Genomic DNA, 135,262 nt, shown 5'->3' with positions numbered 1-135,262 from the left:
AAATTGTAACAGAATGCTTACTGGTACACAGATTCTCATAACTTTTCATTACATTTTAGTTCTTGTTTGCTATTATTAATTACACACACCAAAAAAACTATTGAGTTTAACACGTTGTTGATTCCAGGTGTGGGGAGGCGGTGAAAATAATGGCAAACCACAGATTGTATAGTAAAAAAAAAAATATGTAAAAAATGTTTAATAGTACTCTTGAGTATTTTGTCAGTGAATCAGTTATCAAATTTTGGGGGATACAGACTTTTCAAATTAAGGTAATTTTGACTGAAATCGAGAAGCATTAACAAGTTTGTTGTTGTTTGATTTGTGTTGCATCTAAATTCTTCCCGACACGATATTGTGCTGTGCTACGCTGAACTTCTTATATTATTAATCGTTTTTATGTTCAGAACATGCAAGTTCCGTTTTGCTTCTTATCATTTGCAACTATTTGTTGAAGCCTTTGGCTTTCAGTCTGGAGTGTCAGTTTACTGGACCAGGAAACACCTGTTGTGGTGAACGACCCCCCCCCCGTACATTAAATATGAACCTGTGACAAGTACAATATGAAAATTTACAATAGTATATCCAATTTAATAACTGCGATAGCATATACCTGTATATACGCCCCGACTTTTTGTCATACATTTGTTTCATTTGTGTACTTATGAAAATTATGCAGACGGTGTGTTTCATTTAGTATCTTTGCTTATTGGGCTGGAAAAAGGAAAAATAAGTTGGCAAACAACAACTCCCATGATCCCATGATGCGTTGGCCTTTTATTTATTACTATTGAGAGACCCAAGCGGCAAGAGCAACATACTGTGCATGGACAAGCCATCATTATTAATTATTGGAACCACTAATCCAAAATTGTAAGAAATATAATCTTTGGCAATCCTGTTAATCCCTGTTGGCATTTGGGCACTGTCAGCACCGGGTCAGACTCAATTCACAGGTAAACTATAAATTTGCTGTGCCAGCACAGCGGCTGGCTGTTTGTTAAGCAAAGTAGTGAGGTGAAAACACAGACATAAGCAAATACAGTCTCCGTGCGTGACTCAAACTGCTGGGCCGCTTGTCTTTTGCAATGCTTTTACTCAACGTGCGCAATAAAGAGCTCTGATAAAGAGTAATGATATCAGGGTGAGCCAATCAGTGGTAGAGCCTTTGTTTTATAGCGAGAACCCAATAGAGTTCTCCCCATCTCTATCTATGAGAGAAACATGTGAGGAATGATTGAGCTGCATTACATTAAATTGTGATACTTTTCTTTACTCACTAAACCAAAAACCTTGATCAGAATATACAGTATTTGGATACTAACCTTACACCTCCTGACAGTGTTACATACTGTGTTTTTGTACCTCTTCACAGTGAAACTATGAAAACATACAGAGTATATTTGTAATGTCTTACTGGACTTTATTTGTATAATACAATTATTTTTGTTCTTTAAGCATCTCTGCTGTTCTTAAAACAGGTTTTGTTGGACATATATATATATCTTGCCTGCTGTTTTTGGTGTCACGTTTTAAGCCTTTATTGTTCTACATATAAAAAATAATTTGGTCCAGTGCTTGCGGCATGTCACCTGGCTCGTTGGTCTAGGGGTATGATTCTCGCTTCGGGTGCGAGAGGTCCCGGGTTCAAATCCCGGACGAGCCCTTTGTACTTGGATGGATAGCGATTATATTGGCAGATGGAACTGCCAGAGGTCAGCCTGGGAGAAGATACATGGACGTAGTGAAGGAGGGCATGAGAGTGGCTGGTGTTGGGGAGGACGATGCAAAGGACAGGTTGAAGTGGAGAAGGCCGGTTTTCTGTGGCAACCGCTGATGAGACAAGCCCGAAAGTACAGTAGTGGTAGCTTGAGACATGAAAACACCACAAATCAACTTGTTTGCTTATTTATTGATTTATAGTTGATTTATAATTTCTCCTACATTTGTTCATTACATACATTCATTACACACAGCAACAACAATAACTGAACAGTCTAATTCTGTAACATTTAATCAGAGACTATGTGTTTAAAGAGAGAGAAAATGCGTGAATTATGCTTTTAATCTAGTCCAACTAAACGCCAAAAGGAAATCCAGTCCACATTTGGATCACGAGAATGGGAATGTGCGATCGATCAATTTGCCTATAAGGAGAAAACAGAGGGAATGTGTCAGAGTCTGGTGAAACCTTTGCACTGCAAAGGTACATGCCACTCACACTCGCAGTTGTACCTTATCTTATCATACCTTATCTTGTACCTTAATTACAGTAGCAAAGACACCATAGATGATAGCGATGAGGAAAAAAAGGAGGAACGTGAAAGCCATATACCAGCTTTCCACACATGGGTCTTGGTCCAAATCAGTACTAATGATATCAACAAATGAATTACTTTGTTCCAAGATGTCTGTAAGAAAATAGAGAAAAAGAGCTCAAATAAGATTGACCAGGTAACAGTGAAATTGACGTTGATACAGTAAAGCTTAACAGCTATTGATAAAATAATTAAGTCACCAAATTAATGAAAACTTAGTGGTTAACATGTCATTTCTAATGAGTGGAAAAAGACACAGATCAGTGGATATAACAGCACCTGGTTTAGATATATGCAGGGAAAGACTGGCGTTGGCGAGTGTCACGCGGCAACTAATGACCGCCCCGGCAGGCCAGGCAAACTCTGAGAGCCGGAGGCGGCTGTGGATGCTGAACCTTCCATTCGGTGCTACGTAGAGCCTGCTTGTGTTGTAGTCCCGTAGTTCCTTGCTGTCGTCAAGCAGCCAAGTTATGCTCACGGCTGCAGGGCTGAAGTCAGTGACCAGGCACACAAGTTCACCAGAGCCTCGGAGCAAAGTGGCCGAAGGAGTGCTGTGGGTTACCGTGCCTGGAGAAAATGACCATACAGATGCCAAATACTGTTGTGTGGAAGATCACATGATGGTTGTAAATTAACTAATCTGAAATAAATGAGTAATTAAGTAAGCTAATAAGTAAATTAAAATGTTTTATACTTATTCGTAGACTTAATTTTTTTTTAAATGAAATCTGTTGTTTCCACAGGACATCTAAGATTGGCTTTAGACCTCTCTTCCACCGAGCTTACCAACGACATCCTTTATGGCGCTTTCAAACGGCGTTTCAGAAGACTCGTGTTTAACAACACAAGAATAAGTAGAGTCTTGCGCCGTAGCTTTAGATGCATTCAGGCTGCTGCTCATTGAGAAAGTGGTGCCCCCTGGATATCTCCAAGCTGCGCTGTTGGTGTAATGAGTTGAAGGGAGCCTCTGGCCATTCTTGTTCCAGTGCACAACAATGTTAGATGGGGAAAACCCAGAAACCAGGCAAAGAGGTGTGAAGACATCTGACGTAGACGGTTCAGAGGCAGGAGGTTGAATTATCCTGACTATCGGTGGATACATGTCTTGAGAACACAAAAGAAGAAAGCATCAATATACATTTTTGTGAATGCAACATTTGATGATGCTGTTTTACAATCTTGAACTATGTTGAATGTTCTAAAATTACCTAATCAATGGCAAAGAATCAAATCAATTTTTTTTTACATATAAAACTACCTCTGCTTTTCTTTACATGTCCCCTATAGATCTTGTCGGAACACCGGCGCTTCCCTTCACAAGACACGTGTTTATATGCGTGCCAGTCCTCCATTGACACATTGATGAAACTCCTCACGGTCTCCGTTCCATTGCTGTGCACCACAGCGGGCTCCGAATAAACGCCAAGAGAACATTTACTGCCACCTATTTTCCAGGTGATGGAGAAATCGCTCATAAAGGGGCTGACAAGAAGACAGGAGATTGTCACTTGTTGTTTCTTCTGCAGTTGCTGAAGTGAAGGCCCCTGAATGTAGACGTCAATGATTTGAGCTGACGGAGGGGTGACTGGAAAACAAATGTTGAAAAAGACATAATGGATTGAGTAAGAATTTTGTGAATGCATTTATATCATAGACTAAATAAAAGAATCAAACACACTTGTTGAATGTTAACAGTGATACTAGTGAACAGCTGAGGCTCTTTACCCGAGCAGAGGCTGACATCCTTCTCAACTGTTTTGTTCAGAGATGTGTCAGACACCTCACAAGTGAACCTCTTCCCTGTTTTCCACTCTGCTCGCGGGATGTGAAGTCGACTGCCTGCTGCTACTCGTCCATCCACCCCCATGCTGATGTCAACAGTGGAAGATCTTTGCTGGGACTCGGAAAACCATGTGATTTGAGGGTCGAATCCCCATCCAGAACACCACAGTGTTTGCGGTCCTGATTCTTCACTGGGTACCAGAAGCAGTTCCATTGATGGGTCAGCTAAATGAGCCATAAATTAGGACACCGGGCGAATCACGACGTGAAACAGGATAGCAAACTGCAAAACATCGGAGAAAGAGGAGGAACTCACCAAAAATGTATCCCGTCGAGTTGGATTCAAAGTTGCTGGAGAAGCCCTGAGTCACTTTGCAGGAGAACCTGGTGTCGTTCTCCCAGTGGCGTGGAGGAACAGCGAAGCGTCTGCTGATGGAATGGAGGCCTGGGGCTTCAGGAAGATCAACATACTGTTTGTCAGAGATGTCAACGCTGTTGGCTTGAAATGTGACGAACAGGTCGCTGGAGGAGAGTTGTCTGATGTCACACTCCAGCACAGCACCGTTTCCCTTCAGCAGATCTGGAAGAGATCTTCTGATCTCCACCAGTGGAGATGTAACTCCAGGTTCTGGATGGCACAGACAGAAAACAAGAGAAGTGTTCCCCTCATCCCCTGCACTGGAAAAGGTGCTCGAGTATCTCTCGGCAGTCGTCTCACCTGCCACATTCACAGTCCTCTCAGTGGATCGGAAGCACCGATGTTCGGCTCTACACGTTATGAATTTGACGTCTCTCCAAAGGCTTGATGACACTGTCACATTACTGTCAATATGAGTTAAGTGTCTGTCCTGGATTAATGCATTCTTTGGTGAGACTTTTCCATCAATGAGCCAGATTACATTGGCATGAAGCCCAGTGTGGACTCTACATGTGGCTTTCACTTCAGATGTTGCCATCATTACTGTCTTGAAGCTGGGAATCTTCACATGAATGGCAGGAGGGAAGCTTGAATGTGCTGAGATTGAAATGAACAAATAAGAAAAATCACTAAGTAATGGAAAATCTCAGTGTCTTCATAAAACATTTAGTGCTATAATAGCTGTACATTTACTTACTCTGACAAATACTTATTGTTTTTACAAATCCATTGTTGTTGTGAGTGGCCCTGCATGTAAACTGTGTGCCACCTTCCCATTCGTTCATGTCTGGCTCAATCGCACTGGTTATCGTAAAGGTTTCCTCCACCTCCTCCGTGCTCCGGAGCTTCCTCTGGATTTCCCGACCATTTAGAGGCTCGTTGTCCTGTTGCCACCTGACAGTCAGTTTATCTGGGAAGAATCCACTCAGCGTGCAAATGAGTCTGACTGGCGAGGATCCAACCTCTCCTTTCCACTCAGGGTGTAACGTGATATTTGGAGAGGCAACCTGTTGTCCTGTAATCGAGAAGAGTTGGATTAGCTGAATCTAAATGATGGATCCAAATCAGTACTAATGATATCAACAAATGAATTACTTTGTTCCAAGATGTCTGTAAGAAAATAGAGAAAAAGAGCTCAAATAAGATTGACCAGGTAACAGTGAAATTGACGATGATACAGTAAAGCTTAACAGCTATTGATAAAATAATTAAGTCACCAAATTAATGAAAACTTAGTGGTTAACATGTCATTTCTAATGAGTGGAAAAAGACACAGATCAGTGGATATAACAGCACCTGGTTTAGATATATTCAGGGAAAGAGTGGCGTTGGCGAGTGTCACGCGGCAACTAATGACCGCCCCGGCAGGCCAGGCAACCTCTGAGAGCCGGAGGCGGCTGTGGATGCTGAACCTTCCATTCGGTGCTACGTAGAGGCTGCTTGTGTTGTAGTCCCGTAGTTCCTTGCCGTCGTCAAGCAGCCAAGTTATGCTCACGGCTGCAGGGCTGAAGTCAGTGACCAGGCACACAAGTTCACCAGAGCCTCGGAGCAAAGTGGCCGAAGGAGTGCTGTGGGTCACCGTGCCTGGAGAAAATGACCATACAGATGCCAAATACTGTTGTGTGGAAGATCACATGATGGTTGTAAATTAACTAATCTGAAATAAATGAGTAATTAAGTAAGCTAATAAGTAAATTAAAATGTTTTATACTTATTCGTAGACTTAATTTTTTTTTAATGAAATCTGTTGTTTCCACAGGACATCTAAGATTGGCTTTAGACCTCTCTTCCACCGAGCTTACCAACGACATCCTTTATGGCGCTTTCAAACGGCGTTTCAGAAGACTCGTGTTTAACAACACAAGAATAAGTAGAGTCTTGCGCCGTAGCTTTAGATGCATTCAGGCTGCTGCTCATTGAGAAAGTGGTGCCCCCTGGATATCTCCAAGCTGCGCTGTTGGTGTAATGAGTTGAAGGGAGCCTCTGGCCATTCTTGTTCCAGTGCACAACAATGTTAGATGGGGAAAACCCAGAAACCAGGCAAAGAGGTGTGAAGACATCTGACGTAGACGGTTCAGAGGCAGGAGGTTGAATTATCCTGACTATCGGTGGATACATGTCTTGAGAACACAAAAGAAGAAAGCATCAATATACATTTTTGTGAATGCAACATTTGATGATGCTGTTTTGCAATCTTGAACTATGTTGAATGTTCTAAAATTACCTAATCAATGGCAAAGAATCAAATCAATTTTTTTTTACATATAAAACTACCTCTGCTTTTCTTTACATGTCCCCTATAGATCTTGTCGGAACACCGGCGCTTCCCTTCACAAGACACGTGTTTATATGCGTGCCAGTCCTCCATTGACACATTGATGAAACTCCTCACAGTCTCCGTTCCATTGCTGTGCACCACAGCGGGCTCCGAATAAACGCCAAGAGAACATTTACTGCCACCTATTTTCCAGGTGATGGAAAAATCAGTCATAAAGGGGCTGACAAGAAGACAGGAGATTGTCACTTGTTGTTTCTTCTGCAGTTGCTGAAGTGAAGGCCCCTGAATGTAGACGTCAATGATTTGAGCTGACGGAGGGGTGACTGGAAAACAAATGTTGAAAAAGACATAATGGATTGAGTAAGAATTTTGTGAATGCATTTATATCATAGACTAAATAAAAGAATCAAACACACTTGTTGAATGTTAACAGTGATACTAGTGAACAGCTGAGGCTCTTTACCCGAGCAGAGGCTGACATCCTTCTCAACTGTTTTGTTCAGAGATGTGTCAGACACCTCACAAGTGAACCTCTTCCCAGTTTTCCACTCTGCTCGCGGGATGTGAAGTCGACTGCCTGCTGCCACTCGTCCATCCGCCCCCATGCTGATGTCAACAGTGGAAGATCTTTGCTGGGACTCGGAAAACCATGTGATTTGAGGGTTGAATCCCCATCCAGAACACCACAGTGTTTGCGGTCCTGATTCTTCACTGGGTACCAGAAGCAGTTCCATTGATGGGTCAGCTAAATGAGCCATAAATTAGGACACAGGGCGAATCACGACGTGAAACAGGATAGCAAACTGCAAAACATCAGAGAAAGAGGAGGAACTCACCAAAAATGTATCCCGTCGAGTTGGATTCAAAGTTGCTGGAGAAGCCCTGAGTCACTTTGCAGGAGAACCTGGTGTCGTTCTTCCAGTGGCGTGGAGGAACAGCGAAGCGTCTGCTGATGGAATGGAGGCCTGGGGCTTCAGGAAGATCGACATACTGTTTGTCAGAGATGTCAACGCTGTTGGCTTGAAATGTGACGAACAGGTCGCTGGAGGAGAGTTGTCTGATGTCACACTCCAGCACAGCACCGTTTCCCTTCAGCAGATTTGGAAGAGATCTTCTGATCTCCACCAGTGGAGATGTAACTCCAGGTTCTGGATGGCACAGACAGAAAACAAGAGAAGTGTTCCCCTCATCCCCTGCACTGGAAAAGGTGCTCGAGTATCTCTCGGCAGTCGTCTCACCTGCCACATTCACAGTCCTCTCAGTGGATCGGAAGCACCGATGTTCGGCTCTACACGTTATGAATTTGACGTCTCTCCAAAGGCTTGATGACACTGTCACATTACTGTCAATATGAGTTAAGTGTCTGTCCTGGATTAATGCATTCTTTGGTGAGACTTTTCCATCAATGAGCCAGATTACATTGGCATAAAGCCCAGTGTGGACTCTACATGTTGCTTTCACTTCAGATGTTGCCATCATTACTGTCTTGAAGCTGGGAATCTCCACATGAATGGCAGGAGGGAAGCTTGAATGTGCTGAGATTGAAATGAACAAATAAGAAAAATCACTAAGTAATGGAAAATCTCAGTGTCTTCATAAAACATTTAGTGCTATAATAGCTGTACATTTACTTACTCTGACAAATACTTATTGTTTTTACAAATCCATTGTTGTTGTGAGTGGCCCTGCATGTAAACTGTGTGCCACCTTCCCATTCGTTCATGTCTGGCTCAATCGCACTGGTTATCGTAAAGGTTTCCTCCACCTCCTCCGTGCTCCGGAGCTTCCTCTGGATTCCCCGACCATTTAGAGGCTCGTTGTCCTGTTGCCACCTGACAGTCAGTTTATCTGGGAAGAATCCACTCAGCGTGCAAATGAGTCTGACTGGCGAGGATCCAACCTCTCCTTTCCACTCAGGGTGTAACGTGATATTTGGAGAGGCAACCTGTTGTCCTGTAATCGAGAAGAGTTGGATTAGCTTAATCTAAATGATGGATGTGGATGATTTTATATTGTGAAGTTGTTCATTTCCCTTCATTATACATACCTTTGTGTTTTTTGGTCATCTAGCAGGCTTTGTTGCCTCATTTTAAAGTGTATTGTCTTTGTTTTCAGGTCAGATGGTAAAGTTTTACTTTTACAGTCAGGTGGCAATAAGGTGGGAAGTCTAATATGCAGCTGCTGCAGCAATGCAGGCCAGAGGAAGCAGGGCTTTTAGCGAGCAGACGTGTTGAAGAGTACCCGGGTCCCCAATTTAAAAAAAGCACCAAAAAACAGAAATGAAACAATGCAAAGAGCAACGGTGCATCACAGACACCAGATGTGAGTTGCAATCATACATACAAGTAAAGAAGAAAAAGCATAGCGCACATTTGAATATCTCGTATCACAGAGAGGTCGCTTTCGGTTTTAGTTCTAGTTCTCTATTCACAGACTGAAAATCTAGCCAACTGTAAAGTCTCCTAATTTACATATTGACTCAAAGGTTTGATGATTCCAGGTGCTGCGATTATATAGAATACATTTAAAGAAGAATATTATTCATCAGAATCACAGAAACTTTATTAGGAAATATATACAGTATGAACAATTTCAAAAACAGAGGAAGAGGGGGGGGGGGGAAAGCAATCTTCATTCTAGCATGTATTTTTTAAAACACAGAAAGCTCGTCTACTTGCCATGAAACACTTTAGTTGCAGTTACTTGCATGATGCTATGAAATTCTAAGAAAGACTGTGAAAATACTGTTTTTTAAGAAAGTTCATACTTTTTCATTTAACCTGAAATGAGAAAAAAACACACAGAAAAGATTAGTAATATTGCAGTAAAAGTTTGCTTATTTTGAAAGTGTATGATATGAGAAATGTTCTGCATCTGAATTAGTGAGTAAAAGTGGAATGTTGTATTTCTAAAATGCAGTGACACAAAGATTAGATTACAAGTAGCTTCATATTTCATTTTGAAAAAGGTATTTATGGATAATATTGAATACGTGAAAAACACTTTCAATGTAATTCAATCACAAATATTTGCTACAGATATTGAAATAAGTATTTTTTGACTGACTGACTGACATTCCTGTTGTTAATTTAAATCTTTGCACTTAAATTTAGTATTAATATTTGAGCTTTTCTTGAAATAAAAACAACGTTCAGAAATAAGGTGGTGCTGTGGGTAACTGTCAGTTGACACTGTCAGAGTAATAAATAAAGAGACAAGATGTAGTCAAACATTTGCAACGTGTTCATTCACTGGGATAGATGAGGTATTAATTACTAATATGATTATCCTGGCATGCTTTTCCTATCATAGGTTTGCTATTGTTAATAAACTCGTCCAGTTAAAAGGATTCTTCTCTCAACCCAGTGGCATTCACATTGATTATTGTTGTTTAATAATATAATTATTGTCTGAGTCACAGGTTTCTCTATGAGTTAAGCGTACATTAATAAATGCCCATTATTACCTTGAAAGCAACAGTTCCAATGGTGAATAACAGAGTGATTAGGAAGAGAAGGACAAATGTAAGGGTTGTGTTTCCCAAGTCATCTTCTTCTGCTTCCACCGCACTGTTCCATTGGGGGTTAGTTTCGATCAGGATCTCTGGATTCAGTGCAAAGTAAATAAATCTACTGATTAACACCAACAGACTTTTGCAGTTCATAAATCTTGGCTGTTATGTTTACAGAGATAAAATACTACATTGAACAAAACAATGGCCTTGAATTACTCCTGAAAGATGACATCTTCTCATGTGGAATGCATGACTTGGCTTGTGAATCAATATATCTTTTTTTTTTTTTAGATTGGACCATTGATGTTGGACTTTCAACAATATTATTTCATGTGCTGTGGGTGCAAGCCCCAGTTGAGACAACGAGTATCCACAGACAAAGACAAGGTCGTACACCATGTTAATGGGCTGTACACAAATATACAAATATAATTAGTGTAATTAATCTACATTTTTAACAGAGATCATGTGGCAGCTAATCTTACTATTTCAATATGGCATTGGGAAGCTAATAGATTGTGACTGCACTTGGGAAGGGGATATCTACACTGGTTTTGTGTTGCTATAATGTTATCATAGCACTGTGAATGTATACGCTTAAACACGAAGCTAAAAGCATTGGTTAAATAGACACGAATTGCATAATGAATTACATCAACAGAGTTGCAAAGTGCTTTTTTTTTATTTTTGTTTTTGAATCTGCAAGTAAAAAGGACAAACACAACGTCATATCACATGTGACGAACATTAAACAACAGTAGACACGGTGACACAGAATAGCATCTACTGGGCCTTGCACGTTTCAGGGATGTTCATGTTGAGGTTGACAATGTTGGTTTTGTCGAAGGTTCTGTAACCAATGGACCTGACGATAGCTTTGGTTGTGTTAGCCACAGACTCGTGGTGAACTGCACAGCTATAGACCACATCATTCTTCTTCCACTGCTCAAGGCTGACAGATAAGTGGCCATACACAGAATAAGAGCCGCCATTTTTGATGGGATTTGTGGTATGGAATTCGTAATTTGAGTCCGCTGCCTCATCATCGACAAGCCAAGACACGAAAACCTCACGAGGGAAGAAGTCTTTCACGTAGCAAGTCAGGGTCACCGTTTCTTTTCTAGTATGTTCTACTGGAGGCAGCATAAACACTGAAGGACGCTGGAGCTGTTCTCCTGTAAGCATGAGAGAATGAATGAGCAGGCAGCATAGAATATCTGTCAAAAAAAAACCCACATAAAGCAATGTCAATCACAATGTGCTTTAATACCATTGAGTTGTTTTCTTACCAATATTCCTTTCATAGAGTTTCTTTAATGGCTCACGCCATGCCGTGTGTTCAACAACGCAGTAACGCTGTATACCCCGGCTCCATTCGTCATAAGTGATGTCAAGCGAAAGACTGGATATCTTCCCTTTAAGGGCCGTTGGTGAGGAACCAAACATTTCATTTCCACGCTGATCTTCCCACCAAATCTTTCTGACAGATGGATTGTTTTCTTGCACTCGACACTCTATCGTTCCTGTTTTATTTAGAAACATGTCCTCCATCGTGGGGCCAGTGATCTCGATGCTTGCATCAGCTTTGGTACATTCCTGCGCTGGTGGCACTGAGAATTTAAAGGCATTTTTTTAAATGAATTAAAGAAAAATAAATATTTTCTTTTTTTTTTTAAAGATAAGTGAGAAATATACTTACATTGAACTGTGTCTTTACAGCAGGTCACAGATGAATTCACAAAGGTTGGAATGTTGTGTTCCCCTTTACCTTCAAACTGACAGGTAAACTCCGTGTCCTGAGTCCACTCGCTCACTGGTACCAAGAGAAAACTTGCTGCACTGTACAGTGCTGTTCCTTTTTCATCCTTTCTTTCCTGAGAAGGTGTTTTTATCTCGTATATTTTGTCGGTAATGTCCTTATCACTCTTCAGCCACTTGATCTGATATTCTTTAGGGGAGAAATCTTTGGCAAAGCAGGAGAAGGATGCCTCATGTTCCTTATCAGAGGAGGCCAACACCCTTAGAGTTGGCAACTTAAAAGTACTGGTAACCTCTGAAAAATATACATCAAAATATGTATGCAGAAGCAGAGGAAATAAATTATGTGTTGTTATATTTAAACACGCACACATACAAACACACACACCAATACACATACATGCATACATGTGGTATGTATTTAAGATATGCTCATATGAAACAGCAAATTGGAAAACATATTTTTTTGGTGCTCACTTTTGCATATACATTGTTTGCGCAAGCAAGCAGATTTTGTTTCCAACCATCTGCATATCCAAAATTTCAAAAATAGATGGAAAGAAGCTGAGCATGTCATGTTTTTAGAGACAAGACATGACATACAAGATATTAGTAAAGAACGAAAAAGACAAGAGCAGCAGCAGAGTATACACAAGAAAGCTTTGGACTTCTTATTCCACCTCAGTTTTTGGCATGCAATGCGTCCTGAGCATGACGTAAAATATATAAGTATATATCATGGTGCTTACCGTAATTTAATTTCATGTGTTAATTACATTTTTAAAGGAACACTGGATAGATAGATAGATAGATAGATAGATAGATAGATAGATAGATAGATAGATATACAAATACCATAATAATAATAATTATTATTATTATTATTATTAATTACAATTCAAGCATTTTATTTAAAATATGACAAAACTTGGACAATCAAAGTGTATTAAGAACTCCACTATGTCAGTCAGATCATTTCAAATTACTGCACTTATTATAATATTATATATTTTATAAAGAACAAACAAAGGTCTTACTTGCTCTGCTGAAAGTAGCCTGGGCATTTCCCGCTTCATGCGTCACAGCACATTGGAAAGCTTCCTCGGGATCCCAGTCCTGTCTCTTCACTCGGATTTGACTGATTCCTGTGTACACATTCCCTTGGAGAACCGGAGGGGACTGAATGAAGTCGGTCAGCGCAGCCCCATTTTTTCTCCAAGTGTAAGTAAGTGAGGAGGGCATGAAGCCGGTGGCAAGACAACCGAGAGTGATTGTGCTTGCAGTTTCAGAAAGACATTGCCTCAGAGGAAATACAGTCGGTCCAGATGAAGTGGCTGGGAAACAAAAGAAAATGTGGGATTAAAGTTCCAAATAAAAATTTGATTCATAATAACTTTACAATCTTTTTTTCCCCCTGAGTCAACAATGATTGTTACATTTGAGTACGTTTGGTAAGTAAACATCTACGTGCAATTGTTTATGTTCAGCCACCTCATTTATTAAAATAATGTTTCTTGCACTGGGGTTAATCTTTGACACTTATTTTATTTATCACCCGTTCTACTTAAAAATAGGTAGCAAACATCATTTTGGCAAGAATAACTGCAAATCTTTCATGGCTAGAATAAAACAAAAACGTAAGAATTAGATTTTCGTATTTGTCTTCTTTTGTTCACATTAAGCAGTTAGGAATGAGGTTAAAGAGATGTCTTACCTGATGAAACGGTTACAGTAGTACCCTTTCCCCAGTGGCCAAAAGCATCATAATAACACAGTGTTGAAACTACTTAGCTTGCTGTATTAAAAGTACAGCCAGCATGAAGCCTGCCTGTACACTAAATCAGTCGCAGTCTTATAAAAACCATAAAAAGCGCAAACCAAAATTATCCACTGAGTTCTGCAGAAATTACTGTTTGACTTCTTAGTTAATTTGAATAATTTGAACATGGCATTGTATTATCTGAAATAAAAACTAATTTTTTCATAGTAATTTAAATGTTGGCTGATAATTGTGACTGCAGGAAAATGACGACAAATATGTTGTAATATTATCAGGAATGTCATTTTATGATATTAAAAGTACATACCGGTACCTGCCGTCACGGTAACCATGGTGCCTTTTCCCCAGTAGTCAAAATAATCACAGTGCAACATATCATTGACCATGGCATACTAAAACCTATTCCCACAAACTTACTATGATTGTTTTACTACAATCTACCTCTAATACATTTAACTTACCATTGTATCGAATGAAATATAATTTTCACCATCGAATTTCAAATTGTGTAAACTGGAATACATTTATTCCAGATGTGAACAACCTAAAACTAGATTTTTTTTTTTTTAAATAACATATTGTATATTTATATATAATAATACATAAATAAATGTAAACAAAAAGACTGGCTTACCTGATGTAACAGTAACCATTGTTCCTTTTCCCCAATAGTCATAAGGAGTCATAAATTGTCATTGTCATAAATATCACATTTGTAATATTAAAACTGAAGAAGAGTATTTTACCTGTCGTGACAGTCACCATTGTTCCTTTGCCCCAGTAGTCAAAGCGTCCATCACAGTGATATAACAATTAGACTTCATTATACTAAGCAACAGCTGAAGAAACTCCTCGTGTACTACGTGTAACCGCATCCCTTGAGATATTAATATCCTACAGTCAGTTATGAAGCAGTTTCCTGCTGTCAGACATTCCTGTCAACTTCATTTCCTGCCGCTTACACCATTGGATCACAAAATGTGTTTGACTCATCTAATATGGCAATGGACCGTGACACTGGTTTTCTAATACTGATTTATTCCATCTTATTACAGCTTCTTTTGAACAATTTAACCTTCATTATGAGCGTAAAGTCTCAATACCTTTAAACATTTAAGCACAGCACAGGGATGCTAAAAGGAAAAAAGTTTAGACTTGGATGGTCAGTCACAAGGGTGTGTTAATTTCATCAGCTGGAGCAACCTATAAGAACGATCCATCCATCCATCTTCTTGTAGAAGAGACAAGCGCAATAGTCTCACCTACAGCCACTTATCCTCCTTGTGGGTCACGGGTCTGCTGGAGCCTATCCCAGCTAGCTATGGGCAAGAGGCAGCATACACCCTGGACAAGACCCCAGCTTATTGCGGGGGGGTCACATGAAAGACAAACAAGCACACACACTCACACCTACGGACAATTTGGTGTGGCCAATACATCTAAGCTGCATGTTTTTGAAGGTAGAAGGAAGCCAAAGAACCCGGAGGAAAACCCAAACATGGGAAGAAAACACAAACCCAGCAGAGAAAGGTATAGAGCCTAGAACCTTCTTGCTGTGGAGGCAACAGTGTAGAACGCTAGACCACCGTGCCACCCCTATGAAAACCATTCAAAACAGAACATATTATTTAACTATTATCTGATTCTGCATCAGTTTTTCCACAAGAAAATTCCAGTGTTCAGACTCGTCCCACAGAGATGGAAGCACATTATTCTTCCAAATGTGCCCTGGACTACAACAACACGTCTCATACATGTTTATATGTAGTGTGTTTGCTAGAAATGTGTGATCCCCCCCCCCCCCCCCCCCCCCCCACCATTTTAGGAACGTATAAGTCTTTGGAAGGTTTCCTTTTTTGGAACTGGATGAGGAAGCACCTGTTGTGGTAGAGTGTGCTTCCTCTGTTTTTATGTTTATTACTGCAAGACCAAAATATTCACGCATTGCCATTCTTTTTTTCATAACAGCCTATTTCTTTATTTTTTATTTTTTTCAAATGTATCAGTTCTTGAGCTCAATGCAGCACAGCATGAGAGAACATTTAGACTCATGGGTGGGCCATATTAGCTAACATGACAACTAGAAACTTAATAAACCCTAAATTAGTCTATACTCATTAACATAATAAACTTAATTTGATTAATGATAAGACACTGAACCTCAAAAACTCAGTGGTTGCCCACTTTGTAAAACACATCAATACCATGAGACTTTCATAAAGCGGTAAAATTATGGACTACTATCGCAAACTATTGTTAATCATTTTCACTTAAATTACATTGCAAATATTTCATAATTGTGACATATATGTATGGTATATAATAACTCAGCTGAGATTATATTATAACACATTCAGTCATTTGACGGAAATCTGATCCCCTCATGGAATATGAATCGGAACGTTTTTCTCATTTCATGACTGACAAGTGAAGTACAATGTCACTGCAGGGTTTTTGTTATGGCATGTAGCGCTGTGCTGACCACCCCGTATATATATAACCACAGTGACACAGGCACGTACCAAAACTACAGCACTTCTGTAAGCCTATTCCACAGTGGATTTCATGTTCATCTTTAACGCATATGTGTTTCTATTTGTATTTATTTTTTAATTTAGACATTATTTTTACACAGTGCATCAGGGGAGGCAGGTGTCATCCAAAAAAAGGAAAAGGGAAAAAAATTAATGTAATTGTTATACAGTATTTATCCAGTGATTTCTATTAAAAAGTTATTTTCCCTTTATCTTAATTTCTTTTTAAATATTTTTCATTTAAAATACTGAGAAGCTGAGCCTCACCTCACTGCTAACTATGCTGACACGCTATGCAGTGAGACTATTTTGCTGTCTCATTGTACGTCGCAATTTACTATAATCATATGAACTAAATTGCCTTAGTTCAGTTATTCAGTTAGTTTTGTTTTTTTTAAGATGATAATAATAACATTTGCAAAAGGTAAAGCACTTTGAGGCAATATAATGCTAACCAAATTACAATACAAATTAATTTTAACAATAATTAAAAAAGTTAAATAATGTATCTGGGAAATCACACTGTTGTGCTGGATTTGTCAGTGAAATTGATTTGGTTTGTTTTCCATCTATTCATAGTTACTTTAATTTAATAACAGTAACAATAATTTCTGAACCATGAATTACTGTCTGAACCGAGCAACACACAAAATGCTAGATTTGTATTTTCACTTGTTTTATTGTCCCAAAACATATACACACAATGTTTATCCAAACAAACAAAATAATAATCAAATAATTACTAACTGGAGGGCAATCACACATCTGACAAGATCCAACAGTCGCTTATGATTAAATCAATGCATAATCCAAATTTCACCAAATCATTTCCACCATTAAATAGCTGCCCTCAAGGTTGCATTTAAAGAGAATTTAAAAAATGCCTCCACCTCTTCTTCTGGATGCACTGCTAAATTCAACTCAGTTTGATCTCTGGTGTATCCCAGTGAAGGCATTACGTTCTCGACAGTAAGTAAGTAATAAAGTATAAGAGACTTGAGGAGACTAAGATGCTTGAAACTTAAATAAAACAAGATTGTTGAATGTTGTTAAAAATCTATGGGCTCAAAGGTTCACCTTTTCTTTTGCACCGGTAATTACAACTGTGTGTGTGACGTGGCATCAATAGGAACAAGTGAACTTTAGAACTGTTGAGCACTGCATGATTTTGTACAGCTGCTGAACCAACTCAGTTCACCGTGTCTGCCGAGCACAATAATAAACAGCGGAATCTTCCACCTTCAGGCGGTCCATCTGCAGATACACCTGCGCTCTGCTGTTGTCTCTGGAGGCTGTAAACCGGCCTCGAACTGACTGGGAGTAGAATTTTCTGTTATTGTTATTTTCATCCCAGGCAATCCACTCCAGTCCTTTTCCAGGCGCCTGTCTGACCCAGCTCATGTGGTAGCTGCTTAATGTGAACCCAGACGTTGTGCAGGTCAACGTGTGAGATTCTCCGGCCATTTTTACCACTGGATCAGATTGTGTCAGAGTCTGACCATCAGCGCCTGTCCAGAGGAAATAAACATTCAAATCAATTCTTTGACATCTTTTATCTTCATGACTATAATTGGCATTCATAAAAAAGTCTTTACCTGCCCAGCAGATGATTAAAACCAGCAGTCCTGTCCTACAGCCCATCATGTTAAACTGTGAGTCCACTGTTCTCTGTCATCCTGTCTCCTGTCAGATAAGAGCGAGAAGACATCAGAGATTTGCATTACCGGTAACTCCTCCTCACAAGAAAGAACTTTTTTTTTGGAAGTTCTTCTAACTGTATTTGCAACTCACTTGTGAAAGTTGATCATGAAGATTGAACAGTGTCTTTTGCGTGATCGCTGCGTGATTTTTATATTTTTGCATCATTTCCCAGAGTGATTGTATTTCAGTTTGAAGTTAGATTCTCAAAATATATAGACAATTTCTTCTTATCCTAGAGTTGATCTCAAATAACAGGGAATAAAATTTGTGCAGAATTGTCATTTTGTGTTGCATTGTGTTTAGAATTGTTTCTGTACTGCATGCAGCATACGTAGCTGAGCTGTCACGTGCATTGATTATAAGCCATGTCTGTAATGCTTTATGACTGTTCATACAGTGCAAACAGATCACAAAGCCTGATGTTTATGAGTGGAGTCATAAAATAATGTTTAATAATGATGCTCGTGTTTTTTGATTTAAAAAAACTTTTGAAAGAGCACAAATGGGTTAATTTGGAAATTTCAGAGACACTATGAATCAAATTAATTGAGCAATATATCTTTAAACTTATAAAGGTCAATGCAAGCATTGCTGTGTACCTAAATGATCTGTTTGAATAATCTCACAAACTTGACTTTGATTGTTATTTACACGTATATGGGACTGTCATGCTAAATTGTGTACTCTCTCTCTCCCTAGCTTAATAGATAGCTAATTAAAATACTCTGCTATGAAAGTGCCAAATTAAAAGATCATATTATCAACCGTTGGTGTCAAAAGACTAATTGTGAAGATCAAACCATTTAAAGGACTCCATGATTCTCCTGCAACAATTTTTCCTCTCATTGTTCCTTTATGTCCTACTTCAATCATAAAGATGGAACTTTCTCTATTCCAGTGAGATAATGTTTCTACTTAAGCCATTTTTTTTATCTCCTCCCACTGTCACGCTAAAACCGAGGATGAGACTGACTCCTGAGAAATGCTCTTAAACTGGTAAGGTCGCTGCTGCAACAATGGATTTTACATTCATGATGTCTTGGTGCCCCCTGGTGATGATCGTAAAAATTGTGATGTTTGAATTTGTTGGGGTTTGGGTTCTTCAGCACGTTTTGTGCTTCTTGTTTCATATTTCCATGCACAAGCATTAAAGTGGAATGGACCCCGGCAAATACTTCATTTCTAACCGTCCAGTATTCTTCCTACTGTTGTCTAGTTTGTGTTGAAGAGTTTTCCTGTTAGATGTCAGATGTACTTTATTTAAAAGGACAAGGTGGATTCGGTACCTCTCTCATTCAATCATGGCATCCAAGCATATGCATATACAATATGCTGAACTTTGCAAATGCCATTTGCAACATATTTTTTTTAAACTAAAGTCTGCAACTTATAAAGAAAGAGAAAATGCAATTTTTGTTACTGTAATAGGGCAAATGGAAATGTGGTCAAAAAGACAAATACCGGTAGATAAAAAGATATCAGAAGTGTCAGCAAGCAACGGTATCATCATTATGTGCACATTGAGGATATCGTCTCAAATTGCATAAACTTTCATATTTGCAACGCATGAAGGATTATGTAACAGGATCATGTATGATCTGTTATGGGCACTGAACATTCAGTGTGCATAATTCATAACTCTAATTGTAGACCTTTCCCCTCTTTCCATCTGTTGAGTTGTGGTTTCTTTCTTCTCGTGACAATCGAGAGAATTATGAAGGCAATCGTTTTACGAAACCAGAATGGAAGAAGCCAATATAAAGCAAAACAAATACAGTAAAATCACGCAATATGAAAGCAGTGACTGAAAACTCAAATGTGGTGAGTTAGCAATCTGAAATAGCAGTTATTTTTGACTGTGCCTATAAAAATGTCTATATCCACAGCTCTAAGCTGGTCTTCTTTTTCTGAAGCAAAGCTGCAGAGATAATCCATATGAGAACTCATCCGTCCGCTTTGGTACGCACAGATCTCTACTGATCACAGCTGAAACACAGGCTTGCTCTAAAATATATAATAGCATATATTGAGTGAATTTCTTCTTCTTTTTTGAGTAAAACTAAGTCTGTCTGTCACAATGAGTTTTAAAAAAGCGTGCATCTTTCTCAGAGGAGCAACTAGGTTTCCTTTTTTGGAACTGGATGAGGAAGCACCTGTTGTGGTAGAGTGTGCTTCCTCTGTTTTTATGTTGATTACTGCAAGACCAAAATATTCACGCATTGCCATTCTTTTTTTCATAACAGCCTATTTCTTTATTTTTTATTTTTTTCAAATGTATCAGTTCTTGAGCTCAATGCAGCACAGCATGAGAGAACATTTAGAATCATGGGTGGGCCATATTAGCTAACATGACAAGTAGAAACTTAATAAACCCTAAATTAGTTTATAATCATTAACATAATAAACTTAATTTGATTAATGATAAGACACTGAACCTCAAAAACTCAGTGGTTGCCCACTTTGTAAAACACATCAATACCATGAGACTTTCATAAAGCGGTAAAATTATGGACTACTACCGCAAACTATTGTTAATCATTTTCACTTAAATTACATTGCAAATATTTCATAATTGTGACATATATGTATGGTATATAATAACTCAGCTGAGATTATATTATAACACATTCAGTCATTTGACGGAAATCTGATCCCCTCATGGAATATGAATCGGAACGTTTTTCTCATTTCATGACTGACAAGTGAAGTACAATGTCACTGCAGGGTTTTTGTTATGGCATGTAGCGCTGTGCTGCCCAACCCAGCCCCTATATAATAACCACAGTGACACAGGCACGTACCAAAACTACAGCACTTCTGTAAGCCTATACCACAGTGGATTTCATGTTCATCTTTAACGCATATGTGTTTCTATTTGTATTTATTTTTTAATTTAGACATTATTTTTACACAGTGCATCAGGGGAGGCAGGTGTCATCCAAAAAAAGGAAAAGGGAAAAAAATTAATGTAATTGTTATACAGTATTTATCCAGTGATTTCTATTAAAAAGTTATTTTCCCTTTATCTTAATTTCTTTTTAAATATTTTTCATTTAAAATACTGAGAAGCTGAGCCTCACCTCACTGCTAACTATGCTGACACGCTATGCAGTGAGACTATTTTGCTGTCTCATTGTACGTCGCAATTTACTATAATCATATGAACTAAATTGCCTTAGTTCAGTTATTCAGTTAGTTTTGTTTTTTTTAAGATGATAATAATAACATTTGCAAAAGGTAAAGCACTTTGAGGCAATATAATGCTAACCAAATTACAATACAAATTAATTTTAACAATAATTAAAAAAGTTAAATAATGTATCTGGGAAATCACACTGTTGTGCTGGATTTGTCAGTGAAATTGATTTGGTTTGTTTTCCATCTATTCATAGTTACTTTAATTTAATAACAGTAACAATAATTTCTGAACCATGAATTACTGTCTGAACCGAGCAACACACAAAATGCTAGATTTGTATTTTCACTTGTTTTATTGTCCCAAAACATATACACACAATGTTTATCCAAACAAACAAAATAATAATCAAATAATTACTAACTGGAGGGCAATCACACATCTGACAAGATCCAACAGTCGCTTATGATTAAATCAATGCATAATCCAAATTTCACCAAATCATTTCCACCATTAAATAGCTGCCCTCAAGGTTGCATTTAAAGAGAATTCAAAAAATGCCTCCACCTCTTCTTCTGGATGCACTGCTAAGTTCAACTCAGTTTGATCTCTGGTGTATCCCAGTGAAGGCATTACGTTCTCCACAGTAAGTAAGTAATAAAGTATAAGAGACTTGAGGAGACTAAGATGCTTGAAACTTAAATAAAACAAGATTGTTGAATGTTGTTAAAAATCTATGGGCTCAAATGTTCACCTTTTCTTTTGCACCGGTAATTACAACTGTGTGTGTGATGTGGCATCAATAGGAACAAGTGAACTTTAGAACTGTTGAGCACTGCATGATTTTGTACAGCTGCTGAACCAACTCAGTTCACCGTGTCTGCCGAGCACAATAATAAACAGCGGAATCTTCCACCTTCAGGCGGTCCATCTGCAGATACACCTGCGCTCTGCTGTTGTCTCTGGAGGCTGTAAACCGGCCTCGAACTGACTGGGAGTAGGATTTTCTGTCATTGTCATTTTCAACCCAGGCAATCCACTCCAGTCCTTTTCCAGGCGCCTGTCTGACCCAGTTCATGTGGTAGCTGCTTAATGTGAACCCAGACGTTGTGCAGGTCAACGTGTGAGATTCTCCGGCCATTTTTACCACTGGATCAGATTGTGTCAGAGTCTGACCATCAGCGCCTGTCCAGAGGAAATAAACATTCAAATCAATTCTTTGACATCTTTTATCTTCATGACTATAATTGGCATTCATAAAAAAGTCTTTACCTGCCCAGCAGATGATTAAAACCAGCAGTCCTGTCCTACAGCCCATCATGTTAAACTGTGAGTCCACTGTTCTCTGTCATCCTGTCTCCTGTCAGATAAGAGCGAGAAGACATCAGAGATTTGCATTACCGGTAACTCCTCCTCACAAGAAATAACTTTTTTTTGGGAAGTTCTTCTAACTGTATTTGCGACTCACTTGTGAAAGTTGATCATGAAGATTGAACAGTGTCTTTTGTGTGATCGCTGCGGGATTTTTATATTTTTGCATCATTTCCCAGAGTGATTGTATTTCAGTTTGAAATTAGATTCTCAAAATATATAGAGAATTTCTTCTTATCCTAGAGTTGATCTCAAATAACAGAGAATAAAATTTGTGCAGAATTGTCATTTTGTGTTGCATTGTGTTTAGAATTGTTTCTGTACTGCATGCAGCATACGTAGCTGAGCTGTCACGTGCATTGATTATAAGCCATGTCTGTAATGCTTTATGACTGTTCATACAGTGCAAACAGATCACAAAGCCTGATGTTTATGAGTGGAGTCATAAAATAATGTTTAATAATGATGCTCGTGTTTTTTGATTTAAAAAAACTTTTGAAAGAGCACAAATGGGTTAATTTGGAAATTTTAGAGACACTATGAATCAAATTAATTGAGCAATATATCTTTAAACTTATAAAGGTCAATGCAAGCATTGCTGTGTTCCTAAATGATCTGTTTGAATAATCTCACAAACTTGACTTTGATTGTTATTTAAACATATATGGGACTGTCATGCTAAATTGTGTACTCTCTCTCTCCCTAGCTTAATAGATAGCTAATTAAAATACTCTGCTATGAAAGTGCCAAATTAAAAGATCATATTATCAACCGTTGGTGTCAAAAGACTAATTGTGACGATCAAACCATTTAAAGGACTCCATGATTCTCTTGCAACAATTTTTCCTCTCATTGTTCCTTTACGTCCTACTTCAATCATAAAGATGGAACTTTCTCTATTCCAGTGAGATAATGTTTCTACTTCAGCCATTTTTTTTATCTCCTCCCACTGTCACGCTAATACCGAGGATGAGACTGACTCCTGAGAAATGCTCTTAAACTGCTAAGGTCGCTGCTGCAACAATGGATTTTACATTCATGATGTCTTGGTGCCCCCTGCTGATGATCGTAAAAATTGTGATATTTGAATTTGTTGGGGTTTGGGTTCTTCAGCACGTTTTGTGCTTCTTGTTTCTTATTTCCATGCACAAGCATTAAAGTGGAATGGACCCCGGCAGATACTTCATTTCTAACCGTCCAGTATTCTTCCTACTGTTGTCTAGTTTGTGTTGGAGAGTTTTCCTGTTAGATGTCAGATGTACTTTATTTAAAAGGACAAGGTGGATTCGGTACCTCTCTCATTCAATCATGGCATCCAATCATATGCATATACAATATGCTGAACTTTGCAAATGCCATTTGCAACATATTTTTTTTAAACTAAAGTCTGCAACTTATAAAGAAAGAGAAAATGCAATTTTTGTTACTGTAATAGGGCAAATGGAAATGTGGTCAAAAAGACAAATACCGGTAGATAAAAAGATATCAGAAGTGTCAGCAAGCAACGGTGTCATCATTATGTGCACATTGAGGATATCGTCTCAAATTGCATAAACTTTCATATTTGCAACGCATGAAGGATTATGTAACAGGATCATGTATGATCTGTTATGGGCACTGAACATTCAGTGTGCATAATTCATAACTCTAATTGTAGACCTTTCCCCTCTTTCCATCTGTTGAGTTGTGGTTTCTTTCTTCTCGTGACAATCGAGAGAATTATGAAGGCAATCGTTTTACGAAACCAGAATGGAAGAAGCCAATATAAAGCAAAAAAAATACAGTAAAATCACGCAATATGAAAGCAGTGACTGAAAACTCAAATGTGGTGAGTTAGCAATCTGAAATAGCAGTTATTTTTGACTGTGCCTATAAAAATGTCTATATCCACAGCTCTAAGCTGGTCTTCTTTTTCTGAAGCAAAGCTGCAGAGATAATCCATATGAGAACTCATCCGTCCGCTTTGGTACGCACAGATCTCTACTGATCACAGCTGAAACACAGGCTTGCTCTAAAATATATAATAGCATATATTGAGTGAATTTTTTTTTTTTTTTGAGTAAAACTAAGTCTGTCTGTCACAATGAGTATTAAAAAAGCGTGCATCTTTCTCAGAGGAGCAACTAGGAGACAAGTAAGACCAAATGTTTTGATGGTTTTCAAAGTAAATTAGTTAGATTTTTGTCTTAGGTTGGTGGATTTGAAATTAGCATTAGCATATCAAAATTGTGTTTCTTTCATCTGATGTTATTTTTAAGCAACAATATGTTATTTTTATTTTTTTTGAGATTATACACTAAGATTTCAAGTAAAAAAAGCAAGGACGCCACAGATGACATAGCTATTTTCACATACTATCAATGTCTGTTTATACAAAACAGCACATAGATTTTTATGATGTAATATAAAAATGGATGAATCCTGTGGTTAGGATAGCCAAAAGAAACATCCGATAGTCAGAAATTGTATTTGGTATTGATTATTTTACCAGATTAAAAAACAACAAATTACCACAATCATACTGGTTTGGAAGTATAGCTATATTTCATAATTCCAATTTGTCATTTATGTGAGAGCGTAATGTGGAAGGTGCTGGTGTTATTTCTGATAAAAAAAAACAGACTTTATTGTTTTCATTGTTTGGAGTAATTCTAACTGGCAGCGATTAAGTTTTGATCTGCAACAAATATTTTTATTTTAAAATATGGAGTTTATAGAGCTTAAATGAGATCATTAACTAGGGATACAACCAAAGCTGCACATTTTAATTAACACTGTATAAAATGCATTCATGTTTGTGTCATGTCATATTACTTGCAGACACGAACTTTAACACGCGATGAAATTGAAGGTAAATGCTGTGCATATTATACTTCATATTACCGCCTAATACAGTATACAGTATTCTTTTTTTCTCTCATCATATTCCTTTCTCAATTTGTGTGCGTTTGTTCTCCAGAGCTGCGTGAGGCTTTTGTAGAGTTTGATAAAGACAAGGATGGTTTCATAGCCTGTAAAGACTTGGGTAACCTGATGAGGACCATGGGATATATGCCAACGGAAATGGAGCTCATACAGCTGAGTCAAAACATCAACATGAATTGTGAGCAATAAAAATGCAAAAGACCAGCAAAAATATTTCATACCCCATTAATTATTTGTTACTAACAATGATAATGACAAAAAATAATTATTACCCTAAAATATAATTAATTTTTTTTTCTGCTTGCTCAGAGTTGTTTGTCTAATTTCAGTGGGTGGACGGGTGGACTTTGAAGATTTCGTGGCACTAATGACCCCAAAACTTCTGGCTGAAACTGCGGGGATGATTGGCTTGAAAGAACTTAAGGATGCATTTAAAGAGGTGAATACAACAAACCAAACCTAAAAGTATAATATTTGATGAACACTGTAAAAGATGAAATGCAGTGTTGTGGTGTGAGCGTAAAGTGAATTCAAAATGTCCTAAAACTTTGTAATGTTTATTATTTTTCTCTGGTCTGACAGTTTGACATAGACGGTGATGGCGCCATCACATCTGAAGAGTTGAGACATGCCACAAAAAAGTTATTGGGCGAGCACACCAGTCAAAAAGAGATTGAAGCAGTGGTAAAAGAAGCGGACGACAACGGCGATGGGACCGTCGACTTTGAGGGTAAGAGCTTAATTCAGTCTTAGTTAGAACCAAGTCTGTGTTTAGTTAGTTCACTGCAGTGTGAGAGCTGCGGGTGAACTGCATTGTATTTAACTGATGGCTTAAGCTCTGCTTTTGCTTTTATAAGACATCATAGTGTCTGTCATGTAAAAAAAGAAAAAATAAATTCACAGAGTAGAAATAATGTGTTCACATTTTATTCATATTTTATGTCAGAGTGTTTCTGTGTTGTGTTTGTATGTGTGTGTGAGAAACTTGACAAATTTACATATTGCCTAAATGTAATCTATAAGCAGTACTGTTGTTCTCAATTTGCTTAGGACCTCTGAATTTATTTAATAAATAATCTGTCCCTTCTTTTTGCAGAATTTGTGAAAATGATGTCAAAGAAATGAAGACAACGAAATGAACAGAATTTTAATCGAATTCTACACAGATCACTGCCTACTTCCTTTCCTGTGTTTACTTTGTTGTAGTTGGATTGTTTAAATAATACAGAGAAATACATTTTATGAAACTTTTGCAGCGATCACTGACTTAGTGCTCATAATGAAAGATCCCTTTTTTTAGACTAGCAAGGATTTATATACTGACATATTGAACGTGTAACTTGATATCACAATTTAGCTCCTCATTTGCTGTAGAGTGACTGCAATACAATTGTATGTGATCAATCAGTCTGAGAATCTTCACTCCTGAAATCTCAGGAGTCATGGCTGAATCTTCAATCCGGCCCTTTAATCTGACTGTAGCCATGACAACGCCATAAAAACCAACTCCAGAGTGTGTCACATGGAGAAAATTATCTCAGCTGGGCCGAGAGCCTCCGACTGCCACTTCTCCTTCTACCATTGTCGCCATCTCAAACAGCTGCCCCACCATCTTGTTTAATTTTTGATAAGATGCGTTTTGCCTTCTAAATCCTGAGCTTTGTATACGAGCATTCTTGCATCTCAAATATAAAATGTGGAGGAAAAATAAAAAAATGCATGGTATTTCTCAAATCTTTGGGATTTGTCTATATTTTTGCATTGCATGTAAAATCTGATCACCTCCAGCTGATGCAGCAGAGGTGGTTCAGGCAGGATAAGAAAAAATCTTGTAGAAAGGCAATATGCACACAGTTTGTGAAGTCATAATATACTTTTTTTTATATTGTTTGAGTATTGTTCCCACTTCCAAGAACTGCAGATTCAGATTCCACTGTCTCCTTCGTACAAATATAAAGATTTTGCTTGTGCATATTTACATTTATGTTGATTGGGCAGGTGTGTCAGAATTTATATTTAATGAGAATGCTTTTTAAATTCAAATGTATGGTGAATATCTGATCTGCTATTAATTGGATATGCATATTGCTACAGTCTATGCCAAATATTTACCTACCGTATATTAATATTACGTACCTACATGTATTAGTATAATACTCTATAGCTATATCAATCAGATTAATATAAATCTCATCACAAATGACTGGTATTATTCATGAATGGCAAGCTTCCAGCGGTAATAATAATAACAGATTTATTTTCCAACCACTTTGCCCATTTTTGGCATCTTTTATTGAAAATAATCCCTCTGAGCCCATTAATGCTGTTGCGTAATAGAGCCCAAAATGAGAACTGTTGACTGTGACAATAGATATTTTTGTCTTCAAGCTGTCTTTAGAGTCCACAATGTAAAGTCAAGGCCGTCAGAGAGAAAATGAAAATTAATAAGGAAAAGTATTTGTGTATTTGAAAGCATTGCAATTTTTTTCCTCCATTGGGATGTCATCGTTTAAAGCACACATATAATAGTAGCACTCAATATTTAGGTAATTCCCTTGTGTATTTGATTGCAATGGTAAACTCTCCATCCAATCCCACACAACTCGTTGAATAAATGGCAAGTGTTGAGCAAATCATACAACATGAAACAACATACATACAACTACAAATAAACAATCTCAGGAATAATCTGTCTCTCGGGGGGTGGATTAGTTCAGTCTCTTTAATCCTCATCATGGGACCCTTAGATGAACAGATGGCAGATAAGACAAAAATCACCACTCTAATTCTCATCTGGTGACTGAAAACGTAGTCAGAAACAGCTCAAAGGGAGCGTAATGGACAAAGACGTGAATTTAGTGTGTCAAAAGCCAAAAAGAGAATTGATACAATTATTAACATATAACTGTTTAACAAATTAATCAGTAGGAAGAACCCAACAAAAACAGCAGCTCTGCTTCACACACATATCAAAAAACTATACGCATATTTTTATCCTTTATTATATGGGTATTGTTTGTTATTTATTTATTATTTGGATCGCAAGACAATTAAAACTGAAAAAACAAAAAAGGTTTTCAGAAGTTTTACATTCATTTGGGGGCAAAAAAAGAACCAATACAAATATGTATTTGGCAGCACAGTGGCGCAGTGGTGTCGCAAGAAGGTTGCATGTTTGAATCCGACTTGCAGCCTTTCTGTGAGGAGTTTGTATGTTCTCCCTGTGTCTGCAAGAGTTTCTCCGGGTTCCTCCCACCTCCAAGAACGTGCAGCGTGGCTTAATTGGTTGCGCTAAATTGCCCATTGGTGTGAGTGCGTGCGTGAGTGATTGTCTCTCTACGCGTGGCCATCCGATGAACTGGCGGCTAGTCCAGGGTCTGTCCCGCCTCTCGCACGTAGACAGCTGGGATAGGCTCCAGCACGACCCGATTATGGATAAAAGCGGCCAAGAAGATGGATGGATGGATTTTCATGTGTTCAGTTTATTGGTTGAACTGTAGGCATTCTAGCAACATTTCAAAATATAATGTACCATGCTGACTCACCCCCGTAAGTAGGGCAGACAGATTTCACACGCATGTAGCATTCGCTAGTGCATTACATGAAGTCAAGATAATAGCCAAGCTATGTTCTTCTTAGGATTGTTCTCATTGTGCTTTCAAAATATGGAGTTTTCAGTTGTCTCCCATATGTCCTTGTCCAGCCTCGTCTCTATCTGATTCACACAGTGACTCATCGATTGGAATAAGTTGTATGACCCACGACAATCAGGGCTAAGGCAAGGCGTCCTTGAATGTTGTTTAATAGGAGCAAACTCAGAGTTCGGGACTAAACATGAAGTCCAAAGCTTGTCTTTCTGCTGCAGCCACATTTGGATGCCAGAGGTCCACGCTGAAAATGACTCGGGGTCCAGCATCTTGAGCCCCTTCAGAAACAGATACAATCAAATACTAAGATACCCATGACTCGCTTGAGAAAATATCATGCATTGCAGGGAAGTTTTATTCCTTGTACGGGACTTTAGTGACTGATGGAGATGAAAAAAGAAAAGAAAAGCTGACTAAAATTCCTGTTCTTAACATATTTCATGATAAAGTGTAATTCTGAAAATGAAAATAAAAAGCAATCATTTTCTCCTTACACAGAACAGAGACAATTCCGAATAAAATGTATATTTTAACATTGTTAAAGATTCACCAACCCTTGTGGGAGACACTATGAAGGAAAGAATCATCAACAAGGAGACAGTGTCCTTCTGACCAGCACTGGGGCTCCCCTCCGACCACCAGTTCACACGAGGATGGAGTCTGCAGACCTACGGAGGAGACAGATAATAAAAAAGCAAATACAATCATGTGTTTCCCCTTAGCTAAGTTGGTTTTACACTCCATCCCTGGCTGTGTTTAAAACAGAGAGGATTACTGGCAAATGGAAAATACAAAATAGGCTAAGGGGAAATTCATTTAAACCCTAAAATAAAACATATCACATTATGTAATGGTTGAGCATTTAATTGGGGTGTTGTTGGTGTTTTTAAGGTAAGTAAGTCTGATCTCATAACTTGTATTGAAAGGTCTTGTAGCAAAGCGCCTGTCTCACAGTGTCCTACTCTGGGAGTCGCTGGTACTCACCAAGATGACAACGTAGGCGTGTATTGGTGGGTCCATATGAGCTCCCCAAAGTCGCTCCTGGTCCCAACAGGCAAAATCCAGCAGATCCTAATGAGTTGCTGCTTATAAATGTACGAAGAGACAGGAGTGTGCGGTAGGTGCTGGGACAGGACCGGCAGTTTCCTGACACACAGACACCTGCGCTGTATAAAGGAAAGACCACCTGACCCTAAAAGAGACAATGACCTTAAATTAACACGGCTCAGACTCACTCGTTAGAATTAAACCAAATCATTATTCAACTTATCCTTCAGTGTCTATACATCTGATGGAGAAAATGCAGACCATAATAATACTTCATACCCTTGTCTTTCACAGAGCACTTTGCAAAAAAATCAATATTTACCTCCGCCTTGGCAGAGGTTATGTAATCGCTGGCGTTTGTCTGTCTGTCCATCCGTCTGTTAGTAAGATAACCCAAAAGGTTCCGGACAGATCTTGATGAAATGTTCAGAAAATGTTGGGAATGTTACCAGGAACAGATGATTACATTTCGGTGATAATCCAGAAGAGATCCTGGATTATGGATCAGTTTGAAATGTTAGGTAGCATTGCAGTCAATGGGACTTAAACATTTGTTCCTCAATATCTCGGTTGATTATTGACTGATGTTTATGGAATTTGACACAGTCCTGTAGGGTGGGGGAGAGAGAATTTAGTCTTAAGAGAGAGAATTTAGTTTGTTATGATGTGTGCCTTAAGCCGTGGGCCTTCTCACGATTTTATTATGCTCGCATAATGACAATAAAGTATCTTGAATCTTGAATCTTGAATCTCACCGCCAAATTTCATCTGGATCGGATCCAGAATGACTTTAGGAAGAAATATTATTATTTAAATATTGAAAACCCCATTTACAGATTCAAAACATTTTTACAAATACACATTCACTTTTACTTTTCATGTTTGGTGCATAAAGATACCAAGAACAATTCAGAACCTTTTGGTGATGATCCAGATCACCACGTGGATGATGTAAATCTAATTAGGAGGGGAATGAGCTGCTTGGCGGAGGTCTGTGCTCCTTGAATGCTTTTCTAGTTTTATACGCTTTGCATTTATATCACATCTGCATTTTTCATTTTTTATTTTAACAGAATCGTGTTTATTGGCCTGCCTCTTTCTGAAATGCTGTATTGTGTACCTTTGGTCCCAGAGAGGTCCAGCCTAATTTTGAGTCAATGCCTCGTTGGTAAAGCGCCTTGAATTCATCCAAGATTTTAGAATAGTTGGCCTCCAAAACTTCAATGTCATGTCGATGAGCATCACGGGGGAAAAAAGGGACACTTGGGACATCCGGCAGGAAAAAGAGGTGAGGCTTCTGTATAGCAGAGAGATCGTTCAGTCTGGCCTACAGTGAGAATGATAGGAAAGCAAAGATGGATTAATGACAGTGATTCTAAGCGTCATCATTTGGAGGTAATTATGATTCATAAACTTTTGATTTGCTTGTACTTTGAACAGACCGCACTTAAATTCTGCCAGTAACAAACCACCTGCTTTTCACTTGCAGGCAATAAACTCGTACCTGCTCACGGAGGCCCTTATGAATGCGGCCCATGCCCACCCAACTGTAGCGCTTGGCGTAATCTTGCAGCGCTCGGTACAGTTTCTTGGCTTCTGCAGACGCCTGGACTGGGAACAAGGTGCGACTCGGCACCGGGGTGAGGTAGCCCTGTCCCTGCTCCTCATCCTCCTCCCTTTCCATGGAAATAAAAGGAGCAATTTGATCATTCCTTGACTGCTTGGATCGGGCACTGCTCTTTGTTCTGGCACTGCCGCCGCCACGAGACATCAGAGACAGCCTCGAACCTGACTTGAGCTTTCCAGCGTGTGAATGTCCGGGGATTTGTAGGTCGGAGCCCATCCGATAACAGTGCCACAGAAAAAGTAGCAGTAGAGTCCAAAGAAGGCCATTCAGTGATTGGACACCCAGGTCGACATATGGAAGCACGGGCAGTGTGTCCATCGACCAATGCATCTTTTCAACTTTTGGGAAAAACTTAAAAAAAGAAAGAAACAGATTTAGAGATTTTTGTAAATGCTGTAAAATCATCTCAGTGCATTTTGTTAAAATAAACATTTCTAGGCCTTTTTATGCCCAAACAAACTTTCAAACGTTCATCTTGATTTTGATGTTTGTGATTGTTGGGATTTTTCCTTTCTTTGTTTAAACTGACACAGAAAAGACTATACCAACAAATGAGACTGGTATAGGCTGCCCTAGTTTCAAAAAAACCGGACTCATTTTTTTAAATTTCTTTTAAATCTTAATCGCCCTCAGGGGTCACACTTGGAGGAAATTAGTGCAGCATTTAGGATAGGTCACTATTCATCACTGACCTTTTGGTTTATCCGCCTGTGACACTGACATGGTCCTTTGTGATCAGTGCTGATCTTATTTGCTGCATGGGCGAGGGGTCAAACTATAGCTTTTGCTGCAGCACAATACTTCCCAGCAGGCACCATTCTTACAAATGATATACCTTAGCTGTTAATGGCTGATAAGTCAGGAAATGTTTGAGTGCAATATATATTCCTTTTGTTTTTACGTCTAGCCAAAAGCCTGACTTTGTTGCCTATTTACATGCTGATGCTTAAGCATTTCTCTAAATGTATATGAGTGTGTGCGTGTTTTTTTTTTATATATATCCCTGCACACCTGTCCTCAGCTTTGCAGGAGGATTCTTTCCTGATTTCCCTTTTCCAGCGGGATTCATTTCATAAGGGAGTTACTTATACGCGCTAAATGACGTCACTGCCCTCTGGCAGCGCATATTCAGCTCCAGCACGTTTTGGGAATCAATGCGCTAACCAGCTCAGCTGGTCCACCCCACCATTACGAGAAACAACGGCACACACAAAAAATGGTCACCATGCATATATTATGGAACATGCAGGCCTTTAGCTGAGGTAACGCGCACTTCGTGCTTCATCTCAGATCTCTGCGATTACCTTTGATGTAGCAAGCAGCGTCGTTTCGGACGCGCTTCTTCTTGCACCCCGTGCTGGCGTGGAGTGGACAGCTCCTCAAGCGCCCACGGACAAAAAAATGTGGATCGCTCTCGCGGCGCGCCGCTGCAGTTGCGCGCGCAACCGCTAGGGCGCACCTGACGCTTCAACACAAATACCCTCACATTACAGCCGACTGCGTCAACAACACGAACAAAAAACAGCTAAAGGCAGGCATACATCCCCAACGCGCAACAGGGATACGGGCTGAAACAGCGCAGAGCGATAAAGGTAAGCGGCAGACACCTTTCAAAGCGCCAGTCGGGCTTAAGGTAAGTGATGGCTGGTGCCGAAAATCGTCCTCTGCACAAAGAGGGCCGCGGGAGGTGCGGGTGCTGCGGGAGGTGCGGGAGGTGCGGGTGCCGCTGTCTCCTTATCGCTTTGCGCACGTCAGGCTGGAAATGTCAGCGAGGAAACGCCTCGAAAAACCAAAAGAGGAGCTTTTGGACGCGTCGCTATTGACATTGCTATTAACAGCTATCTGCGTAATTAGGTTTAGAGTCCACCTGCGGCAAGGGCAAGCTCATTTGATGCATTTTGGAACAGCGCATTTTCCAGGCTCGTTTCAGATTTTTAGGGAAAAGCCGGAATAGTTAGCCCTTATTTCATTAAATTGCCATTCATGTTTTTGTGTGTTGTAAATTGGATCTATCTATATATCAAAACGGAGCTTCTACAGTATCAGCGAGCATTCTAAGCTCTAATCCGATTCATTTGGGCCTTTGTAATGTAAACATATGACCAGTTCCAGAATTATTGATGGAATTCTTTACTGACTGCTTCACAATTTTGTATATATATTTTTGCTATCAATTGTAATAAGCAATATTTTTACAGTACAACAGCAAGTGTCGTGTTTGTTTGCGTATTTTACTATGTTCCAAAATGCATCAAATGAGCTTGCCCTTGCCGCAGGTGGACTCTAAACCTTATTACACAGATGCCAATCTCGTAAAATCCCCCTTTCATTTCTCGGTTTCAGAGGATCTGTTAGCATTGAGTGTAATCATTAAAAAACAAGCAATAAAATGTCTTTGCAGTATATTTTCTTATACCTACATTTCTTACTTAAAAGAAAAAATGCAACTATCACCTTTTGAGGAAAAGAAAAGCTTCATTTCTGTACAAATGAATCATAAAATGCAGTTCATCCAAAGAAGACGTAAACTAAAAACCAAGCTTGAGCACATCTGACCAAAAATGTTTGTTTTGCGTATTTAATATGATCATATAATCATTTTGCTAATCAATTTGCTCAATGTAACATTCTTATGTTATTCAGTTTCATTCAAAGCCATGGGGTCCACACGCCTTGCTGTGGCGCTGTCTGTCGCCATGCTCCACCTAGTTTCAGGTAAGTGTGTGTCCCACCACAAGCATGACCTCACGCATATTGTTTTTGTTTTTCTCAGATCTATAGTGAACGTATTTCTGTCCAGTTTCATTGTAATCCCCTACGAACTGGGCGTAATTTTGTCTTTTCTTTTTCAAGCAACTAAATGCTAATAGTCCCGGCTGTTTCAGGTATGAGCTTTATGACGCCTGAGCCTGATACGCCACCGACATCAACCCCAGAGTCGTACCCGCTGGGCGGCCTGATCCACGCTGCCCTACCGAGTAAGGAGTATTTAGGCGAGGCTTCTGCAGGCACAGGTTCTCAGATGTTTACGGCTTAGTTCATACGCCTACAGTGGAACGTGGATGACTGCTTGCTGGAAATGACATCCATTGTGTTGAACCTTTGAACTATGCAGGGACCACCACCGACCCAACGCAAGCTGTACCTGCGCATAGGCAGACTGAGTTAACAGCGGCAGCCATCTCACCAGGGCTGCTCACCACAGCTTCAAGCTCCTCTTCGGTGCCCGCTTCAAGAAATGTCATGTCCTCGCTGCCCGTAGAGGAGGAGACAACCACCACTCTGATTACCACAACAACAATAACAACGATGCACATGCCAGGTACGTCTGCATGCGTGTCATCGCCTGGTTTCATGCTGAGAAACGGTTGCTCTGTAAGGAACATTAAAAATGCTTGAACAAACAATTTAAATTTTCATCCATGGCATCAGAGGTGCAGCTGTGATGGCAAATCCCCAGAGAATGACTGTGGTTGTCATGGTGATTTTGTTCATTTGTCATTTATGGGTCTCTATGAAGACACAGCAGCAAGGTAATCTTGATAGGCAAAATAGCATAAGCATATAATCCTGAAATATTAATAAATAAATAAAACATCAAGTGGTTGCTTTAAAACTTTTGTTCATTAATAAGAAAATGCTGTACATGTACTTTATATAATTTATAGAAAATTGCCAGCCTTTATTGAGTGATTAATATTTTTAAATCAGCTATAGTCCAAACAGAAATGCCTGCTCTGAAACCACAGCTACCGGTATTTATCTGCTAATGATACACATTTACATTGTGTAACGTCTACCGTATATCTAGTATTGATTTTTTGAGTTTTTAACTCTCTCTTGGGACCGTAGATGTTTGGCTACAACACGAGATAAGCACAGAAATGTTCCATTTGCTTCAGGGTCTACTTGTACAAGAATAATGTGCCTCTCATATTTCCATATTTCAGGATCCATCCTTTATTTATGCAGCGAAGATTGGTTTCCCGGCCTGAACTACTGTGCGAGAACTACTGCCAGATCAGTAATGTGTTTGCCACATAATCCTGGGCAAACATCTTTGACCGGGATTATGGTAATGGTAATAAAATAGCTGGCATTGAAAAGAGAAAGAGATAATAACCAGAAAGACATAAACTAAAACCAAGCTGGAGCACATCTGACCAAAAATGTCTTCCAAGTTGTTTCAGAGTACTGAAACCTTTGTAGGCTAATTACACAACGGTGTGGTAATACTAGTTACACACAATTTTCACCTCATACTTTCCACAGAAGAGTCGCTGTGTCAGAAGACAGTTCTAAACACATTTGCATGCTCGAGGGTGTTGCTGCCTATCCAGCTGTGAACAGCTATTTTGGTGTCAAGACGAAGATTTGCATCTTTCACAGCTGTCCTACTTTAAATAGATTAACAGCACAGGACCAGTTTTTCTTTTTGTTTTGCTGTATTTGGGTTTGTTGTTTACACAGATACACAGAGCACACAGGTTGATATTGTCATATTGTTTTTTTGTCATACTGAGGAGAAAGAAAACTAATTTATCATTACAAGAAGCGATTGTCTTCTTCTACCATTGAGCAAAATAAACTATGAGTCATGCTGTTACAACGAAGAACAAATATTTACCGTATGAAATGATTTGGAAAAGTATTCAACGTACATCTGGACACACGTGTTTCCTTATTCTCCTACTGCTCTCGCCATGTTTTCACAGTGCAATGCAATGCCACTTTGTCAGCAAGGGAGGATGTTGTTGAGTCACCAGATCCTTCATCAACATCATCATTTCCCCCCCTGGAATGCACCTACAGCATTACCGTGTACGCAGGCTACGGCGTGGAGATTCAGGTACATTATCTCCCGTGAACACAGAAGGTCTTTGTAAATTGTGTTTTTGTACTATATCGTCTTTGATGTGTTTCTTATGTGCTGTTTTTGGTGTTGAAAAACCATTTGCTTATTACATAGAAACCTAATTTGATCTTCGGTTTTGTTTGATTTCTGATATTTGTCAAATTAAATACAAATATTGAAACTGTGCTCATGCCAGTGGGTCACAGTTTCGGTCGGCAAGGTTGTTGTGGTATGCTTTGAAACAGATCTACTTCTATTCATTAGTATATGTCAGGAGTAATTACACGGGAGGTCAATCTGATAATGTAGCAGCTGCATGTCAAGCAGCCACACGTTAACGTTTATCCAATAAGGCTCGAAAGGAAACCTTAATGCTAGTTTCATTTGAAGTGATTAAATTCAGATTACGCCCTCAACCTACCTTGTTTCTTTTGTGCAGTGAGTTTATTTCTTAAAAGATGGCGACTAACGTCATCATTTCCTCTTTTGCCCTCCAGGTGAGGAAGGTGAACCTGTCGAAGAAAGAGTCCCTGACAATCATGGGGTATGGAGGTGTGCGCCCAGAGCTCTTAGCCAATGAGACCTTGATGAGGGAGGGTCAGGTGATTCGCAGCACAACCAATCAGGTGCACATACACTACCGCAGCCTCCAACAGACCAACCACGGCGTCTTCAGCCTCCATTATCAAGGTAACCCCTGAGAAATGACAGCGCATCCCTCTGGGGCTTGCGATTTATTGTCTCAGTAAGGAACTAGAGTGATTTATGTTTTGAGTATTAAGTGAAGAAGGTGATTTGTAAGTTGAAGTGAAGACTTAATCCATTTTAACACACTTGGATTTAGAAATTAAAAGCGTGGACAAATTCTGGGCAGCACATTCCTCACTGCTAACAGAAGCAGCGCTGACCTTCATGTGAGCAGAAATGTGTGGGAGGTCGAGGTTGAAGGGTCGCGGTGATGACCAACATGTTAAGACATTCACAGAGAGTAGAATGCATTATTATTTACTGTTTTAAATTCCCCTCCTGTTCCATCAACACCAACAGCATTCCTGCTGTCCTGTCCGTTCCCTCTGTCCCCTGAGGGCGGTGGCGTGACCGTGACGGACATCCATCCCGGAGGTCAGGCTCACTTCCACTGTGATCCAGGCTTCCAGGTCCGCGGCCACGAGGTGGCCACTTGTGTCAACACGACTCGGCCACGCTGGAGCACCCCTGAGCCGCAGTGCGTCGGTCAGTAAACGGATCCAGAGTTGAATGAAACCTGACCGTTGCCACGCCAGCTGTTGTTTTGTAAATAATATGTGGGACATTTATTTTAGCTGTGTCCTGCGGCGGATGGATTCGTAACGCAACCGTGGGCCGGATCCTGTCTCCGCCCCCTTCATCTATCAGCAACCACAGCAATGGAAATAATCTCAGCTGCCATTGGCTAATAGAAGCCAAAGAGGGACACAGGCTCCACCTACACTTTGAGAGGATTGCGCTGGACGAAGATGATGATAAGTAAGCTTGTTTTCATTAGTTTCTGCGTCGTTGAATGCAACTGGCTTTACGGCTGACAGATTGCCCCCCACTGTTTCCAAACATTATGGGATGATGCACCGTATCACTTATTTTCCTGTTTTTTTTTGTGATCATTTGTCATCTTCTGACAGATACTATTCAGATCAGAACAGCGTTTTCCTGTCCTGTCTTATTTACCTTCATTTTTTACCTTTATTTTAATGTGTGAAGGTTTTTGGGGGGCCTCCTCAAGTAAATAATTACATCTCACTGAGACTGTGGTCCCTCTCGCCTACTTATGACTAGCAGCTGCTTAGTTTGAAGCAAAAAAAAGGTAATAAATAATAACGAGTCACACGTAGCTGGGTCATAATAATAAGAACCAACTCATGACTGAAGTGGTTTTTAATTCACACGTAATTATGAATGACTCTTTAATAAAGAATTTATGAATAAAGAATATTTTATCCTTTTCTCTTATAGCTCATCACTGTCTCCGGTTTAGGTCTACTGTTGCTATTGATTAACTTCAACACAATACTCGTATCCTTTATCCGGATGCTCATCCTGAGGTCTCCCTCTTGCCTCGCGCCTCTTTGTGTGTCGTTCCTTCCAGGTTAATTGTGCGCAGCGGGAACAGTTCCCTGACACCACCGCTTTTTGACTCAGACATGGATGATGTCCCAGAACGTGGGTTGCTGAGCGAGAGCTCCACGCTCCACCTGGAGCTCACAGCCGATTCGTCCTCTATCCCTCTGCTCCTGGCTCTGCGATACGAGGGTGAGTGGAGCGACTCCAGATGCTCCGATCCAGCGTGTTTCCTTTTTGTTGTTTTCCGCCACAGCAACACAGGCAGAGCCACTTTTACTAACCTCAGCACTGTGTAAAATGCATTTTACCTGAAATCTGTTTTGAAATTATTCATTGCCAACAGATTTCTTTTTAAAACGAGGGGAATAACAGATTATTGTAATCTCCAAAAAAAATTCCAAGGTCAACCCTTTATTTTGAAAAGTGATATATAAATTATATATGTTTCGTATTATTCCGTTTCTATGAGGATTCCTTGTTTCTTTTTTTAAGGGTGCCTTAATAAGTCGCTGTCTGCCCACGCTTCAGTGGGATTTGTTTTAGGCTGTGGAGACACCAACTGCTTGAACACAAGCGCACACGCTTATCTGATGTCTTTTTTTTGTTGAACTGTTTTTTTAGCTTTTGATGATGAACACTGCTGGGAGCCCTACACCCCCCATGGGAATTTCAGCAGCAGTGACATCACATATCAGCTGGGCACCACTGTTACCTTCGCCTGCTCTCCAGGCTTTGTCATGGAACAAGGGTCGGGGACCATTGAGTGTGTCGACCCCAGCAACCCCCACTGGAATGACAGTGAGCCGATGTGCAAAGGTAAATTTGGAGGATGAGCATATCCGGTAAAATGTCAGCCCTGACGCCAGCAGCTGGTTTTCCTTTTCATGACTGAACTGAAGCTAAACCTTCCACTAATCTCCCAGAACTGGTTCAGAGGGCTTGTGTCTGCACATATTTCCCAAATTGAGTTGCATCCCGGTGATGTAACTCCGCTAATGTTTTTCTCTTCGTACTGCCAGTGAAAGATATTTGACAAATGCTGTGGTTAAAATATTCTTCAAGAAGCAACTGCCATCGCTCTTTCCACTTTGCATTCCTGTTAACACTCCTGGTTTCATGCCTTTGTTTTAGCGCGAGGTTCTTTTCGCTGGAGCCAGCATGTGGAGTCGTATACCTCTAACTAAATCTAATTAAATGTGTTCTCACAGGCAAAGCTGTTGATTTGGAAAGAAATAGAATGCTAGATTTGGGCGTCATGGCTGCAGCGTGCATGGCCCTGCTGATGCACTGTGTTGAGTTTCTTTTGATTATTGAGACAGCACAGATATTTTACTAGTGAAACTTTTTCTTAAGATGCTCCTCATGACGTCATTTAATATTCAGGGCCCTCTGATACTTTTTATCACTGTAGTTCATGTCTCTCCCCATTTCAAGAGTTAGTTTTCCCCCCAGATTATTTTTTTTCGTCACTTTTATCTCTATCTAAGCTTTTCTCCTCTCCTCTGCTTTGCAAGCTCTCTGTGGGGGAGATTTAACTGAGCCCTCGGGTACCATCCTGTCTCCTGATTGGCCGCAGAGCTACTCCAAGGGCCTGGACTGTGTTTGGCAGCTCCATGGAAATGAGGAGAAACGCATCGAACTGGATATCCAGATGTAGGTTTTATGCTGCCTCCATTTTCTTTATCTTGTGTGTGTGTATGCAAGTATGCAATACAAATATGTAAACTTGTATTTGTATGTGCCGTGGTAACATTATTGTGAGGGAAAATCTCATACTAACAAAATCTGCAACATCCTAAGAATATGTCTGAGGAAGTGATTTTGCAGGAGTAGAAATATTTTTGCAGTAATTAACGAAACGTTAATTGGATCGGCGTGCTAATGGGGAAATCTAAGTAAAAATTTAAATTATAAAAGAAAGAATTTGCTCAGTGTCAAGTAATAAAGTAAGCCGTGTTTTAAAAACCTCCTCTCTCATTTTCATCACTGTCTTTCTTTCCCAAAGTTTAAATATTCGCCACAATGATGTGCTGACCATTTTTGATGGACGTGATCTCATGTCCAATGTGATCGGACAATACCTGGGGTCCAGAGAGCGTTTCCAAGCTGTCTCTGGGGGGTCAGAGGTCACCATTCAGTTTCAGAGTGATCAAGAGGATTCCAGTTTCATCCTTAGTCAGGGCTTCCTCATTCATTATCGCGGTAAGTACGCTCTTTAAGTTCATTCGCGAGTTCCGCCATGACTGAGAAAGAGATTGTCCGCACCACTGTCATCCTCCGTCGCTCTCTTTCTGTGTCGTGCAGAAGTGGAGCCGAATGACACCTGCCCTACCCTCCCTCAAATTGATTTTGGCTGGATCAGCTCGTCCCATTCCTCCCCTGTGAGAGGCAGTGTCCTGACCTATCAGTGCCAACCGGGATATGACATCAGCGGCTCCGACATCGTCACGTGCCAGTGGGACCTCTCCTGGAGCAGCAGCCCACCTTCGTGTGTGAAAGGTGAGATAACTAGCGGATCTATGTCTGAACTGAAACATTTAAAGCAGCCTTATGAATAAATTTAACTGTTGAATGCATGGCTAAATAAGGAAGATGTCTTGCTGTGTGTTGTTAATTCTAGGATTCAGGTTCATTTTAGGTTTCAGTCACATCTTTAGCATTGAATTAGTCTTTTTCTTCTTTCCGTGAGGCCACTTTCAAAGAAATAGTGTGATAATTCGGGAAATGGCAGGAGGCAGTAGCACAGCTCAGCAGACAGAATACCAGTAGATAGAATCAATATGACAACCAGCCTGGCTCAGTCCAGAGAATACAAAATCACCCTGCAGGCGCCTCCAGATCTCACATACTAACCATATTACGATTCCATTTGTTTAATCCAATTTCTTTTTGCAAGAATAAATAAGATGTGTCATAAGGCGAAGCTTTATGTTTGCTAGGAGGAATTTTATCATTTTGGACAAAGCTAAACTAGCTCCCTCTCTTGCTTCCTAACGCCTCTCTATTACAGCATTGTTCAACATTTTTTTCTCTCTCAGTTATTAATTATATTCCTTTCTCCATCAGTTTTGCTATTGATCTGTATTTTTTTTTTTTTTTTGTATTGAACTAGTTGTAATTATGTCCAATGCAGGAGCCAGTTAGATGCTGTCTTACTTGTCCAATTTTGGTCCCAACAGTCCAGCAGTGCCCCGATCCAGGAGAGGTGGTGAATGGAGCACGCTCAGTGCGTCCTGAAGCCGGTTTTGCAGTTGGAACAGTTGTCAGATTCTCTTGCAATCAGGGTTACCAGCTGGAGGGTCCAAGCCAAATTTCCTGCCATGGACGAGACACCGGTACCCCGAAATGGAGTGACCGCAGCCCAAAGTGTGTCTGTAAGTCCCTTTCCTGTTCCCTTCCACATTTTTCTATTTTCAGATAAATTTGCTCCAAGTTTAGAAATGAGCCGTAGCCCTTTATGCTTTTGTTTCCTCTGGACAGTGAAATATGACCCGTGTCCAAACCCCGGTGTCCCTGATAACGGTTACCAAACCTTGTATAAGCACAGCTACCAGGCAGGAGAAACCCTCCGTTTCTTCTGTTATGAAGGCTACGAACTTATCGGTGAGGTCATAATCAGCTGCGTTCCTGGCCATCCTTCTCAGTGGAACAGCCCACCACCTTTTTGCAAAGGTAATGATTTCCTTTGTCTAAACATCCTTGCAGACTATATACTCAAGGCCATGTGTATTATTATATATTATATATATATGTGTGTTCCCAGTTATTTTTTTATTTCTGTCTTCCTTATCTACATTTCACACAGCGGTATATGAGGAGCTTCTGGACGATCATAAATTGGAAGGTGATTTGTTTTCCCTTCTCTTGTTTGTGTTGAATGAGGAGGCAAAATAGGTTCTTCATATTGAAGTCCGCTACATGGAGGATCTGATTTATTTCTTTAGCGCCATCTACTAGTTGTATAATGAACAACACTAAAGCTACAGAAGGACGCTTGTGGGTTTTCTTTAAACACTATTATTTGAAAAGTATTTTCCTAATAAATACAGCAGACAATAGTACAAAAATATCTAGATTTCTCAGTCTGTTTTGGTTCTTTTTCATATTTTAAAGCCAGTCAAAAAAATATCACAGTTGATGGAAAACTTATGTTTGTGATTTTTAACCTTTTGACTACTTCAGTGTCCCAGTCATTCGAGCCTTCCCATCAGATCCTGAGTGAAAACATTGCTTTGGCTATAATTCTGCCAATCATCCTGGTCATCCTCCTGATTGGAGGAATTTATATGTACTATACAAAGTGAGTACCCTGGGTCATTCAATCCCCCCCCACACACACACACGCTCACCCTTCACTGCAGCTACAATACTATTTTTTTTTACTTTTCTTTCCTTTACAATTATGTATAATGCGCCCTAAATTCCTAAGATTCCATGCATTTTTATTTTCTCCATCACAGCATCTGCAGAATAGATTGGAAACCGCTCTTCTGGAAGTCTCTTTCTCACACACACTCCTACAGTCCCATTACAGTTGAGTCCGATTTCAACAACCCTCTTTATGAGGCAGGGGTAAGTATAAAGTTGAGACCACGTCATGTTTTTATGTCATTTTTGAGTGTTAGCTGACTTTTTACTGGCTGAATTCTTACTTCTGCCGCAGGATACACGGGAGTATGAAGTATCCATTTAAAGGAGAAGCCCGGGTGAAAATGAAAAACTACAGAATAATTTGATTTTTTTTTGGAGAACAAATAAGGCCTCATCCCCTTATCATTCATTTTTAAATGATCTTACCATCCCTGTAGATCTGGTGGAAGTGCTTTATTTTGATATGTTGCATTGAGATGGTTATGTGCCAAACATGAGTCCTACTATCTGCATTATTAGGACTGGTGCCTTAAGAAGGATGACAAAGTAACATCAACTAAGTAATACCCTTGTGGGAGGAATAAGAACCTAAAAGGGTGAAAGGAAATGGGTTTATTTATAAAACTAAAGTATTATGAGACCAATTCATTCCACAAGTTGGCAATACTTTATTTTTTACCTGTCAAAAGCGACATTCATGAATATAGAGTACACATTGAATGTTTTTCTTTATTCTGTATGTCATACAAGTTTCATTTACAACGTGAAACAGTGAAAAGGAAGTAAAAATGAACTTCTGTCATGAGAAAAGATTTAAATCAACAGTCATTTTCTCTCTACTTGACTTTGTCTTTGTCGCTGTGTAACACGCACTCACGTACATGCACGCAAAACACACATAATCACACATACACAAATTGAATGTAAATATTTGACTTAAAATTGATTGAGGTTATATATATATTCATGTATATACATAAACCTCATGTATACACATATACAAGGTGGCAGGAGGTTATATATTTTCATTATGTGTGTAATGAAAATTCAGTGCCAAAATGTAACGTTAAATACTTTAATGTCCTTAAGTGTATTATCTGTTATTGCTGTTTACAAAGACAGTGTTCATTTTATTTGCTGTTTCTGGATTGCATTGTCACTCAGCGTCACATGACATATAAGAAAAGGAGAAGATATGAATGTCATTATGCTTAGAGCATGCACTGATTGTAAATTATATTGCTTCTGCTCAATCTTTCATTATCATTATAGTTATTGACAGTTATCATTGTTATCAGATTTGATGTTGTATGCACTATGTTGATGAAAAATTACAAACGTGGCTGCTTGCTGTGATGCATTACTTACAACAGTTTTTTTAAACAGTGAATGTAGTCTCATTCACCAGTGCAAGACAGAGGATCTTGGAGGCTTGCTTTGTAGACTTAATTCTTATCATCAGTAGCATTCCTTTGCTTCATATGTGAATACACAGTTTTGAAGGCAGTAAATTATTTGCTGAATTGGAAATAAATTATCTGTTGAATGGTGTTAAACTCGTAATAATGTGTTTTGTTTTTTCAAACTGAAGAGTCCGCACATAGATTTAATTTTTATGTACAAATATTTATACAGTACATACATAATAAAGCACAGTAATAGGTACAGCATATGTTTGTGTATTAAGTAATATAAAGAATAAGCTACCATTAATAATTTGAGTATGCATAATTATTTGGGTTTCATATGGCGTATATATGACATTGTAGAGTCTACAATGTAGACTTTATTATGTACTATTTAATATTATTTAGTAACGTTTCATTTCCAGAGGGTGGCAGTATAATATACGGCACAAATTGATGCTTACGAAAAATTGATCGTAGAAGAAGAATATAGCGGAAGCGTGTATATTATATTTGCGTTTCCGAGTGACCTATTTTAGCTTCTAGTGTTAGCAGCGGTGAATCATCCTTTGTCCAGCAATGGAAGTGTTTGTATATTATTTAGCATTTCTCGTTGTCGTGGATAGTGTCCGATTTTTTTAAACAAGAAGCGAAAAAAAAAAAGAGAGGAGTAATTACTAGCTAAAATAAACTGTTTTAAATGCGTAGCTGTCGTTAGCCTCGCTAATTTAGCCGGGCTGTTTACGCTTATTAGAACTAGTAGAACGTTAACCTTAGCTCGGTTGTAGATTTATTTCTGTGGCTTTGGCTGGTCATACTAGCTGTCTTGCAGGTTACCGATTGCTGAACGCTTAAATATTTTGGTGACTTGGAGTAACTAGTTTAACTCTTAACGCTCCATTGGATGTTAAGTCTGGTAAGTGCAATTTCTCGTATTGTGACGGGATTGTTTTGATTTTATTACCCTTATAAGCATAAGCATAAATCGTCACAACAGCTAAATAGCTCCCATGCAGTACTCTTGATTTATAACTATACTAATTAAATTTTAGCTTGCTTAGATGTTATATTATGCTGATAATCCCAAGATTAACAGCTAATTCAGATAATAGATTAGTTCATCTCTAAATGGCAGAACTATGAATGTGGGACAGATGCTACAATGTAACAGATTACACTGAATTAATATCCTCCATCGACTAAGTATAGAGACACAATGGGTGTTGAATACTGTTCTTTTTTTAATCAAAGACATTTTTTGGTCATTAAATAAATCCGGAAGTTGCTTTAAATGGGTTTCCTCACACTGCTGACGATTAAGAGTGAAACATGTTGTGTGTTTCTGTACTCCTTCTGTCGTCGCTAAAAAATAAATAATAGTTTTGATTAAAACAAAGGAGAGGGTTTTGTCTGCTAATACGTTCTTCCAGCGTTGTTGTGACCATTATTGTGTCGTTGATTCAGCTGTTTCATGATTGTAAGGCCTCCAACAACCTGGAATTGGATATGTTTGGCATGAATATTAATAAATATACCTGTATGCATGTCGGAACACCCCCACCCCCCATATGAACTGCATCTCAGGATTACATGCATGTCTTATTGTAATTACTCGCTCAGCCTCTTTCGAGCAATGTAAGGCTTTTATGTTGAATGCGGCACGACGTTTGATGTTATCCACCTTAAATGCAAATGACATGTCCTCATTTTGTATTATAAAAATAAGAGTACTTTAGATTTATTCATGTGTCAGTAGTGGTAAATTATACAAAATCACTGTTGTCAATTAAGTAACATCTGAAATAGTGAGTATTAATCTTGTTGTTATAGTATTTCTCTGCAGTATAACTAAGTACTGTTGTTCTTCTGATACTCCTCAGCCCCATGTCTGCTGAGGCTTCAGTTGGCGGTGATGCTGCTGACTCTGCCCAATCCGCCGTTTCCCAGCCTGTCTTTCACAACACAGACGACCTAAGAAATCGGGGTCTGCTGGGTAGCAAGTATGTCAAATTGAATGTGGGTGGCTTTCTGCATTACACCACTGTCCAGACATTGAGCAAGGAAGACAGTCTGTTGTGGAGCATATGCAACGGGGGAACAGAGGTTCAAATTGACTCGGAAGGTGAGCGAATGTGTCTGGATTTATTGCGTTTAGTAATGTGGTTTCATTGATGCCATGAGTTTCAAGCAAATCAAATCCAAGTCATTAATGACTGAATATGTCACTAGAACTGGGTTCTAGGTTGGCATACTATGGATCACTTGCTTGATTTAACAGAGGCAAAATGTAAATTACTCAAAACAAATCTTCATGCCCACACAGGTTGGGTAGTTCTGGAAAGGTGTGGCCGACATTTTGGACTTGTTTTGAACTTCCTGCGAGATGGCTCGGTGCCGCTTCCAGAGGACCAAAGAGAACTGGAGGAAGTTCTAAAGGAGGCCCAGTACTATCGTGTCCAGGGCCTCGTCCAGCACTGCCTCAGTGTCATGCAGGTTATTGATTATAGATTTTGTGTCTCAAAAGTTGAACGTCTTACAATAGCAGATGTGGTAATAAAGTGTTAATATTTCACCTTAAGAAAAACGAATCACTTCTGAAGTTTAACATTATTCATTTTATTCAGCTGTATTTTGATGTTTACCCTCAGAAACAAAAGGATATCTTTGAAACTGTGTGTCGTATCCCCATGATCACCTCAGCCAAAGAAGAACAGAGGATGATTGCTTCGTGTAGAAAGGTACGTAAATGTTTTTCTTTTCTCCCTCAATCAAATGGACCCGAAATGAAATTGAATATCTGGTCTAAAGTTTCCAATGAGCAACTAAGATTTAGACTGTACTGGAGAAAATAATAGATGTGGGTGTTTTTTCTTCTTCTATCCCCTTTATGTTTCAAAGAGACTTTTTTCATTTTTTTTATTTTATTAATTCCTTTTTCTTTTCTCTTCAGCCAGTAGTGAAATTGCAGAACAACAGAGGAAACAACAAGTATTCTTACACCAGGTAAAATGGTCCTACACAACATTCTGAAAGTGTTTTTCATGATTATTATGTAATGAGCACTTGGTACTTATTACCCTGTTAATAATCCTTTACTCTTTTTCTCTCCCTCCCTCCAGCAATTCTGACGATAACCTGCTGAAGAACATTGAACTGTTTGACAAACTTGTCCTACGATTTAATGGCCGCGTTCTGTTTGTCAAAGACGTGCTTGGGGACGAAATCTGCTGCTGGTCTTTCTATGGCGAAGGCCGCAAGATTGCTGAAGTATGCTGCACCTCCATCGTCTACGCCACAGAGAGAAAGCAAACCAAAGTAAGTAAAGACACAAGGTGCGCACCGTGGTGGACAGCAGTCGGTTACATTAGCAAATAATGGAAATGAGAGAAAGAGCCAACCTTCCTTGATTCAAAGTAACAAAACTCTCGTCTCTAAAGCTGCTCCTCTACAGATCGCTAACAAACATGTATTTGAGGCATGAACAAAGCTGGCTGGCCATCACTGCTGCTGTTCACTCAAGCTATGAAGCTACAGTCTCTTAACAAAAGCCGTTAAACTTGGAAAATCTGTGTTTTTAGGTTGAATTTCCTGAAGCTCGGATATTTGAGGAAACCTTGAACATCCTCATTTATGAGAACGGCAGAGGATCTGGTCCGGGGGGGTTACACCTTTTAGATTCTCGCGGCTCGGGGTCATCAATCGGAGGCGGCCATTCCGAGGAAGAGGGTGCTGTGGGCGGTGAAAGGCGAGTAAGACGGATCCACGTGAGACGGCATATAATGCATGATGAAAGAGGGCACGGCCAGCAAACTGTGTATAAAGACTAATAATGTGAAGACGTGATTGAGTGTGTGTGTTCATTTTCTTGCTGAACGCTAGCGGCATGAAGGAGATGTCCGCGAGCAGAGCAATAGCTTGGCCGTTGGTTGTGTGTTACTGCCGAAACGTAGAGGTTGATGTCTGATTTGTAACTGAAGTAAGAGCCCTGAGATGAAAAATGCTTCTGTTTACAAGAAAACAAGTTGTGTACTTGAGTGAAAAATGTGTAAAAGTAACTGTCATGAAGAATAGTTGTCAAAGGAACCTCCTGTAAGTTGAGGAATGGGCTTGAAAACCAAGCCCCCCCCCCCGCGTCGAGCAGCCCGCTCTTAATGTGAGTTAATGATATGCACTGGCACCCTCTTGGGTTTGACTTGTAGGAAACGCTATTCAGTGTTCAATCAGGTGGTGAAACATCTAAAATTGGTCTGATGCATTTATTAAGACAGCGATGAACAGAATGTGGTCAGATTTAGCCGAGACATTTTAACACTGGAATAAAACTGATCAGCCGTTTGTGAGGCTGTCTATAAATGACTTTTTTGAGCAGCTCCTTTTTCTTTATTTAAATTATTGCTGCTGTTGCTTCAAGATGGTTTTTTTTTTATTAATTTATGAACCTAATTTATTGTTTCGTATTTAATGTATGCACTCTGTGTTAATTCTCAAGCAAGTTTTAATTATTCATTCATTCTTTTCTTTTGGAACGATACGATGCACTTAGTACTACCCATCAGATTAATAATTTGCTTCCATAGATGATTAAATAGTAAATTGCATGTAACTTTCATATTTCAGGAAGAAACGCAACTATTTCTTTAATGTTGTATTTTATTCTGAGCCATAAACTTTCACGTTATGTCCTTTTGAATAAGACAGATTTTTTTTCCAAATGTAATTGCCCCATGCAGTGATGATAAATACAATTAATACTGGGTTGTATTTTTATTCCATCCAAGGAGATGATATATAATGTTTTTCTAGTATTTAACGGTGTCTTGCATAAAGCTAATCACTGATCACTGGATGGACCCGCTGAATGAGAGCAATGTGTATCTCAAAGCCTTTAGAAAATGACCGTGAAATACTTAAAAATATGCACTAATAAATCTTCCGTCCGATAGTGGTCATGGGAATGTTCTGAATAAAAATACTTGAGAAATACAGCAAGAGTCTCATAGTCTTATTCTCTCTTCTGTTCTGAAGTATACTGTAATATACAAACAGACTCAAACACGTACATGTTACAGAATCAAGTGTAAGAAAGAAGTTATTATCTTTCCTTGGTACATGCCAAAATATTTCCCTCAAAGTGCATGTTCTAGAAATGTCTTCTTTATCTGTTTGGATCCTTTTCAGCATTCAAAATATATGGAATAAACCCACATCAAGCTTTTAGCTATTTAGCGCTGTAATGTTATTGAATGTTATCATAATTGTCATTATAGCCACATTGTTACAGCCTCTAAATCTTAAGGAAATTATTAAATATATTTAATATTTATTATTTGGTACAAAACTGGTCCGTCCACAAAAACACTCCGACCGGAAAGGTCCGTCCACAAAAAACACCCCGACTGGAAATGTCCGTCCACAAAAACTCACAAGTACAAACTCACTGAAAAGATCTTATACAAAACATTAGCATTTCCGAGGTCAACATAGAATGAAATCTAACAGTGAGTAATCGCCAATATGTTCAAAAGGAAGGAAAGCATTTCCGCTCTGTGATACTATTTACGATTATTTCGTTGTTGGCCGACTGGTCCGTCCACAAAAACACTCCGACTGGGAACATCCGCTTTGTGATACTATTTGTGGAGGTTAAAAAATAAATAAATAATAATTTGTAGGATGGGGCTAAAGAGTTAGCGTCATGAATATAAATATTCGAGAATACATCTGTTTGGCATAAGCATTATTGTGCAATTATGACGATCAAAATTTGTTTTATTTTGAAAGTAGCGTCTAATTAAGTGTCACTTCCTGTAACCTCGAATCTCCCGCGAGAAATTGGTAAATAACCTAGTTAAGATGATGGCGTCAGAGAAGGAGCGCGTCCGTAGGTTTGTGCGCGATCAACTCCGCGCTGAGCCAGATCTCAGGTATCGTTAATGTTTTTATTTACTGCTGTCCAATCATTCAGCGTCTCAAACCAGCTGAATTTAGTGCATATCGTTTCTCTAGCTTCAGGGGGCGCGGGTTGTCTGGTTAGCTTTCGTGTGTATTTCTCAGTCAGGCGTTATGTTGTTATTATTACATTATTGTGCTTTACTGTAAATAATCCCCTCAGTCACACACTTTGGGTGTAATCTATCTGTCTAATCTCTTATTGCAGCACATTGACCCGAGGAATTTTAAGAAGACGATATCTGGCATTTGCGTGTCGTCAGTCATTAAGTCCTGACGCCAAACATTTCATGAAGCGGGTGGTTCAAGAGGAACTGATGAAAATGCAGGTACAGTATCTGAAGTTGTCTCATCGTTTATACATGTATATTTTTGTTTTGGATATATATGAAGGCATCATTTTCATGACTCATTTTCCTGTATACGTCATTAATCCCCCCCCCCCAGGAGGACAATGATGATGGCGAAAGTGAACTGGAGATCGAGAAAGTCCTAAAGAAGAGGAAGAGAGAAAATGACGAGGTGGTCAATGGAGACGAGGATGAATCCACAACAAAGAAGTCCCGTCATCAGTCAAACTCATCGTCAGGTAGGTAATAAAAAAACTGTTTTTTTTGTCATTGCATTTGGAATCTCATAGTTTTAATCTAACATGTTCTGAGTTACTCTCTTTGAAATCTTCTACATCATCGAGAGTTTAACTTTTATTATCAATCACTGTGCAGATTAGTCACAGTAGTCGATGCTTGAAGTCGTGTTGAATTGCTTGTGTGGCAGATTTGGAGGATGACTGTAAAACCGGAGGTGAGAAAAGTGAAGAGGAGCAGCAAGCTAAATTTGCTCATTCAGGATCTGAAGATGAAGAGCGAGAGGTTGAGAAATTGCCACAGAAGACGAGTGGAAATGGTAAACGCCAGTCCAGCAGTGAAGACCCTTCCGATGGGGAATTGATGGATTCAGAAAAAGATGGGGAAGAGAGTACCTGTGATGACGATCCTAAAGAAATGGTGAATCGCAAAGCAAGCGCTGCTAAAAAAGGAGAGACGAAAAGCAGCGGCTCACATCAAGGTAAGAAAACTGGCGTGGATAGAGCATCAGAAAATAAATTGCATTAGTGGCAACAGTTCCACAGATGCCAGTGGTACAGGTGGGGTGTACATTATACAACATTTATACTTCTGTATCCATACAAAGTCAATCATTCATGATGATGTGCTTATACAGAAGAAGATATCTCAATGTGGGGAAAACCCCTTTCCTTTCAGATGATGAAAAGGAGACTGAGGCAGAAAATACACAAGATAACAAAAGAATATCTGCGAAAAAAGAGAGTACCAGAAGTCGAAAGGTGAGTCCATGAAACTGTACATGTGCTGAAAAGAGAGGATTTCACGTTGTCCATCCGGTCAAATTCTTTCTTCATATATTGCACACTCACTCTTGGACTCCAAAATGAACTGATTTGAATTTAGAGAGTTTTTTCCCCCACAATATTTTAGGCCATAAACAAGGTTTTATTTAATTAACTGTCTAATAATTAGATGCGTTATACTAATGAATAAATATTAACTGACTTTGATTGTCCTGCCTTCTCTGGCCATTGTTCAAATAACTCATGAATAGATGGAGGAATGTGACCACGTTTCACTCTCGGTTAGAAATCAAATCTGTACCTAAATGTCGTTTGAGTGAAGAGACACGCTAGCAAGATTAAAAGTACGGGAACGACAAAGGAGATGGAAGCCGCGCGCCACATTGGGTAACTGGAGCGTACAGGTGTAGAAAGTCACTTTCAACGTGTCGGTTCACGGATGTCTTTTTTTTTTTTTTTTTTTTTTTTTTTTTGCAGGGTGATGACAAAGCGGTTGTGAGGCTCAAGCGCTATATTGCTATCTGTGGTGTGCGGCGGAATTACAAGAAGCTCCTGGACGGCTGTCACACTGTTAATGCCAAGGTGGCAGTTCTAAAGAAGGAGCTTCAGGATCTGGGTGTCTCTGGTTTGCTGCACTATTTTAACCCTTGACAGAACATGCATTGCTTAGGTTCCCTCTCGTTACATTTCTTCTGGGTTCTATCAAAATTCCTTGGAAATTATAGACGGCTACTGAATACAAATTCTGTCTGGGACACAGTTTGATTAACCGTAGGCTGGAGTGATAACGACTTTACGACTTTCTCGCAGGTCATCTTTCTATTCAGAAATGCAAAAAAATCCGAAAGAAGAGAGAGAAAGCTCAGGAAGTGGCTGAGCTTGATATCAGCAACATCATCGAAACGGAAGGTAACTGTGTTTCTCTTTCCTGGGGAATTTGTTCACAGTGCTGTGCCTTTTCAGTTTTCAGGAATAAAACAATCATGATATATTTTTAAGTACCGTAACAGTTTCTTACACACTGACCAAGAGGGGAAGTTACAAGAAGAAAACAATTTTGCAGTTGACTCCCCTCAAGGAAAGTAATCTTAATTTAGAAAAAAACCTGGAATTTAATATTGATTAAAACTATTTAGATTTTTATAATTCTCCCTCAGATATATTAATGGTCTTCAATGTGCTGTGCCCCACCTGTGAGTTCTGTGACACAACATGGGCTGGACAAATAGCCACAAGGTCAAAAACATATAGAATATGGACAGTGAATGTATTTACAGTGACTAATGAAAATGGCAATTGCTTCAGGGTGGCTGAAAGCCAAAATAATTAACAAAACAACCCTGGGAATTTATCAAAACTTTGAGAATCTATTAACTGATCTCAAAAAATAAAGAAGACCAAAACACAAAAACTCTTGCCTCCATAACTAAACAAACAAGGGGACTTAAATGGAACAGAGTTTGTGGTCCACCTCTACTAATCAGAAGAAACAATCGATGGGCTGATCTGAACTGCACAACAATCACCTGTCGGTCCTGGAACACGCCTCCTTCGCAGATAAAAAGTCACAGAAAATGGGACACTGGCATAAAAAATAATGCAAATAATAATAAAATATAATGCAGTTCTAACAAGTGTAAACGGGAAACTTCTCAATCCATGTTTTAATTGATGATTTTGGTTTGGTGATTTCATTGTGTATGTAGAAAAACATGCAAATATTGTTAATGTGAAACAAGCCTTGCAGTGGATGAAGTGATTGAGTATTGTTTATCAAATTAAAGCATATACCGTTTATTTCATGTGCACACCTTTCTCAGGTCGCCCCAGGCGCAGAGCGGCATGGCAGGAACAACCGGAGCCACGTTCCTCTTCATATGCTCGCACTCTGAGCTCTGATTCTGATAGCAATGAAGAAAACGCTGGACCCAAAGGACGCCGAAGAGCTGCGAATTGGGCCAACCTTCAGGGGATCATTAGTGATAACACAGAGAGTGAATGACCAGGACAGTGCTTTGCAAATGCTCATAGGCTGCACGAATATGGATGTCACTTTGATAAAAAGAAAAATATTTCCAACGTTTTTGACGTAAAATGGTTAAATGATGTTGACATGCAGAATGTAACAAGTTAGATGTATTTTTTATCTGCATATTTATATACCTTTTCCAATAAAGTTTTTGTGTTCTTGTTTTGATTATATAATTAAGACTGAGTTAGAAGAATCAACATCCAGTTAATTCTTGGATTTTTGCTCTTTGTGATTTACCATGATCTGGATGACTGAGAACCTACACAGACATGAGTTAACATTTTGTTTTTGTTTTTGTTTTTATTTTTATTTATTTTTTTTGGGGGGGGGGGTTCTATTCGAACAAAATACGATATATAACCGTTACAATAAGGACGATAAATTCAGGAACCGGGGTGTAGTAATTGAACTGATGGCCAAGAAAGTTATTGGAGCAAATGTCGCAATTTATAATCAAAACATGGCGCCGGAACTAACGTAAACTGATCCTCTGATATACGGAGTACATTACAGACGGACCAATGTCCTACACTGATATGTGACCGTCTGTGATGTTAGTACCGGTAAATGGGGAAACAACAACCGCAAGTTTTTCTTGTCTGTACTTCACATGTCAGGACAAACGATGTTTTCTTCATGAACGTCTCAGCAGTCCATCTAAGCAGAAAACATCTGGATGCACGTGACCGTGAAGAAGAACCTCCACTCCAGGCAAATAGAAATAGGTTTAACGAAATGTTGATAATAAACGCTGTGTGTTTAAGCGCGTCTAGTCTGCGCAGAGCCAAAAACAATTGGTATAAAGCAGCATTTTTAAACAAGAAAATTGTATGCAAACCGTTGTAATCCCAAATGTAACGGGATAGCACAGACATTTGAAACGTTGAAAATGAAGCACGTTATTGTTTCTGAATAGTATATTTTTCTATAATGTAATACATGAATGTTTTGGCATTGTCTTGCTGAATTAAGGAACACCATCCCTAAAAGACATATTGTTTAAAAAATTTAAACCAATAAACCACCTAATTTTCAAAATTAGAAATTGAGATTTCACTGTTTTGCAAATCATCACCTTCTGCTTCTATTTACATCTTATCCAGCGAACCTACTTTTTTGGAAACAAGAGTTGTACATTCAGTGTGTGTTTAGGGCAATTTAATAAGAACATAAACGTTTCATAGCCCTTTCCAGGAGCTTGAGGGCATTCTTTAAAATGCTCTTAATCTAGAGATGTTACACTCCACATTTTATTCAGGAATGGATGATGACACACCAGATCTGGCTTTGGAGGAGCTGAAGACCAGACAACTCGGAGGCTGGGGTGTTGCTCAGATAGCTGTCGGCACTGGGCTTGCTGTGTATGCTATGTGGGTTGGAATTCTCCAACCTGGCTTTAGAAAAGTTCCCTTAAAGTTACAGGTGTGGTCTAAATCTTTATAAAACTTTGAATCACTCTTTATGTAACTCTTTTCATAAACAGGTTTGAGAAATTGTATTTGTCATTAAAAGCTTTTAAATGATCTTGCAGGTCCCATACATTCCTGCCAGCAAAGCTCAAGTAGACAATGTAATGACATTGCTGAAATGTCGAAAGGGAGGCCTTGTGGATTTGGGATCTGGTGATGGACGCATTGTAAGTGTAATCGAGAGTTTGTTTGTTTTTCCTTGTACTGATGTTTAATGAGTTTTGATTGTGGTTATTTTCAAATCTTAAGGTGTTGGAGGCCCATAAGCGGGGTTTCACTCCAGCTGTTGGTTATGAGCTAAACCCCTGGCTCGTTCGGCTGGCCAACTTTCATGCATGGAGAGCAGCACAAAAAGTGTCGTACCGCCAGGAAGATCTCTGGAAGGTTTGGCATGTCTCATTTTTATGTTATGAACTTAGTAACACTCTTGGTCAAGTCTCTACATCTAAATTATACTAGCCATTAAAGTTATGAGTAATACACAGGTTTAGGCTGGCCCTCTGGTTTACTTTATTTTGTCCAATTGCATTTTTATTTTATTTTTTTACATATTCACATTGTACTTATATAATTTAATTGTTAATTAAGTTATTGCTTTTTTTTTATTACCTGCTTGTGTCTCGCCACAGGTTGACTTGACAGAATGCAAGAATGTCACAGTGTTTTTAGCTCCTAGTGTGGTGAGTAACAATTGTAAGAAAGTAAAATCATTAAAAGGTTAAGCGAGATCATGTGTGGTTTGTACCTGCAGCTAATACACATTTTTGCCTGTATTTCAGTCAGGCGACTGCATCTCGTTTAGAGGAACTTATTTATCATTACTTTCCTACATTTTTAGTTTCTAAATGCAACAATTATGGAAAGAATCTGAGCATATGTTTGAGATTAATTTCTACTGTTAATAGTCACTGATTACTGTGATATTTGTTATTGTGCTCTTGTGTTCTTAGCTTTCATTGTTGGAACAGAAATTGCAAGATGAGCTTCCAGATGATGGCTTAGTTGTAGCTGGTCGTTTTCCATTCCCCAACTGGACACCCTGTGGGACTGAGGGAAATGGCGTGGACAAAGCTTGGGCATATAGTATTCAAGCACAAAGAAAGCACGAGAAAGAAGGAAAGGCAAGAGTGAAATAAGTAAGGTGAAAGAATCTACTTGAAGTTGTAGGCATTCAATATTGTGCCTGCCAGAAGAGTAACATGGAGTGGAGTGTTTGAATGACTATTAAATGAGAAATTCCTTGTCAAGGGTCTCTGTCAGCATTCAAGAAAAACCACATCTTTGTCTCCGAAACGCTGCAGACATTTTGGGAATTACTTCCCTTGGGAAATAAATCTTTTAAACTATTTGCCTTTTGATGTCTTTTTCTGCTTTGTGGACTGTCTACCACACAATCAAAGATTATTTTTGGTGTTTAATTGTTTTATTGAATAATTATTATTATACAGTCTATATTATACATATAGGCAGATTCCTTGTATTAGTTTTCTATAGGTAAGAGGAACTGAAAATGTTAATACTTTGATGAGACCCAATGATGGTCAAAGGCATGTAGTTGCAATTTCTATTGACTGTTAAACTGTAGGGTATTCAATTGATTCTTGTATTTTCTATTAATCTCACGTTATAATCTGTCCATATTGTTGCACTTTCGTCTCCTTGGACTCCCTTGTAGCAGAATTATGAGCGTTTTGGGTAATATTTAAAAATAAAATCTTAACGACTATAAAATAACGCAATTTGCTTGAAGTTATTGCTACTCAATTTTTAAACTTATTTACGCGCTGTTTTCCGATGTTCTCTTTTAAATTAGTTCTTGTAAAAACAACAACAAAAGTTTGACAATATAACTTGGGGTCGTGCTTTTATTATTGTAACTGATTTTCAGCAACTAAAGAGGAAGTTGCGAAGCAAGCCGTGCAACTAAAGCTAGCAAGCTAGCTATATTATTGAGCCGCCCTGTGCATTGGAAAGAGGAAATAACAGGAGCATGCAGGCATAGTATTATATATTTAGTGTTATTACACGTTGCCAGACATGTAACTTATGCTCGCACATCTGTCCGACTTGTAATACAAACGGAAAAAACAAGTTGACGTGACCAGCAGTCACAGAAGCGTGTCAACAAAGTTAACACAAGCTAACGAAAATAACACCTTCATCCTTTCTGGAGAAGCTAACGGGTTAGCCATCCGCCCCGACGTTAGCAACTGGGGGGGTATCTTAGCTTCGGAGGGCTTTAACGCCGCATATGTTTCACAAGTGTTGGACGTGCCACCGAAAACGAGATTTGTGTGCATTTCATACAATGGCGAAAGGAATTACACGGACAATGCTGGGATAGTGAAGCATGCGTGCTTGGTAACAGAACAGCCGCTGTGTTTAAACGCTGTTTGTTGTGACTGGGCCCCATTTCCTGGCTAATTGTGGTTCGGTTTATCGACCTAAGCGGGCGAGAAGACCATGACGAGCCACCCCAACAGCTACGTTAGCCAGCAACACCTTAGCTAACGCTAGCTGCAGAATTTGGCTAGTTACGCAGCTAACACTTTTGGCTCGGCACTGCAATTAATCCGAGACGAAAGAAACCGAATAAAAGCGCCCGAGTCTTCTAAACATGGTGAGTGCAGTTTATTCCGTATGATTATACCTCGTTAATTCCCTTTAACTCCTGCCTAATTTGCTATTGCTTAGCATAGCGTTTGATCCGAAAATTTGACAACAAATAGCTACGCAAATAATGTACTTGAATATTCTTCGACGTAACTCGAGCTAATCAAATTTGATGGCGTGGTTGTGCGTGCCTGTGAAGTCACCTAACGGTGTGGGAGAGGCCAGGTATTTCACGGGATGTGACGGCTCGTTGAGCCATTTCACGGAACGGGACGCCCATTTTGCACAACCGAATATTTTTGCTTGGAGTTGTGTTAAGATTCAGCAAGTCGTGGCTTATTTGAGGAATTCAATACCCGCCTGACACTATTTAAAAATCTTAATTTACTGTTACTGGTTTTCATCGGCCCATCTTCACCCCTGCCCAAGCGCAGGGGTGAAGATAAATTATATAAGTGATTAATTTTCATTTACGACTTGATTTGTATTGTGTACATCTCTGCACATGCTTTTAGAATAGTTTTTTTTTTGGTTAATTAATGGTTAAAAACTTAAAATAATAGATGCTTACTGGTGTGTGTGTGTATGTTTAAAAACAAGATCGTTGTTCACCATGTTTGGAAAGTGTTTTTGTGCCTTTTATGCTGCATGACATTTGCTTTCTTTCTGTCCAATGGACAGGTGCTAATGTTGATTTTTGTGGTTACACAATTTCAACAGAAGCATAACCTTCAGTGATTTGGATTATGCTCATCCTTAAGATGTATTAAAATGCTCTTTCCTGCGATTCACAAGGCATCGGATGAAGCATCGCTGCGTGCGCTGGAGAGCCTTATGACGGAGTTTTTTCACAGTTGCACAACCAATGAGCGAAAGAGAGAAATGGGTACGTCTGGTTTTGATCTGCCTCTGTGCATTGCAAGAAGGTATTTTCAGATCTGTAATCTCACCATCTTGGTTTGGAATGAAAATAACATGTAAAATAATATAAAAGGTGTCTTTTCTTTTTACAGTAAAGAAATAAATGTTTTGCCCTACATGCCACTCTTTTTCCAAATTATTTTAACAGCTAATTTATATCTGCCTTAACATGCCTGGATTGCTCAACAAAGCATACTATATTGTGAATACAGTATAATGTTTGGTGGGTATCCTTTGTGCTGCTGTAAAATCCTACCTTTGGGATGCATAATGTAAATATCTTATCTCATCTCAACTTTGCATCCTGTTAAAAGAGTTGTGGTGCTTTCATCTTGTCTCCTTGTGAAATAACACATTATCTTCTGTCACTGTAATAATGGCTCTTCCTTTTTTCTGCAGAGGAGCTGCTGAACAACTTCGCTCAGCAGTCGGGAGCGTGGCGACTCTGCTTGTTCTTTCTCTCCAATACTCGGAATGAGTATGTAATGATGTACAGTCTCACAGTATTTGAAGTAAGTTATGCATGTAGGAGAAACGCATTCTTCGTTCTCAGTACTGCACTCTGCCTTCTTTATAAATTGTTCTTCAGACACAGCTTTGGGAACCACTTTTCTTTTTTTTTTCTCAGAACCTGGTGAACAGGATGTGGATTGGTGTCGCTTCACAAGACAAGATGGAGATTCGCAGCTGTCTGCCCAAACTCCTACTTGCTCAGCACAAAGCAGTGCCATATTTTATCCGTAACAAACTCTGCAAGGTCATAGTGGACATCGGTCGCCAGGACTGGCCGATGTTCTACCATGACTTCTTTACAAACACCCTTCAGGTAAGCGCTGCTCGTGTAATTTCTCATAGGAATTTTCTTTTCTAAATAATTACTTTTATAATTACTAAATTCATCTTTCTTCACACAAAGGTTCAGAATAAAAGGCACAGATGACTCAGCGTGTTTAGTGTCTGCATCGATCAAATGCAGCAGGCACTTTCAGGAATTCCCCCATTTCATTCAGCACATAACTCTAGATTATTAGTACGCAATTATTAGAGTAACTAAATTTTAAGTGCTCAGAACATTATTTAACATTGCACAATTGTCTTCTGAAGCTTAATGGTTCATAAAAGTTTGTTAATGTTTATGTAAAGTGTAGTATACATTGTCTTTGTCTTAGATTAGATTTCCCTGAGTGGTCAGCCCCAAGAAAGCCTTTATTTACAGATTCCCTTTGGACCTCTCAACGGAGTTTAACATTAGTTGTCGCTGTATTTATTGATAAGCGATTGTATATTGCTCTCTTGTGAACTGCAGTTGATCCAGTCCCCAGCTCTGGCCTCTTTGGGTTTGATGATGTTGAAAACCACATCGGAGGAACTTGCTTGTCCACGAGAAGACCTGAGTGTTGCCAGGAAAGATGAGCTGCGTAAACTGTTGCTGGAGCAGGTACCAACAGTTCTTGGACTTTTAACAGGTGAGAACCTTCAGCACTTAAAAAAAAAATATTAATGTAAGTCATCTTCATTTATTTGGATATTATTTAACTTTTATATGTGCCGTAAAAATCTTGCTGCGTTCCAGACCACAGTGACATCATAGTTTGACTATCGGAACAAATGTTTTGATGGGAAATCTGCAACATATGGACATTTTGTTTTTGGTTTATTGTGACTTGTTGTTTTGTAGGTATTCTGGAGACTTACTGGGACAAGCACAGTGTCATAGCTTCAACGCCCCCCCCGTCACCCACCTCAGGGGAAAGTGGTGAGCAGCTTGTCTAGAAGTTGCCTAAATCTGCATAGGCCTGATGTGGTTGCACTTCTAACTCGTCTCTTCAATCTCTCAGTGGAATTGCTGGGAAGTTTATTTCAGGGGAGCCAGTACTCGAAGCTGCTTTGTCAGCCCATGGCAACGTTGGACAATGAAAGCCAGCAACTCTGTTGTCTCGTGTTGGAGTGTTTGGCACACCTGTTCAGTTGGATCCCTCTGTCCACAAGCATCACACCCACCCTGCTGGCATCCATTTTCCATTTTGCACGTTTTGGCTGTGATCTTCGGACAAAGGCCAAGATGGGATCTTTCATCTCGTCAAACTCTTCCTCTTCTAACGGACAGATTGATGCGGGGACAATGCCGCCAACGATGAATGGAGGAGAAAGGAATCTACAGCAGACCGAGGGCAGCAAAGTGGATCGTGCCCGTCTCGGAGTTCTCGCCATGACATGTGTCAACGAGCTTGTGTCAAAGAACTGTGTGCCAATGGATTTTGAGGAATACCTCTTGCGCATGTTTCAGCAGACCTTCTTCCTTCTGCAGAGGCTGACACGAGAGAATAACGCTCATACTGTCAAGAGCCGTCTACAGGAACTTGACGAGAGGTAGGGCATCAGTCCCTGGAATGTGTTCCAGCACGCGGTTTGCAGCTTCATTTTGTTTTTTCAACTTGTCGGTTTAATTAGCAACACAAATCTCTTTCAATTCACCCCACCTGAATGTGGTCGACACTGTAGACTGGACAGTTGTCATTGATCTAATCCGCTCGTTGATTGTGAAACAGATTTAATAATTTGTGCCAACGAAAGAGCTGCGTTACCTCTTTCTGTTCAGCCTGGGCAGTCTAGCGTCCGTCTAAAAATGCGGATGCCCAGCCTCAGTAGAAGAAACAATATTATCGTCCAGCATGGCAGATAAAAATTTCTGTCACTCGAGTTGTTTGTTTTGCCGTTCCCGTTTTAAATCTTTTCTTTTTTTCATCTTGTAGTTACTTGGAAAAGTTCACAGATTTTCTGCGCCTGTTCGTTAGTGTTCATTTGAGACGGATTGAGTCCAGTCCTCAATTTCCAATTGTGGAGTTTCTTGCCCTGCTCTTCAAGTACACCTTTAACCAGGTAACGGGTCGTCGTGATTGTGTGCCATTTATTTGCTTTGTCAATTCATCAAAGTGTTCACAGATTTTCTTCAGAGTTCTGAAAGTTTGCCAGACTCACATTTTTCTTTTTATGCATTTTCAGCCTACTCATGAAGGCTACTTTGCCTGTTTGGAAATATGGAGCGTGTTTTTGGATTTCTTGACAACCAAAATCAAAAGCAGACTGGCTGATAGAGAAACCATTGTAAATAGGTGAGCCAGTAAACCTAGTTATTCCTTAAATTGTCAGGAAGATCAAAGATTGATGCTAAAACTTGAATTCTATCAATGCAGTCGAGCGTAAAATCTCACTTTTATTTGAAATGCAGCATAACTATTTGTGTTTGTACAGGTACAAAGATGCCTTAGTTCTTCTTCTAAGGGAAGTTCTGAATCGGATACAGTTCCGATATAATCAGTCCCAGTTGGAGGAGCTGGATGATGAGACTCTGGATGATGATGTAAGAGCAGTTTTTATACAGTCTTATAGCCACCAGAAATCTATCATAAATGTTTTGATATTTCCCTCTTCAAGACATAAATATATATATATTACATGTGTCTTCCTGCTCTGCTTCATGTGTTAACTGCAGCAACAGACTGAGTGGCAAAGGTACCTGCGTCAGAGTCTGGAGGTAGTTGCCAAGGTGATGGAGCTGCTCCCATCCCATGCATTCTCTACTCTGGTAAGAGCCGGTTTTTGTCACCGTAGCGTTCTATAAGGTAATGAGGCATCTTAAAGTGGACTTCACAAGCTTGCCGTGTGCAATTTAACTGCAGTAGTAGACTTTATCCAACACTTGACATGAAACGGATTTGCTGGCTCAGTTCAAAGGGAAAAACAGGAGCGCAGAGCTAATTTCATAAGAATGTAAAAATACTGTCACATTCTATAATTGTACAGTAACACGAATATAAATACAACTTTTCTAATTCCATATTGTAAACTGTTTTCTGTGACTGTATATTGGCCAGATAAAAACTCAAACTCCAAAAATCCAAAATACACCAAACAGATGTATTTTGTACATACTCTATGTCCCGTAATTTCCTGTTTATGAGCCGCACCCACAACATTTAAATGGAAAAGGTTCTTGTAAATGTATATAAGCCGCAGATAACACGAGATATTTACACAAATATTTTTTTATTTTATTTAAATAAAGGATTTTTTTCTGAATAGTACCTGTAACACGGCAAATACAATCGCCTACCAGAAAAGTCATTGATCGCTCTCTTCATCTTCCGCAGCCGCATCGTTGTGAAAGCCACAGGGGTCAAAGCGTGTGAAAAACGTAGCATCTTATAGTCTGGGGAATTACAGTATTCAGTCGGGAGCGGGTGCAGCCTCCTCTAAATTCCTCTTTTTCTCTCAAGTTTCCAGTCCTCCAAGAAAATTTGGACGTATACATGGGTTTACAGCAGTTCATTGTCACCACTGGCACAAGTAAGTAGTCCTCTTTATTTCTCTCTTGTATCCCGCTACCATATCATTGGGTGGTACTAACTGAGGATAAACTGTGCATGCCTTTCAGGTCGGAGGCTCAACATATCTGCAGAGAATGATTGCCGTCGGCTTCACTGTTCTCTCAGGGACCTCAGCTCCCTCCTCCAAGCTGTCGGCCGCTTAGCTGAGCATTTCATCGGTGAAATCTTTGCTGCACGTTTCAGTGACGCTCTGGCAGTGGTGGAGAGGTTGTCGCTCTTATTTATTCTTAACATTGGTGTTTTGGGGCTTAGCTCATCAGGTTTTACTGTTTCCCCCAAACACTGAAGCCACCTGTGGCAAGAAGAGGGGAAAGGTTATGATCTATTTTAATTATTTTGAACGAATTAATAGCCTTAAATAACTTGCTAGGAAAAGTCCTGGCACGTTATTTCTTATGTCAACATTAAAATTCATCTGAATTCTCTATAAAATGTTGGGGATTACCCCCAAAAAAACAATAATCTCACATTGTTTTTTTTTTTAACTGCTGTTTCAAGGTTGGTGAAAGTGAACTGCTACAGCTCTCAGACCAGCCTCTTTGACGTGGAGACTGCTGTGCCTTCTGTACTCAAACCAGACCTCATTGATGTGTGAGTATCACACAGTTTAAGTAAAACTCATCCCAAACAACAACAAGTTATTTTATTTCTGCTCCTGATTTTATATTTCGGACCACGTTTGAAATGGCTAAATGTTATTTTTCAATACTGTAAGAAATCCACGATAAATTCAGTTAACGCTGCCGTAAATACGCCGCATGGCAGGTAACAAAGACGTGTGTTTTGTTCACTGTGACTGTGTGAGTGTCTTGTTCCGGTTGTTCCAGACATGCACAGGCCCTTGCTGCTTTACAAGCCTACTGTCACTGGCTCGCACAGTTCTGCAATGAGCTCCATAATCAAAACCAGAGCCAGTTCATCAGCCTCATCACATCTGCAATAGATGCCAGTGGTCCACTCATCACAGCTAAGGTAGCTTTGACTCGTACTCACTTTATTTCAAATGGCTTTTGTGTTTATTACAGAGTAGTGTATTATCAAAGTTACATTTTTAAGGTTTACATGTGATGTCTGTCGAAGCTTTTGTTTGGCATGTGGGTCTAATTCTTCTGTTCTGTGTTGATCTTAAGGTACCAGAGAAGTTGCTGCTCTCGGCGTGTCACCTGATGCTTTCCATCACCTCTACAGTGCGGCCTGTGTTCTTGGTCACGTTGCCGGCTGTTCAAAGCATCTTCAACCTCATTACTACAGAGAGGGAGACGCGCAGACTTCCACAAGAGGTAAGGGCTTATGTTTATGTTTATTATGACTCAGTTGTTTAATACAAATTAGAAGTAGCAATGCAGAACAGGGTTCATCCTTTAACTCGTAGCTCAGCTATTGAAAGTATGTGGAATCTAACAACAACAACAACAAAATTTAGATAGAAGTGAATACTTGGCATGAATTCTGTGTGTATTTGTGGTCTTGCCCTCCCCCACAGGCTCACATGTTGGTGTGTCGGGCTTTGTCCAACATGCTGCTCCTCCCGTGGCCAAGTTTGCCAGAGAATGAGCAGCAGTGGCAAACGCGCTCCAGCAACCACGCCAGCCTGCTGGCAGCACTCACTCGAGAATATCGGATTTTAAGAGCGACCGTGGCCATTCCTCCTGGGCAACCTGATCGGAATAACAGTCAGTATTTCTTTCTTTCGTTGACCCCGTTTCAACCTCTGACCCGCGCTAAAAGTATTTCCTTTTTTCTGCTCCAGTGAAGACGGTGATCCAGCAGACGCTGCCGGTGCTCAGAGACCTTGTGGACAGCATATCTGGGGAATCCACCAAATCACGTCAGATGTGTTACCAGAGCCTCCAGGACTCCGTCCAAGTTACCCTCAGCCTTTTCCCAGTATTCATTCAGCAGCCAGGTCGGTCTCTCTCCTACAGATCATCTAGCCGTCTGAAGTCTGTCACAGTTCTTCACCTACTTGTCACGGGGACCAGGGGCTCTCATATATTTGGAAAATACATATACAGAACCTGCTAGAGCACCGACATTAGATTTTATATATGACTTGTGAGGTGAACTGCACGCAAGTTCAACAAATCCTGTGACCCCAGTCAGAGAGACATATCTTCCATGTACCGGTACCTTTCTAATTTAACTGGGACCACGGCACTAATTTTGTTCCTTTCATGTAAATGTTGGAATGAAAATCAGATTCCTTGATTGATTGATTAAACATCACCAGGTCCAGAATATTACTTGGATATTACTATCCTCTGTTTGCATAGCAATAGCTGTAGCAATTGTCGTCTAAAATTTTAAACCCAAAACAAATTCCTGTCTGATCAAGGGACTTAATTTTCTCCTCTCTTTCCCAGATGTGACCGATGAGATGTTGGCCTTCTTCTTGACGCTGTTTCAGGCGTTACGAGTCCAGATGGGTGTTGCCTTCACTGGACAGATCATCCACACGTTCCTCAGCATGTTCACAAGGTTAAATGAATCATTTACTTTACCAAACATTTAATAATAAAGTATTTCTTTGCAGGTTTTTTTTGTGTGTTTCTCTTCATGATAGCGTTTCAAACCAACCTGCTAAGATGTTCAAAGGTTTAACGGCACTACGCAAACATTGAAAATGGTATCAAACTAAATGCGAAGTACCTTGTGTGTCTTTCAGGGAACAGCTGGCAGCCAGTATTTTACAAGAGGGCAGTTCAGGGTGTAGAGTGGTACAGAAGTTCCTGAAAATCCTCCAGGTGGTGGTGCAAGAGCCCGGCCAAGCGTTCAAGCCCTTCCTGCCCAGCATCCTCTCTTTGTGCATGGAGCAGGTTTATCCAGTTGTGGCGGAGGTCAGTTTGTGCTTACCTGTCGATTTTCTTTGCCTCTGGGTTGTTTTTCCTGTTGGAACCTAAAATTACCCACTGTGTTGTTGGGAATAAAACAAATTCACCTACAGGTAAAATTGTATGTATACATATGTATTTATGAATGAATGAATGATATAATTAGCAGTTCACTAATTCTCAGGGGCTTTCTTACGTTGTAGCTTCGTCTGAGACGTTCATTTCATTTCCGGGTGGCTGATGCTCAGTGAGTCTCTTGTTTTTGGCAGCGGTCTTCTCCAGACATCAAAGCAGAGATATTTGAATTGCTATACCAAATACTTCACCAAAACTGGAGGTACTTCTTTAAAACTTCAGTCTTAACAAGTGCCCAAAGAGGAGCTGCTGAGGACACCATGGAAAATGAGGCTCAATTCACTGCTGCCATGCAGGTATGTGTGTCTATTTGGATAAAGTTGTATTTGAATAGACAAATGTGCATTATTTTAAACAGTCATCCGTTTCTTTCCTGACTTAAGCTGAAGTATCTCTTCCAGGCATTTGGCCAGTCTTTCCTGCAGCCTGATATTCACATCTTCAAGCAGAATCTTTCTTATTTGGAGCTACTCAACGGCAAGCACAAGTTGTATCACAGAGTGAGTTGCACGTTTTTCTTGAGGTGCTGCTGATCGCCGTGGAAGTGTCTGCTCGTATTCAGGTTTTACATGTCACTCATTCTCCTTCAGCACGTTTCATTAACCCACAACGAAAGGCAACCTGCTTGTAATTAAAGCAAGAGCGAATAAGCCCAGTCCGTCCGTCCGTGTTGAACAAAACCAAAATAGTTTTGATTAAGAGGAGTCGCTTGTCATTAAGTGTGCGAGCGCCAGTCATCGTTGTGTTTGTATCCGTGCAGAAGCTTTTCCGGACCTCGATGCTCTTCCACTTCATCAACGTGCTGCTGCAAGTCCTTCTCCACAAAAGTCACGACCTCCTTCAGGAGGAAATCGCTGTCGCTATTTACAACATGGCCTCCGTCGACTTTGATGCATTCTACTCCGCCTTCATGCCAGAGTTCCTCAATGGCTGCCAGGGAGTCGACGCAAGCCAACAAGCCGTTCTCGCACGCAACTTCAAGATTGAACGGGTAAGAAACTAAAACATTGTAGATAATTTAGCTACAATTAGAGTTTTACGGTGGATGTATTAATCTGGCTGTAGGTTATTCCGTACCTGAAGGCAGCGTATCTTCCAAGCTATTCACTGTTCACATTTGCAAGAAATGTCTGCTAGTGAAAATGACCAAAGTGCATTCAGACTATTTCCGACCTGCTATACTCCAAACAGCCGTGTGGAGTATAATTAAGTAGCACGTTATACTTATGTATGCAAAGTGGAAGTTATGTCTTTGCACAGGTATAATGCAAGTTTAATATATAGTTTGGCAGTAGAATGCTCACCTGTCTGGACTTGCTGAGCACCCTACTAACATCCTAAAACAAGTCCACACTTGACGCTTCCAGGCCGAGCTGGAAATAATGCAAATATATTTTGTAGGAATGATTTATTGTTATATTAAACATATTTGAGTATCTGTTGCACCGTCCTATTTTCCTCTCTAAATTAACACGCTCAACTTTTGTGTTTCTTCTCAAGGACTTGCCTTCATTCACGCAGAGCGTGCAGCGGCTGGTGAACGACCTGCGCTACTACAGACTGTGCAATAGCAGCCTTCCCACGGGCACCATCAAGCTATAGCACGATGACGGCTCCAACCACTCCTCACTCCAACCCACGATCAACAACTGCCTGTGCTGAACACTTTGCCCAACACTCTTCCAATTCACTTTTGCTCCACCTATTGAAAGAAATAGGAAAGGGAGGGAGCATGCTTGGTTGAGTAATCGGTGATGATGCTGCTGATTTTTCTCTTTGATTTCTACTGTATAAGGTTGGCGCTTGAGATTCTTTTTAAAGCAGTGCCCTCCTTATGTATTGTCAATAGTAATTTGGCAAGAAATGTAAACCTGGTCTGCAGTAGTCTCTGGCCCAGACCTGGAGCAGTCTGAGCCAGGCCTTCTTTCCCACGCCGCCGCACCACAGCCGGGCTGGGTCTGAGCACTTTCAACTCATTTTGAGTTTTTTAAATGTCTGCTTTTATTCATTTTGCCTTCGTTTGATTTCATCTCCAAAGGAGACGGATTTTCAACTTAAGTTCTTTCATATCATTCCATTCTGAAAAAGGCAAACCTGCTTGATTAATAAAGAGCTTTTTTAGTAAAAGTCGGGGGTTTTTCTTATTATTTAATGAATTAATTTGCCATCACAGTGTTACAGATTTGTTCCTACAGTCGTGCTGATGAAGAAGTTCAACACGTTTGTTTTCTGCCCCAACAAGTCCAGTTGACTCTTCTTTTTTTTTTTGCTTATCGTGATTTTAAAGTATAGAAAGAAGAATCATAGATTTCCCTGCAGTCGTGGAAACCCCACTCGTCTGGCGACACTAGAGTTAATGTTAGAGTGGCCATCGGGGACGTGGGGGTGACTCGTGAGTTCTGATTGAGAAGGCTGGACTTTTCTCCCCGGTGGCTGACGGTGACAGGACGCGCGTTAAACGCCGTCATGTTGCAGCGGTGCGTCTTCAAGACGATGGTCCAGCGGTTCCATTCAGGGAGACGAGATACCTGGAGGTTTCCGGCTGCCCTGCTTTATGGACACGGAGCTGCGACGCACAGACATTCATCAAGTGAGTGACTGGATTTCAATGGACGCGTTGGTTCGGGTTGTACTTTTTTTTCTTTTAATTAAGTAGCAACCACTAATAATCCAGGATTTGGTGATTTTTGGAAAATAGTTTCAGGCCATTAGCGTCGAAACATCGGAGATCAATAAAGGAGCATCCAGTTGCGGTCGTTTCACATTTACTGGACCATCTGGGGACATGAATGTTTTCCAGATAGCTTTTGCGGGGTGACGACCTTGAACTAGGTTAGTGTACAGAACAGTCGTGTTGATTTTCGGCTGACCTTTGGTGCGTAATGCGTGACGCGTAACGGGTAAACATCCCGGAGCTGGGTCTCTTTGCTTTTCTGCTACATTTTCAGGCTGTCTGAACCGGTAGCGAAGTTTTTAGCTTGAGTTGCAGGTCACGCGTGTGCGTAATTGTTTGCGTACACTCTTTCATTAGCTCCCGTGGCGCCGTGCCACGGCGGCGGCGCACGCGCGCGTATAGTGAGTGTCTGCAGCGCCTTCCAAAACAAGAAAAGACGCGCACCCGACAGCTCCACGCAAACTACAAAAAGTGACTTGATTGTGTTTGTCTTTTCTGCCCCAGCAGATCTTCCGGATAAAGAGCAGACCCTCATCGTGGTCAAGCCCGATGGAGTTCAGCGCCGCCTCGTCGGGCAGATCGTCCAGCGGTTTGAGCAGCGCGGCTTCAAACTGGTCGGCCTGAAGATGCTGCGGGTGTGGAGTTGTGAATAAACCACGTGTTCGGCTCCGCGGGCTCTTTGACTTCTGACGGACACATTGTCTTTGTCGTGCAGGTGTCTGAGGATGTCCTCTCTCAGCACTACTGCCAGCTGACGTCTAAACCCTTCTATCCCAGTCTGCTGTACTACATGATGTCCGCCCCTGTGGTTGTCATGGTGAGCTTCTCTTTCTTCATCCTCGTGAGAGACACTCATTTGTTTCTAGTTCTTTAACTACACACCCACCTTTCCTGTAGGTTAACAGATGGGAAAGAACCATTTGCATTGTTAACTCATTACAAATCCTGAATGTGCATTTGTCTGTGGCTGGGAGATGGGTTGGGACATAGTAGGGCACTTAATAATAGTAATCTTATTCCCATCCTTGCTATAATTAAGTGTGACAAACACTGGATTGTCATCTCCAGCTCTATGCAAGTCATTTAATTATTCACAAAGTGAGTGTTTTAGGTGTGGGAGGGACACAAGGTGATCCAGACGTCACGGGTAATGGTGGGACATACTAACCCAGCTGAAGCCCAGGCAGGAACAGTCAGAGGAGACTTCAGCTTTCACGTCAGCAGGTAAGCGATCTCTCTCTCTCTCTGTGTGTGTGTGTGTGTGTGTGTGTTGAGTTCAATATTCAACAGTGACCTCACGAGATGGTCGTTTTCCACTTGTTTCTTCTTGTCATGTGTATTTTTATGCATTTTTCATTGGATAAAAAAAAAACAATGACTGTAATGATGTCTGATCATCACTTAAAGGAATGTGGTTCATGCCAGTGATTCACTGGAAGGGGCACAGAGGGAGATCCAGCTGTGGTTTCAGGGAAAGGAGCTCCTGAACTGGGACTGCTGGGATCAGACCATGACCTGTGAGGAGTGAGGGTGCTCGGCATATAGAGAGCAGTGAGAATCGATGTGATTTAAAAACAATATTCAGTGCTCTTACCAATATAATTTACCTCAAAATCTTGCACAAAGATGTTTGGTTTTAAATGAAATGTGAATTTTCAGTTCTCTGGGCTACATTAGCAGCGACATGCATATAAATCACTGTTACATTATTCAGCAGCCAAGAATCATTTTTTTAGCTAAAACTAAATCACTTTTTTGCACAAGAACAGCAGAACTCTGGTGACTGTTATCTGTGTAATGTGCTGCTGCTGTCATTGTACAAATATTGAAGGACAGTATCATGTCGTACTGCAAAGCTCTATATAATAATGATTTATGTCCACCTGCTGTTTAATTTTTGGAATGACATTTTATCTATGTTGAAGTCTTCACTTAAAGTTTTTACATTATAGCTGACAAAAGGAGTTGGGTCTTCTCTTTTACTCAGTGTCAATTATGATAATCCTTTTTTTTTGTAATTCTCTGAAAGGTGCACCGGTGTTATAATCTATTTGAATGAATTGCCATAAACTCAAAGTTAAAATACAAAAATTCCAGTAATTTTTATTCAAACCAGTGCACAGCAGTCCCTTATGTTCCTGTACAGGACATAAAATCATAATGAAAAACACAGAAAAATGAATTTATTTTGCCACAGAACTCTGTAGAAGTCAGAAATTGTATATGTATGACATCAACAACAATCAGTTATTTTTATTATACACTTTGATGTACCGGCAATAAAAAAAAATCTGAATGAATCATCTAAATGCGCTGTAGAATCTTTAAAAAAAATTATCCCGTTTTCATTGCTGCAAAAAGATTCAGTCCATTGTTGTTTATGCATTAAGATAATAATCAGTACATGAATGTGTTTATTGTTGTGCTGTACTTGTGTGTAACATGTTTCGTATGAATGTTTGAGCAAAGACGTTGAGAATTTAAATTTTGAAACCCGTCCATCTTAAAGAACATTGTCCTGACGCCAATAAGTGGCGTGAGTGAGCTTTACCGTGATCACAGATTTCTATATTTATATGTGGCACCACCCAGATTTAACAGCAAGATTCGTATCCATGAAGCATTGTTCACTTCTTGCAAGCTCTTTCACACTATAGCCTGGTCTGGCTTTGGGTCGATCTTCCGCTTTTGTTTCTGCATCACCATTTCTAGTTCTGAGACCTTGCGCACATCCTGTATAGGACACAAAAACTAAATGTGACTTGGCAGAGAAAAGGTCGCAACCTGTTTTGGCAAACCTCAAAATAATATTTCAGTCCATTCATTTTAATTTTCCATTTAAAAATACATGTGCTCTTTTTCCTTTTCAGACATTTTCAGATATTTTAAGACGGTGACTAATGATACAAATTTAAATACATAATGACATACAAATACCAGACCAAGAAAACGAACAAACTCTTATGTAAATGAGCTCTATTTACGTGAGCACAGACGTCTTCATTTCATTTTGTGTCTTATATATTAAAAAGTAAACAATATTTTGTCAATCTAGGTCAGTGACGTAAGAGGCTAAGCAAACTAACTTCGAACTTGACTACACACGCAGACACAAACGCATCATGCAACAAGAAATAAGAGGTGAGCAAACCTCAAGGATGGACTTTTGCACCATGATCTGGCTGTAGATTCGTGCTCCTTCATCTGGTGAGATATGGACTAGCTCCGCCTTAGTCAGTGAAAAAAGCTGCGCTCCATTTAAGATGCCCAGATCCCGAGCGGTGCTGCAAAGAGAAAGAAAAGGAAACATTTTTCTATAACCTGGATTTAAGCATTTCTGAACAATCTGCAGTTGCAAGTCAGTTTCAGTTTTTCTCTGTCTGATATCATGATTCTTTTTCTCTGTATATGTTTTAGTTTGACTCACTTCAGCGAGGCGATACAAAACATTAACATCAGGGGGAGCTACTGTGCATACTGTGTGGGCCCTGAATTCATTACACATAAAATATAACGTCACTTTGATCGAAGTTTCTTTTTCATTCACTGCAAACTCATATCCGTTAAGATCACTATTAACCAGTAGCGTTATGAATCGGGGCTTAGCTGAAGTTTCCTCTAAAGGTACACACACACTCACTCCTGACTGAAGCCCTTGGCCGTGAGCCAGGCCGCCACCTCGGCAGGCAGGGATTGGTAGTTCAGGGGAACGGATGTGTTCGCCGTGCGAGGCATCACCGGACGTCCTGAGCTTCTTTTCCCAGCCAGCCGCTCAAGGAGTTCATCGTTCATTATTAGAACTGCAAATTATATGATGCACATGAATTGCAGAGTGAAAGCCTATACTTGAGGATGGAGGGGGAGGGGGGTGATTCGATAACTTTAATTATGGCCTTTAGCTTGACTCTACGCTACGTCGGGTTACCTCGGTTGCTGTCTTCCTCCTGGATTGGTGAGGACGGTAAAACAATGGATTGCACTCGCATTGGACTTGTAGGACCATATCCAACCGGGCTTTGCAGAGCGTCTGAGAAGTACTTCGATCGAGGAGAAAGGGCCTTCTTCTGCCGTGGAAGAAGTCGTGAGCAGATATGACATTAAAGGCGCCAACTTGAATAGAAAGTAAATCGGCGTGTGTCTATCCTGCACCTGTGACTCTCCGCGTGCCACTGGGACGTCTCTCTCAGTGTCATTCAGAGCCGAGAGAGGCTCCAGGATGTTAAAGGGAACAAACCCGATCTGGCCGAAGCGGTTCTGACACTTCCACCATCGCTTTGAAGACTCGATGACCTATCAGGAAATGTCGGATCACAAATCAGTGAATTTTGTGAGGCCTTCCAAGAACAGCTTAATTGAAGGAGGAGTCGGTCTCTAAGTATTGGTGCTTACTTCTAGTGTTTCTCCCTGTAGCACAGACAGCTCGCTGCTGTTTCGAGCCACAAAGTCGTAGCTGCAGCAGTAAATTCTCTCGCCCTCTGGTGGGAGACTATTTCCTTCTCTGAAATAGAAATGGTGTTTAGACCATATGCAAAATTAACGATGAGAAACGTGGCACAGTGAGTAAGTTTCAGATTTAATAAAGAGAATTTTCAGATTTTATTTGGCAATATACTATCTATTAGATGTAGCCACTGGGAGTTCGGCTGACTTTGCCATGCCTGCTGTAAAATGCTATGCATGTAAAGGATATTGTAGTGTTTACAGGCTTACACTTCATCAGCGCCTTCGCCGTAGCTGTCTGCTGTCTGGCGAGCATGATACTGTAGAGTTTGTGCTTCACTAAATGCGTCTTGTTTGTGCTGGGCCTCGATGGGATCTTCCAAGGGCTTGCCAGTTGAGTCGTAGGCCAAAGGTCGCCATGCGTCCAGGAAGACGGGTGAGTACGGGGGAACTGAAACGCTAAGGTGAGAACTGGGAAAGCGGGCAGGAGGTTTTTGTTAGACCACAACACACTCTGACTCACACGCACACGTAAATGCACCGACCAGGAGGAAGTCCAGTTGGGTCCTAATGAAGTCCACAGCTCCTTCTCCTCTGCAGTTAGATGCTCCTGGAGCAGCGACATGGCACCATGGGTCATAGCAGGACTGACTACTGATGCACCTAAAGCAGGCCCCCCGGTGGTTTTCACCATCTGTGTGAGAGAGATGCTATAATCAGTATCACAGTGAGGGAGAGAGAGAGAGAGAAACGTAGAGGCTAATAAATCAAACATTAAAGTTTGCCCACCAGTCTAAGAGGCACGAAGACGGGATGCAGCAGCTCGACTGCGTCAGGCTGCGCGATGGACGACTTGAGACGGTGCTACATACATAAACCAGCACAAGAGCTCAGTTACACGGATTTACCTGCAGATTTCCAGCGTAGTTTAAATGCTCAGTTATGACACGTCTAGTCTCACCAACAGACTGAGGGAATACTTGATTTTCTGAAAGATGTCCACAAATTCCTGTTCTGATGGAGGGCAAGCTTTCATATCCAAGAGATCATCTGCACACGGAGGAGCACGAATTTAAACCGATGCATTGGTTACAATGCAATTACATATAATAATAATAATAATAATAATAATTGAGCTTTGAAAGCAGGAATTATTTGCTGACGTACACTTATTTTCTTCAAACATATATGGAACAAACTGCAAGTTAAGACTATTCTTTACAAGAATAAAAACGAATGACCAATGCACCAATTAAAATCTGCAGGTACAGTGTTTGTGCAGGCTTATTCCACAAAGTGCAAAACGATTCCAACTCCATGTTTTCTCAATATAAGGTGATACGTTCACAGACTTATCAGCGGTCACACCTGTGTCAGCATACACTGGCCATAAAACTGGGAAACACCCTTGTCAAAGTGACAAAATGCAGGGTGCGAGTATTAAACATCACATTCTGCAGCGAACAACAAGGTGATTTAAAGTCATTTACCAAGCCTTCATGTTAAATTTAATCTATCCTCAAAGCTGATGCAAACTGCTTGGGATGAGTTTTGTTTTTTTTACTTTGATCGGATCACATTTCCAAGATCCAGTGTGAATGTAGCAGAATAAACTGGGTAATTATTTAAATTAGGTCCAGTAAAAAACATTTTTTTATTAACCCTCGCCTTAGTAACATATTATACTCTGTTCCAGAATTATGTGAAAAACAATTTGCCACCTTCTTGTTGGCCTGCTTCCAGCAATTTAAATGGTTCTTACTCATCCTTTCTCTCTTCTCCCAGTCACTGATGATCGTTCAATTAAAATAGCAATCAATTACTGACCTCTGGCCGAGAGTCCTTTAAATCCTCATCGCCCTATTGTGACCGTGGCAGTTATAAAATTCTTATGATGGAAGAACGCTCACTATTTTGGACGTCCTTCTTCTTGCTCCTTCTGCTGCTCTTCCTCTGTTTCCTTTGATTGATAATACTCTGGGCCTCCGCTGTCTGCTGCAGACGCGCCATGAATCGCTCCACGTCGTCAAAGCAGTGGTTCAGAATTTCCTGAAGAAGTCGTATGCAGATCATTTTGGCCATTTAGTGTGTGTGGGGGGGGGGGGGGGGGGATTAAAGAATGTAAGTACAGAATTACCTTTTCATAACATCATAATCATAAATTTCACCGGGTAGACCTTACATGGCTGATTTGTTTTAAATTGTAAAAATGGGTTTAAATGAGATCAAATTGAATGTCTAAGAGGAACCCCATGAAAGACAAATTACTGAATCAATCTCTCTGAGAGCTGCTTCTTTATTATTTATAAATTGTATTATCACAAAGCTCATAAATGTCTATATAAATAAGTGACATGTTAATACTGCATTACATTTTGCATTGACTACATTTCTGATCATTTTCTGAGCACAATGACATAATTTACATCCTCATTGTTATGGTCCTTTTTTATACCCTATAATTCCAACACTCTTAAATATATGAACTTCTTTAATCTTTAGTATGTATTTACAAGCTGCCAACATTAATAAAGAACATTATTATTATTCATGCACGTACATACCACTTCTCTCTCTGCATCCAGTATGGAAACACCATTCACTGAGCAGAGTAAAAATAAAGCCATTGAAGCAAACATGGACAAATAAAAATGCCAGGTCATTTTAAAGCGGTGGTAAAACATGAACACAGAATGAAAACATGCATGTGTGTGAAGCCAATGCACGTGTAAGATACATATTTGGTAGATGAATATACCTTTTCCAGACTGTGCGTGCGCGGATGGGCCACCACGTGGAGGCAGGTCTCCTGGAGCGATCATGACTCGGACTCCTGGCGGCTTCCTGGGGACCACCGGAGGTTGCGAAGACATCTGTTGGGTGTGGATGCAGACTCGATGAAATACAACATGCATAAATGCACACATGCTACTCTGTATAATACTAATGTATTACACCCTTCTTGATTTCTTCTATTTCTATTTCATGCTGAATTTAGTCTGATGTCACTTGATAAACAAATTCATAATGCAAGTTTTTAATGCTAAGTTTATTTGAGAAAAGGTACCGGTACTCCAATTTCTAAATTGCTACTGTGAAAAATAGTTCCCCCCTTTTTATAATTTGATTTTCAAAAACGCCAAACTGCATTAATAACAGGATGCAGCTGAAGAAGCGAACCCCATGCAGGCTTGAGTATTACCAGCCCTGTTCAATCAAATGATCACTGAAATAGAGCATTTCCAGAGGCGTGGCTTTGGCTCGTCTGTCCCACTGGTATGGCACACAGACAAAGTCATCCGGAGGAGATGTGGAGGAAGGTGACGGAATTGCATCTGGGAAGGGTCACAAAGCTTTCTCTAAGGCTCTGGAGTTCCACAGGCCCACCGTGAGATGCATTATGTACAAATAGAGTAGACTTGGAACAACAGTAAACCTTCCCAGAAGTGGCTGACCTTCCAAAATTCCTCCAACTGCACGGCAAAAGCTCATTCAGGAAGTCGCAATAAATCCCATAAAGGTCAACCATTTGAAAGAAACTGGGCCAGAATGACTTAATTTGGGGGGGGCGGTGAAGCAAAAGTCACAGCAAACCAAAAATAACAATCAAGGCTTGTATAGATATTTCGCAAAACATACCTTGATGGCCCTCATAGGATTTGGGGGGGGGTATTCTCTCGCATACGATGAAGCCATGGGGAAAAGTGGTTGAGGCTGGACTAAGGACAGAAGTAAGTATGGCTTATGCCGAGCAGCAGTGGCTTTATGCCGAGGAAGAGTACCACAGATGCAATATTTGCGTTGAGGCTAGCGATGGAGAAGCACAGGGAAGGTCTGAAGGAGCTGCATTGTGTCTGACAGGGTGTCTGGAGAGGTAGTACTGCATGAGGTACTTTAGTACTGCATGAGGTACTGTGGTGCTGCATGAGGAAGTCTGGAGTGGCAGAGAAGTATGTCATGTATGACAGTTGTACGACAGCAGTGAAGTGTGTAGTCAGTGACGGGGGAGTTTCGTGTCGAGGTGGGATTGAACCAGGGATCAGCTCTATTAATTTGATGGAGCTTCAAAATGTGTTCCTCAATATCTTGGTTTATTATTGGCCAATGTTTATGGCATTTGACACAGTCATGTCGGGTGGGGGCCTCTATCTTCCCACCGAATTTCATCTGGATCGGATCCAGAATGGAGTCTGTGAAAGATATGTAATTTTAACATTGAGAACCCCATTTATAGATTCAAAAATCGGTTAAAAAAAAATACACATCAAGTCCGTTTCGTTTTTACTTTTCATTGATGGTGTGTGAAGATACCAAGAATAATTTGGAACCTTTTTGGTGGTGATCCAGATCACCATGTGCACGGTGTAAACCCTAGGAGGGGAATGAGCTGCTCGGCGGAGGTCTGCGCCATCTGAGTGCTTTTCTAGTCTAGCATAAGTTCAAGCTTCCTTATTAAACAGACAAGAAAACAAATACAATTCTTTTTAAAGAAAAAGAAACTATTCCAAGCTGTCAGAATGAAATTCTCTGCTGATCCACGCAGTGCTGACACAAAGCAGTTGTCCATTATAAGTCCTCTCCAACCCTCTTTAAGACACAAGCACATTTAACACACAAACACTGCAGAGCTTTCACACAACGTCCACATATCTCACTGTACCTTTCACCAGTTTGAGCGTTTAAGTCCGAGGCACAGAAACCGATCCTTGTGCTGAATGGTATGAGCACTGATCTTGGCTGTTGACACGAGGACGTTGCACCTTCTTGAGATATGCCGAAACAAGAAAAACTAGTCTGACGTTCCTTTGGCAGATCTGTGGCTGCTTTCATTCTCCTCTGATACTTTGATATGGACACATTCTCCCTCCCTTTCTGTTCTCTGCATTTTTTTTTTTAAAAAGCCTCGCCTTCCTTGTGACAGACATTCCCAACAACAACTGCCTCAGGCCTGTGCCAAGGGGCAACTATGAGGTGTAAGACATGTCATTAGAGGAATGTGGTGCATTCTTTCAGTGGAAATTCTTCATTACTGCAGTGAAGGCAACTTTGCATAGTTTAAAAAAATAAAAATAAAACCACAACACATTGATACCAAACGCAAAATCCCATCGCGGAGCCTCAACTATTCTTGAACTGTATTTTGCAATGACTCAAATGTGTTCAGTTTTCCAGAGGGAAGGGGGGGGACTTGTGTTGCAAACCATGCTAATTCAAAGACAGCAGGAGAAGACATTTGGGAAAGGTGGACAGTGACACCAGCTGGATGATAAAGGTCGGGCTCCGTGTGTCTCATGTTGGTCTTAATAGTGTAGTTGTAGACATCATAATGGTTGATTAGAGTATTCAGATCCAGTCAGAACAGAAGAGATTTCCACACTTTAGATTATACTCATCACAATGACTGTGTGTGCTGATAATAGATAGAGCAGTGTATGATTAATGATACATTTCTCTGACACAGGGCTAGAGGTCGGTAGAGTGGCTGGTGTCGGGGAGGACGATGCAAAGGACAGGGTGAAGTGGAGAGTATTATTGCTGATGACGTGTGGACGCAGTGACAGACAGTATCCAGAGAAGGTTTTCTGCCAATGCAAAACTTTGCTCAGAGTTGGGGGCACTTTGACCCAGAAGAACCTGGAGGCATTCATGTTCATGTGGACTGAGAAAGACCAGTGCACGCTCCGGCGTTTATTAATGTTCTATAGGGTTGGCCATGTTTCTTTGAAACTAGTCTTATATGCAGAGGCAAAACAAAAAGATAATGGCATCATTAGAAAGTTATGTCATATTGTGGATAACAAACTTGCAGAGAAAAGTGCAATAATAATAATTCGTTTTTTCATAAGGATTAGATGGCTGTTAACAGTGCTTGATATTTGATATAGCAGAAAAGGACATTCTGATGTAAAGAATAGTGTTGCAGATTTACCCTTTAACTCGTCTTCTCATATTTGTGAAATCTAATTTGTGATGGAACCATTTCCTTGCAGAAGAAAAGGGATGATAGTGTTATTAGAAAGCGTTTGATTTCTTAAATGTATTATTTTTATTCATTATGAGCTAAAGTGGGCCGGTCTGTGAAACTCCAGGGCTGCAAACGAGTTCCGTCCGGCCCCCCAGTGCCCCCCAGTGCCCCGTACTGTCACTTCTACTTGTCTTTTAACGCAGTATCATGTTTGGTCCTTGGTGATCTGATTGATTTTATTTTATTATAAGCTCTGTGGCTGTTTTTGTGTGTCTATCTAAATCTAAAGCCCGAACAGCGCTTCATGAAACTTTTTTTTTTTTTAATGCATATAAATAAATGTTGTCGCTGAACTCTGGATCGAGCTGGGCGGCGTTAATCGGATATTAATTATGTGCGGACAGATCCAACACATCTTTCTCTGCACTCTGGCTGACCGCAAAGTCTGTTCTGTAACTGCGCTAACATGCGCAATTATAATCCCATAAATGCGCTACTTGACGGCGAGAACTGCGTCTGCGTGTACATTCATAATCTGGAATCAGGCGTTAATGCGCTATTTGTTACTACAGCACTTAGTGTGTGTGTGTTTAAGTGAAACACAGGACACACACACGCATCCTGCCATGTGCGCGCTCGTGTAGTCCAGCCCAGCTGAACATTCCGCTCTTGATCCCACTATTGGCTGCAGCCGCTCCAACTTCTTCCATGTCGGACGAGATTTTGGGCTCAGACTCCCGAGACCGGAGCGGAAAGTCATCCCAGGCAGCCGAGCAGGAACGCTGCGTCTTCAGGAAAAAACACTTCGCTAAAAACGAAAATAGGAAGCGTTTGAAGTTTACCCAAGAATAAAAGGGGCGAAGAGACGGACAAGGGGAGTCAACGCCGACGTCACGTTTCGCCCCGCCGCGCGCTGTTTGTATGGTATGGACAGAAATGTAGTTTGTCTACTTTACGCACATTGTTTGCTTTTCTGTTTTCGTTTTTAACATACATTAAATTGTCCCCTTTTTATATGAGAGAAGTTATCGAGTGAATGATCTGTGTTGGAACCGTCACTTATAGGTTTTAACAGTGCGTTGGCTCATTTCTCATTTCTTCCATGACCGTGATAAATATTTGCAGGGTTTTTGGCCTTTTCCCATTTATTAAAAATACGCTTAAAGAAATTCCACCATAAAACATGGTAGATTATAAAATGCTTATGATTTGTAGAGATTTGTAACGCTCCCATTCTGCAGCATCTTGTTGCAGATACACACACTTTGTGATTCATATGACAGCAAGCAGGGTGCCGGTTTAGTATTCTAACATTATTAGTATTAGTAATTATTATTAGTAATAAGCTTCTTTCCATCCTTTCTGTGTAAATGAATGTGACAAACATTGGCTTGTCTTCTCGAGCTCTATGGATATAATTTAATTATGCATACACTGCAAGGTGGCCTGATTTAAAAATAAATAAATAAATGATAAATTGATGGTTTCTTGCTACATGAAAGACAACATTGCAATTAACATGTTTTGTTATTATTCGTATGCGGGACAGAATTCATTGTGAATTTACTCACGCTTCGTCCTTTGGTTTCTTTAGTCGACTAAATTTAGATAAATAGGAATTTGTTGGGTTTTTGTATAAGTTTACTTTTGGTTTATGTTTATGTTTTTCCGTCAGGGTCATCTGTCTCCTTAAACACAATTTAATTTTTTAAAGGTGTTGCACGATGGAGGTAATCTGGAGATATGCAAAATGAAACGCACCAATTATTGGCTTCAGATTAATCAGATGATTGTTATGTGAGGTTTGTGTCTGTTTTGGTCTGTGATGAAGCATTTCTGATGGCCTTTCCTGTTGCCGCGTGATCCAGCCTTACACCTCTACACCACCCACAATGTGAACCAATGTGAACCCTGCACCTCCCCACGTGTGTTCTAATGTTACCCGAGACCTATCCTCCTATGACCAGAGTTCTGCCTCTATGGGCTTCTGTTACCACCACCCTCCTCTGTTTGTGTGTGCATACGTATTTCTGTCACTCTCTCATTTTCCTCTGTGCTTGTTTGTATATGTATTCCTTAAATTACCTGACTGGTGCTGAATAACGCTGTTTCTTGTCCGGTCGCACACTCTGCTGGGTCACACACCCCTTGTAACTTTCCATCGTAGTAGATCTTAGTACAGCAGCACATCACATCATCCAGTCGCGCCCTTTATAATCATGTTAAATCAGTTTGCACCTTGTCCACTCATCTGAGTTGACAGACGGCGAGAGTGTACAATGAATGAAATGAAATGTATTTTTGAACACGAGAATCAACAAGGAAGGATTTTTCACTTAACATATCTCACAGGAAATAAATAAATTAAAGGTCTCTAAAAAAAAGAGAAAGAAAAAATAAATAAACTGATGAAATTCAGAATATTTAATATATATATATTATACTAGTGTTGATAACAAACAACATATGCATAACCTCTGCTTACTCAGAGTATTAGCAAGTTTGAAAACTCTTTTTTTTTCTTCTTCAAATTAACCTGACAACAACTGCATCGTGTTTTCTATGACCACTTCACAATAAAAGCGGCTCTGAGTTTCACCAGTGGAATGGCTTTAATGTGAAGCAGCAGAAGCAGGGAAAGTTTCCTCAGCCGTAACTCAACAGCTCTGGGAGAGCGAGGCTAAAAATAAAATACACCAGAATAAGTGCACACGCGCCGAAGATCTACGCAATCACCACAGGCTGGATGTGGTGGTCACACGTTGTGAGGTCACTGTGACTTTGACCACTAAAACCTAATCATTCACAACAGTGGGACAGTCTAGACATCCTGGGAACATAGTAAAATAAATATTTTAGGACACACACTGCAGTTTCTCCTCTACTTTTATTTCATTGACCCCTCCCCAGACGTTGCGTCTTGCTTATTGTTATAAGGGCGGTTGCGTTCCCTGATAAAACCCTAACCCAACATGTTTATTTAAACTGCGTGGTTTAGTAAGATGCTTTTATATGAATTGATTATGAATTGAGTTGATTGGATCTTTGCTTATGACCAGATGGAGAAGCCTCCATTGGACAGCACTGAGGAGCAGCCAAGCGAATGGCTTGACGAGGACCAGCCTGAAACTCAGCTGACGGCTTCGGCGCGTGTTGAGACATCAGCGGGAGACCGTCCAGCGTGGGACTCTAAGGTCCAGTATGTTCTGGCCCAGGTGGGGTTCAGTGTGGGCCTTGGAAATGTGTGGCGGTTTCCATACCTCTGTCACCAAAATGGAGGAGGTGAGTCTGTCTAGAGAGATTAAGATTATGCAACGGTTTTGACTTCATCCAACCAACGGCAATGCTGAATGAAATATATACACCGATGTACAAAGTGAAATGCTTTAGGAAGGCTTATAAAGACGTTTTATGTTTCTTCCAGGGGCCTTCATGCTGCTATATGTTTTTCTTTTGGTGATCGTGGGCGTTCCTCTGTTTTTCATGGAGCTGGCGGCTGGCCAGAGTATCCGCCAGGGCAGTATCGGTGTCTGGAAGCACATCTCCCCAAAACTGTCAGGGATTGGCTACTCTAGCTGCTTGGTGAGGACTGCAATTAATTAAAAAATTTTTTTTACAATAATGTTATTTATTTTCTCTTTATGTACCCCGGTATTCTAAAAAAAAAGGGTGAGTATGGATTTTTGTTAAGAAAAGTCAAACCAGGAATAAAATAATTCCTTATCCTGTGCTCCTTATTCTGAAGGAACCATACGTATGATCACTGTTCTGATTTAAAATAAAAAAAAAGGTTAATGTTTGCACGTCAGTGTTGTTATGCTCAATGGCAATTTGCTATTCTCTCCATGGTAAATGTTTTTGACAGCGCATACAGTTCAGTGCATAGCGTATCCTAGATCTCAAGGACTTGCTATGCAAATATTGATACTTTATTAAGTTAATCATTATTGGACTTCTCCTCTAGGTCTGCTTCTACGTGGCACTTTACTACAATGTGATCATTGCGTGGAGCCTGTTCTACATGGGGAACTCTTTTCAATATCCTCTACCGTGGCAGCAATGTCCGATCGATGTCGCCACCAATCACACAGGCATTTAAATCAAGTTGATCAAAATGAGATGCCGCATGCAGCAGATGCCTTTAATGATGTCTGTCCTCCATCAACAGTGAAGGAGTGTGCAAGTTCTTCCCCCACGTCCTATTTCTGGTTTCGAAAAGCCCTCAATATTACTAATTCCATCAAAGAATCTGGAGAGCTTAACCCCATCATGACGGGCTGTTTGTTTGCTGCTTGGGCAATTGTCTCCTTGGCTATGATCAAGGGCATTAAGTCCTCTGCAAAGGTAAGTCAGCCGTTCTTATATATGCAGCACCTACAGATTTACTATGTCAACAGCCAGTATTTTAGCATGAGCACACACTTTTGTGGATTGATAATGGAACAGATGGACATTGGGGGGAAAAGCTTAGCTTTTCTAAGCTAAGCTAACAAGCCATCCATTCGATTATCAAAGATAAGCCGACATCAGAATTGTATTTGTCTTTTCCTCGAGCTTTCAATCATGAACAATTTCTCAAAATTCTGGTGCACAAGTCACCTTGAATTTCTTTTTCCAAAATTGTAGGTGATGTACTTTTCCTCCATCTTCCCGTATGTGGTGCTCGTGATTTTCCTCATCAGAGGGTTGATGTTAGACGGCGCGTTGGATGGAATCGCCTACATGTTTTATCCAAAAGTAAGCACAGCTCTGTCACGTTTGATCATGTTTTTTCTAGATTACGTAGTTTTCATCATAAATCAATGACTGATGAATGCAAAGTGTTTAATTTTTATTTTTATGAAAACCTTTACAGGGTGATTCAAACATTTTGTGGCCCACACTGTATTTCTGACTAGTATTTATTTTATGTTATTTTTCAGCTGGAAATCTGGGGCAGCATGCAGGTGTGGCGCCAGGCGGCCACACAGGTGTTTTTTGCACTTGGACTTGGATACGGTTCCGTCATTGCATATTCCTCCTACAATCCAGTCCACAACAACTGCCACAGGGACGCACTGATGGTCTCTGGCATCAACTTCATGACGTCTGTGCTGGCGACGCTGGTGGTTTTTGTGGTGCTCGGTTTCCGTGCAAAGACCATTTCACTACACTGCGTCGCTGAGTAAGGATGTGTGTGTGTGTGTGTGTGTGTGTGTGTGTGTGTCTGTAATAATATTTGTGAAACAAATTCTGTCCTAATGATCTCATGTGTTTCTAGAATAACATTTTAACAAATGTTAACTCTTGAAAACCTTAACCTGAATGTGAGTAAAGAAATCGACTGGAACAACAATCTTTTAAACAAATTCGGACATGCGGACATTCTTAGAGTGATGAAATTCAACAGCATAATTTGATGATCTCTGATATGTGATGCGTCTTTAAAAACCCCAACACGTAACATTAACGTTGAAGCAAATGTCTTTCCACGGCAAGGAAATCCCCTTCTTATATTTTATTGTTTTATTCCAGTAATCTTGATCTTCTGAACCTCATGGCGTCCCATGAATCTAACCAACAATCGGTTCGCCTTGGCTGGCCGTGGATCAACATGACGGATCCGAGCGCTGTGTCTTTAGCAGAATACAGAGAGTGGCACCGTGAACACGGCGCTGCCATGGGTCCTAACATCACTGACTGCAGTCTGGAGCAGGAAATGAATAAGGTGCAGTGTTTTGAGGTTGTAGCAGTGCTGAAAGTAGAAATTGTTTCAGAGCTGTGCTTTCCTCAGTTCATGATTTGCTTTTAAGCTCCAAACGCCAAATGTCCTGGCCCCATAACACAATCTTGAGTTCAGTTAAGGGGAATATTTCACAAGGTGAGAGCAGCGAGGATGTTATCCTGATCCGTGTCCTCTCGCTGCAGTGGGTTGAGTTGCACTTGCAAGCTGCTTTTGCACTGCTGTAATGAAGCCTAAATTAATGTCAAATTATCACAATAAAAAAAAAAAAGCTTTACCCAGAGATTAGACCACCAGAGAGTACCTTCAGGAGAATATTTGTTCAATGAAAATGCAGCGAAACATGTCGATTAAATAATTTAGTTTAAAAAAAATTATGAATTGAAGATATTTTTAATAGTTTATAGTGAAACCAATCTAATAAATAATAGTGTTTCCATGGCGCGGCGATTGGCATCAGATCAGGCTGTGTAGCATTAAAATACAGCCTTAGTCATTTTTAGTCACTGCATAAAATCGGGTTTTAAGATGTTTTATCCGGTGAGTACCAGGAAAAATGTTGCCGCAACTATTTTCAAAAGAGAACAGATCGCCGTGGATCGCTATTTCTGAAGCCCTTGACACCGGTTTGCTTCAGAGAAAAATGCGGGAGGTACGAGAGTACAGAGGTGACGTGCTGGGGTTCCCAGGACCCCCCCCCCCCCCCCCCCCGTCTAATCTGTGAACTACTATAACATGTCCAGCCGACAAGGAGACAGCAATATATGGTTATAGCATCCAGCTGGAGATGGAGGCATGCTGTGAAAGAGGAGCGAAAGGAGAAGCCAAAAGAAAGAATGTGCATAAAAAGTCGAGTTACCTAACGGTGTTTATTTAGCTACAGAACGAGCGTATGTAGGTACAAAAGTAAGTTTTCCATTTGTGTACATTTGCATTTGTACACGCTGAACTTTAAACTTCTTCTTTTTAAATTAATCATGAATGGGCAAAATAGTTTGGGGTGTAGTTTCGATTCAGGTCATCGCAAAAATGAAGCATCTCATTCATTCCGCCTCCTTTTGAAGAGACTCGTTTTTTTTTTTTTGCGTTATTCTCGCTCATACTCGATCTCTCTGCTCTCTCTCCCTCTGTGCAGGGCGTTGAAGGCACTGGTCTGGCATTCATAGCGTTCACTGAGGTGATGGCTCTTTTCCCTGCCAGCCCCTTCTGGTCCACACTGTTTTTCCTAATGCTGCTCAATCTGGGCCTCAGCACGATGTTTGGGACCATGCAGGGAATCCTCACGCCGCTCATGGACAATTTTAGCTTGTTGGGGCGACACCGAACCCTACTCACCGGTAACGCCACACAAGTGCAAACCAGAAAGTGTATATCTCTGTTAACATCACGTCACAGCCTCTCGGCATTTGGGCCAATTAAGGGAAATCTTTTTCACTGAAGTGGAGTGGGAATGCATTGTGTATCAGTGTAAGGTGATTCTAAGCTGTTCTATCATTAGCACGTAGGTCATAGGAAACTCCATGATGATGTCACTTTACATGTGTCTGATTGATGCAGAGCTCATCCCTACTCCTAGCATTTGGAATCCTGTGTTTTCCATCTGTTGTTCAGGAGTCATCAACAAAAATCCAGATGCTTGCAGCTGTCTTGAGGCCTGCTCATCCAACTTTCTACACACTTGTTTTTTCTCTTTGACTTCCATGTGAAGTTGCATTTAGTTTCTGACTCACTTGGCTTATTTCTCTGTCTCCTTCGCTCTCTTTTCGCTGTGCATGCATTTCCACTCACCGTTATACTGAACACTGAGTCCGTTGTCTATCTCGTAATTCAGTTCAGTTCCGCCTGCTCTTTTAGTGCCCAGTAATACACTAAGCGAAATAGATCGGGTGAACTGTACTCGATGTTTGTTGCTTACGAGATGCATCAGGTTTTTTCAGGTAACTTCTATTTGAATGCTGTGCTTGTTTTTCAGTCTCAAGCTGTGCCTTGGGGTTCCTATTGGGGCTGTTGTTCACCCAGCGCTCAGGCAACTATTTTGTGACTATGTTTGATGACTACTCAGCAACTCTACCATTAGTCATTGTAGTAATCTTTGAAACCATCAGCGTGTCGTGGGTTTATGGGACAGATCGGTAAGAACCCAACATTTCCGCCAGTTTTTCAATATATCTTTTTTTTTTTTTTTGCAAAAGTCTTATAAATAGATCTCTTTCACTGCAGCTTCCTGGATGACATTGAAGTCATGCTCAAATGGCGTCCTCCGGTGCTGTACAAATATCTGTGGAAATATGTGTGCCCACTGGGAATGGTTGGTCTCCTGGCTGCCAGTTTGCTGCGCATGGTCTTCAAAGGGCCCACGTATACCGCCTGGAATCAAATGACAGTAAGATACACATAACTCCATGAATCTTGTCTTGGCTTTTACTTACAACGTTGTATCACTTTTTCCTAGAAGGTGGATTATAAACTGCTGTAAAACCCAGTTTCCTGCAGCATGCAGTTCTTCAGCAGTATTGTACATACTCATGACTTGCTCTTTCCTGTCCTCCCAGGCCTCTGAGACGACTCTTGAGTACCCTGGCTGGGCTCTTGCTATGATCGTCCTGCTGATAGTCTTTGCCAGCTTGCCTGTGCCAATTGGCTACATCCACTTCTTGCTGAAAAACAGGGGCCGAGACACTCAGCCAATGGAGTTGGGCGGCCGTGAGATGCATCGTGAGTTATACGCAAAGTGCAGCTCCACCGAACAGCTGGATTCCAACTCCCAAAGCCAAGTCCAAAACGAGGAAGATGAGATGCTTAGCAGGACCGCATTCCTGCCGATGGGCAATGAACACTACAGACTCCTGTCCCAGCAGGAGGGGGAAGATGCGGAGGAAGATACTGGAGTGTGAATATGAAGGTCTTGTTTGTAAAAGTTAAAGGACATTCGTACAAACAGACATCTTTCGGATTCATCCGTTTTTCACACAGCAAGTGTTGCACTAGTTTAACTATTTATATTACTGGAGGGTCCGTACAAGTCAAATTAAAAGCTTTTTAGATTCTTTAGTTGTGAAACGACAACTCCTCCTTGTAGCTCCTTCCATTTATTTTCTGAACCACTCACACTGTTCAGAAAATAAAACTTGTGATTACATGAAAAGGGAATAAGATTATATATTTGGTGAGACATTTAATTTATGGAAGGTTTTAAAGAAAATATTTATCAGTTGTAGCTCTGACTGGTGAATTAAGAAATGCAGAAACAGAAAGGCCTCAAACTGTTTTAGGATGAGAGTTCTAAGGTAAATTACAAGGGTCGATTTGGATGGGGAAAAACATTATTCCATAAGGAAACAAGTGTGTGTGTGTGAGAGAGACAGAGAGAGATACTTTTTTTGTATGAGAGACTTACCTCAGAAGATCACACCAATGTTTTTACATGTGTACAGTAGCGATGTTGTACTATACTAGGTTAATTCTTAAATAAACCTCTAGGTGGGAGCAAACTGCCTGTACGCTGCTTTTGTATTGATTTGATACATGCTGCCCCTTTTAAAAGTTAAAATAAAAGAAGAAACCCCAAAGGAAAAGTTTCATATTTTTTTATATCCATTTTTTTTTAAATTAACATGCTTGCTTTTGTCTGCGGCTGTCCATACTAGAAGCCATTTGAGGCCAATAAATGATTTATTTACACTTTGTGTTTTAAACTAGCACAACATTATACTTATTCCTAAAATAATGACAGTCGTTATACACACCTGCCATCCTGCAGCCCGTGTGACAGAAGCAGAGTCTGGAGTGAAAAGGGAGTGATGACGATCAAGAGATGGAAAGAGAGGATTGAGCGCGTTCATGCAGGACGGGAGGGGGGGGGGACATCAGCACACAGGCCGGGTCAAGAAGCTGCAAGGATGGAGATCCGACCGGACAGGTTTAAGGCGGTTGCAGGCAAAACTCTGGGGAAAATTAACAGGTAAAATCCTATTTCACACATTCCTGACTTTCCCCTGATTTTCACGCGTTTGTTCTGGATAGTTTTCTTGTGCGAGATAGATCACCTATGTCATGGGATGGATTTCCATATATTCTCTCTTCCAAACAGTAACATTTTGGTGCAAGAAAAGTTGGTTTGTTATTGATTTAATCTTAGCAAAGAAGCGATAGTTGAGTTTAAGTCGCAAAATTGATAGCCGCAGCGGGGACCCGCATGTTTTGCGCAGCGCACACATTGTTGAGTTGACGGAAGTGGGTCAATAGTTGATTTAATGAATGAAATCGCATCAATGCATTTGGGGCCAGATATAAGTTTTATTCTTTTCGATTGATATATTTTTTTTCTTTAGAAATCACGAATGGTTAGAAATCTTGTCAGGTTTGGCTCTGCTCAAAGTGGACTAAATACATCTGCGCTAGACAAGAGAAAACTGTCGTTACATAATGTTTACGTGCGTTACTGACACGACCTGCTTGAATTAATATCTATCTATCTTTCACCTTATTTATGCCCTAAGTTCTAGAGAAGAAATGTTATAAATTTGTATAATGTTAATATTTATATGAAAGTATTATATAGCAAAGCCAATGTTGTAATCAGTTGTTTCACTGAAGAAGAAACAAAAATAATAATAATTATTATTCTAATAAGAATAATTACAAATAATAACAACAAAAAAGCTGAAACAATCAACATAAATTTTATTTGTAATAGTTACCAATTACTGATTATATCTAGACAATTAATCTGGAATTCAATTAATCTGAGTATTTCATTCATTCTTCCATATTCTTGTTTTAGCCTTGTGTAATGAAAACTTAAATTCTGTTATCTGCACTTATTTTTAAAAGTTGCTACCATGAATTGTAAACCGGATCTGAAATAATATCAGCCCTGCAGTAACAAAAGTAAATCCTCACATCCTTGTCAGCTGTGAAACCTTTTACGCACAATGCTTGTTACATATGGTTTAAGAAGAAGGCAGATCATGCAGGGGCCAGTGTATTTATCATTACTCTTCATCACAAATGTGTTTCGCTGCTGGATGAATATAAATAAATTCACCTCACTTCAAAAAGAGACAGTGGTGTGATGAAGGTTTTTCAGGAAAATGATTAAAGGCTCTGATAGAACCTCCGGCTATAACCATAACGACTGCTTTAAGCTTTCTCTCTCTCAGGATTTGAGATGGCGACCAAAGGTACAAATCCCATCTGGAAATAGCCTGTTTTTCAGTCCAGCTGTCAAGCCACGCAAATCCCTAAACTCTCCCCTCCCACTCACACCATCCCATCCTCATGTCACTTCCTCCCGCTGCTCCCTCCCTCCATCCAGCCATCCATCCAGCCATCCATCCATTGAGACACCAGAACAGACTTGTTTCGTTGGGGTGTCCCAGATTAATGTGCAAATCTCAGGCTTTTCCTCTTTGTAACTGGTCGTGAGCCATGCGTGTGCACGGCTACAGCTGATGCTGTGACAGATGAGATGTATCAGAGTGGGCTTAGTGGGCGTGGCCTCGGCTTATCCAGTGAACTGGTTTTATGTGGCTTCAGTGTCAGGTACAGGCAACGGCATCCAAAGCTATAGTGTTTTGTTCAAATCTATTTGTTATCAAGTATGCGTCTCTGTGTGTGTGTGAGATGTGCATGCGTGAATATGTTTCACCTTGCACATAGGACATCCCCACCCTGTGTGACTAGCGAAATGTACCCCACCCACCCATCACCACCACCCGCTGAAAGCAGCCAGGAGTTCATCTATAATTTAAATATTTGCTCCCTCAGAATGCATCTCCTGTTTCTGCATTAAACACTACTAGGTATAAGCATAAACATAAGCACTATGAAGTCAAGTGCACTCTCTCCATCTGTTCTCTTATACTATTCCCCTTTTAAACATCTTGGAGTTGATGCCTTAACTTCTCTATTAATCTTTTTTGCACCTCTGAAGCAGCCTGCAGAAGTCCAAGCATGCTTTAACCAGAGAGGTTTTAAAAAAAAGACATTTGTTTGCATTGGCAGGATTGCATGGTCACACAAAGAGAGAGGGCTTGTGTTCCACAACGCACAAGGCAATGCAGAATATAAACGGTGGTCCATTTTTAATCCCTTTTAGTGGAATTCTACATTTTCAGCTTCCTCATGCAGCACTCTGGAGAAAGGTATTCAAATATTAATGAGATGCCTGCAACCACTTTGGAAACAAATTTTAGTGTATATTTCATAGCAATTTGAAAGTAACTGTGAATTGTTAAATGTTATTATATATGTTCTCAGGCTCAGCTCTTCTGCGCCTGTCCGCAGGGTTTTCCTGAGGAATGAGGGGTGTCAATCACATTTTGGGAAACCTTGGCAAATATTAATGGAAAAGCAATACCTTGGAAAAATCAATTTTAACGACTGCCTCATATTACTCCAGGTTTCATGATGATTACAAAAATCAGAGTACGAGGTCTCACTGACAAGCTTTTGAATAATTCAGGTGAAAATTGATCATTTCGAGGCTCCCTGGTGAGATTCCGGACTGTGAGAAAATTATTTTAAATCAGGTGACAACCCTGTTTGTGACCTTCATGAAGTCTTGCAGTCTTAAGATCATCTGATGTCATGATTCTGATCACTTTGGTGTCCTGTTGTTAAAGGGCAGACGTGTCTCTTTTAGCATTTCTTTGCTCTTTTTATAAAAAATTGATTGTTTGAGTTAGATAGATGTGTGTGTGTGTGTTTCCCCACAGGAAAGAGAGAAAAAACAGTGGTGTGACAGGATGGCGAGGGTGGTGTCTCCCTGGGTGACACATTCCCACCGAGACCCAATCTGTTCACTTCAGGGAGAGTCGGGAGTTTACAGAGGGAGGGGGAGACACCATTTTCAAAATGACAAAATAATCTCAAAAATGTCTTTCAAAATGTTTAGATTTATGATGGATTACGAAATAAAAGATTTACGATCATTTTGGTATCAACTCTCTACAACTTCCTTCATTATGTTTTGTAACTCTTTTGTATGCTCAGTCTGCTCCGGCTTCTGCGCTTGTAATTACGATATTTTGGCGTGCCTGAGGTCACAGGACTCCTGCCTGCTCATGCTCCCTTCCTCATTATTTGTTGCCAGCTGAGTCCAATCGGTTTCTCGCTACACTAAAAAGGAAATTACATCACATTAGATCAGTGCCGGCAAGCCTCACATCCAGGGATGGCGCTTCCCATACTATTCCCATCCTCACTCAAATAACTTGCAATGTCAACTTGTTCAAAAAATACCAGCAAACTACTTTTATTAAGAAGACAAATAATATTAATGGGGTGGAGCATCCTCAGCATCCACAGCTATGCAGCTCTATTTCCAAGCAAATGCACAAGGGGAGGGGTGAGATTGCAGTTTCCTGACATGCGTCTGTAATTAACAGTCATTTTTGCTGTGGGCTAGCCTCGTTAGCTGATAGCATATGTGTAGATGATGGGCTGCAATCTGTTATGAGGTTTAATGAGGCTCCTCCTGCAATGCTCAATAATGCCGAAGTAGGATCCTGAGCTCTACTCAGTGGGCCAGTCAGCACATTTCCTTTAGCATAGAGAGGAGAGACCACCCTTTTTGTCTAATCAGCATTACCTCTCTGGTAACTCGCTTTTACCTATAGATAAATGCAGCTCCTACTGAAATGATCATGTGACGGCATGTAGTGAAGCCGAAAATAAATTCTATTCTATTCTAAATATTCAAAAAATAAAAAATAAAAATCCCCCCCCCCAACCTACCCTGGAAAATATTGCAAGTTTTATACAGTAAAAAACTTTACATTTAATATCACTGCATTTTAGTTGACAGAAAACTGAATTTAATTTATTGTTATTTTGCATCAATGGAATAATTTATTTTTATTTTTATTGGTATTGTTACGTGTTGTAATACATTCTATTGTTGACTGTACTTGTACTCTAACATTCTATCTAATAAATATATTCATCATCATCATCATCAATTGCGAAATGCAATAAAATGTTTACTCAAAGTAGCAACAAGAAAGCAGGCTGCTCTGTCCTTCCATATTCATTTCCGGAAGTAAATCATTTTTGTAATCCTAATCTGAATGTTGTGACAGATTAAGAGAGAGAGAGAGAGTATGTAGCCGTAATCTCTTACAAATGCCAATGCATTGCTTGAATCAGTACTTTAATGTTGTCCATTGTATTTTCCATAACAAGTAGTATATATAAAGACGCCCTCGGGTTCAGTTACTACGTTACTATGTTTACACATATTTTACCTGCATTTTAATTCTGATCGCACAGATGCATGAAGAGATTTTGCAGAGTCTGCTGTGTGCCAATGGGGGGGTGGAGGGCATGGAATGAATGAGACCGAGAGAGTGCATGCAGAGAGGCAGACGGAACAGTTAACGGATAGATAGTGACAGATTAAGCTGTAAAACCTTTAAGTGAATTATTCATTTCATCCAAAAACTCATCAATAATTAACCAGTATCAGCATCTGCCTCGTCTTTTGGTGTTTGAATACGTTAGTTTTAGTTTGCTAAGAGGCAAAGGGTCTTGCATGTTCAGTGCAGAAAAACATTTGTTTGGGGAACATACAGAAGCTCAGATTTGGAACGATTTAAAAAAACAAAATGGATTCGTCCAATCGTCACATGGAATAAATTCTTTGGCGCGATTGTGCCTGTTTATGTGTATAATTCTCCAGCTCGCTGAATAACTAGATCAGGACGATGGAAAGTGGATGTCTGGTGACTGAATGCAGTTTGTTGTGAACCCACGCACACACACCTTGTACCTACACTCAGGTAAAATTATATATATATATTAATATAAAGGGTATCGGAGTGAATGGCAATTAAACGCAAGTACTGAAGTCTGCCATATGCATGTGTGTGAGAGGAGAGTGTGTTGTCAGGGGTTTGGAGGTGAGAACGTACAGATGGCCGCGCTCCGCTCCCTGTTTGACTCCTGTGGAAAAAAAGTGGTCTCACACAATCCAGAGAATCTGACTGAGACAGCAACAAATGCTGGTCCCTTCGGAATCAAACTGATAATTAACTACAAATATATCAAATCTATAAAAATATTGACTTGCCTTACTACAAAATACAACAACATGCGCTAATTAAACTAAGGTCTTTTTTTGAGCAATCGAAGAGACAAAAAGTGTTGCCCCTTCCCATTGGGGCTGTCACCCATTTCACCCCTGTTTCATTAAAAATGCCTCCATATATTTTTTAGCGATATGTTTGTTTAAATTTTACATCTCGTAGGAGTAGGTATTAGTAGCAAACCTTTTTGCATAAATCCAAAATGTCTAAATAATGACAAATAGAATTGTGCCCATAATACATTCTTGCAATGAATTTGTGATCAATTTAATTCATACAAAAATTAAAGGATGCTATAACAAGTTAATTATTTTGGTGACATGTTTAATATTTGTCATTTGTGTGTGCCCCCCCCCAGGCTGATTGAGAAGCGGCAGCCCAATGGAGAAACCATTGAACTATCAGCAGAGGGCCGGCCACAGCTGGTGGAGGAGAAGGAGCTGCCGGTGGTGGATTGCACCTGCTTTGGCCTGCCGAGACGGTACATCATTGCCATCCTCTCAGGCCTGGGATTCTGCATCTCCTTCGGCATCAGGTGCAACCTGGGCGTGGCTATCGTAAGCATGGTCAATGACCACACTGTCTACAAAGGCAACAAGGAAGTACTTGTGGTAAGTTGGCGAGCCCTACATCAATCTGATGTTTTCACCGTTAGTCAAGCCTCATTGGTTTCAATGTTCTGTGAGTTTCAGCTGCCCTCAATTAATGGTTCTTGAACTATAAATTGCTGAGGACATAAAAATGAATCTTCTGTTACCCAGGCTGCACAGTTTACCTGGGACCCTGAAACAGTGGGGATGATCCACGGCTCCTTTTTCTGGGGGTACATCGTCACACAGATCCCGGGTGGCTTTATATGTCAAAAATTTGCCGCCAACAGGTGAAAGACTTTTCATTAAAAAAAAAAAGAAATCTTGCTTAACATGGCCATTGATGTTATCAGATCTACTATAAAATATTTGTACAAATATTATTTGTCCAATAATCTATCTGAAGCATCTTCTCCCTCCTCTGTGTGATTTCAGAGTGTTTGGCTTCGCCATAGTGGCCACATCCACACTCAACATGCTGATTCCATCTGCTGCACGCTGCCATTACAGCTGCGTCATCCTGGTCAGGATATGCCAGGGCCTGGTGGAGGTACAGTGCGTGTCTGTGTGCAATGTGTCCTTGCAAAGACGCTGTGCACATGCATGACTTTTTTTTCTCTGACTGTCCTTTGTCCTTCAGGGTGTATCGTACCCAGCCTGCCATGGGATCTGGGCCAAGTGGGCACCCCCTCTTGAGAGAAGTCGTTTAGCGACAACAGCCTTTTGTGGTAACGTTTTGCATCTTACTAATAGATTTTTCTTTGCGGATTAAAGTTCTGTGAGCTGTAAAGACAGAGTTTCTCGAAGTCAAAAGTTTTAGATTTTTACGAACGCTTAATTATAATTAAGTATTTTTAATGCTGAAATGATCATATTAATCATAAAGAAAAAAATGATCATTTGTTGTTTTCCATGCGTTTGATGCTTTCAGGCTCCTATGCCGGGGCAGTAGTGGCCATGCCTTTAGCTGGGATACTGGTGCAATACTCTGGGTGGCCTTCAGTATTCTATGTCTATGGTTAGTATCCTTACACCCAAATAATATATTCATAACATATATAATCACTTTTCAGCTCCTAACTTCCCAGATCCATCTTTCTGTTGCAGCCTACTGCTGATTCTGTACCATAATTACAAGACTTATTGACTACTTTGTTTCATTTTCAGTCCCCTTGAGGTCTTGTTTTGTTTCCTCTACTCTGCTCATGTCTGTGCCTTTCGCCTTCTCTTTCTTCCTCTCCCAGGCAGTTTTGGCATATTCTGGTATTTGTTCTGGGTTTTGGTGTCATACGAGAGTCCTGCAGCCCATCCGACCATCACGCCGGAGGAGAGGAAGTACATTGAAGATGCAATCGGAGACTCTGCAGCATTTCTTAATCCTCTTCATGTACGGCTTGATATGATAATCGTTCATGACGCATCAATAGAGTGCTGCAGATCCTTTAAACCAGCAGAAAAATACAAATAATTTGGACATACTGGGCCTCAGTCGTGTATTTTTCTTTTTGATGGCAGAAATTTAAAACTCCGTGGAGACACTTCTTCACCTCCATGCCAGTCTACGCCATCATCGTGGCCAACTTCTGCAGGAGTTGGACCTTCTACTTGTTGCTCATCAGCCAGCCAGCCTACTTTGAGGAAGTATTTGGCTTCGAGATCAGCAAGGTGACACAATATGTTTGTCTGATGAGCCTGGTTGAGTCGAGTCGTTGTTGTCTTTGCTAATTTCAGCTGCTATCCGAAATATTTTCATTGTCTGACAACAAGCAAAAGTATTACTATTATGCCTCCTATAGTCCTATTTTTTCCCTGATCAGAATAATCACATCACTGTGCACATGTCTCTACAATCTCTGACTCAGATGTCAGGAGAAATGTGAAATGCAAGGCCAATGTTTGTCAGTGTTCAGCCTCCGATTGTTTCTAACATTACTCTCATGCTGCTTGCCCTCCCCACAAGCTCTAATTCTCACACAGGTCTTTTCACCCCTGTCATCTTTCAGGTGGGCATGGTGTCAGCTTTGCCTCATCTGGTGATGACCATTATCGTGCCTCTTGGAGGCCAGTTGGCAGATTACCTGAGATCTCACAACCTGATGTCGACCACTAACGTCAGGAAACTCATGAACTGCGGAGGTGAGTGTCGGACGGAAAAGGGCGGCGGCTGGAGTAGGTCGAGGAGGAATGAAGAAAGAAACCTCGAGACAATTCACAAGCAGAGTATTAAAGTTTCTTCTGTGTTTACAAAAGGTTTAGTTTCCTAAATGAGAAACTTACAAAATAATTAGAATTGAACACAGTGCAACAAGATGATTGCTGGCCGAGACGGAGTTTAAAGCCGTGAACGGGTTTTAACATGTTGCAGGTTTTGGAATGGAGGCCACCCTCCTGCTGGTGGTGGGATACTCCCATTCAAAGGCAATGGCCATTTCCTTCTTGGTCCTCGCTGTGGGTTTCAGTGGATTTGCTATTTCAGGTAACAAGTTTTAGACGTGTGGCCTGAAAAGGCCATTTAATCAGTTGTTCAACGCTGATGGAGAATCATCATCGGCGCTGCAGTGCGTCGATCCCCTCATTGTTTCTGTTGACCCCGTTTTCACGTAGCATGTCACTGATTAAAAAAACAGAGCAAAGAAACGGCTTCAATATATTTTTTTCTTTCACGCAGGATTTAACGTCAATCATTTGGATATCGCCCCTCGATATGCCAGCATCCTGATGGGAATCTCAAATGGGGTGGGAACGCTATCTGGAATGGTGTGTCCCCTCATAGTGGGGGCCATGACCAAACACAAGGTAAACACCACCGCTATTGGCTTTCTAATGTCATGCATGAAGCTTCATAGTGTAAAAGGTTCATGCACAATAAAGGAACATTTCTTCTCACACTTCTATATCATTTCAGACACGTGATGAGTGGCAGTATGTCTTCCTGATAGCTTCCCTCGTTCATTACGGAGGAGTGATCTTCTACGGTACGGCTTGTCTGGGGACGTCGTGTTTTATCAGGAGGAGCTTTCATTCTCGATGCTGATCATGTTTTTTGTTTTTTTTTCTTCTCCAGGAATCTTTGCATCAGGAGAAAAGCAGCACTGGGCAGATATAGAGGACACCAGCGAGGAGAAGTGTGGTATCATTGATCAGGATGAACTGGCAAATGAAACGGAGGAGCTCTACCATGGTGGTGGGCAGTATGGGGCCATAAGGCGACCAGTTTGTTCCACCGGTGGCGAGGCAGGAGGAGGAGGAGGAGGAGGAGCCAGGCCGGGGTGGGTGGCAGACTGGGATAAGTCTGAGGAATATGTGCAACCTGCTGGATACAACTCTTAAATGTGTGTGGGAGAAGAGGAGCGGGAGCTGACACAGAAAACTGACATGATTCAAGATTTAAAAAATAAGATTAAACAAACAGGAGGATTGTTTTGAGGACAGGAATTTTAAGAGTCTCTTCTGTAATGAGATGACCTGCGGTGTGCTTTTGTACAGTATAGCTGCGCATATCAAAAGAGCACTGATCTGTGTGTGTGTGTGTGTGTGTGTGCGCGCGCAATGTTTTAGTCTCATGGCTCTAATAGACACGTATTAATAATATGAAGGAATCCAAACACACACTAAAGGGTTATGTCAACATTTTCTGATGCTCCAAAAACCTTCTTTTTCTTTTTTTTAAAGCAGACATGATTAAAGTCTGCCTGTCTGTGGCCACTTATGTAGTGAGAATCCATCATGTTTTAAACTATTTAACTACTCAATCAAAGAAGAAAAGGTGCTGAGGTGCTGTATTTTCTGTCTGTGTGTGTGTCAAAATGTCATTTATGTGCATTTGAATGTGAAAAGATCTTTGGAATCTGAGTCCAATGCTGCGTGTCGTATCTCACCTTGGGCCCGACCGAACTAGGTCGCATCCACGGGTCATGCGTCACGGGTTGCATTGAATAAGCATTGGGTATTTGTGACTTTCCATTTAGTGCGTCTGCTCCTATTAGAGAGGTGGCCCAGAATGACAGCGTTCCACCACTTTTGCAATGAGGAACAACAGCCACAACATTCCCAGTCATTCCGGTATGTGTCTCTGTGACGGCTGTCTTCTTCTCTGTTGTTAACGGGTTCTCCTCTTTCTTCTCTCTTTTGGTGCTGGTTCATATCAGTAATGTTTGAGTTGCTGGGTCAGAGCACTTCTGATTTCGTCTGTGTGTCTGTGTGTGTGTGTGTGTGTGTGCGTGTGTGTGTGTGTGTGTGTGTGTGTGTGTGAACGGCACGGTGACTGTGTTGGGTGCAGGTGCTGACTCTTTGTGCGGTGAGCGTGTTTTAATGAGCACAGCGGTGCAACTCTGCCATCTCTCTCCTCCTGTAGGATTCTGATTTCATGCAAGCACAGTTAAGTGCGCCGTGTATAATGTGCAGGAGCAATGCTGGCAGACTATCTGGTATTTGCATGGTTTTAAGAGTCACCCATGAAATCAAGGAGGGTTTAGAACATATGTATTTTCATACGTTGCCATATAGGGTGTGTCAAGATTTATCGAAGATATTGGTCAATGACGTCAGCTCCACTCATGCTCTTTAGAAGCTGCACGTCACCATCTTGATGCTCTGTTGCTGGGTAAACGGGGTGAAGAGTTCAAAGGTGTTCTACTCTGAACATCCAGGAGAGGAACTGTCAAAAGCACACAAGCTGCACGGCTGTACACTCTTTGCAGCTTCATGTGCAGTAGATAGATCCAGCATACTCTGACATGAAACATGCAGGCATGCATGCAAAGAGTACACACACTCAGAAACACAACCTCTGCAGTCTGTGTGCACTCAGCATACAGTATATGCCAGCAAAGAGAATTTATAGTTTAAAGTACACTTTCAGATAACCTTTGGAATTCATTAATCTAATCCTCAAAGAGGATTTTTGATTTGTGCTAACTTTAGTGGGAAATTAAATTGCTGGGATAATCAGTAAAATGTAAAAGTAAGTTGGACATGAATGGATATTTTTCTTTTTAAGTGTTGTATAGTTCTACCCAAATCTCTCTTTGTCTCACTTTACTACTGTTCCAATGTTGTCCTCCTCCTTGTTGATGAAATGTGTGATGGGAAAAATTAAGAAGAAATGTTCATATTTATAATGATTAAAAAAGTGAAAATATTATATGAAAGATGTAAAATATCCTTGTGTATAATAAAATTGAAGAAATTTGAGATTATGTCACTTTTTAAGAACACTCATGACATTTTTATCCCTGACAGAATGATGAGACAAATTGGTGTTTAAGATTTTACATTATTATAGCAAAATGTCAGCTCCCTGTATTTCTCTCAGGACAGATGGTGCTGGATTACGTTTGTGATTTTCGGCAAAGATTAGATGGGAGAGCAGACGCACCCAGTGGGAGAGTGAGGGAGGCACCGCCGTGCTGTTATTGTCGTTCATAATATTCAGTTAGTCACATATAAATGAAGCTATTTTTACTTTTATTGATAAATAATATATTTATTACTAACATTAATTATTGCATAGTCGATGGCATGAGCCACTCTTTTATCTATTGTAGGTCCGTAATATGCCGCTAGAGGGCAGTCAATATTTATCGTGACTCCACCCAAAACACCATGCATAGTTCATGGCCGGGTACTTCCGGTGAATCTTTCAAAGTAAAATGAATCATCCTTAGATTTTGTCACTTCGCTGTTGAAAAGCATTAACTGATGTCGTAGATCATAATATTTGGAACTGGTTAATAATACCATTAAATTGTTTTAATGTGGACTATCTCTTTTCGTTAAAATTATCAATATCCATGTCTCCCCACGAAATCATTGCGGTTTTGGAAGTTTGCCTGAGGGGCCACGCCCAATCAGGGCTTCGCTCTTTTCTGATTGGAAAGTAAATTCTAGAGTTGGGCGTGATTGTAAACGTGATTGGTCTATTTTAAACGTCAGTCTGCTTTCGGGTCAATTCATTGGTTGCGTCACAGAAGGTTAGCGTGAAAACGCTGCTCTTTCAATGAACCTAAATGGAGACATATAGAGCTCTTTCGAATTTAGGGTTGTAAATTAATTTTTACAACATTAAGAAGTGTTTTTACTCGTAGCTTCAGAGATCTATCGATCATTTTTTTCAATAGTTAGCAGAAGAGTTCGGCAAACCCTAGGAGTATTGTATTTTGAATGAGGAAATCAGTTGATGCTAACGTTATGTAGCAAGCTAGCCTGATTATCCAGTTGTAAACTCCGCTATAATCACACAGTCTGGTGTGCATCACACATTAAGGTAAGTATTTTTGAATTAATCCTTACGTTTATCACTATTTTTACTAATTCATAACGAATCTGTAACTGTGAGGAAGTCTTAACATAATAGACGTCAAGGGTTAGTAACCCTCGCCTTAAATCTAGGTCAATCCCCTCACCATGTCAGCGAAGGGCAGGAAAAAAGGCAATATCGACCGGTTACAACTGTTCATTTTCACCACAGGTTAATCTTCAGTGAAATCACAGCTACCTGCTGGATTAATCTTCCAGGCATGACCGAGTACAAGCTCGTGGTGGTCGGGGCAGGAGGAGTGGGTAAGAGCGCTCTCACCATCCAGCTCATCCAGAATCACTTCGTGGATGAATATGATCCGACCATCGAGGTGAGAAAGTCGAATGTAGCCGCAAAGAAAACATTTCATTCAACTATTTTGTGTTGATCAGTATGATTCATCCTCGATACTTGTTTCACTGAGTAAACCTGGCTCCATGGCTTAATTTAACATCCCCTGTAAAATCAAATATACTTAATTTGCAATTATTGTAGACTGTCAACAAAATGCAGTGAATTCATAATTAACAATGCAAACTGGCCTCGTAGCAAAATACCATATATGTCAAAATCATGTGAAAACTGCCTGAGCTGTGTAAAAGATTATTTAAACTTGCCTTTGGCACTTTTTGTAATTAGATATAAGAGATGATGTTGATATTCAAGCCTCTGCTTGTTCATTGCAAAGCATTCCAATCATTGAGTTCCTGTTGCTACACGATCAAGCAGTGTGACTGTTGTGAGAGTGTGGGAATCCGTGTGACGCAATTTCGCTGGCAGGCTTTACGCTTTGTAACGGCTTACAAGATCATGTTGTGCCAACACTGTGTTCTAGGACTCGTACAGAAAACAGGTGGTGATTGATGGAGAGACATGCCTTCTGGACATCCTGGACACTGCAGGTCAGGAGGAGTACAGCGCCATGAGGGACCAATATATGAGGACAGGGGAGGGCTTCCTCTGTGTGTTTGCCATCAACAACACTAAGTCCTTTGAGGATGTTCACCTCTACAGGTACAAGATGCTTCCTGATTCTAAATTGCACACCAGCATAGCTTAGCGATGCCCAGAGATTTTCAGATGGTCGAACTCTATAAAAGCTGCCTCCTCAATAGCAGAAGCTGCAGTGATATTCATCTGCAACTCACATCTATAGATGTGCAGGATGTGTTTTTATGGTTTTGCCGGGTCATTACAGAACCAAATACACATTAGCAGCATGGAAGAATGAAAGTGTTGCAGCACTTCATGTTCATATGCCTCTCCTCGTCAGAGAGCAGATCAACAGGGTGAAGGACAGTGACAGCGTTCCCATGGTGCTGGTGGGGAACAAGAGCGACCTGAGTACTCGAACGGTGGAGACACGGCAGGCGCAAGAGCTGGCTCGAAGCTACGGGGTGCCATTTGTGGAGACATCTGCCAAAACCAGACAGGTAAAGGGGCCAAAACCAGACGGGCAAAAGGTCCAAAAGGGAAAATTGGAACACCGGTATTTAGTTTGCACTTAATCCTGTATGAAGTGTGTTTTACAATGACGATTTTAATGATCAAGATGAACCAGTTTTTGATGCTGCATGAGACAAAACATGTTTCTGTTTCTGTCTGACAGGGTGTGGAGGAAGCGTTCTACTCGCTAGTACGGGAGATCAGGCGATATAAGGAGACCAGCCGCAGCAACAAGAAGAGCAAAAAGAACACTCAGAGACGTTGCATGATATTATAGCAAATCACCCGCACAACGCACACCAGCGGCATTTCTTGCAGCTCTTCATTCATGCTCGTCCCCATGCACCTCAGCGGTCACGTCGAAGACGTTCGGCACGGCTCTGCACAAAGTGGCAGACGCAGCAGAATCTTTTACTACTGTGACTGTTTCCACTGATGATTTGTCATCCGTTCATCGCTGTGCAGCGGCCATTTAATACCGAGTGTTAGGTTTTATTTTTCATTCACGGTTTTTTATGATCAAACTAGATACTGCAGTTTATAGTTATCTTATGTTCTTACCTATAATCTGCATTTGTGCAAATTTAACATCAGTTCAGGAAACAATTCTATCTCTGAGCGTTATTTGTCCACCCAGTGTTTTTTTTTTTAATGGATAGTTCATCTCCTGTTGACGATTTAGGGGTCAAGGGTTTATTGCAGTGCACCGATGAACTTTGCACATCAGGTGATTCATTCAACTCAGATTTTCAAAATAATTGTATGGCTGAAATTAGTGTTTGGCGTGGTGACACTTGAATTGTTTGTCTGTGGACAGCTTACTTCATGAAGTCCCATGCAAAGTGTTAATTAGAAAACTCTCTTTTTTCCCCCCAGATAAGTATAAATGTTATTCACCCATGTTTTCTTTATCGTTTCCTCTGGAACGTGAAACCTCAATATTTAAAATTTTCAGACTGGAGTGATGGAATAGGAATAAACCAGTTTTGTTTTTATTGCAAAATTTGATTAGTAAAGGAATGTGGTGTTTAATCAGGAACAAACCAATGGCTGTCCGAAAATGATGGGATGAGCTCTGATGCTTGTCTCCCAAGTGTTAGCCCTGCTGTTGATCACACCGTATTCCAAAATCCAGTTGTAATGCAGTTTGATGTTAATTTTCACGATGTCCAAACAATGGTAATGCTACACTAACCAACCACGGCAAAATGTGTGATACTACATACTGTACTTTAATCCACACTGATGCATTTAATAGAGAATTATTTTAGAGCTGCTTTTGTTTAGTGATAATCACCCTCACCCTAACTGATCGATTGTTATATTTCTATTTTTGTAGTATCCAAAAAAAAAAGCTTTTACCAGTTTAAAACATCAGCATTAAGAAACTGCACTTTGTGGCTCATGAAGGCTCAATTTCTTGACTTAATGTAGTTCCATTGTTTAAATATGGAGCAAACGTCTCACACTGACCACTATGTTGTCTTAATGCACTCTGCTGTAATTAAGTAAATATGTTTAGCTTCTATGTCTTATCTGGTGGGTTTTTTCCTTATCCAAGGTGGATCTTTACTGGTAAGGAGCAGTTAAGAGTAAAGTTTTTAGCTAATTGGTTTATAAGAGATAAAAGAATAAAATCCTGTTTCCAATCAGTGAGGTGTTTTCTAGCCTGACTGATAAGAGTTGAATAGATTACGGTAAGTTCCTCTATTGCTTTTGTGTTAACTTCCACATCCACGTTGATGTAGCTACTTGAGTCTAAATTCATCACATCATGATTTAAGTTGTTAAAATCAAGATCATCATTCATCACGGCCCAGAAGGAATGGAGTGCATTTTGATTTTATTTTTTACAAAAAGAAACCACTATCAGTTTATTCACATTACAAAACCTAAGAAATGTGATACATAATATGCATTATTACAAGCACAACGTGTAGCAAAAAACAAAATACAGAATACAAAGGGAAGACAGGATTCTGAAAGTCATGACTGACGTCACCATGCGAAGCGAGACACCAGCTTGCTCTGGTCATCCAGATCTTTCTGAACCTTCTTCCTCATGTAAAAGATTGGACAGTCCCGGCTGCAGACGAGTCAGGAGGGACAGGATTACCGAATGCCCGGACAGACGTCTGGACGGAACAGTTCTCACAAATATGCGCTGTATAGTATTTACCTGGTACAGAGCACATCCTCGTGAAGGGAGCCTTGGCACCGCTGACACTGAGTCCACAGACGGGAGAAGCGTTCCTCCAGTGTGTTCATGTGATAGATCTATCAATTTACAATCAAAAAACGTGAGACATGGCAGCGAAAGGCAGATGTTAAACCCCCTCCCAATAGAAGATTCATTCATAAATATTGAGCAGATGCCAGATTATGGAACAGGAAAAAAAAATAGATGGACAGCTGGACAGAGAGATAGATAACTATTCAACCAGCACACTAGTTCAATAGTCCAAACTACATTATGTAACTACATTTGATTTTAATTTACAAGAGGCACTCTGCTGCATTTAATGTGCTCAGTGCATTAAAAAAATAAAAACAAAATTGGGGTCAATTCTGGGGTGGAATTTCTGAAGAGCCACCAGAGGGGGGTGATGATCGACTGACTGATAGCTGTAGCTCCCAATACAGCGTCTTGTATTCAGACAGTCGATGAGCATCACCGCGTCGGCAAAGATCAGAAATGGAATGTTGCCTACCTCTTTCTGATACAGTTCAGACTCCCTCTTCTTACAGAAATCACACACAGCCGCTGCAAAGACATGTTAGATGTTACGCAAGTGAAGTGGCACTTGGTCTCAGGGAGGAGATAGCAAAGCAGTAAAATAAAAACTTCTGAGTGCGCGCACACACACACACACACCATCCGTCTTTAGCACAGCTTTGCAGCCAATACAGGTGCTTCTCTTCTGCGCAAACGCCATCAGCCCACCGACCTTGGAGGTCAACACAGTCTTACAGCGCGTGTGGTCCCCCTCTGAAATGTAGAAAATCAACAATCAACAATAACTCCATCTGCTCGTTGGGCTGAACTATAGTGTCTTCGTAGCCTTACTGAGCAGGACGCTCTCTGCCTTGCTCTCTCCCAGGATGGGCTCAAATATTCTCAGCAGGGGCTTGGACAGCTGTTGTTCTAGGTAGTATTGTGTGTCAATGGGAATTGTGTTCTCCAGCACATAGATCGGGTCCTAAATCAATGAGGGGGAAAAAAAATAATAATAATCATGCTCATCGTTGGGATCAGGAGGATAAAACAAATGTGCTTATTTACAGACCTCTGACTTCATGTATGCCGCTGCCCCCTTTGCAGCCTTGATGATGACATACGGAACTCTGTCTCCCAGGTTCGGAGCGCTGCCGGCATCTCGTTTCCTCATTCTACGAAATGCCGATATTAAAGAGTCAGTTCACGCAAACATTTTCTTACAAGAATGTGATTTGAATGAAAACGCCAGCGTGGCGGTTCTTCTGGTGCTCAGACCTTTCAGCTAGCTCCACATGCGCCTGCTTGGCAGCGTACTCCTGGGCGTTGCGTGTTAGCTCCTTGGTGATGACCAGCTGGCTGATGTCAATGCGGTTGCACAGCAGGTCTGAGATCACTTCTTTAGCGTGATCCACAGCGCCCTGGGGATCCCTGACAAAAAAAAATAAAGAAATCATTATCATTAGTAGTTAAGTCACATTATTCGGATAAAATTAAGAAACGGATGAAGTCGCACGGCAAACTGCACATGGCGTTTGTGAGGTACCTGTCTATGAGGATTCTCTGCAGACAGGTGTTGATGAGGTTAGCAACCAGAGGGCAGTTGTCTCTGCGGACAGTCTCGATGCCTTTGCAGTCCATTTTGTCATGCGTGTCAGCGCTGGAGGAGAAGTAGAGGCCTGCATAGCGCTTCTTGTTGATCAGCAGGTACGGGTAGTACACCTACAGAAGGGAGCAGTACAAACTTTCAAAAGCTGAGCGAGTACTCTGATTCTATTCTATGATTCTATTTGGGTTTGGGAAGAGAGAAGATGAATCTTTAACTTCTGCCTGGTTCTCAGAGACGGATTTAGTCAGACTTTGGCAACTACATGCATGAGCTTTATTGCTGAGGTACAGTAGTGAGATTCATCCACACTCCAACCATCCCACTTTAAAAGAGATAATATAATCACAATGTCCAGCGGTAAGATATGAAAGACTGACCTTTTCAAATTCCAGTTTAATGGGCGATACGAAGTGGGACGACACCCACTCTGCTGCTTCCGTCCCGATATCCATAGCCTCCCTCACCGTGGCAACGCCAAGTTTAACCATGACAGAGTCTGTGTCCCCATAAATAACCTTCAAAACGGGGGGGAAAAAACCCAAAACATATAGCACCAAACTATACACACAAAGAGAGTCCTCTTAAACACACAGCAGCCTCCATACCTTTATTATTACGCACAGAATAGCTGACCAGCAAAAAGGAAATGCAAAATGTATTGAAGTACAAATGGGCGAAAGCCAAAGGCATCCATCACCTTGGCATCGGCCTGGTAACCATTGGAGATGGTGTACTTGGACTCCAACAACTGTTTAGTTGTCTCGATCATCTGTCTTCCAAAACCAGTGACGCTCTAGAAGAAGAGGAGAGATGTTATGCTCCTCGCAACATGATCTATTCTACGGTGTTTCTATTTCAACTCTAATCTTTGCTCCACATTTTAATGAGTGTGCTCCAACTTCACATCTGTGTAGAAGAAGAAAGGAGCGCATCAACAAAGAATCGACTGTTGTCTGAGCCGATCTGTGCTTAGAATGGCAGCCGATTACGTAAAAGACCTAGAAGCCAAGTCCTCACCTGCGAGATCTCCAGGCAGGGCAGTTTGCCCACTTGGGCACCTGTGAAGCCATAGACGGAGTTTGCGCTGATTTTAAGGGCCAGCTGCCGTCCATCCAGAACCTGCCTCTTAAAAGGATCGGTCTCCTTCTTTAGCTCTGCTTTGGCCCTGCAGGAGGACAGTAGAAGAAGCTAATCAGAAATGCATGACTGATTTGACGGCACACCAGAGCACCATTCTCCATTTCATCCCATCTGTTTGGAACAACTGGTTGGCTTCCTCCAAACTTTGCGTGAAATGTTTGCAGAACACATAAACCAGGATTTACGTCAAGTTTATTTTTAAGGAATGATGACTGCGAAGCCATCTGCCGAATCATTTCACTCCAGTTCGGATTTATTTGGACAAACCTCTTCCTGGCGGACAGCAGGTTCTCCAAGATCTCGGGCAGAAGTCCTTTTCTCACGGAGCTCTTCACAAACTTATCGCCAGTTGGAGTTTTGATGAAGTCTTGCGATGAGAGACTTGAAGACACACAACAAATAACCAATACATTTTTTTTATAGAATTGGTCAATTTGTCAGTTTCATGTAGAATTCCTTTTTGTGAAGTTCAGGTGGGAAATGGAAGTTTGACAAAAAAAACTAATCACCCAAGTGTTTCCTCTGAGCCTTTCTGTAACAGAGTGGTGTAGCACAGATTGTGGGCCATCATGATGGACGGATACAGGGAGGAGAAATCCAGGGTGGCAATAGGAAGGCTGTAATATCTGCACAGAACAGGAATAAAGAGGTAACGGAAAAAAAAACATGACGAAGCAACCCCATGTTCTGCATGCAACAGATGCGCTCACCCTTTCTCCGGCTCAATGACAGTCGCCCCAGTGTAGTCTTCTCCTCCTTCTGTCTTTACAACAGGCATGACCAGGTCCTGCTTCATGGCCTAAACACGAACGGACAGTTCCCAACCTTACATCCCAGAGGGACTCGTACTGTAACTGTCCTTGTCTAGTCCCAAGCATTTTCCCTTTGTTACCTGTCGAAGTAGCTGAGAGACAACTTTGATCTGCTGTCCCCTGGCGAGCAGATAAGTCAGAGGCACACCCGTTACCCTGGCCATCTCCATGTAATTAATCACACACATCAGCTTCTGCAGCAAACGCAGCGGCAGGTAAGCGTCTTTCAGGCAGTAAACGGCCAAACGGCGACGCGTCTGCTCGTTGCCATTCTGTGATGCAGGAAGGAATGATGAGAAAATAGAGTCTACTCACAGACACTGTAGTTAAATGTTGATTGTGGTGCAGATGAGAGATAACGGGTTACTATTCCTCATACGAGGCTACTTTGTTTATGCTTTACCTGCAAATCAGTGATGATGGAGTGTTGCACATCCTCCTTTTGTTCTTGCAGAAAGTGGAAACTGACAGCATTCAGTGTGTAAGAACGCAGTTTATAGTCCCTGAGGAGAACCTGAGAGAAGCACACCAATCGGCATCTGAAAACATTCTCACCTAAGCAGTGCACACGGAAAGTGGACCGGCTGCGACTAAAATCTGACCTGCAGCAGGTCAAACTGAACCCGGCCCTCCATGTTGATGATCTTATTCTCCCTGCGGCCCATCTGCTTGCTCTGGAAGTTTAGTTCTCGCAAGACTGACTTGATAGTCCGTATTCGGCCAAGATAGGGAAAGTAGTTCACCTGCACATAAAGTAATGTTTTCCTGAGTAAAATGGGGGAAAGGAAGGAATGTCTTCCTCTAAGTAGAATAACAACATTTTCCTACTTCAATTATTTGTGTGCATTCCTCTCAACCTGCTGACAAACCTTGAACTTCAGCATTACATGTTGTGTTTGCGTTAAAGAATGTGCCTCCATCTAACCTTTAGAGCAGCTGCCCTATTGAGCAAATAGGGAAAGTCAAAGTTTTGGATGTTGTATCCAGTGACGACGTCCGGGTCCACCGCCCGGAGAAACTCTGCCCAGCTCTGCTCATAGAGGAGTAAAGCGAGACAGCGATTAGACGGACGAACAGCAAAACATTGGAAAGAGGAGGGAATGCCTGTGGATATTTGGAACAGTCGAATGTATACCTGCAACAGCTGCTTCTCCTGCGTGAAGCACAATATCTGCGAGCCAACAATGCGGGTGCAGGACTGGAGAGTGAACACGGTTCGGATGAAGGGTTCCGTCTCGCCCTGCCGCTGCACCATAGACGCTATCTGAATCACGGGGTCTTTGTCTGCTTCTGGAAAGATTCCTGGAAAAAGATGACAAAGACCGGAGTCAGGCTCTGCACGCTTTGTTCTTCATCAAGTAAACAGAAATGCTACGTTATGGCTCGCACGTTGCACAATAAAAATTCCAAAGAGAAAGTAATGCACACCTTTTCTTCCCGCACACTCAATATCAAAGCTGAGCACCCTGAGTGGTGCGATCCTCTGCCAGTCTCCCTCTGCAGGGTGATTTATAAAATCTGTCCAACCCACATCCAACTCGTACTGACACAAAGACACCTGAAGGACGAAAACAGGGAGTGAAAGGTCATCAATACGTGAATCCCTGACGTCAGTAAGAAGGTACAACAAGGGAAATTCATTGCTGTGCTTGTGTGGCAGAATCACAGCCAGATAAAGCCATGAGGTAGAAACTAGACCTACCTTGTCTGGGCGGAGGCAGGTCGGAGGATTTATGTCCCCTAAGCCCTTCTCTTCACGCATTTTGTATTTGCCTTTGGGAAGTTCAATCCAGCAGCATCCCACCACTTTAGTGTCCACCATAAATCTGTCAAAATAAGAGATGGTCTTCAAGCATTAATATATCTTCATTGCCGCATTCACTCTTATTTTTGTTTCAACAAAACACAAATGTGTAGCCCCTATAGACCGTTTTCAAAAAGCACAGTCACTCACCTTATCTCAAAGTCTATGTTGGCCTCATACGATTGGTAACATTGCAAGGGGAAGGGTCCAAACTTGAAGCCCTGTTCCAACAGCCTCTTTGCCGGGGCAATGAGACGGGGCATTGCCATGGTTATCCGCAAAAAATTCAAACGACGCTTCCCATGGTAACCGTACATGTCTATAGGAAAAATAACAAAAGAAGTTCAACGCTTAGAATGATGCTAGAAGCATATTCTCTCAGCTTTATTATGCTGCATGTAAAATGATAATGTGTGTTTTGAAACTACATCAGTTTAGTTTATAAGATTTGTAGTAAGACCAGCTGCTTTTGATGCTGCTTAGGATTCGCTCATTTGTACTCACTCTCTTTGCAGGTGATGTCCACAGCCAAAACTGTGATGGAGATGTTGTCCTTATTAGATCTCATGTCTCTCAGGACAACAGCGTTTAACTCTCTTTGAAATTCACCCAGGTAAGCAGATGTGAATCCTTTTCAAAGACAGCAACACGAGGGAAGCATAGAGGCTTTAAAAGACAATTCAATGATCCGTTCAAAAGATGGAATATATTCAGCTGTAACGTGCATATAGAAGTATTCTGCTGAGAGAAAAATTAACATTAACACCAAACAACTATTTGTTAAATAGTTTTCATATTCAGTTATATATTGACTTAATAACGTGAAAGACTCACCATTTGGTGCAGGAACATAAAAGTAAGGGGCAAAACCGTGGATGTGGCAACACACACTGTTGCCACTGTCTGTCACCCCAAACATTCTTATGATCGGGACATTTCCTTGTAACTGACCGGGCATGCCTGCCACCGTTGCTCCTTCATGGGACAAAAAAAAAAAAAAAAAAAACGATGAGAAAATGAAAATCTTTTTAAAAGTCTTATCGGAACAAACAACAGCACTAAATCTCTGCAGTCTTAGTTTTGCGATCAGCAAAATTACCTAAATAATAGTCTAGATCAATCTGCTGAAACACCAAATTGTCAGATGACGGGTCCAGCGAAGGGGCATCAGGCCGCCGCCAACGAGGGTTAAGGTCCGCTGAAAAGAGGTCACCTGGGAAAAGACAGGGGTACTTTTTCATAGTAATGAATGTAACCAAGAGCCACATTACATTAATTACTTACATGGACATTCCCTGTAGTTGTGTTTGTATATGACAATTATAAACACCAGTATGTTTCATGCAAACTTTCATTATGTTGGACTTTTGACAATGATGCTTTATTGCATTGGGTTTCGGGTTTCAGACGCGTGTAACACCCACCTACAGGAATGACGTCATGGCCGGCCTGCCCCTCTGTATCCTCTGCATCCATATCTGCATCATCAAACATTGACAATTCTTCTTCGAACTGTGACGGACTGTCCTCCCATTCACCAGCTGTTTTGCCCCTCTTCGCCTGCGACGCCCCACTCACAAACGAGCCGCCGTTCCGTCTTTTAAAATCCATGGCTACACTGAAACACTGAAAGTAGAACAAGGGGAAGGAGAAGGGGAAGCGAGGATGATCGCAGAGAACATCTTAAATCAGAACAAGATACTTACATTGTACTGCGTAAACTCGTTAACATTTGTTTTGACAGTCAATACATTACCATAAACCTCAAAGACGAGACACAACAGAAACGCTAACATACTTGTAATCTGACTATATGTGAGGTACATGTGGTGAAATAATCGCAGAACAGTCTGGTTGACATGGTGTAGTACTATCCACATAGTGGATTTGGTAGATTTAAAGAACAATAACACAAAGGCAAAGCATGAATAAAGGAGTAAAACATCCGAGACAGAGCGCACAAGGACAGACTGAACTGAAATCCAGATGATAAACTTGAACGTTTTGCTGTAAACGTGACAAGTTTATGGGCGAAATATTACATTAGCCAAACAGTCATGTGCGGTAATCACTCGACATGCTACACTGCAGCGTCAGTAAGCTATGTTGTTTGTTTTCAGACATGTCTCCAAGCTATTTTGTTGTTTATAACGCGTGTCAAAGCTGTAACGTTATGTAATATATATTAACCTCGATGATTAATTTTGAGTTATTTTCCGGATAAAGCAGAGAATGCACTTGATTTTGTAAGAACTATGTTGGAGCATCCAGCTAGCAAACCCGATTGTAAACACGAAGTTTTCTCGCGCCAAAAGCTGATCGCAACAATCATTGGAATTAGTCAATTAGAGTGTAAAATATCAATGCAATGATCAGTAGCTGGTACGTTTAAATACCTATCAGCGTTTCTTCTTGACAAACGCTCCCGCCAACTTCTTCAATCTGTGAACGTTCGCCAACGAAAGCGCGGAAATTTTCAGTTTTGTTGACAATGACGACACAACCAAAAGCGGAAACCGTATGGTAGGTTCAGGGGAAGTGACGTCGACGCAACCCTCCTCTTTCGTGGGGAATGACGCGTCCAATCCACGGCAAGCCCTTTAACCTCCGCTCAGCCAATTGGGTCTCTCTATTTACGAACGCGCCCAGTTCCTGTCGCGTTTTCTACAGAGGCGGGTACAAGAAGCAGACGTGAAGCCAATGGGAAGGAAGCTCATGAATAATGTGAGAGCAGCTGGGGGCCCTTGCCCATTCAAATGCCCCGCCTCACTGCTACGTCATAGGCTATGGTTGTCCAGTACGGACGACCGAACCAATGTGAATCGCTGGCACGTAACTGAAGCCGCCGCCCCCTTTTCCTCGCTTGTCTGCTGCTGGTTTCCTCCTTAGGGATTGACTGCGACAGATGCCAATGTGTGTACTGTAGTTCATTTCGGACAAGCCAGGACGAAACCGAAGGGTGAGTCGACGTTTAGCTTATAAACTCCACAATGCCGGTTGTCGTGCCTTCAATGGGCCCGAGCGCGCACCATGACGCCGTGTCTGTCCTGTTGCAGCCCGGTGCCTGCTGGATGTCACGTCCGCAGCGCAACTCGTTAGAAAATACAGATGGCAGATAATGGCACTCAAATTCAATACAGGTGTCGAATTTGACTACATTTTACTATATTTACTTTAATGATTTATTAATTTTGTTGTCTCTCTAAGTATCACGTCAAACTTAAAAGCTTTTAATAGATGCTGGTGGATCACCTATTAAACAGTGTTGTGCACTGGAAAGCCTCTTCCTCTCAAGGATGGAGAATTCACCTGCTGCTTAATTTACACGCGGGTTAAAGGAACAAGCGTGCACAGATTATGAATGATGCACAACTAGTTTAGAAGCTGAACACATTTCAATATGCAAAATGAAATTCTGATTCGGAATGGGGGGGGATTTTTGAACTTAGAAATAGCATAGAAATTAGAAAGCCTTTATTTTCTTTGAATAGTGGCTATGCAAAGAGATTAGGAGCGCTGCTCCGTCCGGTGCGTAGTACAACATACAGTTCAATAATGTTTACATCAGTTTACATCAGTTGCATATTAATAAATGAGTGCAAATGAGGGGAATGTTATTTAAGAATATGTTTACAGTCTTCAGCAATCAGTCTGGTGATCTGGTTTATGGGTCTTTATGGCAACAAACAATCATGTGTGCCCTTTTACTTCCTCCCCAGTCAGTCAGTCGGTTCCTGTGCCAGGAGTTTGCTCCAGCTCGGTGGAGTCTTTATGAATGGTGTAAGAATCCTCAAAACTGTCAACGAGGTTATTGTGAAAGACCGTTTCCCTTCTGGACATGTGCAACCCAGTGTTGTGCACAGGTTCATTCTCTTCACATGTCTCAACCTCACCTGATTGCATCACATCAGAGCTCAACAATAGCCAAAGTGCGAGTGACTGGATCCTTATCTGTACATTCGGCCATTCATCCGCTCGCCCACGCCACTCTCTCGCACAAAGTTGTGCCATCGCTGCATCTTACAGTCAGGAGAAACGCATTCCTCCTTTGATTACACTTTATGAATCTTTCAGCTAAAAAGGAGACGCTTTCGTAAAAACTCCTTCCTTTCGTAAACTGTAGACGTTTTCTGATGCCAGGAGTTACAATGGCATGTTTGTAGGTCAATATTTATATACGAGGGTATAACTGTACATGTGTCTATATACATAGAGGCAGTAGTAATAGTATCCAGAACATGCCCTTTGATCATCTGCAGAGCAAATACCACAAACATGAAATGGCATTTCCCATGGTTCAACGGGTGGACAAAATATTGTGCAAAAGAAAAGCATGCGGTTTGCTAAAGAATTGAGACGGGATATTACATCACAGTATAATGGAATAGTGTTCTGAAACAGGAGGCGTGGTTTCAGAATAATACGCATAATGGGCGAGGAACTGGTAGCGTTGTTTTTAAAAAAAGGTGTCATTTGCACTTGAAGTATTTTTTTTTAATAAATTGAATTAGTGAAATCAAACGCTACAACATGGGTTTCAAAATGCACACTGTTAAGATGAATGTATTGTGTCTACCCAGCATGCCGCTGGCTCGCAGCCTGTCCGTCACATCCCTGTCGGGGCTGGAGGAGTGGGACGAGGAGTTCGATCTGGAAAATGCAGTTCTTTTTGAAATTGCATGGGAAGTTGCTAACAAAGGCAAGTGTGTGTGTGTGTGTGTGCGTGTATTCGTTCAGCCTTTTTACAGTTAGTGACATTAAATAATGTATTATTATTATTAGATATTGTTTAAAATCACTGGGTCATTTCTGCAGAGAGATTTCTGTCATCGACACAATCCTTGATCCGGTTAAATATAATCACACGCCTGTCCCTATTTTTACGTGCGTCCGTGTGACATGTTTGGTGCCTGCGTGAAGTCGGAGGCATCTACACCGTCATCCAGACCAAAGCGCGCCTGACCGCGGAAGAGTGGGGGGAGAACTATTTTCTGGTGGGTCCCTACGTAGAGAGCAATGTGCGCACTCAGGTGGAGCTGATCGAACCCACCAACCCCACGTTGAAGAGAACCATTGACAAGATGAACGCCAGTGGGTGCAAGGTACTGCTGGACGTGCGCGGCAAACACACAGACACGCTTGAGTTCAGTCTGTTTTAATAGCAGTCATGTCAAGGACTACGCATATTTGGCCCCGCCCTCTCTCCTTACTACGTCTCGTAACCCTGTGACATTTCCTTGTGAAAGGTTAGACGTTATATCTGTGTCTCCCTGAAAGACACGCACCAGAAATAGATGACTGTCCTCGTGAGTGTGCTAATTTTGGTCCTTTGTGCTGTGTCACTCTGGACATGTTCTCGAGTGGAAGAGCAAGGCTGAGTAGTGCTGGTGGAACTCTTTAAAGGGATAGTGCAGCCCATTTCTATAAAGAGTCACGCCACCTTTTAGTCAGAGCACGGTTGGACCGAAGATGTTCATGTTGTGGTATTTCATTAGGTCAGGTCTGCACGCTCGGTTGAGTAGTTCTGTACTCGAAGCAAGTTCTCTCTGATTGAAACAATTTGTCATCAATAAGGATGTTTGACTGTCGGATCGAAATGTGTTTCAGCCCATTTATCTGTAGAAACAAGACAATGAGTACAAAGATCAGTGATACTTAAATTAAACGGCGACCCTTATGTTTTTTTTTTTATGTTGTGAAATAACGATGTGCTTGACCACCAATTGCAAAACGTTTCTCAGGTGTACTTCGGGCGGTGGCTGATCGAGGGCAGCCCCTACGTCGTTCTGATCGACGTCGGCTTCACCGCTTGGTCTCTGGACACCTGGAAGAGCGAGCTGTGGGACCTCTGTGACATTGGCGTCCCGTGGTTTGACCGCGAGGCCAACGATGCTGTGCTGTTTGGCTTTCTGACAGCCTGGCTTCTGGGAGAGGTCCGCTCAGATTTTTGAAAAATAACGAAGGAAAATAATTTCTATTTAATAAAAAAAAAAAATAATAATCAAACAAATAGTTTTAGCTCTTTGGTGTCAAAAGGAGAGGTTGAGCACGGAACGATGAGGGATTGTCTGGGTGTCGTTTGTGTTGTAGAAACATCAAAACATAAACATTGGAAAAAAACTTTATTCCTAATTATACGTTGCTGTTTCTCGTAACGCAGTATGCAGCTCAGTCTGAGGAGCCTCCACACATTGTGGCCCACTTCCATGAATGGTTGGCGGGTCTTGGACTGGTTTTGTGTAGACAAAGGCAGCTTCCCGTCGCAACCATCTTCACCACTCACGCCACACTGCTGGGACGATACCTGTGTGCTGGAAATGTGGACTTCTATAACAAGCTTGCAGAGGTATTTGTGGACATTTGCTTATGCAGGAGTGCAATTTAAAAAGACACTCAATAATAGAAAGAGGCTTTTCAGCTTGACTTTGGTTCCTGCTGCAGGACTGGCAAACATTAATGCAATCAAACATGTTTTTGACATGCAGTTCTAACCTACTGGACATTCGGCTTGTCCCGTAGGTTGTTATAATACTTTATTTAAAAAATGAAATAGAAACTTCATCATGGCATTTAGTGGCGTCTGTGTCCTGTTTGTGTCTCATCCAGTTCAACTTGGACAAGGAGGCGGGCGACAGACAGATCTACCATCGCTATTGTCTGGAGCGTGCAGCGTGTCACTGCGCCCACGTCTTCACCACGGTGTCGCAGATCACAGCCATCGAGGCCGAGCATCTGCTCAACAGGAAGCCTAGTATGTGGCCGTTTTGATATTCAGGAATTTCCTGGCTCATTTCTATCCTTGCTCCTCATTAACCGGTGCAGGGCAGTTAAATGTAATTTAATTTTTTTTTACTCTGGTGCATGCTGTTCTTAAGGCAGCTCTGCTAACATCATCTCTGCCGTCACACACAGACATCGTTACGCCAAATGGGCTCAATGTGAAGAAGTTCTCTGCCGTCCACGAGTTTCAGAACCTCCACGCTCAGAGCAAGAGTCGGATTCAGGAGTTTGTCAGGGGACACTTCTATGGGTCAGACACTTCACATCACAACTCAATGTTCATGCAGGACTGTTGAGACTAGAACTGAATATTTGTTTTAGAGACAAGAGTGGAAGAAGTAGCTTTTTTTTTTCTTAGCATTCTAAATTGTGAAATAACTGCTACACAGATTTTGTTTTGACTTTCAGACACCTTGACTTCAACCTGGATAAGTGTTTGTTCCTCTTCATTGCCGGAAGGTACGAGTTCTCCAACAAAGGTGCCGACATCTTCCTGGAAGCTTTAGCCAGACTCAACTATCTGCTGCGCGTAAGTGTGTCTTGATGTCAAGCAGAAGGTTTTATGTGAATGAGAGAGAAACAAAAAGGTGAATGCGAGATGTAACCCAGCGATGGACGGCCTTGCTGTTGTAGGTCAACCACAGCGACGTGACGGTTATTGCGTTCTTTATCATGCCTGCTCGGACAAATAACTTCAATGTGGAGACCTTGAAGGGCCAAGCAGTGAGGAAACAGCTCTGGTAAGCTCACGGAGAATTAACGCTGTGAACCGGGCAGCCAGAGTGCTAAACTCATCTATGACATGTTCACCGAGAGTCTTTGTAGTTGCCTTGTTTTAAGGTTATGTTCTCTTTATTTGTGTTCCTGGCAGGGATACTGCTCAGACCGTGAAGGAACGCTTCGGAAAGAAACTGTACGAGTCCCTCCTAGTGTGAGTAAGACCCGTAGACCTAGACGACACCGCCCATGACACCTGCATACATATCTCGGAAATGAATTCCCAGCTGATAAAACATTAAGCGTCAAGTTTCCTGCAGCCTAAATCAAGCTTTTTTTCCCATCAGAGGGCAGCTGCCAGATGTTTCCAAGATGTTGGACAAAGAGGATTTCACCATAATGAAGCGCGCTATCTTTGCCAATCAGAGACAATGCCAGCCTCCAATCTGCACGCACAATATGCTGGAGGACAGCAGCGACCCCATCCTCAGCTGCGTACGCCGAATTGGCCTCTTCAATAGCTCTGCTGACCGTGTGAAGGTGGGCCAGTTGTCGGCGCCGCGATGCAGAGCAACGGACGATCATCCTGGCATGCTAGAGTTCCTCTCGCGTCCTAAATTGAACTATCAATGCTTTAAATGAGTTTCTGCTGCGATCGTCATGCCAAACATTTTAAGATTGCTGCAGAGATAACTTCATACAATCTGACTCTGAAAGCCGAGGGCTTCTCCTCTGTTTAGATTATCTTCCATCCGGAGTTCCTTTCGTCCACCTCACCTCTACTTCCAATGGATTATGAGGACTTTGTCAGAGGCTGCCACCTTGGGGTCTTCCCCTCTTATTATGAGCCTTGGGGCTACACACCAGGTTTGACACATTGATGAATGACCTGGAGTTTTTATGTGTTGAGCTGTATTGTAGAATATTAAAGCCTCACTTCTTTTTTTTTCTGTTACCATTAGCTGAGTGCACAGTCATGGGAATCCCATCGATCTCTACCAACCTCTCAGGTTTTGGCTGTTTCATGGAGGAACTCATAGCTGATCCCTCTGCATATGGTGCGTTTTCTCACGCTTTATATTCGAAATTCCTAGTTATTCTCCAATTTTGTCTTGAAGTGATAGCCATGGATAATTTTCCTTCTTTCCTCATTACGCTCTCTCCTTTATTTGCAGGTATTTACATCCTGGACCGGCGGTTCCGGGGAGTCGACGAATCTTGTAACCAGCTCACTTCCTTCCTGTTCCAGTTCTGCAAGCAGAGCCGACGCCAGCGGATCATCCAGAGAAACCGCACCGAGCGTCTGAGCGACCTCTTAGACTGGAAATACCTCGGCAGGGTGAGAAGAATCCCAAAAGGGCCGCTCCATTCCATGTGTAAACTCAAAGTTGGATTCATGTTGTTTGTCTTGTTTCTGCGTTAGTATTACATATCCGCCCGTCACATGGCCCTGGCTAAAGCCTTTCCTGAGGCCTACATGTATGACCTTCATGAGCCCACCTCAGTAAGTGAATTACTGATTGCATTCATGCAGACGTGTGCCACTACTTGGGATTCTCGTAACATTTGGCTCCTCTCCCCAGACCTCAGGTTTCCGTTATCCACGACCAGCCTCTGTGCCTCCTTCTCCAGCGCTGTCCCGTCACTCATCCCCGCACCACAGCGAGGCCGAGGAAGACGATGACGAGCGCTACGACGAGGATCTGGAGGCTGAAAAGGACCGGGTGAACATCCGCCAGCCGTACACCCAGCCCTTCAAGAACAAGTCCTCCGCTGCCCACGTGGCCAATGGGAACGGCAATGGAGTGCCGAGTGATTAAAAACTGAGACGTGTGCGCACATACGCTCAATCGTGATGAATATGCTAAACCTCACTGGGGAAACCTGATCTGTGCCAGTTTTAAAAGTCATCCTTGCTCTCAAAAGCTTTAAAGCTTAGATGAGTGCAGGTGCAGGCGAGTGATGATTCGCTCACTGGGTTATTGTGAAAAAACAATTGCGTCGCTGTCAGTGTCTTCCTCACCCGTGTCATACCATAGAATTTTACAAATGTCTGTTTTGTAATGATTTTAGTTGTATCACTAGCGTAAACCCCGGTTTTGGGTTTTGTAGTGTACTAAAACTAGATAACATAGGACTGGAGCACTGATTTAATAACAGGAGTCTTTAAACTCCATTTGCAGGGAGGTCGAAGTATAGGAAACCACATTACTCTCCTTTTTACCAGCTTGTCACCAATGCACACTAAAAGATTGTCATTTTTTTAAATGTGGGAACGGTATTATTTCAACTAAACATCCCCTGCCACCTCTATCGCTGCACAGGCGTGAACATCCATCTGCCGATGCCATGAATTAGAGGCTCTCTAAATTAATGAAGCGAGCTCACAGCTCAACAATAGGTCACTGCGTATTATTGTTTACTTCTCAACCCGTCACAAACACAAGCCTCTTGTCCATGAGCTGGTGCAGGAGTCCTGTGCAGTGAGGTGGTAGAAATAAATAGTTCCTGCATGATAGTGCTCACAGTAACGTCTGTGGATTATCCTGGATAGCATGGTACGGTAAATTCTACCAGTACAAGTAGTTCTGTTATATTGGAGTTAAAGATTTGTCTGTGGCAGATACTTGTATCTCCCACACATGAGTATTCACATCAAATCAATCTACATGCATAAATAGTTGTACTCATGTACCGGTACTCGCCCTTTTTACGTCTTGTGGCGTTTTCTGCTTCCTTTCAAATGAACATGTTCACCAAACGCAAACCAGGATGGATAGTAAATGTAGATTGAACACAGATACGCAGTCGTAGCAAATAGAAGCAAAGAAAAATATGGTTATTTTTCATATTCAAAACTGTGTGTGTGTGTGTGTGAGATTTAGTTTTCTTTCTGCACCTTACTGTATCAAAACCTTTCACCCACGAATAACCTCACACACTCCATGTGTGTCTGATTGTGGGCTTGTGTGAACATGGTTAATACTGGCAGGTATTTATTATTGAAAGGAATGAAACGGGGAGGAAAAATGAGTGCGTTCCGAGTTGGCAGCCATGTTTTCAGGTCAAGGGCAATAATGAGTGTTGGAAAAGGAGCGCAGCTATTCGTCTGTCATGGATGAACGAAACGGTTTTACCAGGCTTGTTCTCACACTCCTTGTAATGGTTTTAGCTTTTGCTGCACCAGATGAACTTCAAGTGATATATAGCTATAAAAAATAAAAACTAGTGTTTTACAAATGATTTATTTATTGGTGGCCTTTGTCGTTAGTTTCGTCAGCCTCTCATCCGCTTCAGCACAAGTACACTCGGCCCCCGTGACCTTTGCAAGCTATGAGAAACAAAGATAGTTTGAAAAAACAAGCTTAGTAACAGTCCCCTCATCCTAAACACTTATTTTATTACATCAGTTATCTGATTGGTGTTAATGGATTTCTGTAGTCGGTGGCGAAAAACCATAACGTGCATTTCCTTAATCTGCTTGAGTGCAGTTTGGGGACATTTTATTCCACTTGACTGCAGTTAAAATAGTGTTTTGTTTGTTTTGACAACATTAAATATTTAAATATAGTACAGAGAGGTGGGAGGAAGAGGGGGAAAATAATTATTTACATCTTGTTCAAGCAGTTGTTTCTCGTTGTTAAAAAAAAATAAAGGTTTCTCATTGGTGTCTAGATTGTATTTATTTTTTAGGTTTCACCTACTTAGATATCTTAGATATTACCATTTTAATTACGGTATTTGAGGCTGGAACGAGCTAATATCACCCACAAATCCACAAAAAGCATAGATTAGATTATAATCTTAATCATCCCAGATTGTGGTCTGAGGTGGGAAACCCTGGACTTTTACTGCCTCATCGAAAAGAAAAAATGCTGCAGATAAATGTATCTAATTGTATCCACTTCAATTATTTAATAAAAAAAAAAAAAAACTAAAGACAAAGATCTTAATGATGTTTTTAGATTGATACTTTCACTGAAGTAATCTGATTACCGCTTCTAAGCGCGCGCTTTGAGAACGACACGGGACTCACCCAGCAGACTATTCCAGAAGGAGGTGTAGGTTGCGCTGCCGGTTACAGCTCCGAGTCTGGCTGGATTCCTCCTCACTGTGTTCACTGAGAAACCAGTCGGCCCAGTCACTTCCACCTCCACCACATGATAGTCGCTCAACCTGGAGCAGGAGGAAGCAGGAAACCTGTCGTCATGGAGACGTGAGAGGCTGCACTGGGCCTGCAGGATACCGAGAAAGCCTCACGCTGTGTCGGAGACGATCTCGCCCTGAACGCCAGTAAAACCGAGCGTTCCGGCCACCACTGCTGCAGCCGCCATAGTGTTGATGTTGTTTGGTGCAAGTGGGCACAGCTCTGCCACTGAGCCTCGGCATAAAACACGCCGGCCCTCGTCCTCCGTGGAGTCAGAGAGGAGGTCTCTTGTCAGCCTGAAGCAGGATGGATGCTTGGACATTCTTATGAACAGAGCCTGGAAAACGAGAGAGGAGAAAGGTTTAAATCAGAACACGCCAAGGCAGAATAAATAAACATTTGCTGGTGAAATGAAATGAAACAGAGCTCTGACATTTATCTATTTAAGAATTAGGATAAACATCAAGATAAATTCAAATGTATAAACTTTTGTTCCTGTTTTTTATTTTTTTATGTAGGCATGTATTGGACAAACCATTTCGACAATGCTTTACTTTATCTGTGGTCCTCTCTACCTGTGCCAAATTTGTTATCTAAGGTTTACAGACTTGCGGGAATCCCACAACATTTTAGTAACATTTGAGCACCAATCTGACCTACCCTGATAGCATTAGGGTTGGCATGCCACTGTTCAACATCCTGAATGTAAAATAGAGCAGGTGAAGGGCTTCTATCACACCTTCCCCTACACCAGTGTTACCTTCAAATCCCCACTATCGTTCAGCCTCTGGATGTCCTGGCCTCCCCATAGCGCCCCCCTGGGAACGTAGAGCGTCTTCCCATACGTCTGAGCTGCCTGACGTAGCTTCTGGTTCAGATCGGGGTCAGCGAGCGCAGATGGGGAGCCAAGCTGAGAGGAAGGAGGAGAGATGAAGCCAGGAAAAAAGGACACTGTGAATCTTTTTTTTTTTTTACAAATCCTGCTTATATCCTGTATTTTCCCTCCATGCTGCAGATTAATCTGTCTCTTTATAAGATCTCTCCAGGTGTGTCATAATATCACAAAAAGAATCTCACCATGAAATGCGAATGAGACAGAAACTGAAGCCCAAAATCGTTCACTATCTGTGGATGGCACACTTCCACAACCACGTCACACGACCTGGAATACACGCTGTCGTTATCTCTTTTTTGAATGTGTGAGCCAGTGTTCCGCGTTTATTTCTGGCGTTTGTTCTCACCTGTTTGCTGACGATGATAGATCATCGAGTATGAGCTCAGCGGGAACGACACCTTTGAGCTTGTCAGGATTTCTGTTCCAAACAAAAGCCAGCGAAAGTCCATGATCAGCTCCATCTTTAAGGATCCTTTGCACCAGGAACTGTCCTGATGCACACACACACACACACACACACACACACACACACACACACATGAGAGAGAGGGAGTAAAGAATGTTCAGTACAATATATTCATTGTCAGAGGAATTCATCACCAAGAGAAAATAGCATTTTAGAAAGACAATGAAATCGTGTGGAGTTTAGTAAGAGTTTACACCTAGATGTCCGTATCCTACAACTCCAATCCTTTGGGAGGAAGAACTGGCAGCCATGTCCTGTGCTGAGAAACAAAGCAGAACCTTCACCCACATCACATCCACACAAACCAAAACACAAACAGGCACGACTGCTTTTGGCCTGACTTCCTGTCTGAGCTCCCACAATCGCTTCTCAATCAGCCAAAGATCATTTATTGTTTTACTCACCAGATACTCCCACACCCTTCGAGCGCCGCATGCCTTTCAGTTTTGCAACGCAACAGAGGGAATTGTGGGAAAACAGAGTGCAAAGTTTGAGGTGGAAGGCCCTCGTTAATCATTAAGTTACGTTGTTTCTAAGCGTATGCTAATATTTGGAAAATATGTGTATTTTTTTTCCTATTTATTTTAATGCCATAGCTCTGTTGTTGCATAAAATATGAATATTCTAACAACAGATAAATCTGAAGCAAAAACAAACAAAAAACACCTCCCAAAACCCACACATATCTCATCTTACATATTTGCAGGCAAGCAAACTCACCAATTATCAGATAATAATTGAATGCAGTTAATCACTCCAACAGCGCCGTCTCTTGTCTTAGTTGTTGAGTTGAATTGTTTCTTCACAGGTTAGAACAAAGATTTCATTGGTTTTCTTCAAGGAAGTCTCTTTGCTCTCCGACAATTAATGTTCCATTTGAATTCATTAGTTCACATATCGAGTAACGACCTTTGTTCACATTTGGGTTTACTGCTAGTTAAACTTTGCCCGCTGTGTGTTCATCAATACTTTCCATCAGAAGAGGTCAAAGGTCAGTTGTTGGGTATGAAAACTCGGGGAGTACATTGTTATCACACAATCCAATGGCAAAGAGCTGTCCAAAGTTCGCCGGTGTGAAACGCAAAATAAGTGGAGCGGGACAGAGCTTGGAAACGGGAGAAAACTATTGAGGATTATATTCCCAGCAGCGATCGTAACAAGGTCATCTGGCTGAGGCGTCTGCTTGACCCCCCCCCCCCCCCCACCACCACACACACGATGGACATCCTGGAGACAGACGCCTACGACAGGCGGCAGAGAAGAAATATGGTATCTGACAGACTTCACTTGCTCACATTATAAACAGTTTGGAATAGAATGGTTAACAAATTGGGAGGTTGGTTATCAATGGGCTGAATCATCGAACACTTATTCGGAGGTTGGTGGTTTGAGTCCCAGTTCCCCCAGTTTACATACTGGTATGCCTTTGAGCAAAATGCTGAGACCTGACTTGCTACCTGGGTGCCACGAGGGCTGCCGGCTGCCCACACCGATGTCCTAAACAGAAATGTTGGTGTCTTCATTTCAGTCTACTGCTGACCGTTCATTTTGTGGCTTCCCCGTCTCTTTTCATCCTTCTATCAGTCCTGCGCACTCCTTTTTTCCCTCTTGCCCTTTTTCTTATCCACAGCTTTGTACTTCTACCTGTGGACTCCTGGAATGCCTGCATCCATGGTGTCCGCGGGCGTCAAATCCGCGCCGACGTTCCTACTAGCTGCAGTGGTGCTGAGCTGGAACGGGAGTCGGAACATTCCGGGTGTGTTGGGAGGACTGGTTTTCTCTGCTGTGGGAGACTGCTGCCTGGTGTGGCCTGAGCTATTTCTGCATGGTAGGCGGTGACTGTAGAATTTTAAAGATGCATCTTTACTAATACTAATACTAATAGAGATAAAATTACACTCCATATTCAGTCATGTTATTTATTTTTGATTGTGATCAGAACCCACAAAATTCAAGTTGCAGAGTTTATATGTTTTAGATATTTATTTCTAATGTGTATCAGTCCATAACAAAAATACTACTACTAAGAGAAGGGGCTCTTTCAGAGAGCTCTAAATGGGTCAGCAGGTTCGATCAAACAGGATCAGCTCTAACACTGATGTTTTTTTTTCTTCCTTCTTTTGGCATCAGAACCAGGACCTTTTAAGATGGGTCAGTGTTGGCTTGATCCATAAAATCTATGAGATGGGGTCCATTCAATAGGACGGCTTTGATGCTCGTGCTGTCCGTTAGTGAACATGCAGCACGCTGCCACTAAACTGACCCCTAATATGGTGTATGTGTTTCAGGAATGGGCGCCTTCGCTGTGGCTCATCTTCTCTACTCGCTCACCTTCCTGTCCAGCCGTTACGCAGCACGACCCTCATCCTCCGGGATGCGTTTCCTATACCTTATTCTGTGCTTGATAGGGGGAGGCTTTTACATTGGTGTATACCCATTCCTGCTAAAGGCTCAAAATGCAGATGTGCTGATTCCAGCTGTGGGGGTCTACGTTGTTCTCATTACGCTCATGGGGATATTAGCCATCAGAACCCGCCACACGCCGACTCTGCTGGGAAGCTTGTCCTTCATAGTCTCTGACCTGTCCCTGGCTGTGCAGGTTTTCAAGGTGATGCCGCCTACAGAGCACGGAAGCATTCTTGTCATGACAACATATTATTTGGCACAGCTGCTAATAGCAGTGGGAGATATAGACGCAGGTAAGAGCAAGGAATCCTACCCAAAATGGAAGAGGTACTAGACATATCCTTAAATCCTGCAGTATGTCCGACACTCTGGGAAACTTGTTATACTGCCTGCAAATTTATAGCAGGTCATACAGTTTATATTAACTTCCAAAATACAGCAAAGCGTAAATAGAACAGGGTCAGTTCTTCTTGACTGCTACTGACTGGGTTCAGAACCGCGCCATATTATGTGTTGCTAGATTTGTATTTGACATTTCACTGGCCACACTGGCATTTTTAAACGCCACAAACAAGATTGAAAGAAACTCAAAGAGCATTTTACAATAAAAAATGTGGATTCTGTCGTTCGAGCAAAGTGATTTTGCCTGAAGTCCATGTTTACATGTCGGTGGTGACGGGATGTTTATCGTTTTTAAAAATGCTCCTTTGTTTTTTTTTTATACAATTATATGACGTGAAGAATAAAAAAAGTGGTGCCTATAACACTGACTCATATTTAGAACAGTCAACTGAAATGTAAATTCTTTAATATCAGAGAAAATGTGAAATTACACATGTAAACAGATCAACATTGGGATGTAAGGGCTAAATATTCAGATCTAAATTATTGAAAGAAGAATTGAAAGTTGTGGGATAAAATAAACTGGAAAACTCTTTTAAACATTAGAGGTATTTATAAAGTAAAACACAAAATAAGAACAGCATCTGTGTTAATGGCCTAAAAACATGGCACAATGCTAAAGAACCAAATCCGGGTCGTTCCGCCACGTCTTTGAACACTGAACGCTTGAAAACAGAACAGTTGAGGCAAACAAGATTTCAACGATCCACTCCACTGTCATCCGACTGTTGCCCGCGGAAACACATAACCCTCAACCTTTCGCAGAAGTCCAGCTCTTCCTGTTAGAAAGAAAAACAGGACTTTAAAAAAGCAGGTCAAGCATCAAACCAATAGGAAGTAATGTTGGAGTCAACATCGATTTTGTTTGTCTGATGATTGTAAGAATTATATAATTCACTTATTAAATTATTCTCCCTGTTGACATGTAGTTTTGACTCTGTGTGGCACCCAATGCTTCCACAGCAGTCATGCAGTTGTAGATTTACACGAGTTAGACAGCTATCCTAACAACCATCGCTGCAGCTTAAATAGTAATAACAAAACAGCTTATTTATTTATCCTTATAATTAATACTCAGACTAAAATTACCTGACTCTCTTCTTTTCCTTGGAGCTCTGCAGATCTTTGTTTTAGAAAGTCCTCCAGACCCAGAATGGGGTTCCTACAGTCTTTTAAACCCTCTGGAGAGTCTTCCACCAGACTAGACAGACATCGGGGATGCAAAAAGCGTATAATAACTCGAGGAAAAACAAAAACAAAAACAAAGTGTGAGTGCTGAATGGTTTCTTTACCAGCAGAGGGCAGCAAGCACATGTTCATGGAAAGATGCGTGAGGTGTGCGGACGACTGATATCAGCTGCTGGACCATTCCCATGGAGACGGCTGTCTCTGCACAATGGAGGACACAGGTATCAGAGACATCATAAATGAAAAGCTCACAACTGGCTCCAAAATGACTATTCTACAAAAATGAAAGAATCGGGTGGAACAGTGCGGATTTGAGAAATTGTAGAGATTATGCAGATGCATATCAAAGGATATCCGTGAAGCTCACCAGTGATGTGTGTGTGTGTGTGCCACCTTTCTTTAACAGAAAGATCCAATCTTTCTCAATACCTCTCTGTTCGGGGTGTGACGTCAGCAAGTTGAGCAGAAGAAATGCCGATTTGGTTTTGAGCTTCTCATTCTCTGACTCCATGCCTCGCATTAAAACCGTGAAGCCGTCGTGCAAAAGGAAAGTCTGGAGTCCCGCCTCCTGTTCTCGAACGAGACCTAAAGCAACAGATTGAATGAAAACTGCATCACAAGGTACAAAATATTTAAAGCATTACAAATTCATTAATGCCTCTATTCGTGTGCAGGCGGGTTGGAACGGGTGTGTTTGTGTGATAGGAGAGCGTCCACAAGACAGTGGTGAGGTCAGCCATGATGGACGGCTTAGAGACGGAGGCTCTGAGGGAAAGACAGGAGGCGGAGCTAGAAGTGGAGGAGATGAAGATGCTGAAGTTCTCCTTGGGAGTGACCAGGTTGGACAGGATTAGAAACGAGACAATAAGAGGGACAGTGAAGGTTAGACGTTTTGGAGACAAGGTCAGAGAGACCAGACTTTGATGGTTTGGACATGTCCAGAGGAGAGACGGGGACTGTATCGGTAGAAGGATGCTGAGGATGGAACAGGACTAGAAGTCGACCCAGGAGAAGATACATGGACGTAGTGAGGGAGGACACAAGAGTGGCTGGTGTTGGGGAGGACGATGCAAAGGACAGGGTGAAGTGGAGAACATTTATTTGCTGTGGGGACCCGTGATGGGACAAGCCGAATGTCCAGTATTAGTATTAGTAGTAGTATTCAGGGTAACTAGTAGCACTGCCGGAGACACTCACATGACACAGCGTAAAGGGCTTTGACTCTGACGGTGGGGTCGGGGTCTGAGTCTGTGAGCTGCAGCAATGTGGGTAACACCCCAATGCCAAGCAAGTAGGCCTGAACCTGCGGCATGTTCTGGGCACAGGCGGCTATGAGCCCAGCAGCACGCCACCTCAGTCCACTCTGAACATGGCACAGATATTGGGAGACGCAGAGCTCCAGTCCGCCGAGAGTCATCAGGTCTGTGAGGCCGGAGAAACAAAGAAACGGGTCACCGACAACGCCGTTTCAGCGAGCGGCTCTCAGGCCGAGGCAAACATCCGATCCAAATATTAGACCGTCCTTTACAACAAACCTCGAGCGTTGTCCAGGTTCTCACACAGCTCTGACAGCACCTCAAAAGCTGACTCCCGCCGGTCATATTCCTGCTCCTCCTCGTTTCGTGCTCCTTCATTACGCAGGATCGCCAAGAAGCGCTTCATCTCCGCGACGTCGTCCATTTGACAGTCGGCGAACTCAGCGAGAGCTACTGTCAGCCATGATTTCCTCTGCCACGAAGGGAGAACAGAAGAATGTCTCGCCCTTCCTCTCGATGCAACAGGACAGAATGCGACGTTGACGTTTCAGAGCTGAACTTCATCTTACCTCTTCTGACATGGGCTGGGCAGGAGCCGATGCACCTGCACCTGCACCTGCACCTGCACCCGCACCTGCACCTGCACCCGCACCTGCACCTGTTCCAGCGTCCACCGCCATCTGAAGGACCCCCTGGAGGTTCTGCTGGTATCTCCTGTCCCGTCTGTCTTCTGTCATGATTGCACCACAGCTGAAGAGCAGAAAGAGACATTCGTATGAGGGACAGCTACTATGGAGCAGGTGGATCCAGTGGTCGTGATATGAACCCCCAGCGAGACAAGCACGTGTAGAGAAGGAACTCTATAAACAGAGGTTTACGAAACCTAATTTATCTTACGCCAACATTCGATACGGAAATGCTAAGTTAACACAACTAGAAACAGATTTTAATTCAGCTACGAGTGGAGTTTAATCCCATTGACAGTTATGATTTTCCCGATTTTACCTTTAAAACAGTCTTAATGTTAAATAAAACGACACGCGGTGTTTAACGCTGCTGAAGGGGCCGGACGATTCTAGCTAGCTAGCTAATCTTGCGAATGGCGAGGGGGCGGCCGTGCTTTACCGTAAACCTTCTATAACACTCGCAAGCAACGCTGAAGACAATGTTTTTTGTTTTTTTTTAAACAGCGAAACTTCGCAATATTAGCGCATTTAAGGTAAATCCGGGTGAGTCTTGCGCGCATATCGTGCAGAGAGTATCAACAAGATTGAGAGACGTACTTGCCTTGTAATTCTATCGTCGTGTGTAAAATGCTAAATATGTTTGATTTAAGAACGTACGTTCTATATTTATGTATATTTGACCCCCCCCCAGATGGAAATCGATTTGCTTCAGTCGTCCTTCACCGATGACCCGATGATCGAGAACCTACACCAACATTAATATTACAAAATGTGAATTTTGAATACAATCCTTGCATCTATTTTTGATGTGTGTTAATTAAGTGTCGCCAGCCAGATGGAGATATACTGATGTCTCCCCAGTCATCAGACACCTGGCCAGCTTGTGTGTTTATTCCCGAAACGGCATTTCAGAAAATCACAAGGTTTATTGAACATTTATTGACTAATGATCGCATGTACCGTTTGGAAACAGAAGCTGGTTGCCTCGAACGACGAAACGTGCAATATAAGGAAAAAACACCACTATAATCTGATCATTCTCCTTATCACAAGTTGCACAAACAGTCTGTTTTAAATAAGATTATTTTTTTAGCGTCTCAGCCTCTTGAAGCGACACCTTTAAACCCGGGGAGTTTATCGCTTGATGCGTTTATCGTCTTTGGCTGTTGGAACCATCGAAAATGGCGGCGCTCGTGAGACTGCGTGCATGTTTCTCCGGTAAAACCGTTTAATATTGATCGTTAACTTATGAATTTCAGTCAGTTTTCGCAGTAGTTTGTTTGTTCTGAACAGCGGGGTGTGATTTTGGTTTACGGCTGTAGAAATATGGCGTATCACGAACGAATTATATGATGCCTCTCGCTGGCAGCGCAAGGTCACACAGCCGAACATGAGCGATGAATAAAGATCGGAAATGTCTTCTGTGGTAGATAGATATATACCTACTGTGTTCAGATAGCAAACAGAAGTTGATCTAAAAGGGAATTCCCCTGTTAAGTCTTCCATTCTGATACAAACGACGTCCCATGTCATGCTAGCTGCTATACAGCTGCACTTAGCTGCATGCAACCACGAATCTCTGACATTTGCTCACATCGTCACTCAAATAAATCGTCTCGGCTCCCAATTATAAGCAGTGAAATTTCGTTTCCTCTTTCTTTTCCAAATTAGAATGATTCCTTGTTTTATTTATTTTTTAAACCAGGACAAGGGAGACATTATTCCAACACACGAATGTGTTGATTGAGGGAAACATGAGTTTTAAAAATTTGACTGTGAAATAAATATTTAAGATGAGCTTTTTTGTGTTGTAATCATCTATCATTATCTAAGTATGCATATTTCCATGCCTTTTCTTAGCCCTCCAACTTGCTTCGCCGAGCCTTCTGCACAGCTCCCTCAAGTTGGTGAGTGTGCACAGAAACCACGGCCACCAGATTCTCTAAAAGATTCTGGAACTTTTTTCTAAATATTTGTCTTCCCTGTGTCGTCCTTTTTTTTTCTAGTGTGTCGTGCCACTGGGTCGGCGGTCTTTTGCTGCAGAGGCAAAGAAGACGTACGTCAGAGAGAAGCCTCACATTAACGTCGGAACGATCGGGCATGTCGATCACGGAAAGACGACCCTGACGGCGGCCATCACGAAAGGTTCAGACTGACCTGATGGGATGTTCTCTGATAAACTCGCACATTCAATTATTGCATTTGCTCTCGAGACTGAATTTGATCCAGTGACAAAAGAGAGGTTGGGAATTTAAGCTTTCAGAAATGCAACTTTGGCCTGTTTGTTTTGGGTCCTCAGTGCTCTCTGAAGCCGGCGGCGCTAACTACAAAAAGTACGAGGAGATTGACAATTCTCCTGAGGAGAGAGTCAGAGGGATTACTATCAACGCCTCTCATGTGGAGTACACGACAGCCAACAGACATTATTGCCACATAGACTGCCCTGGTCACGCTGACTATGTCAAGGTTTTATTCATTTTTTAGAACGTATTTTAAGCTTCAGTATAAATTGAACGCCCCCCTTTTTTTTAATAAACACCTAGCCATCTTCTGTCCCCCCCCCTCCCCCCCAGAACATGATCACAGGCACAGCTCAGATGGACGGCTGCATCCTGGTGGTCGCTGGCACCGACGGCCAGATGCCGCAGACGAGGGAGCACCTGCTGTTGGCCAGGCAGATAGGCGTCGAGCATATGGTCGTCTTCATCAACAAGGCTGACGTCGTGGAGGACAAAGAGATGTTAGAGCTGGTGGAGATGGAGATCCGGGAACTGCTCACGGAATTTGGCTATGACGGAGATGATACACCGATTGTTGTCGGGTCAGCCCTCTGCGCCCTGGAGGTGAGCAAAGCGGCTGGCAACAATTTGTCTTAGATTTTATTTTGCACTGTCGGTTGCTGAGCATTTAAAAGAAAAGAAAAAAAAAATCCCACTCTTCCTCAGAACAGAGAACCTGAGCTTGGCTTGAATGCCGTGATGAAACTTCTGGACGCTTTGGATTTGTATATTCCAAAGCCCAAAAGAGAGCTGGATAAACCTTTCCTTCTACCCATCGAAACAGTTTATGCCATTCCAGGTATGAAAAGATGAGAAGTGTGTAGCCAGTGCACAGTTCATCCCAACGTTGAACTGTAAGGGTCGCCGTGGCATTAGACGCGACTGCTTATAGAGTCGTTTGTGGCGAGAGGCGAAATATTTTCACTGTGACCTTAAAAATGTCACATCCCATTGTCGATCGTATCTCTCAGGCAGGGGTACGGTGGTGGCGGGCACCTTAAAGAGGGGTCTCATCAAGAAAGGCGACGAGGCTGAGTTTGTGGGCTTCAGTAACTGCTTCAAGTCCGTGGTTACAGGTGAGAAACGAATTATTTTAAGTCTAATAACAATGTATGCATTTTTGAAACGCTCACAATCAATTTTGTGCTGTTGGGTTCAGGCATCGAGATGTTCCACAAGTCTCTGGATCGGGCGGAGGCAGGCGATAGCCTTGGCTCTCTGATCCGGGGGTTGAAGAAAGAAGACGTGAGGAGAGGAATGGTGATGTGCAAACCAGGATCCATACAGCCGCACCAAAAAGTCAAGGCCCAGGTACGAGGTCACACAGATCCAGAGTGTTTTGTTGGGAACAGTTGGCAGACGCAGAGTCGCACTTGCTGTAGATGACTGTACAGAAAACACTGATGTGTGTTTGTATCTGGGTTGGGGTGTGTGTTCCTGGATTACAGGTGTATATTCTGAGTAAGGAGGAGGGAGGCCGACACAAACCGTTCATCAACAACTACAGACCTGTCATGTTCTCTCTGACCTGGGATATGGCTTGCAGAATAACGCTGCCTGAGGACAAGGTGTGTGTGTGTGTGCCTGTCTGTGTCAGTAAACAGATGTCAAATTGTTTTTGTTTTGTTTGTTGTGGTTGTTTTTTGTATGGAAAGGTTGTTGGCATTTTATTCGGTGCATCTCACAAACTCTTAATTGTAGTTTCACCAAATTTTACTTATGACTTTAGTTCAGTATTTTGAAAATAGAAATGTATATATATATATGTTTTACTGTTTTCTTAGAAACATGATTTGAAGGATGGCCACTGATGGTGTTCATTGTAGAAATCTGTTGCACCGAGCCGTTTAAAGCTAGCTTTCGAACACATGAGTTTAATATTTGCTGCTACCGTATGCTAATGGATTCTCCCATTTGTACAGTAACAGTGAAGAATTAAACCCGCCTCCTGTGTGTTGCTGTTGCCTTGCAGGACATGGTGATGCCTGGTGAGGATACGTCCTTGATCCTCATGCTCTTAAAGCCGATGGTTCTGGAAAAAGGACAAAGGTTCACTCTGAGAGATGGAAACATCACCATTGGCACTGGCCTGGTCACAGAAATCTTGACATTTACAGAAGATGAAAAGGTGTTGGCGTGGGGAACAAGCGCCGATAAGAAGGCAGCACGGGCTTCCTAACTTGCCTGTATCTGGTTAAAAGAAAGGAACATGGAAATAAATAAATACCGTACTTAAACATTTGAGCAGACCTCAAACAGGACAGGAATCAAACGAGTTCACGTGTGTTACGCATTTTCACCCAACCAAAATGTCAATGTGATGTTATGTTAAGAAGCCAGACCATCAATTTGTGTCATTTATGAGTAAAATAATTTTAAAAAGCATTTGTTTGGTTTGTTAAACTGACAATTACATGTTGCAAGACCTGAAAGGGACACAAGATGGCAGCGCTAAGGTGTGTCAAGCTTCTACTACACTAGAGCTGGACTAAAATATAACAGCGGAGGTCAGTCACTTTCTATGCTTTTTTTTTTTTGGGAACTGAAATGACCTAAATCCAATTGAACGAGTCAACTCTCCACAGTTTGTGGGTGATGAGTTTGTTAGCAGCTCCTTAGTTCCCCTGGCGTAGATGCTTTAAAATGAGTAAAACTAAAGCCAAACTGGTCTCCATCACAATTGACTGGTTTCTCTTATCATGGCTTGCTTGTATTCTTAAGATTTATTGAAACCAATTTAGGAAAAAATGCACCAAATGCTGCACATCTAACAAGATATTTAAGGAAAGGTTTGAACACCTATCGGTGCTCGGATGCATTGTACAATCACGCTTCCATTTTTAATGTCAAATTTAATTGCCATAGGATGTTTTATAACGAGCCGTTATAAAACATTATAGGAAAAGTAGTCTGACAAGATCACCAACATTTAATTCGTTAACAAACCTAATCTTTAACAGCAATTCCTTAATCAGGTATTGTTACTGGCAACCAGCAGCGAGACACTAATGGAGGCTTTTGGACAGTTCTTAATAGTTTTTGAAGGAACGCTGCTCAGATTATATCAGTGCAATGATAATCCCGTCCGGCCCCTGTTGGTGTTTCTGTGCGCTGGGTAGGTGGCGTCCTCTTTTGCTTGCTCATCCCCAGCAGGAAGCTTCCGGCTGCTCTGCGTTTGCTGCTGGCATTTGAGTCTGAGCCTCCTGTAATACAATCAACCTGTTGCTGTAATCAAATACTGCACGACTGCAGGAATCAAGGCCAGAGACACGCCGCTGAGTGATGTGCCCAGCTGTGGGACGAGTGTCTCCACGAGCAGAGCGTACGGGAAACGCTTCTGTGTGATTCTGGCTTCAGCGCTGTCCAGGTGAAACACAGTTAGTGTGGCTCTTGTGGTTCCTGCTTGGTGAGGCTCAAGTCCAAAATGTCATCCATGAGGTGCATAAAGTAGTGTCAGCGCTGCTAGTTAACAGAGGAACCAAAGGAAGCATGATACGACGCTGAAGTCTGTGCAGCGCCGCTGGTGCATCTTGATCTTTAACTTCCCTCCAGCTGCTTTTGGAGGCTGATGGAATCCAGCAAAGAACAAAGTTGCTGCAATTAAACCTACGCTTGCCTTCCAACGGCCCACTCTGCATGCTGGAAAGGGTGACCCCACCTGACTTCTCATCCTCCAGCAGAGCAGAGTGGGTGAGAAGCCTCTGAGTTTTATTCTCGGTCCTCCTTCCATCGCACGAGGACGCGCTTCATTTCAGATGCATCCCTTTGGCACTGAAGTGACTTCTAGATAGTTGATTGTGTGAAGGGGCTTGATTCATCCTGCTAAATGTCACGATGGCGTGGATGTAAATGTTTTAACGATAACCATGGCTGTTTCAGCTGAGGGGCAAGGAAGGACCATGCATGTCATGTGGGTGGGGACAGAGTGGGGGAGGGGGTGGGGGACAAGACAAGTGTCATC

The 135,262-nt window shown here is 41.3% G+C and overlaps 19 protein-coding genes and 1 non-coding gene across 21 annotated transcripts; 14 read left to right on the top strand and 6 right to left on the bottom strand.

Annotated features, from left to right (window-relative positions):
• The first annotated feature begins 1,594 nt into the window (after positions 1–1,594).
• trnap-cgg (transfer RNA proline (anticodon CGG)) lies at positions 1,595–1,666 on the top strand. The gene has a single exon. It is a non-coding gene; the product is annotated as a tRNA-Pro (tRNA).
• A 472-nt stretch (positions 1,667–2,138) lies between these two features.
• Positions 2,139–22,540, bottom strand: LOC137913763 (uncharacterized). The gene is made up of 19 exons (XM_068757395.1): positions 22,492–22,540; positions 22,099–22,404; positions 14,595–14,648; positions 13,106–13,402; positions 8,432–8,749; positions 8,035–8,331; positions 7,633–7,944; positions 7,260–7,541; positions 6,793–7,119; positions 6,321–6,638; positions 5,216–5,533; positions 4,819–5,115; positions 4,417–4,728; positions 4,044–4,325; positions 3,577–3,903; positions 3,105–3,422; positions 2,598–2,885; positions 2,263–2,411; positions 2,139–2,147 (listed from the first exon to the last, which is right to left on the bottom strand). Exons 1-19 carry the CDS (start codon positions 22,538–22,540, stop codon positions 2,139–2,141), a joined length of 4,860 nt encoding a protein of 1,619 aa, XP_068613496.1.
• Positions 22,541–24,673: 2,133 nt separating this feature from the next.
• Positions 24,674–26,640, top strand: LOC137913769 (calcium-binding protein 5-like). Its single transcript, XM_068757404.1, has 6 exons — positions 24,674–24,724; positions 25,411–25,441; positions 25,550–25,693; positions 25,845–25,954; positions 26,098–26,245; positions 26,612–26,640. The coding sequence occupies exons 1-6, from the start codon at positions 24,674–24,676 to the stop codon at positions 26,638–26,640; spliced, it is 513 nt and encodes a 170-aa protein (XP_068613505.1).
• A 2,690-nt stretch (positions 26,641–29,330) lies between these two features.
• On the bottom strand, positions 29,331–32,166 carry LOC137913767 (aspartate beta-hydroxylase domain-containing protein 2-like). Its single transcript, XM_068757402.1, has 5 exons — positions 31,714–32,166; positions 31,330–31,536; positions 30,147–30,354; positions 29,717–29,830; positions 29,331–29,440 (listed from the first exon to the last, which is right to left on the bottom strand). The coding sequence occupies exons 1-5, from the start codon at positions 32,164–32,166 to the stop codon at positions 29,331–29,333; spliced, it is 1,092 nt and encodes a 363-aa protein (XP_068613503.1).
• A 2,327-nt stretch (positions 32,167–34,493) lies between these two features.
• LOC137913786 (seizure protein 6 homolog) lies at positions 34,494–44,712 on the top strand. Its single transcript, XM_068757421.1, has 18 exons — positions 34,494–34,551; positions 34,722–34,850; positions 34,952–35,158; positions 36,552–36,685; positions 37,189–37,381; positions 37,739–37,924; positions 38,014–38,197; positions 38,814–38,977; positions 39,410–39,604; positions 40,303–40,441; positions 40,794–40,990; positions 41,093–41,287; positions 41,968–42,162; positions 42,269–42,460; positions 42,594–42,632; positions 42,971–43,088; positions 43,249–43,360; positions 43,452–44,712. The coding sequence occupies exons 1-18, from the start codon at positions 34,494–34,496 to the stop codon at positions 43,479–43,481; spliced, it is 2,667 nt and encodes an 888-aa protein (XP_068613522.1). The 3' UTR covers positions 43,482–44,712.
• A 687-nt stretch (positions 44,713–45,399) lies between these two features.
• Positions 45,400–48,392, top strand: LOC137913787 (BTB/POZ domain-containing adapter for CUL3-mediated RhoA degradation protein 1-like). Its single transcript, XM_068757422.1, has 7 exons — positions 45,400–45,481; positions 46,446–46,687; positions 46,889–47,058; positions 47,214–47,303; positions 47,516–47,568; positions 47,685–47,880; positions 48,144–48,392. Exons 2-7 carry the CDS (start codon positions 46,450–46,452, stop codon positions 48,390–48,392), a joined length of 996 nt encoding a protein of 331 aa, XP_068613523.1. The 5' UTR covers positions 45,400–45,481; positions 46,446–46,449.
• Positions 48,393–50,418: 2,026 nt separating this feature from the next.
• On the top strand, positions 50,419–53,971 carry LOC137913785 (HIRA-interacting protein 3-like). Its single transcript, XM_068757420.1, is given in 9 exon segments — positions 50,419–50,489; positions 50,723–50,954; positions 50,956–51,103; positions 51,292–51,617; positions 51,619–51,661; positions 51,780–51,862; positions 52,364–52,511; positions 52,697–52,795; positions 53,707–53,971. Coding segments are annotated over 9 exon segments (1,332 nt in total). The 3' UTR covers positions 53,889–53,971.
• A 522-nt stretch (positions 53,972–54,493) lies between these two features.
• On the top strand, positions 54,494–56,705 carry LOC137913778 (adenine nucleotide translocase lysine N-methyltransferase-like). Its single transcript, XM_068757413.1, has 6 exons — positions 54,494–54,629; positions 55,177–55,340; positions 55,450–55,554; positions 55,637–55,771; positions 56,017–56,067; positions 56,338–56,705. Exons 2-6 carry the CDS (start codon positions 55,179–55,181, stop codon positions 56,521–56,523), a joined length of 639 nt encoding a protein of 212 aa, XP_068613514.1. The 5' UTR covers positions 54,494–54,629; positions 55,177–55,178; the 3' UTR covers positions 56,524–56,705.
• Positions 56,706–58,834: 2,129 nt separating this feature from the next.
• Positions 58,835–68,383, top strand: LOC137913792 (exportin-6-like). The gene is made up of 24 exons (XM_068757428.1): positions 58,835–58,886; positions 59,321–59,433; positions 59,550–59,747; positions 60,228–60,387; positions 60,600–60,677; positions 60,760–61,027; positions 61,103–61,291; positions 61,675–61,801; positions 61,925–62,034; positions 62,174–62,282; positions 62,415–62,507; positions 63,199–63,268; positions 63,357–63,516; positions 63,808–63,900; positions 64,137–64,281; positions 64,440–64,589; positions 64,793–64,982; positions 65,060–65,215; positions 65,673–65,787; positions 65,975–66,146; positions 66,410–66,571; positions 66,677–66,775; positions 67,036–67,266; positions 67,776–68,383. The coding sequence occupies exons 1-24, from the start codon at positions 58,835–58,837 to the stop codon at positions 67,875–67,877; spliced, it is 3,342 nt and encodes a 1,113-aa protein (XP_068613529.1). The 3' UTR covers positions 67,878–68,383.
• A 358-nt stretch (positions 68,384–68,741) lies between these two features.
• Positions 68,742–70,477, top strand: LOC137913793 (nucleoside diphosphate kinase-like). Its single transcript, XM_068757429.1, has 5 exons — positions 68,742–68,865; positions 69,454–69,584; positions 69,665–69,766; positions 70,061–70,173; positions 70,357–70,477. The coding sequence occupies exons 1-5, from the start codon at positions 68,742–68,744 to the stop codon at positions 70,475–70,477; spliced, it is 591 nt and encodes a 196-aa protein (XP_068613530.1).
• Positions 70,478–71,048: 571 nt separating this feature from the next.
• LOC137913774 (epidermal growth factor receptor kinase substrate 8-like protein 1) lies at positions 71,049–76,262 on the bottom strand. The gene is made up of 13 exons (XM_068757409.1): positions 76,148–76,262; positions 75,954–75,991; positions 75,300–75,438; positions 74,351–74,439; positions 74,179–74,253; positions 73,935–74,083; positions 73,660–73,860; positions 73,339–73,447; positions 73,099–73,239; positions 72,875–73,013; positions 72,590–72,749; positions 72,101–72,233; positions 71,049–71,682 (listed from the first exon to the last, which is right to left on the bottom strand). Exons 1-13 carry the CDS (start codon positions 76,260–76,262, stop codon positions 71,596–71,598), a joined length of 1,575 nt encoding a protein of 524 aa, XP_068613510.1. The 3' UTR covers positions 71,049–71,595.
• Positions 76,263–80,125: 3,863 nt separating this feature from the next.
• LOC137913781 (sodium-dependent neutral amino acid transporter B(0)AT2-like) lies at positions 80,126–88,567 on the top strand. Its single transcript, XM_068757415.1, has 12 exons — positions 80,126–80,278; positions 82,414–82,636; positions 82,779–82,936; positions 83,319–83,449; positions 83,521–83,698; positions 83,981–84,091; positions 84,277–84,518; positions 84,869–85,061; positions 86,212–86,413; positions 87,049–87,208; positions 87,297–87,459; positions 87,629–88,567. The coding sequence occupies exons 1-12, from the start codon at positions 80,276–80,278 to the stop codon at positions 87,968–87,970; spliced, it is 2,106 nt and encodes a 701-aa protein (XP_068613516.1). The 5' UTR covers positions 80,126–80,275; the 3' UTR covers positions 87,971–88,567.
• Positions 88,568–88,975: 408 nt separating this feature from the next.
• On the top strand, positions 88,976–98,085 carry LOC137913782 (vesicular glutamate transporter 1-like). Its single transcript, XM_068757416.1, has 13 exons — positions 88,976–89,037; positions 94,524–94,776; positions 94,927–95,045; positions 95,191–95,305; positions 95,396–95,483; positions 95,687–95,773; positions 96,000–96,142; positions 96,271–96,420; positions 96,759–96,891; positions 97,121–97,231; positions 97,424–97,551; positions 97,661–97,730; positions 97,820–98,085. Exons 1-13 carry the CDS (start codon positions 88,976–88,978, stop codon positions 98,083–98,085), a joined length of 1,725 nt encoding a protein of 574 aa, XP_068613517.1.
• A 2,689-nt stretch (positions 98,086–100,774) lies between these two features.
• On the top strand, positions 100,775–104,142 carry LOC137913771 (GTPase KRas-like). Its single transcript, XM_068757405.1, has 5 exons — positions 100,775–101,020; positions 101,225–101,384; positions 101,889–102,067; positions 102,327–102,486; positions 102,663–104,142. Exons 2-5 carry the CDS (start codon positions 101,274–101,276, stop codon positions 102,774–102,776), a joined length of 564 nt encoding a protein of 187 aa, XP_068613506.1. The 5' UTR covers positions 100,775–101,020; positions 101,225–101,273; the 3' UTR covers positions 102,777–104,142.
• A 225-nt stretch (positions 104,143–104,367) lies between these two features.
• On the bottom strand, positions 104,368–111,690 carry LOC137913768 (DNA polymerase delta catalytic subunit-like). The gene is made up of 26 exons (XM_068757403.1): positions 111,504–111,690; positions 111,179–111,292; positions 110,914–111,054; positions 110,584–110,709; positions 110,230–110,398; positions 109,978–110,101; positions 109,704–109,833; positions 109,411–109,577; positions 109,201–109,305; positions 108,878–109,018; positions 108,679–108,789; positions 108,356–108,547; positions 108,174–108,262; positions 107,973–108,089; positions 107,731–107,844; positions 107,341–107,488; positions 107,021–107,116; positions 106,701–106,838; positions 106,261–106,436; positions 105,993–106,145; positions 105,787–105,889; positions 105,567–105,699; positions 105,375–105,488; positions 105,211–105,263; positions 104,679–104,776; positions 104,368–104,585 (listed from the first exon to the last, which is right to left on the bottom strand). Exons 1-26 carry the CDS (start codon positions 111,688–111,690, stop codon positions 104,498–104,500), a joined length of 3,327 nt encoding a protein of 1,108 aa, XP_068613504.1. The 3' UTR covers positions 104,368–104,497.
• Positions 111,691–112,910: 1,220 nt separating this feature from the next.
• LOC137913752 (glycogen [starch] synthase, muscle-like) lies at positions 112,911–120,819 on the top strand. The gene is made up of 16 exons (XM_068757385.1): positions 112,911–113,038; positions 114,660–114,778; positions 115,000–115,181; positions 115,821–116,012; positions 116,240–116,425; positions 116,686–116,830; positions 116,992–117,109; positions 117,268–117,388; positions 117,493–117,599; positions 117,731–117,790; positions 117,924–118,116; positions 118,317–118,443; positions 118,539–118,634; positions 118,752–118,915; positions 119,000–119,080; positions 119,160–120,819. Exons 2-16 carry the CDS (start codon positions 114,661–114,663, stop codon positions 119,394–119,396), a joined length of 2,127 nt encoding a protein of 708 aa, XP_068613486.1. The 5' UTR covers positions 112,911–113,038; position 114,660; the 3' UTR covers positions 119,397–120,819.
• A 50-nt stretch (positions 120,820–120,869) lies between these two features.
• Positions 120,870–123,335, bottom strand: LOC137913754 (aspartate dehydrogenase domain-containing protein-like). Its single transcript, XM_068757387.1, has 7 exons — positions 123,281–123,335; positions 122,965–123,109; positions 122,801–122,885; positions 122,484–122,633; positions 121,837–122,060; positions 121,613–121,752; positions 120,870–120,907 (listed from the first exon to the last, which is right to left on the bottom strand). Exons 1-7 carry the CDS (start codon positions 123,333–123,335, stop codon positions 120,870–120,872), a joined length of 837 nt encoding a protein of 278 aa, XP_068613488.1.
• A 967-nt stretch (positions 123,336–124,302) lies between these two features.
• On the top strand, positions 124,303–125,824 carry LOC137913762 (lysoplasmalogenase TMEM86A-like). Its single transcript, XM_068757394.1, has 3 exons — positions 124,303–124,353; positions 124,669–124,912; positions 125,373–125,824. Exons 1-3 carry the CDS (start codon positions 124,303–124,305, stop codon positions 125,822–125,824), a joined length of 747 nt encoding a protein of 248 aa, XP_068613495.1.
• Positions 125,825–126,281: 457 nt separating this feature from the next.
• Positions 126,282–129,402, bottom strand: LOC137913789 (hsp70-binding protein 1-like). 2 transcript variants are annotated; one of them, XM_068757425.1, is made up of 8 exons: positions 129,342–129,402; positions 128,906–129,086; positions 128,616–128,808; positions 128,278–128,502; positions 127,510–127,665; positions 127,185–127,281; positions 126,982–127,093; positions 126,282–126,671 (listed from the first exon to the last, which is right to left on the bottom strand). In XM_068757425.1, the coding sequence occupies exons 2-8, from the start codon at positions 129,071–129,073 to the stop codon at positions 126,591–126,593; spliced, it is 1,032 nt and encodes a 343-aa protein (XP_068613526.1). In that variant the 5' UTR covers positions 129,074–129,086; positions 129,342–129,402; the 3' UTR covers positions 126,282–126,590. The 2 variants fall into 2 exon arrangements, with proteins under 2 accessions (XP_068613526.1, XP_068613527.1); XM_068757426.1 differs by lacking the exon at positions 129,342–129,402 and having other exon boundaries at positions 128,906–128,946; positions 128,995–129,073.
• A 795-nt stretch (positions 129,403–130,197) lies between these two features.
• Positions 130,198–133,741, top strand: LOC137913773 (elongation factor Tu, mitochondrial-like). The gene is made up of 10 exons (XM_068757407.1): positions 130,198–130,240; positions 130,883–130,929; positions 131,029–131,167; positions 131,322–131,488; positions 131,596–131,865; positions 131,968–132,100; positions 132,273–132,377; positions 132,461–132,612; positions 132,750–132,869; positions 133,274–133,741. The coding sequence occupies exons 1-10, from the start codon at positions 130,204–130,206 to the stop codon at positions 133,478–133,480; spliced, it is 1,377 nt and encodes a 458-aa protein (XP_068613508.1). The 5' UTR covers positions 130,198–130,203; the 3' UTR covers positions 133,481–133,741.
• Positions 133,742–135,262: the final 1,521 nt, after the last annotated feature.

This window comes from Brachionichthys hirsutus, unplaced genomic scaffold, assembly GCF_040956055.1.
Source record: "Brachionichthys hirsutus isolate HB-005 unplaced genomic scaffold, CSIRO-AGI_Bhir_v1 contig_853, whole genome shotgun sequence".
In the NCBI taxonomy this organism is placed as follows: Eukaryota; Metazoa; Chordata; class Actinopteri; order Lophiiformes; family Brachionichthyidae; genus Brachionichthys; species Brachionichthys hirsutus.
Note: the sequence above shows the minus strand (reverse complement) of the source record. Positions and strands in the feature narration are given on the sequence as shown.

Excerpts from the sequence above, each read along its gene's own strand:
- LOC137913767 (XM_068757402.1), bottom strand. The coding sequence starts at position 32,166 with ATGCATTGGTCGATGGACACACTGCCCGTGCTTCCATATGTCGACCTG. Across the intron at positions 31,537-31,713 it reads ATAAGGGCCTCCGTGAGCAG|GCCAGACTGAACGATCTCTC; the intron begins GTACGAGTTTAT and ends TTCTCACTGTAG. Across the intron at positions 29,831-30,146 it reads ACGCCTACGTTGTCATCTTG|GTCTGCAGACTCCATCCTCG; the intron begins GTGAGTACCAGC and ends TCTCCTCCGTAG.
- LOC137913773 (XM_068757407.1), top strand. The coding sequence starts at position 130,204 with ATGGCGGCGCTCGTGAGACTGCGTGCATGTTTCTCCG. Across the intron at positions 131,866-131,967 it reads CAGCCCTCTGCGCCCTGGAG|AACAGAGAACCTGAGCTTGG; the intron begins GTGAGCAAAGCG and ends ACTCTTCCTCAG. Across the intron at positions 132,613-132,749 it reads ACCAAAAAGTCAAGGCCCAG|GTGTATATTCTGAGTAAGGA; the intron begins GTACGAGGTCAC and ends CCTGGATTACAG.
- LOC137913781 (XM_068757415.1), top strand. Across the intron at positions 85,062-86,211 it reads TGGAGCAGGAAATGAATAAG|GGCGTTGAAGGCACTGGTCT; the intron begins GTGCAGTGTTTT and ends CCCTCTGTGCAG. Across the intron at positions 87,209-87,296 it reads TGGGTTTATGGGACAGATCG|CTTCCTGGATGACATTGAAG; the intron begins GTAAGAACCCAA and ends CTTTCACTGCAG.
- LOC137913762 (XM_068757394.1), top strand. The coding sequence starts at position 124,303 with ATGGACATCCTGGAGACAGACGCCTACGACAGGCGGCAGAGAAGAAAT. Across the intron at positions 124,354-124,668 it reads GGCGGCAGAGAAGAAATATG|TCCTGCGCACTCCTTTTTTC; the intron begins GTATCTGACAGA and ends TCCTTCTATCAG. Across the intron at positions 124,913-125,372 it reads GCCTGAGCTATTTCTGCATG|GAATGGGCGCCTTCGCTGTG; the intron begins GTAGGCGGTGAC and ends TATGTGTTTCAG.
- LOC137913763 (XM_068757395.1), bottom strand. The coding sequence starts at position 22,540 with ATGATGGGCTGTAGGACAGGACTGCTGGTTTTAATCATCTGCTGGGCA. Across the intron at positions 7,120-7,259 it reads GGATGTCAGCCTCTGCTCGG|TCACCCCTCCGTCAGCTCAA; the intron begins GTAAAGAGCCTC and ends TTTGTTTTCCAG. Across the intron at positions 4,326-4,416 it reads CTCGACGGGATACATTTTTG|CTGACCCATCAATGGAACTG; the intron begins GTGAGTTCCTCC and ends TGGCTCATTTAG.
- LOC137913774 (XM_068757409.1), bottom strand. The coding sequence starts at position 76,262 with ATGTCTTCGCAACCTCCGGTGGTCCCCAGGAAGCCGCCAGGAGTCCGA. Across the intron at positions 74,084-74,178 it reads TCTTCGTGCCTCTTAGACTG|ATGGTGAAAACCACCGGGGG; the intron begins GTGGGCAAACTT and ends TCTCTCACACAG. Across the intron at positions 73,448-73,659 it reads GGCGAAGGCGCTGATGAAGT|AGAAGGAAATAGTCTCCCAC; the intron begins GTAAGCCTGTAA and ends TTTCTATTTCAG.
- LOC137913769 (XM_068757404.1), top strand. The coding sequence starts at position 24,674 with ATGAGTATTAAAAAAGCGTGCATCTTTCTCAGAGGAGCAACTAGGAGA. Across the intron at positions 25,442-25,549 it reads AACACGCGATGAAATTGAAG|AGCTGCGTGAGGCTTTTGTA; the intron begins GTAAATGCTGTG and ends TTTGTTCTCCAG. Across the intron at positions 25,955-26,097 it reads TTAAGGATGCATTTAAAGAG|TTTGACATAGACGGTGATGG; the intron begins GTGAATACAACA and ends CTGGTCTGACAG.
- LOC137913786 (XM_068757421.1), top strand. The coding sequence starts at position 34,494 with ATGGGGTCCACACGCCTTGCTGTGGCGCTGTCTGTCGCCATGCTCCAC. Across the intron at positions 34,851-34,951 it reads CGAGGCTTCTGCAGGCACAG|GGACCACCACCGACCCAACG; the intron begins GTTCTCAGATGT and ends TGAACTATGCAG. Across the intron at positions 41,288-41,967 it reads CCCACCTTCGTGTGTGAAAG|TCCAGCAGTGCCCCGATCCA; the intron begins GTGAGATAACTA and ends TGGTCCCAACAG.
- LOC137913789 (XM_068757425.1), bottom strand. The coding sequence starts at position 129,073 with ATGACAGAAGACAGACGGGACAGGAGATACCAGCAGAACCTCCAGGGG. Across the intron at positions 128,809-128,905 it reads CCCAGCCCATGTCAGAAGAG|AGGAAATCATGGCTGACAGT; the intron begins GTAAGATGAAGT and ends CCTTCGTGGCAG. Across the intron at positions 127,094-127,184 it reads GTGCTTGCTGCCCTCTGCTG|TCTGGTGGAAGACTCTCCAG; the intron begins GTAAAGAAACCA and ends ATGTCTGTCTAG.
- LOC137913768 (XM_068757403.1), bottom strand. The coding sequence starts at position 111,690 with ATGGATTTTAAAAGACGGAACGGCGGCTCGTTTGTGAGTGGGGCGTCG. Across the intron at positions 107,489-107,730 it reads CTGCTGTCCGCCAGGAAGAG|GGCCAAAGCAGAGCTAAAGA; the intron begins GTTTGTCCAAAT and ends GTCCTCCTGCAG. Across the intron at positions 106,146-106,260 it reads CAGAGAATCCTCATAGACAG|GGATCCCCAGGGCGCTGTGG; the intron begins GTACCTCACAAA and ends TTTTTTTGTCAG.
- LOC137913792 (XM_068757428.1), top strand. The coding sequence starts at position 58,835 with ATGACGGAGTTTTTTCACAGTTGCACAACCAATGAGCGAAAGAGAGAA. Across the intron at positions 59,434-59,549 it reads ACAGTCTCACAGTATTTGAA|AACCTGGTGAACAGGATGTG; the intron begins GTAAGTTATGCA and ends TTTTTTTCTCAG. Across the intron at positions 66,776-67,035 it reads AGCACAAGTTGTATCACAGA|AAGCTTTTCCGGACCTCGAT; the intron begins GTGAGTTGCACG and ends GTATCCGTGCAG.
- LOC137913771 (XM_068757405.1), top strand. The coding sequence starts at position 101,274 with ATGACCGAGTACAAGCTCGTGGTGGTCGGGGCAGGAGGAGTGGGTAAG. Across the intron at positions 101,385-101,888 it reads AATATGATCCGACCATCGAG|GACTCGTACAGAAAACAGGT; the intron begins GTGAGAAAGTCG and ends ACTGTGTTCTAG. Across the intron at positions 102,068-102,326 it reads GAGGATGTTCACCTCTACAG|AGAGCAGATCAACAGGGTGA; the intron begins GTACAAGATGCT and ends TCTCCTCGTCAG.
- LOC137913793 (XM_068757429.1), top strand. The coding sequence starts at position 68,742 with ATGTTGCAGCGGTGCGTCTTCAAGACGATGGTCCAGCGGTTCCATTCA. Across the intron at positions 69,585-69,664 it reads TCGGCCTGAAGATGCTGCGG|GTGTCTGAGGATGTCCTCTC; the intron begins GTGTGGAGTTGT and ends TTTGTCGTGCAG. Across the intron at positions 70,174-70,356 it reads TTCAGCTTTCACGTCAGCAG|GAATGTGGTTCATGCCAGTG; the intron begins GTAAGCGATCTC and ends CATCACTTAAAG.
- LOC137913754 (XM_068757387.1), bottom strand. The coding sequence starts at position 123,335 with ATGGCTGCCAGTTCTTCCTCCCAAAGGATTGGAGTTGTAGGATACGGA. Across the intron at positions 121,753-121,836 it reads GAGATCGTCTCCGACACAGC|GTTGAGCGACTATCATGTGG; the intron begins GTGAGGCTTTCT and ends CTCCTGCTCCAG. Across the intron at positions 120,908-121,612 it reads CTTCTGGAATAGTCTGCTGG|CTTGCAAAGGTCACGGGGGC; the intron begins GTGAGTCCCGTG and ends TGTTTCTCATAG.
- LOC137913787 (XM_068757422.1), top strand. The coding sequence starts at position 46,450 with ATGTCTGCTGAGGCTTCAGTTGGCGGTGATGCTGCTGACTCTGCCCAA. Across the intron at positions 47,569-47,684 it reads AACAAGTATTCTTACACCAG|CAATTCTGACGATAACCTGC; the intron begins GTAAAATGGTCC and ends CCCTCCCTCCAG. Across the intron at positions 47,881-48,143 it reads CAGAGAGAAAGCAAACCAAA|GTTGAATTTCCTGAAGCTCG; the intron begins GTAAGTAAAGAC and ends CTGTGTTTTTAG.
- LOC137913752 (XM_068757385.1), top strand. The coding sequence starts at position 114,661 with ATGCCGCTGGCTCGCAGCCTGTCCGTCACATCCCTGTCGGGGCTGGAG. Across the intron at positions 117,791-117,923 it reads CTGTACGAGTCCCTCCTAGT|AGGGCAGCTGCCAGATGTTT; the intron begins GTGAGTAAGACC and ends TTTTCCCATCAG. Across the intron at positions 118,916-118,999 it reads ACTGGAAATACCTCGGCAGG|TATTACATATCCGCCCGTCA; the intron begins GTGAGAAGAATC and ends TTTCTGCGTTAG.
- LOC137913782 (XM_068757416.1), top strand. The coding sequence starts at position 88,976 with ATGGAGATCCGACCGGACAGGTTTAAGGCGGTTGCAGGCAAAACTCTG. Across the intron at positions 94,777-94,926 it reads GCAACAAGGAAGTACTTGTG|GCTGCACAGTTTACCTGGGA; the intron begins GTAAGTTGGCGA and ends TCTGTTACCCAG. Across the intron at positions 96,143-96,270 it reads CATTTCTTAATCCTCTTCAT|AAATTTAAAACTCCGTGGAG; the intron begins GTACGGCTTGAT and ends TTTTGATGGCAG.
- LOC137913778 (XM_068757413.1), top strand. The coding sequence starts at position 55,179 with ATGGATGATGACACACCAGATCTGGCTTTGGAGGAGCTGAAGACCAGA. Across the intron at positions 55,772-56,016 it reads GCCAGGAAGATCTCTGGAAG|GTTGACTTGACAGAATGCAA; the intron begins GTTTGGCATGTC and ends GTCTCGCCACAG. Across the intron at positions 56,068-56,337 it reads TGTTTTTAGCTCCTAGTGTG|CTTTCATTGTTGGAACAGAA; the intron begins GTGAGTAACAAT and ends TTGTGTTCTTAG.